General features: G+C 38.2%; 1 pseudogene; it reads left to right on the forward strand.

Annotated features, from left to right (window-relative positions):
- The first annotated feature begins 38,098 nt into the window (after positions 1-38,098).
- On the forward strand, positions 38,099-121,475 carry LOC148164057 (large ribosomal subunit protein uL6-like; annotated as a pseudogene).
- The last annotated feature ends 421 nt before the right edge of the window (positions 121,476-121,896 follow it).

Below are 121,896 nucleotides of genomic sequence, written 5' to 3' on the forward strand. Positions count from 1 at the left end.
TGTAAAATACATCTTATTTGTGTATTACGTTATCAGATGAGACCTTATCAAATGTAACTCACAACTCTCTTTCTAATCTGTTATAATTATACAAGTCTAGTCCATCCATAGATAGCAAGTAAGGCTAACAAAGTTTCAGTGGTGGAAGAATCATTATGCTTAAAATTTCAATGAAATTATGGGAGAGCCACATTGGCAATGTTCAGATAGAAGAAAAGCCACAGAAGCATCATCTCTCCTCCCCCTTCTCCTCTTCATTCCTCCAGAAAGAGAGAGAAGGGACTAATTTGGAACTGAGCTTAAATGTCACAAGTGCTAGGACATCAGGAACAAGGACAATTATCAGAATCCCTGGCCTGGAAGAGTTTCAAGAAATCATCCCAGACAGACACAAATCACCCTTAATAAACTGATTTCCTTGCAAGTAGCAAAGTTAAAGGACAGATGTTCCTGTTCTGCATACACCAATACCACAGAGGAGGCTCCCTAAAACATAACTGACCTTAAGTATGTGAGCGACATAAACAGTTTGCTCTGCTCATGCGCCTATGTCCTTTTGCTTTCACCCACTGAATCCTCCCAAGATCTCAGAATCTCTGGGCTGGGGGTGAGTAAAGTGGGGACAGCTTCTAGGGCCCATGCGGTGAGGCCAGGAAAGGAGACAGAGTTAGCCATTCAAGAAGGGGGCAGGCTTCTGAAGAGGACATTTATTATTCCCTTGCTTCTGATGAGCACTGCACCCTCCCTCTTGGAAAGTATGGCCCTTCTCCCTGACTTGTGCACAGGAATGCTCTAACAAGGAACGGCCATCTTCTTAAATGGTCCCGTGCATGGCCATAGCCATTGTCTAGGTGACAAATGATCCAAGATGGCTGGTCATCAGACTCCTTCATGATTTTCTAAATTAGAAGGAAAAGAATAGAGTCTTTGACTCTCTGATGGGGAAGCAAGGACAACGTCAGGCAAAAAGGCCACATCGAAGGCCACATGGAAGAAGTGCAGCTGCAGAAGAAAAGAACACAGCCAACAGGCACACAGAAGTGCAGACCAGCGGCAGCTGGACAGAGTCCTGCTCTGTTCCAGGCCAGGTCCCACTTGTACTCCTGCCCTTGCCTGCTTTGCTCAATCTGGGAGCCAGTAACTCCCCTGCGTCCCTTTCCCTGGGTTTTTCACATCAAGTCTCTGTCTGGAACCCTGAATTATAACAAGAAAGACTGAGGGAACAACATTTGCAAAGGCAGAGACAGCTGCATAACTGACAAAATGTCTAATAAGGGTCCCAATCTCTGCCTTTCTCTAAAATACTGGGAAAATATGCCACATTATAATAATCCAGGCAGAGTGTGCTTTTCTCTAATGATTTATGGCATCATTAATTTGGGAGAGGTCTTTATATGAGCAGAATAGAAAAGTTTACATTATAGCAGAGAAACTTGGATAGGTACAGTAATGTATTTGGTATTGATTATACTCTCATGGATATTTGATCAGGCATTTATAAGTTGGCTCTTCAACAGTTCAGAAGGGCAGGGCTTAAATTTTACTGCCCGGTAGACAGAATTACAAACTATCCAGAGGCCATTTGACAGAGTAGGCTTCCACAGACTGTGTTCCAAGAAGGGGTAGACATGTTCACACAAGCTCAGAAAACACTGCCTAATGAAGTCTCCCTCTCGGGAGATTCACAATGCATATAAACACATAAGAATAGTATCAGTAAATAAATCTGCATAATTTTGTATAACAGTTAAACAAACTTATTTGCACAAAGATTTGTTTTATTCTTCCCATACTTAACAAACCCCAAAGCAGTTCGCTCTTAAAACCAGTTTGCATTGAATACCAGTAAGAGAAGCAATGCGCTATAGACCCGCACCAAAGATTTTAGGGATTTTCACCCATCCTCTTGTCACAGAGACTCAATGCCAAACTAAATCATGTGTTTTAGTACCATAAAAGCATAGGCAGATTTTAAAGAGGTTCAGGCAAATTCTTTTCTAGTCAAGTACATTTTTGTTTGTATGCTAATGGTATTGTAACTTACTATAAGAGATCAATTAGAAATTTTATCTCCAATTCTTACCAGACCCTTTAAGCCCAAATGGGGGGCAGATGGAGTACATGAGCTGTGGAGGTGTTAGTTTCACCCCTGGAAAAGAAGTGGGAAATGATACAACTTATACAGGGAAGTGCCAACTAGCTCCATCTGACAAGAGAGAACAAGGTGTGAAATCACACAGGGCAGGGCAGGGAGGATGAGGGTCCCCAGTTTGGTAGTAAAGGGCATGAATACAAAAGATCAGAGGAGTGCTGCCTGGCCTGGCATAGGAGGGGTGAGGCAGAACTGTGGATGCTAATGGAATTTCTGGCTGGACCTCCAGCCCTGTGAAGGACGCAGACCAAAAGAGCAACTTCTCATTCCAGTCAGAACCAGAAATTCTGTCAGAGGAGAATCAGACAAAGGAGAAATTCCCCGGTTCTTGCTGGGCCAGCTCCTTTCTCTGATGCCCTCCCACTGTAATATGATTCCTGAGCACCAAGGGCATTTAAATCAGCACAAGGTGACAGAAACAAGTGCACACAAGAAACCTTCTCATTCACAGATAAGCACATCTACCCAAGTGTGGAGAATCATTTAGAACCATTCGAAACGAAACGAACTGTACAATACACACCGGACAAAAGCTAGCAGAGACAAAAATTGTAAAGTTAGTCCTGCCTCACCTAGGCAGAATAAATACCATATTAAATTCACTGGAAGGCACTTAAGATGCCTTTAAATGACAAGTTTTTGATGATGTGGAGGATGAAAGATTAATTTTCCCCTGAAAAAGGATTTGTCACGTAATAGCCAGTAGTACTAATCATTAGAAATAATTACAAATGGTACATAAATAGATTCAAACAACCATATAAATAAGGACTTAAAAAATTCATGAGCTGCCATCCCTTACTAAACTGTACATAATTTGGCAATATTTTAATAACTTGACAGTATTATAATAAAATCAGGGTTTCTAGAATAAATCATTTCCATTTTTCGCGACTGAAAACATAACCCAAAGCTTTTCATTAATCCCACTCAGCGATATTTAAAAGGAAACACTGTATTCAACCGTATCCAGAATGTAATAGAATAATTCTAGGATAAACTTTAGAGATATTTTCTTTATTTTTTTCTAAATAAATCTTATGAATATGTCTGGTAAATAATTCTCTTTTCTTAACAAAATTATATTGCCGTCCTTGGTTATTTCATGCTAGCCTCAAACTTGCATACATACTATCAAGTTTCATCTCCTTCAGCATTATCTTGAATTCCTCAGGACTGAATGACTAAAGTAAAAATGTATTCTGTCTTGTTAATGCTTTCTTACAAAGTAAATATATGTGTATCTTTTGCTGGAAGTTCAGTTGCTTTTGATCTGCCATTATTAAAAAGTTATCAGAATAATAAATGTTTATAAAATAATTTCACTTATTTTGCTACTAATGCAGATTTACAAATAATCTGTTCTTTACCAGTTCCCAGTAAGATAAAACATATAATGGCATTAAATAGTAATTTGGATATTTTACTGACTTTTTATTTTGGCAATGTTTCATGCCTCATTTGCCTGAAAACTCATTAGATTAGCGCAACACCATGTTTTAATGCAGTAAGTTCAAACTTATTTTTCCAAGTAGGTTGAGCCCTGCTTATTTTCTGTGCTTTCATGCTTAAGTTAATAAATTGCAAAGTTTCCCTCTTCTGTTTGCTCTGTTTTCCTTTATATACCATTTGTTGGTGGTTCTCTATTTTGAGAGAGAGGGAGGAAGTGAAAAGTAAATTATCCCCTTGGGCTTGTGAAATAAAGTTTGCCTCTCTACAATCTGCAACTTCAATCACTTCTTATATTTTACTGAGCCTTCAATCTGTGACAAGCATATGCACTAAACTAACATATCAACAGGGAAGAACCCAGAAAACAGTGACTGGCAGTGTGCCTTGCAAGGACAGTGGAAATCACACCCTGTCAGTAAGTGTAATCACTGCAGCAAGGAGGGCTTGGAGACTAGTGAGGCAGGTGACTTCATCATGTCCCAGGCCAGACCTCAGAAGACCTCCACATTCCCTTCACACCTACAGGAAGGTGCATTCAATACTGAGATGTATCTTGACCTTCTTCCTGGTCATCCAGCTCCATCCTCCTTTTAGTTAGGTTACACTTGGATGGAACTAAAATGTACACTTTCTTAGGAAGAAATTATTAAATCAGGATAAATCAGTTTCATCCCATAAGTCCTGTTGTCTGACCAATGGTCTCCCTCTTCCGCATCTGAGAGGCCTTTGAGAGTCATCTTAGTTATGAAAGTTTAAGTGAACACACAAATTAGTTATCTCTCCTCCTCCCTCCCTCCCATGCTCTAATCATTTACATAGAAAAGTCAATCATGTATCTTCTTAAATACCTAAACTACTTTCTCTTTTACTTGCCAACTGTCCAAACGTTACACCGTCTCTCTGGCCCTTACCTGCCCCAGCTCTCGCTGGAACTGGAGCTCCCACCATGGCACTCCTAGGGCTCTCACCTCATCCTGACCACAGAAGGAAGCATGGCCTGACCCCCACTCCACCAGTCATCATATGCCACCTCTCCTTCTCCTCTTTACATTACCTGAATTTTGTGTAGTGTGTTTTAGCCTCCCAATAAAATGGCATGTGATCTCTCTGTCATACTGGTGTACCCAGTAGTGCCCTAGAAAGAGTGCATGCTCAGTGGATCCTTGTTACTTATTTGCTTCATTTTACAGGTACCTCTGAGACAAAAATAGAATGAAGAGTTTTTTTTCCTTCCCTTCTCTATCTTAAAGTCACATCCATCATCCACACCCATATTCTTTTTCCAAATTAGATTTTTTTTCTATGGCCATTTTAAGAACCTACTCATTTTACCATAGCTCTAAAAACTGAATTTGGACTGCTGTAACTTGACCAGCTCCTAAGAAAACCTTTAAAAAGCCCTCTCCAATCAAATGTCGCAAGCATTTTTCCCCCTAGTGTTGTCTTCACTAAACCTGTAGAAATCTCCAGTCATTTTTATGATATTTTGGTCATTCTTGGTTATCCATTGTCCCCCTACAAGTACCCTACAAGCTGGAAAATTACTAGAGTAGTAAAAAAAAATTTACTCAAAAGTTCATCATCAGTTACTACTGTCATGCCCAGACTGCTGCGGTTCAGTGCTCTGTGTTCTTTTAGGTGATGGTCAAGTACAGCCACAAAAGGGGACACGGGACAGGCACAGAAAACAAGGCTTCTCATACCCACAGGTCCTAGAGAGGGGGGTCACCACATACCACAGAGAGTCGCAGGGGAAGCACCACATTTTGGTCAGGTGGCAGAAGACAGGAGCCAGGAGAGGGCTTAGGCCAGTCTTTATCAATGTTTCTGTAGGGAAGGCAAGGCAGAGCAGGATAAACAGCTTAGCACTGGCTGGTTTGAATGATTTCAGGGGGCCCCTACCTATAGAGGTGGTATGCAGTTGCCTAGTACCTGGCTCCAGAATGATTAAGATAAAAGAATAGTGCCTCCTGAGGTGTATGAGCCAGAGCGAGACATACGTGCTATGGCTCTGCATTGGTTTCTTACATAGCAATGGCATGCTCCAGCGGCGCCTTTTGCTAGTGCACAAGTAACTGAACCCTGGATTCTTCAGATGGCTTGACTCAAATGACAGCTTACTATCCATGGGGTGTTGGGCAAGTTACTTAATCTCTCTGCAAATCACCTTCGCCCATACAATGAAACAAAACTTGTAGAGTTGTCTTGAGGATTAAATGAGATGATACACACAAAGAACCCAGCCCAACACCTATGTCACATAGACAATAAAGTTTTTCAAAATAAACGAAATGTTTTGAAGAGGAAAGAGAATTGATCTGTAAGTTTAAAGGAGTCACTGAGCGAGGAAACAGAGGCAGAAAGTAGCCTCACGCCAGAGAATTGTTTGGAATCAGGGCATGGCTCTCAAAGAGTTACTTTTGGTCTCAAACAATTTTAGTACCCCAAATGTGCCTTTTATTCCTTAGCTTTTTACAGTTACTTTTTTAAAAACATTTTATTTATTTATTTGCCAGAGAGAGAGAGGGAGAGAGCACAAGCAGGGGGAGTGGCAGGCAGAGGGAGGGGGACAAGCAGGCTCCCCGCTGAGCAAGGAGCTCAATGCGGGGCTCGATCCCAGGGGCTTGATCCCAGAACCCTGGGATCATGACCTGAGCCGAAGGCAGACTCTTAACCAACTGAACCACCCAGGCGCCCCATTTACAGTTACTTTTTAAAGTGCTTTCCCATGCCTATTTACACATGGGAAAAATGGTAGACAGAGTATATTATTTCTATTTTCTAAATAAGGAAATTAAATCTCAGTGAGGATAGCCTGAATTGTCCCTGTCACTAGTAAATGGCCTTCACAAACCAGAACTGTCTGAACACCTGTCCCAAGACTCTTTCTACCACACCAATCTGATTTAGAGAAACCACTTTCTTTTCCATTTGAATCATAGGTGTTACAAAACTAAAGAGTTAAAACTATCCATGAAAGGCCAAAGATGATAGTTACAGTACCTAACTGGTATTTCAGGATTTCCTCCACAGACATAACATTTGGGTTAGAAAGCAAGTTTTGCACAGTCAGGAACTCAAATACCTTGAAGATGCAGTCACAAGAGCCGTTCTGGCTGATACAGAAGCCGGTAGCCACAGGTAGCTATTGAGCCCTGGAAATATTTTGGATATACTGAGTCAAAGTACATTATAAAAATTAATTCCCCCTGCCTCTAGTGCTTTTGTGGCCACAGGAATTTTTTAATGCAGCAAGTATTATGTTTCCACTGGGCGGAGCTACAAGATTCACCACGGCCCGAAAGCTGTGCTCCTTCCCCATACCTTTGTGCCCAGTGCTCTTCACCGCTACAGTTAACACTCAAGTTAATATGACCGAGGCATAACTCCTGAAGCCAATTAATCAGCAGTACCTTTGTAAGAAGCAATTGTCTCTCACCATATATCAGTTCAGTAAAGCAGGTTGATATTTTCCCGTACCTACGACAGCTTGGCAGTTATTATAGCCCCAGGGAGTAGCATTTGCTCAATATGGGAGAGACCAATGCAGGTCTGTTGCTAAAATAATCTCTTTCCATCTAACACAAGCAATGTAAGATGATGAATGTTCATTTTTTTGCAAACTATCATCATGAGGAAAGTATCTGACAAAATTGAGTATTTTATGGAAAGGTCAAGTACTGTTAACAAAGTTCATTTTACTGGATCTGCATGTCACAGACTTCTTTCCAACTCAAGAACCGATTGCAGGGAGCCCTTTGAAGTTCTGTGGGTACATCTAATAGAAATGACATTTTTACCTGCTAACTTAGCACTGAAATGTTCACAATGTCAAGTGGGAAATTAATAATTACACTACTTTTTACCACTGAATGTCTGTCAAAAAGAAAAAAAACCGTGTCAAGTAGAAGCAAAGAACAGAGATGGAAGCATTAGTGACACCATCTCAGGTCCCGGCATGAAATAGCAAACCGAAGACAAGTTCAATAGGTTCCCCCCGAAGTTAAGGGACACATAGTACTAGTGTAACAGGACAAATTAAATTAATCCAATATTCAGCCTGCCTTTGCTATGTATCAAGAAATACATTGTCACATTTAAATGGGAGAGATTTAAGTCAAATAAGGGTAAAAAGCTCAGTTTGGAAATCAAACTTCTATAACAGATTCATCCTTACCCATGTGATACCCATACTCACTGAGGAGAATAAGTCAAGTCAAATTTCTGACTAGTTACATCAATAAATCTCAAAACACTGATGGCTTCAGATTATCTATTCATATCTGAGTGCTGTGGCCACTTGGGGTTTGGCTAAAAGGAGAATTAAGCCAGGTGCCAAGTGAAAGTGTTTAACTATAAAAGTTTATATCCTCTAGGGTTTTTGTGAAAAACTGACACACTTATTCATAAAGTAAGCATCCCCTACGTGATCTGATTTGTAAATCACTAAAAAGAAACACTGGTAAAATATATATATACACACATATACATATATATGTATATTACCAATGGATTCTGAAAGTTCCTCATTAATAAGAGTCACCCATAAAATCCTTGTCCCTATCAGCACTATTTCTAAATCACTTACTTATCAGGGTTGCTGGATCAGGCAGCCTCTTTCCTAGTCTGGAGGAAAGAATAAAAGGATGTAGATGTTAAAATCTAAAGGGAGCAGGGTACTATTTCAGAGGCACTAGAAACAGAAAGCAGAGAGTGCTCAAACTAACAGTACACTTCAATTTCCTCAGGAAAAGAAGTGAGTAATTGTCTTAAAAAGATGGCTGGGGTCTCAGGTTCACCCTGCATGAATCATGTTAAAGACAAATGTATGCTTTGCATTCATCATGGGCTTACACTCCAATAGATGATCCCCTTAAGTCTCTGGTGCTAAATAATTTTTTAAGAATACTAAAGAGCTTAGTGTTGTAAAGGAAATTCACCTGGGTAACAATTTCAAGATGCGGAGTCTCAGAGCCATGCTTTTATCACCAGCTGAAAAGCCAATAAGTTTAATTGTCTCTAAACAATCTCCAGCTGTGTAACCCTCTTTCCATACAGGATCCTTATAAAAGAAAGGCCCATAAAATAGTTTTCTAAGCGCTGTATTTATGCTGGGATTTAAATTTCAATTACAAAGAGAAATTATATCTCCCATTTGATGCAAATGCATTTGAACACATTATGACTATAAAAGTAAAACCTGCTTAATCCTCTCATAAACTTAGTAATTTTATAAAACTCATATTGTTTCATACGCATAAAATGTGAATGACAATCCGCACTCTAAATAGTAGCCTAAATCAGAAACACAAGACTATAATATTCTCAATGTCTTCTCCTTCCATTTACTCTATTTAACAAGCAGAGTGAAGTATACCTCCCATATTTTTAAAGGGAAAATAGGAGTTTATTGTTCTACAATTCCTGGATCTCATGGATCTAATGTTCTACACAAAAGGCGTTGAAAACTATATTCTATGCTTTTCTAAGTTAGCATACCAATATTTCCCTAAGTCTATCCTAACTTGCAACATAAATCTGAACATTTTAAAAACTAAAAAACACTCATTTCACTACTTAAAACACTTAAAATTCTTATGGAAATCTAATAGCCCCTTGATCCTCCCCCTAATCACAAGTCAAAGTGGGGATCTGGAGCACTTTACTTGAAAATAATTTGCCCTACCAGTCAATAAACAACCCCTAAATAGTAAAGTGGAAAGACCACAATTCCAGGGATGATGGGAACAATTTGCATCACAAGGTGGGAGGAGAACCCATTCTCCATAGGAAGAAGACTGCAAGAGGAAAGGATTTGAGGAGTCCCCTTTGCCCCACATCCATAATTCAAATCAATTCCTCTGTTAGAGACACATCCCTATTCCTCAGCACGCACTCCCCTCCCCCAGTATGGAAGCTTTGGGAATCTCCAAAAGTATGAGACTCTTCAGTCCCACACATTTCTTCCATCTTCCGCTTCAACGGGGTTTAGATGACGATGGCATTATAGATTTGTAGAAGTTGGGTGAGGAGCCAAGAAGATTGAGAATAAAGGCAAAAGAGCTTTCTGCCAAACCTCTTTTTTTAACCATACACTTTTCTAGAAATATTAAGGTTGATGGTAAAGAATTACAATGTTTATTCATGTTCATGTTTCAGGGAAGTTTTCTGAATAATGTATGTGTGGCATATAATAAAACAGAAGATTAACAAGCAACCCAAAATAGTATCTCTTTTACTGCCTTGCTTACTATTTCTAAGGAGAACACAAGCTCTTGTTCTTAGAATTCATGGAGTTATCTTTGCCTAAAAATTGGAACTCACAAGGGAAAAGTTGCCACTCACTAACTATATAACAAAGAAAATTCTGCACATCGTGCCAAGACATTATGCAATAGGTGGTGTTAACATGGGAAGCTTTTATCATGAGAAAGTAGAAACCCCATTAACTCCTAAGTTAATAACTGCAACCTGTAATATGAAGTTCTATTTTAGCAGATATTTTAGCAGAGCTTTGTATATTTTTAAAGAGTAAGAAAAGATCATTTGTCTTTCTATGAACCGGGCCACACAATCGGTTGCCAAGGCCTTTTCTTTTTTTATTCTATTGCCTCAAAAAAGAGAAGGCAATAATAGTCCTATAAGGTTGACGCCACATGAATGGACTAAATTCATAAGAATGGAATTTTTTCAGGAGGAAAAGAGACTCCCAGCACTGGTACGCAGAGATTGATATCTGGGAATAAGTAGACCACAGACCATTTGATAAATTTTGTTTCAAACATTGTCTCTAAAGAATGATTTCAACAAGCCAGAACAAAATCCATCTTTTACATCTGTAGTCATACCATGTAAATCCGGCTTTTTACGGAAATGCATCAGTCTCTCAGAAATGATTAGGGGATTGATGATACACAAATGTTTCTGACAACGCTGCTGAGTGCCAGGCAAGAGTGGGGGCTGTGCTCTCACATCCGCCCACCTGCTCTGGCCCAGTGAGATTCAGGAAGTGATCTTGAAGCAAACTTCCACCAGAACAGGGCACTGATGCTGCAGATCCAGAGCCACCTGGGGGGTCTCTGTGTTTTCCAATATTCTTGCTTAGAGAAAAAGAGTAAAGCTCTCAATGAACTTTTATTGACCTGCCCAACCTAGGCAGCTCTGCAAACCTTCTAAGACCCTTACTGGAACACTGTGTGTCCCGTAGGACACAGCATGACAAGATATTATTGTGATGTAACCACACTTCATTCATTGTGTTCTGAAGGGCATAGAGTACTCCTACGACTCTTTGTGGGCACCACCACAGTCTCATACTTAAAGGAAGGGGTTGTCCTGGTCTGGACATCAGCAAAGCCCCTAAAACAATCAATGGAGCATATGCTGTTCAAATGCTACTCAGTAACAATATTGAGGAGACTCTGATGCTCTGTAAGAACAAGAACAGGATAGGCTGAAAGGAATTTCAGCCTTGCAAGAGAACAAACCATATACATTGAAAATGGTTAACTCAATAACTTCACAAAGCAAAATACATATAACACCCACAGTCATTACACCTTGGGTCTACTGTTGAGCTGCCACTCATTTTTCAATAAGATATTAGTAAAATTCTAGCCATACAAGGCTTAGCTAATGTTTCTGCCCTAGCTGTGAACAAGATCTTTTTTTTCCCTCTTTTATTACATTTCTTTATTTAAATTAATTTTATTGTTCAATAGCCCCCCCCAAAAAACTGTTCTAAATATTAGAGGATACAGTGATACAAAAGTTACATATACACAGACTGCTTTACACCAGAGTAAAATGGAAAGATGTGCCCACCCATTCTGATTGGTTCAGGTCAAAATGTGCTGAGAATGTTAAAAAGAAGAAAAGAAGGAAGAGAGTGGGGGCGGGAGCGAGGGAGGAGGGAAGAGGACTGCATTTCAGCCAGTCTGCCGCCCATTCCCCTGCTGCCCTAACTGTCCTGATCCTTTAAGCCTCTTCCCTTTACCCTGTATTCTTGTTACCGCTGCTCTGCTGGCTCCTCTTGATGGGCACCTGGGTTTCGATACACTGTGTTTTGACTTTAGCACCATCCATCCAGGACCTGACATGTCACCCTCTCGCTGATCTCCTACTTGTGAGACCATGGAATACAGTGCCTCAGGACCTCGTACCCTACTGAGTCCCTGTGGGATCTGGGATCAACTAGAAGAGGAAACTCTTCTCTAGTTCCCACATGGGGAAAAGACTGGGCAGGTGACTACAGAGTGAGAGGTTCGGTGAGACCAAGAAAGCCAGAAGATGGTCCTGCTTTCCTAGCTCCATCCATTCCCTTGCAGGAACTGGAAGTTTAGCCTACACTGATATAGTTCCAGTTCAGCCCACAAAACAATTAGAAGCATCATCTTTCTAGCATGTGGCATCTAAAATAATCTTGCTATCTAAAGCCTAGCTTCTATATTGGCCTCAGCCAAGGTCTTCCCTCAAATCCTCCACAATTGCCCAGTTCTATGCCCCAGTTCCTGGTTCCTGAGCAGATTTCCAATGGAGATTAGAGTGCTGCCTGGTGCCAAATGATTGCCTGCAATGCTAACAGCATACTTAATCCCTTACAGCCATCTCTCACCCAACATAGGGACCACACTGGTGTGCTATCACCTGCTGGCTTGGGATCCAGCCTAAATCCAGACTGACTTTTGGTGCCAAAACATGACCACCTCACTGATTTCAGTATCACGGAAGCTAAAAACTCCAGCCCTAACCATTCAGTAAGGGTTCTTTGATATCACCACCAGGCCCTGCCTCCTTGATCATTGTGAATGACCTACTATTTCTCTGCTGACCTAAACCCTGAACCCTCTTACAAACTCGGTCCCCACATCCTTGGCCCTGCCGATTACTAGCTTCCTCCCCTTTCTTTACCATTATGTCTCCTGGTAAAATCAATATGAGATATATTAAAAACATTAGAAGAATGCTGTCCAAGAGTGGAGAACAGGTTTCAGATTTCATACATATATTTCTGAATGATATTAAATAATAAGGTCTGGGGCTGAATACCATTTGCACAGAGTTAAGGACCTTAAGAGTAAATGTGTAACAAGGGTCTCTTTAGAAATGCTGAGCACCCATGTGACATCAGCAGTATGATAGAGAGGGACACCTGGATGGCTGAGTCAGTGAAGCATCTGACTCTTAATTTCAGCTCAGGTCTCAATCTCAGGGTCAAGAGTTCAAGTCTCACATGGAGCCTAGTAAAGAAAAACAAAAACAAAAACAAACCAAAAAACCAAAAAACAACAGAGTATGATAGAGAGGAAGATAATGAGTCTGATGCTTAAAGTGGTCAGTAGGTAGGGAGACATAGCCTGGAGGTTGGTGCAAGGGGTGTAGGTAGAATTCTAGGATGGCTTCATGATCTCCACTCCCTGTTATTACCCCTGTGATTGTGTTGCATTACACAACATAAAGGATTTTGCAGATGGATTTAAGTGCGTGAATCAACTGGCTTTAAACTAGGGAGATTAGCCAGAGAAGCCAAACCTAATTACATGAGCCCTGGAAAAACAGTTTTCTCCAGCCAGTTGCAGAAGGAAAAGTCAGAATAAAGGGGACTCAGTACATGAGAAACTCTCCATTGTTGGCTTGAAGAAGGAGAGAGCCACAAGGAAAGGACCTGAGAAAAGCCTCTCAGAGGTGAGATCAGCCCCCTTCCAAAACCAGCATGGGAACAGGGCCTCGGTTCTACAACCACAAAGAACTGAATTCTGCTAACAATAAGAATGAATCTGGAAGCATATCTTTTCCTGAGAGACTAAAAGAGAGCCCAGCCCAGACGATCACATTTTGATTTTGGTCTGGTGGGACCCTAACAGAGAACCCAATCAAGTTTATCTGGACTATGACCTACAGAATTGTGAGTTAATATATGGGTGTTACTTTAAGCACTAAGTTAATGGTAATTTGTTATGCAGCAATAGCACACTAATACAGCTGGTGACAGTGACAAGGATGGGGAGAGACTGATATGGACAAGTATCATAAGTCACACAGGGAAGAACATCCAGATATTTAGAAGTACTACAGATAATTTTAATATAACAGCAATGATGAAAATCGTTATCTAGAGACCATGTGTTTTATATGTAGGTGTAACAGATCCTCACACAGTTAAGATCAGCAATATATATTGAAAACTGAACATTAATACTAAGTATTAAGATGGAGAATGAGTGAGGGAAGGGTTAAGATGGCAGAGGAGTAGGCTGACCCTAAGTTTGCCTCCTCCACTGAAAAACACTAGATAAATATCAAGTCATTCTGAACACCAATGAAATCAATCGAAAGTCTTAGAGAACAAAGCTGCATGCCTACAAACAGAAAAAAAAGACCCATGGAAGTTTCTTATAACAAACAAACCAAAACACACCTAGGATCTAGCTTCCTTAATTTATTTTTTTTTTAATTTTTATTTTACCTTTTTTTTTCTTTTTTCCTCCAAAATAACAAGATGGAGGTATTCACCCCAAAAGAAAGAACAGGAAGAAATGACAGCCTGGGATTTAATCAAAACAGATATAAGATGTCTGAACTAGAATTTAAAACAACAATTATAAGGATATTAGCTGGGCTTGGAAAAAGCATAGAAGACACTATAGCATCCCTTACTGCAAAGATAAAAGAACTAAAATCTAGTCAGGTCAAAATGAAAAATGCTATAACTGAGATGCAATCCCAAATGGATGCCATAACTATGAGGATGGATGAAACAGAGGGATGAATCAATGATACAATTGATAAAATTATGGAAAATAATGAAGCTGAAAAGAAGATGGAAACAATGGTAATGGATCACAAGGGTAGACTTAGGGAATTGTGACTTATTAAAATGGAGTAACATTCATATCATAGGAGTCCCAGAAGATGAAGAGAGAAAAAGGGGCAGAAGGTTTATTTGAGCAAATTATAGCTGAAAACTTCCCTAATCTGGAGAAGGACACAGACATCAAAATCTAAGAAGCACAGAGGACTCCCATTAAATTCAACCAAACACACCATGGTCAAGGCATATGATAGCTAAATTCACAAAATAATCCTGAAAGCAGCAAAGAAAAAAAGTCCTTAACCTACAAAGAAAGACGGATCAGGTTCACAGCAGATGTGTCCACAGAAATTTAGCAGGCCAGAAGACAGTGGCAGGATATATTCAACATCCTGAATATGAAAAATATGCAGCCAAGAATACCTTACCCAGCAAGGCTGTCACTCAGAATAGAAGGAGAGATAAAGAGTTTCCCAGACAAAAACTAAAGGAGTTCATGACCACTAAAGCAGCCCAGCAAGAAATATTAAAGGGGACTCTTTGGGGAGAAAAAAAGACCAAAACCAACAAAGACTAGAAAGGAAAAGAGAACATCACCAGAAACACCAACTTTACAGGTAACACAATGGTACTAATTTCGTATCCTTCAATAATTACTCTGAATGGAAATGGACTAAAAACCCCAATCAAAAGATATAGGGTATCAGAATGGATTAAAAAAACAAGATCCATCTACATGCTGCCTACAAGAGACTCATTTTTAACCTAAGGACACCTACAGATGGAAAATGAGAGGATGGAGAACAATCCATCATGGTAATGGATGTCAAAAGAAAGCCAAAATAGTCATACTTGTATGAGACAAACTAGATTTTAAAACAAAGACTGGAACAAGAGATGAAAATGGGCATTATATCATAAGTAAGGGATCTCCCAACAAGAAGAACTAACAATTGTAAATATTTATGCCCCCAACTTGGGAGCACCCAAATACATAAATCAATTAATAACAAATATAAAGAAACTCATTGATAACAATACAATAATAGTGGGGGACTTTAACAACCCCACTTATAGCAACGGACAGATCATATATGCAGAAAATTAACAAGGAAACAATGGCTTTGAATGACACACTGGAACAGATGGACTTAAGAGATATATTCAGAACATTTCATCAATACAAATTCTTTTCAAGTGCACATGGAACAATTCTCCAGAATAGATCACTTACTGGGTCACAAATCGGCCCTCAACAAGTACAGAAGACTGAGATCAGACCATGCATACTTTCAGACCACAATGCTATGAAACTTGAAGTCAACCATAAAAAAAAATTTGGAAAGACCACAAATAAACAGAGGCTAAATAAAGAACATCCTACTAAAGAATGAATGAGTTAACCAAGAAATTAAAGACAAAATAAAAAAGCACATGGAAGCAAATAAAAAAGAAAACACGTCAGTCAAAACCTTTGGGATGCAGCAAAGGAAGTCCTAAGAGGGAAGTATATTGCAATGTAGACCAACCTCAAGAAGCAAGAAAAGTCTCAAATACACAACCCAAACTTACACCCAAAGGAGCTAGAAAAGGAACAGCAAGTAAAGCCTGAAGACAGCAGAAGGGAAATAATAAAGATTAGGGCCAAAATAAATGATAAAGAAGCAAAAGAAAGAGTAGAACAAATCAACAAAACTAAGACCTGGTTCTTCGAAAGAACTAATAAAATTGACAAACCCTTAGCCAGACTCATAAAAAAGAAAAGAGAAAGGACTCAAATAAATAAAATCATGAATGTGGGGCGCCTGGGTGGATCAGTCGTTAAGCGTCTGCCTTCAGCTCAGGTCATGATCCCAGGGTGCTGGGAAGGAGCCCCGCATTGGACTCCCTGCTCAGCGGGAAGCCTGCTTCTCCTTCTTCCACTCCTCCTGCTTGTGTTCCCTCTCTTACTGTGTCTCTCTCTGTCAAATAAATAAATAAAATCTTTAAAAAAAAAAAAATAAAAATTAAGTAAATAAATAAAATCATGAATGAAAGGAGAGAGATCATAACCAACACCACAGAAATACAATTATAAGAGAATATTATGAGTAATTATATGCCAACAAATTGGACAATATGGAAGAAATGAACAAATTCCTAGAAACATACAATCTACCAAAACTGAAACAGGAAGAAATAGAAAATTTGACCAGACCCATAATCAGCAAAGAAATTGAAACAGGAATCAAAAATCTCCCAACAAACAAAAGTCCAGGGCCAGATGGCTTCCCAGGAGCATTCTACCAGACATTTAAAGAAGAGTTAATACCTATTCTTCTCAAACTGTTCCAAAAAATAGAAATGGAAGGAAAACTTCTAAACTCATTCTATGAGGCCAGCAATACCTTGATTCCAAAACCAGACAAAGACCCCACTAAAAAGGAGAATTACAGGCCAATATCCCTGATGAACATGGATGCAAAAATTCTCAACAAGATACCAGCAAATCAAATCCAACAGTACATTAAAAGAATATCTACCATGATCAAGTGGGCTTTATTACTGGGCTGCAGGACTGGTTATATTCACAAATCAATCAACATGGTACACCACATTAATAGAAGAAAGTATAAGAACCATATGATCTTCTCAATAGACAGAGAAAAAAAGCATTTGACAAAATGCAGCATCCATTCTTGATTAAAAAAAAAAAACCCTCAACAAAGTAGGGATAGATGGAACATACTTTAGCATCATAAAGGCCACATACAAAAGACCCATGGCTAATATCATTCTCAATGGGGAAAAGCTGAGAGCCCTCCCCCTATGGTCAGGAACAAGACAGGGGTGCCCATTCTCACCATTACTATTTAACATAGTAGTGGAAGTCTTAGCCTTGGCAATCAGACAACAAAAAGAAATAAAAGGCATCAAAATTGGCAAGGAAGAAATTAAACTTTCATTATTTGCAGATGACACAATATTCTATATAGAAAATCTGAAAGACTGCACCAAAAAATTGCTAGAACTAATACATGAATTCAGCAAAGTCACAGGATATAAAATCAACATACAGAAATCTGTTGCATTTCTAGACACCAATAAAGAAGCAGCAGAAAAAGAATCAAGAAATTGATTCCATTTGCAATTGCACCAAAAACAGTAAGATACCTAGGAATAAACCTAACCAAAGAGGTAAAAGATCTGTACTTTGAAAACTACAGAACACTTACAAAAGAAATAGAAAAGGACACAAAGATATGGAAAAGCATTCCACGCTCCTGGATTGGAAGAACAAACATTGTTAAAATGTCTATACTATCCAAAGCAATCTAAATATTTAATGCAACCCCTACGAAAATACCACCAGCATTTTTCACAGAGCTAGAAAAAAACAATACTAAAATTTGTATGGAACCACAAAAGATCCTGAATAGCCAAAGCAATTCTGAAAAGGAAAAACAAAACAGGAGGCATCACAATTCCAGACTTCAAGCTATATTACAAAGCTGTAATCATCAACTAGTATAGTCCCGGCAAAGAAACAGATACACAGAACAATGGAACAGAATAGAAAACCTAGACATGGACCCACAACTATAAGGTCAACTAATCTTCGACAAAGCAGGAAAGATTATCCAACGGAAAAAAGACAGTCTCTTCAACAAATGGTATTGGGAAAACTGGACAGCAACATGCTAAAGAATGAAACTGGACCACTTTCTTATACAATACACAAAAATAAATTCAAAATGGATGAAAGACCTAAATGTGAGACAGGAAACCATTAAAATCCTAGATGAGAACACAGGCACCAACCTCTTTGACCTCAGCCATAGCAACTTCTTACAAGACACATTGCCAGAGGCAAGGGAAACAAAAACAAAAATGACCTATTGGGACTTCATCAAGATAAAAAGCTTCTGAAGGAAATGATCAACAAAACTAAAAGCTAACCTACAGAATGGGAGAAGATATTTACAAATGACATGTTTGGTAAAGGGTTAGTATCCAAAATCTATAAAGAACTTATCAAGATCAACACCTTAAAAACACATAATCCCATTAAGAAATGGGCAGAAGACATGAACAGACACTTTTCCAAAGAAGACATCCAGAAGGCTAACAGACACATGAGAAGATGCTGAACATCACTCATCATCAGGGAAATACATATCAAAACCATGAAGAGATACCACCTCACACCTGTCAAAATGGCTAAAATTAACAACACAAGAAACAATTGGTATTGGCAAGGATGTGGAGAAAGGGGAACCCTCTTGCACTGTTGGTGGGAATGCAAACTGGTGAATGCAAAGCCACTCTGGAGAACAGTACGGAGTTTCCTCAAAAAGTTGAAAATAGAACGTAGGAATAAACCTAACCACAGAGGCAAAGGATCTGTACTCAGAAAACTATAGAATACTCATGAAAGAAATTGAGGAAGTCACAAAGACACAAAGAAATGGAAAACGTTCTATGCTCATGGATTGGAAGAACAAACATTGTTAAAATGTCTAGGCTACCTATAGCAATCTATAAATTCAATGCAATCTCTACCAAAATACCATCAACTTTTTTCACAGAGCTGGAACAAATAATCCTAAAATTTGTATGGAACCAGAAAAGACCCCGAATAGCCAAAGAAATGTTGAAAAAGAAAAGCAAAGTGGTGGCATCACAATTTCAGACTTCAAGCTCTATTACAAAGCTGTAATTATGTGTCAAAAACAGACACACAGATCAATGGAACACAACAGAGAACCCAGAAATGAACCCTCAACTCTACGGTCAACTAATCTTCGACGAAGCAGGAAAGAATATCCAGTGGAAAAAAGACAGTCTCTTCAACAAATGGTGTTGGGGAACTTGGACAGCAACATGCAAAAGAATGAAACTGGACCATTTCCTTACACTATACACAAAAATAGACTCAAAATGTATGGAAGACCTAAATGTTAGACAGGAAACCATCAAAATCCTTGAGGAGAACAAAGGCAGCAATCTCTTTGACCTCAGCCGCAGCAACTTCTTGCTAGACAGATCTCCAAAGGCACGGGAAACAAAAATAAAAACGACCTATTGAGACTTCATCAAGATAAAAAGCTTTTGCACAGCAAAGGAAACAAAACCAAAAGACAACGGACAGAATGGGAGAAGATATCTGCAAATGACATATCAGATAAAGGGCTAGTATTCAAAATCTATAAAGAACTTATCAAACTCAACACCCAAAGAACAAATAATCCAATCAAGAAATGGGCAGAAGACATACACAGGTATTTCTGCAAAGAAGACATCCAAATGGCCAACAGACACATAAAAAAGTGCTCAAAATCACTCGGCATCAGGGAAATACAAATCAAAACCTTAATGAGATACCACCTCACACCAGTCAGAATGGCTAAAATTAACAAGTCAGGAAACGACAGATGTTGGTGAAGATGAGGCGAAAGGGGAACTTTCCTACACTATTGGTGGGAATGCAAGTTGGTGCAGCCATTTTGGGAAACAGTATGGAGGTTCCTCAAAAAATTGAAAATAGAGCTACGCTATGACCCAGCAACTGCACTACTGGGTATTTACCACAAAGATACAAATGTAGTAATCTGAAGGGGCACCTGCACCCCAACGTTTACAACAGCAATGTCCACAATAGCCAAACTATGGAAAGAGCCTAGATGTCCATCAACAGATGAATGGATAAAGAAGATGTGGTGTGTATATATATACAATGGAATATTATGCTGCCATCAAAAAATGAATCTTCCCATTTACAATGACATGAATGGAACTAGAGGGTATTATGCTAAATGAAATGAGTCAATCAGAGAAAGATAATTATCATATGATCTCACCGATATGTGGAATTTAAGAAACAAGGCAGAAGATCATAGGGGAAGAGAGGGAAAAAATGAAACAAGATGAAACCAGAGAGGGAGACAAACCATAAGAGACTCTTAATCCTGGGAAACAAATTGAGGGTTGCTGGAGGGGAGAGGGGTGGAGGGATGGGGTAACTAGGTGATGGACACTGGGGAGGGTATGTGTTGTAATAAGCATTATATACAACTGGGTATTATATAAGACTGATGGATCACAGACCTGTACCCGTGAAACACATAATACATTGTATGTTAATTAATTAATTTTTAAAAAGTTAAAAATGGAACTTCCCTATGATCCAGCAATTGTGCTACTAGGTATCTACCCAAATAATATAAAAATACAGTTTCAAAGGGGTACATGTACCCTGATGTTTATAATAGCATTACCAACAATAGCCAAATTAAGGAATGAGCCCAAATGTCCATCAACTGGTGAATGGAAAAAGATGTGGTGTGTGTATACATACAGGAATATTACTGTATATATTTAATATATATCATACACACACACACACACACACAGGAATATTACTCATAAAACACTCTTAAAGATAGAGAATAAACTCAGTATGGAGGGAGATGGGTGGGGGATGGGCTAAATGGACAATGGATATTAAGGAGGGCACTTGTGAAGTGCACCGGGTGTTGTATGTAAATGATGAATCACTGAATTCTACTCCTGAAACCAATATTGCACTCTATGTAAACTAACTAGAATTTAAATAGAAATTTGAAAAATAAAAAAAGGATGTAGAATGAGTTTTTCCCTTGTCACAAATTTTTCATTGTCACTCACTAATTTTTACAAAATAGAATTAATTGTATCTAAAGGTTGAATCTTGGTATATATTTATGCTAATATTAATTTTATTGTAAATATTAACTGTTATAGATAACTGGATAGACTTATAAATTAAATAAAATTAATGAGCTTTCTGTAATTTATCAGTATTTCCTTCTCATCAAGGAGATTTCTGTTTTATGAATTACATATTGGCAAAACAACCTCAATTTATTATGATGATCTTATTGTTTCTATAATTAATCTAAATTAACTTAGAGAAAATATCACCTCATACATTAATTGATTAAATCAATTACAAATTTCAAGGCAGAATTATGATTACAAGTTAAAAAAACATATTTTGTAATTTTTTGTATGGGAATGAAAAGGCCTTCCTCATAATTACTGTGATATGAGGGAGCATCTGCTGCAATGATCAAAATTTTCTTATCAACTTAACGTTTTAATGAACCAAATAAAACCATCATCTCAATGACTTGTAATTTATAGGACTTTTAAATCTCCACAATTAGGCAATGTCAAGGTGCCCTTAGAAATAGCCTGGAACTTTTTTTTTTTTCTTTTCAAGTTTTTATTTAAATTCCAGTTAGTTAACATAGAGTATAAATTTAGTTTCAGGTGTATAATTTAGTGATTCAACATTTCCATACAACACCCTGTGCTCATCACAAGTGCCCTGCTTAATCCCCATCACCCATTTAACCAATCACCCCGCCCACCTCCCCTCTGGTAACCTTCAGTTTGTTCTCTATAGTTAAGTCTGTTTCATTGTTTTCCTCTCTTTTCTTCCCCCTATGTTTATTTGTTTTGTTTCTTAAATTCCATATATGAGTGAAATCGTATGGTATTTGTCGTTCTCTTTTTTTTAATTTAATTTTATTATGTTAGTCACCATACATTACATCATTAGTTTTTGATGTAGTGTTCCATGATTCATTGTTTGCATATAACACCCAGTGCTCCATGCAATACGTGCCCTCCTTAATACCCATTACCGAGCTAACCCATGCCCCCCACTTCCTTCCCCTCTAGAACCCTCAGTTTGTTTCTCAGAGTCCATAGTCTCTCATGGTTCATCTCCCCCTCCGACCTCCCCCCCTTCATTTTCCCCTTCCTACTTTTTTTTTTAAACATATAATGTATTATTTGTTTCAGAGACATAGGTCTATGATTCATCTGTCTTATACAATTCACAGCACTCACCATAGCACATACCCTCCCCAGTGTCCATCACCCAGCCACCCCATCCCTCCCACCCCCCTCCATTCCAGCAACCTTCAGTTTGTTTCCTGAGATTAAGAGTCCATTATGCTTTGTCTCCCTCTCTGGTTTCATCTTGTTTCATTTCTTCCTCCCTTCCCCTATGATCCTCTGTCTTGTTTCCCAAATGCCTCATTATCAGTGAGATCATATGATACTTGTCTTTCGCTGATTGACTTATTCCACTTAGCATAATACCCTCTAGTTCCATCCACATCGTTGCATCATTGCAAATTAGCCTGGAACTTCTAATAACTAGTCATTTCTGAATTTACTTGCAATTCACTTACTCGGATAATTCTGCACTAACATCCTTTTTTCAGAATTCACCACCCAATTAGAATTTTATTACTTCCTGACTATGAGGTATATTTAAATATCAATTCCATCTACAATAGTATGAGAAACAGTATCTACAATAGTATCAATCTACATTGACAATGACAAAAAAAATGTTGTGAAAAGCTTTAAAAGATTTAAATAAATGAAGAGATATACCATGGTAGTAGAAGAGCCAATATAATTAAGATGTCAATTCTCCCTAAATTAATGTATATATTCAATGCAATCCTAATCATAATTCCTTAGAGTAGAGGACTTTAGAGAACTTTACAAGCCCATACTAAAATTTTCTTGGAAATAAAATGTTCCTCAATTGCCAAAACAATCTTGAAAAAGAAAAACAAAGCTGGAGGACTTAGACTAGGTAACCTCAGACTTGATCAAAAGCTACAGGAATCAAGACAGAGTGGCACTGGCATAAGGTGAGATAAGTAGATCAGTGAAACAGAATAGAGAATTCAGAAGGAGACCACACTTAAACAGTCCATTGGTTTTCAACAAAGGCACCAAAGCACCTTAATGGGGAAAGAAAAATTTCTCAATAAATGGCTCTATGGTAACTAGATATCTATATGAGATAGAGAAAAAAAAAGAGACCCATCTTCTCTGAAACCACACAGAAAAATTAATTCAAAATGAATTTTAGACCTACAAGAAAAGCTAAAACTTTCAAGTTTCTAAAAGAAAACACTGGAGAATATCTTTACAAATTAGGAGAGGCAAAAAATGAAAAGGGAAGCCACAGATGGGGAAAACATATTTGCAATACATATCTGACATTCTGTATCCAGAATATAAAGAACTCCTACAACAAAGGAATAAAAAGACAACCAAACAAGCAAAAGGAAAAAACAGAAAGGTGCAGAAGACTTGAACAGACACTTCAAGAGAAAAGATATACAAATGTCCAATAAGCACATGAAAAGGAATTCAACATCTTTATTGTCAGAAAATGCAAAATAAAGCCACTAGAATGACTAAAATTGAAAAGACTGACAACACCTACTCTTGAGGAGAATGTGAATCAGGCAGAACTCCTGCACATTGCTGGTGGGAGTGTAAAATGCTACAGCCACTTTGGAAAGCAATTTGGCATTTTCCTGTGAAGTTAAACATACACCTACCCTCTGACTCAGCATTCCACTCCTAAATTATTACCCCCTCCAAAAAAAAAAAGAAAAAGGAAAAAGAAAGAAAAAAAAGAAAAGAAAAGAAAACATGTTCACAAGAAGATTTTTACAAGAATCCTCACAATAGACTTAACTGGAAATGACCTGAATATCACACATCAATAGGGAAAATGAACAAATAAAATGAAATACAATTCATCAATGAAAAGAAATAAATGTAATATGTACCAACACAAGTGAATTTAGAAAACGTTATGCTGAGTGAAATAAGCCAGACACAAAGGAGTATATACTGTGTGATTTAATTTATACGATGTCCAAAAACAGGCAAATTAATCTGAGCTGTTAGAAAATCAGAAAGGTCGCCCTTTTGTGACAGGCGATGGACGGAAGAGTGGCTTCAGGGAACTTTCTGGATTCCTGAGACTGTCATATAACTTGCTTTGGGTGGTTGTTAAATGTGTATGTACAGTTGTCAAAATCTTTCACAGTGCACACTGAAGATCTATGCACCTTATTGTATACAAATTATACCTCAACATTCTGCCTTGCCAACAAAAGACTAAGAAAATATGACCCTTTGTTAATGCTGACTGGTGGATATATGGTAAAGAATTATTCTCTGAATGTTCTTGTATTTACAAAAACCTCTAAAATATATTAAAGTAAAAATTTTTACAAATATATCTAAGTCAAATAAATAGTTCCTGTTCAAAGGGAGTTTGCAAAATAATGCAGAGTCAGACAAGTAAATAAATGTTTGCAATTAATTCATCAGGATCATGATACCAGCAAAGACTTTGTTTCTCAGATTCCTGAGGTACCAGTGTGTCTGGTTACTAGAGATTGGATCTGAAGCTGGAGACATTCCTAAAGCCCTAATGAACTTACTTTGGAATGTGACCCCAGTGTACTACAGCACGTAGGCCTTTGCCTTGGACCACCAAAATGTATAGGAAGCAAATAATAATAATATTTTTAATTTTATTCCTTTTAAAATATGTGACATTTACATGTTTACTGTATACACCCCCTTTCAGTAGCTCAGTAACAAGTGAGCTCCGCACCTAACTGCAAAAATAACAAAAACAGGCAGCAACCAGATGGCACCCGCTGATAATAGCGCCGTCTGAAAGCCACATCACAAATCACACAGGTGACGAGTTTGCTTTCCATTCTGCTTGTTCTGGGCCCCAAAACTGCTCTGCTCTGAACTCTAAGGTCACATAGTCAATGTTTTTCACTTGAAACTAAGAGTGTCAACAACTGAGTTTCAACTAATGAGGGAGAGGAACCTCTAAACACCAAAACTATGCCTGAGTGTGTTTTTGTTGGATGTATAACCCCTGCCTACATTCAATCACAGATGAAAGTGTTCAGTTGAGCCAAATGCCAACTTCACTTCTATCCCTCTGGATAATTCAAATACTGTTCCCTTGAAGTCACACCAGCAGAGAAGTCAGTACTTAAGCAACATTGCTTTGGTGCCTTATGCAGTAACTGTTCATGAACTGCCCCTGCCAGTATTAGACTGGTTTTAAGGATGGCCCTGAGGACGTTGCCTATGACATCCTAAGGTCCCATGCATGAAGACCTACCAGAGATCCCCTCTCTGAGACCCTGGTATTAGGGCGACTCTTGAAGAGTATTGTGCTGATACATGAATCCTTCCATAAACTGTGATCTCCTCTTTGCTTTGGCCTCTCAAAAACTCAGAATTAAATTTGCAATCCAGTTCTAGCAATTTTCCATAAACTTACTGTATGATTTATTCTTATCTATTTATTTTATCATGATATATTACCGCATTCATTTCTGTTAGCTTCCCGAAATCCATTCTGGAGAAAATAAGATTATAAATAATTAAGTTTACAAATTCATCAATCATATAGCAATTATTTATTTATTTATATCCATACCTACTTCCAAAAAGGATTTTAAGTGTCTCCATCAGGTATATCTAAAAATAAATTGAAACTCAGATTGTATTTACCACAGTTTCATTTTGTTTCATGAAGATATCACAATAGGTACAGAACTTTTGGATGAATACATAATGAGATACATAAAAGAATGAATAAATTATTAATGCACTGGGATCATTTAAGCTGTAAACTGAGTTTTTTCCTTAGGGTAATTAAGGATAGGAATAAAGGATATCTTTTCTGATATCTATATAAAGTGGACAGATATCACTGAGTACTAGACAAACTTTCTAATATCTTGACAGAGTGGGGACCCCCAGACCTTAGTCATGACTCTGGGGGATATGAGAAGAACCTCCAGATTGATAAAATTAAATTTGCACCATATCAAAAAAATAGAAGTTTGGAATAGAAACTATAGTTTTAGAAAAGTAAAGTCTATGACAGACACACCTTAATTTGTATCCGTGGAGGATCAGAATGTGAAGCAGGATGATAAGCAGGATGTTTTTTCTATACACATGCACAAGCCTATCTACAAAAATTCATGTATATACAACATTTCTCTGAGCAAATATTGGTAGGAAACATAGAAACCAGTTAGTGTTTAAAACCTATATATTACCAAAAAAAAAAAATTTCTGTATATTTTCCTGTGGGATTAAAATTGTCATTATTTCTTGTTTGTTTTTATGAAAAATATAAAGTAGTTCTTTATATTAATACAGTCAGTTTAAATAAATGTTAGGAATATCAGCTAGAACACTTAAAGGAACTGATATGGTGTATTTCTCCAAGGAAAAAAGTCTTTTACTGTAACTTCCAAGCATTTCAAAGAGTTTTTCTTATTTTTTTTTCTTTTTAAGAGAAACATCATGAGAGCAACGGGGGGGAAGAGTAAAGGGAGAGGGAGAGAGAGAATCCTAAGGAGGCTCCACACCCATTGCGGAGCCCCATCAGGAGCTCGATCTCATGACACTGAGATCATGACCTGAGCCAAAATCAAGAGTCCAGCGCTCAACCAACTGAGCTACCCAGGCACCCCTTAAAGAGTTTTTCCTGGGATGCCTGGGTGTTTCAGTCGTTGAGCATCTGCCTTCGGCTCAGGTCATGATCCCAGGGTCCTGGGATCAAGCCCCACACCGGGCTCCCTGCTCTGCGGGAAACCTGCTTCTCCCTCTCCTGCTCCCCCTGCTTGTGTTCCCTCTCTCGCTGTGTCTCTCTCTGTCAAATAAATAAGTAAAATCTTTAAAAAATAAAAATAAAATAAAAGAGTTTTTCCTAATCAATTGTAACCACATATGATAAGTAGAGGACTTATTTTTGTTTTGTTTTGTTTTTTGTTTCTAGGTAAATAAGTTGCACCTGAAAATGGTTAAGTGACTATTGAAGTTGACACACTGGACCTATGACCAAAATATTCCACATACTGTTTGACCTTAAACATTAAAATGTATTATATGCCATGGTTTTACCATAATGAGCCATTTCTTCTTCACCCTTTTTTCATCGTCACTTCCTCTTCTATAAATATGATGCACTTTTGAATCCTATCTAGAGAATAAATTCCTTATTGTGCTAATTATATCTAAACACTCCTTTTACTCCTGAAATAATGACTCTGAAACAGTGATCAAAAGAATTAGCAGAAACTGATGTTTTGTGTGTGGTCTGCAAGACCCAGGGGCACACAGATCACAACTAGTACAACCCAAATCCATCAGTGAATCCTTCACGTTGTCAAGCTAATGGCTTTGTCTATGTGCTTCAGGCAGCTTGGTTTGGATCTCTGCCACAGGACTTTCCCATCTTAGTTTATATTATCATTTGCTAGTTACATGGGCATCTTCCTTCTTGGACTGTAAGCTCCTTAAGGGCAGTAACAGTGTTTGTCATCTTTGTATCCCCCTCAGTATCCAGCACAGCTTTGTGCAGGACCGACCTATAACAAGCATGCACTGAATTAAACTAATTTGCAATATGACCTAAAGGGAGATTCCATTTACCCAAGGTCTCACTTATAGTGATTCATGTAGGTGGACAATAAGCAGTCCAGCAAAACTTGGCACTATATAGAAACCATGAAAAGCATCCAGCTACCTATTCATGTTTTCTCTTCTGCTGCCTGTCTCACATCTTAGATGACTGCAGTGCCAAAGCTCTGATGGAGTGCCCTTGCCATTAGCCTATGGCCATCTGTCATGCCAGGCTGTGAATTGCAGCAGGTTGAGGGATCCAGGCAAGGAGCCAGAATCAGGAAACCGGGATACAGACAAAACATGAGGGTCACATCAGTAACAGGGTTGGTCAAAAGTCATTAAACAAATAAAAGTCAAAAGGACACTGACAGCAGAGGACAGAGAATGATAAAGGATCCAACAATGAGCAAATGGGAAATCAGCTGAAGTTGAAGCTCAGCCCAAAGTAGAGGGTTATTAAACCCAAATGATGAGGTTGCACATACAGATGCAGAGATAAACTGACAGGACTGAAAGAAGGTACTTGTCATATAACTTTAAATAAGAGTCCCGTGATCAAACCTATCAGGGCATTTTGAACTATTCTTTAATAAATCTTGTAATATCTTACAGGAAACACAGCTATATTGCATGGCATTAATGTCTGATAAAACAGTAATTTATTAAATTTAAACAATTTAAATAGACCACAATTTTTGCTAACCTAGTTTGGATTTTCTTCTGTTTTGTAACACATCGGGAACTTCAAAAGCTTTAAGAGAGACTTGACTTAAGGGGTACTTGAGAGGGTCCATTCTATACTTTGCCTTCATCATGCTGACAAACAGGAATTCAAGCAAACAAGAACTCAACCATCCCCTAGCTCACCAAGACTCCACCTGATCCTTACCCTGGTTTTCAAGGCCCTCCACGACCTGGCTATTTTTCCAACTTTAACTCCTACTATTGGTAAAAAATAAGGCTATCCCTCCCAACTGCCCTTCTCCAATGGCAGAAGTAGGGAAGAGGCCAGGAGTCCCATGAGCTCTGGATAAGTCTGAGCCTTCCCCCCAGCCTCCCCCTCACCATTGGCAGGAATAAAGGAGGAGACTTTGTCCCTGCATGATCTTGGCAAGACCTCCACCCTTCCTCCCCTGCCACACTCACAGCCTTGCCACCACCATCTGCCTCGCAACCTTTGAAGGCAATCTCACCTTGCCCTGTATCACTGGGTACATTATGTGAGAGAGGCCGGTTCAGATCTCCAGGTCTAGACATACCCCTGAAATTATATCTTCCCCCATCATCCTGTCCCTCATTTTCCCTGATTCTTCTCTACCACATGTGATATGAGACGTATTTTTCTTCTTGTATGGTTGTCTATATTCCTTTACTTGAATACAGCCTCTATGAGGACAGGAATCTGTGTCTGTCTGGTTTCCTGAAATATCCTTTCTGCCAAGAACAGAGCCGGGGACGTAATAGGCACACAAAAAAGATTTATCTAATGAACAAGTGAAAATAATCTATTTGGAGAGTCTTCTGTACATCTTGGATATAAGCAAATACACTGTTCCACCACTCTGTCCAAAGAGTTCCCAATGCTCCAGCTGGGGGCCCGCCCTCGCTCCTGTCTGCCTCTGTAAATCCTATCTGTCAAGACCCATCTGTAATCCCTCCTCTGCTGACAAGCTTTCTCAGCCTGCTCCAGCCTGCAGGTATGCTGTCCTCCTGGAACTGCCACAGTACTTACTGTCATTTAACTATTAATCATCGTCCTGCCTGCGCCAGCTCCGCATAGTTATGTAGAGCCACTGTTTATACCTTCTGCAGCTATTTAACTCATCACTTCTAATTTGTCTTCTAAACTATATTGTAAAGTGATAAGGGCAGGAATCTTAATTTTATCCTTCCTTACTTGCCTTGCAAAGCCTTCCACGGAATAAGAGTTCAGCAGATTATTGTTGAATAAATTATTGAAATTATTTAAAACAGGGTCTTGAAGGAGGAATGCATACAATTTTCAGTTTTCTGTTCTAAAGGGTGGGACTGGAGTTTCTTTTTGTTGTTGTTAACCCTTTAGTAAAAATAGAATAATAGATGTGAAAATATTTCAGGAAGTGTGCATTAGTTAGGAACAGCAGAACCAGTGTGTAAGTAGCATGGGACAGATTTAATGACGTGGACTGTGTCTATCCAACATTGACTTACTCTTCCTGCTGACAGACTCTGACTATGTTCAAGTGTCTATGCTCCTCTGCACAGTTATGTGCTTTAGGGGAAGTTATACAAGCCTCATCCCAAAGGATTGGGTTCTGAATGCTCTAAGCCAACTAAAGGGGTCCCACTCTCTTTGCTGTTAGTGGCTTTAATCATTTGATGCAATTCTGGGCATTTGATGCAACCCAAAGCAATGAAATGTGAGACAGTCCACTGGGGGACTTCTGGGGAAGATTCCTTGAAATTCAGAAAAAATATGACCTCTGGACATTGTTCTATCTGGGTATCATGTTTGATGCTGTCACAGCTATCTTGTGACCAAGAGTGAGGGCAGCTCAAAGACAAAACCAATACACAGAAAAATAGAGGAAAGAGAGGGAGAGCCTAGGTCTTTGATGATGCTGTCGATCAGCTGAATTAACTACCCTAAGAGCCACTCTTCTTGTAGACTTTTATCAATGAAATAATAAATTTCTATATTTTAAGTTGATTGGAGGCAACTTTCTGTGATTTGCAGCTATAAGCATTCAGTATGATGCACTGATTTAAATGTTTGCTCAAAAGGAACGAGAAACAAAGACCTGTAGGTGAATGTTGATAGCAGCCTTAATAATAACAAAAACCTGAAAACAACCCAAATGTCCATCAACTGGTACACAGTTAAGAAGATTACAGTATATCCATTCAGTGGAATACTACTCAGTAGTAAAAAGGAAGAAACTCCTGATATAGCCAACAATATGGATAAATCTCAAAAGCAGTATACTGAGTAAAAGAAGCACCCACAGAAGATTATATATTGTATGACTCAATTTATCTGATATTCTAGAAAAGGAAAAACGATAGTGTGATAGTTAATTTTATACATCACCATGGCTAGGCCACGGTATCCGGTTTTAGGTACCAATATCACTCTAGATGCTGCTGTGAAGGTATATACATTTTTTTATTGTAGTAAAATACATGTAACATGAAGTTTACTATTTTAAACATTTTTAAGTGTACAGTTCAGTAGTGTTAAGTATATTCACATTGTTGTGCAACCAATCTCCAGAACTCTTTTCATCTTGAAAAACTGAAACTCTATATCCAGTAAATAATAACTCCCCTCTCCACTCTGTCCCCAGCCCCTGGCAAACACACTTTTATTTTGTCTTTATGAATTTGCTCCTCTAGGTACCTCATAGAAGTTAAATCATATAGCATTTGTCTTTTTGTGACTGGCTTTTTTCACTTAGCAGATGTTCAAGGTCTATCCATGTTGTAGCATCTGTCAGCATTTCCTTTTTAAGGTTGAATCATATTCCATCATATGTAAATAAATACCACATTTTGTTTATCCATTCATCTGCTGATAGACACTTGCATTGCTTCCACCTTTTTGGATGTTGTGAATAGTGATGCTACTAAATGATGCTATCAAGTGTACAAATATCTCTTCAAGATACTGCTTTCAGTTATTCTGGGTATATGCTTAGAAATGGAATTGCTGAATCTTATGGTGTGAGGTATTTTTTAGATGTGATTAACATTTAAATCAGTTGACTTTGATTAAAGCAGATAATCCTCCATATTGTGGGTGGGCCTCATCCAATCAGTTGAAGGCCTTAAAAGAAGACCTCTCCTGAGGTCCCCAGGAGAGTAAGGAATTCTGTTTTCAGAATGCCTTCAGATATGAGCTGCAACATCAACTCTAGGTCTCCAGTCTTTGGTTTGCCCCACAGACTTTAGACCTGCCAACCCCACAATCCCATGAGCCAATTCCTTAAAATAAATGTCTCTAGATAGATAGAGACAGAGAGAGATAGGCAGATGTAGATACATCCCTTTGGTTCTGTTTCTCTGGAGAACCCTAACTAATGATGTAGGGACAGGAAACAAATTAGTAGTTGTCAGTGGCCAGAATTGGGTGAAAACAGATTGACTGCAAAAGAGCACAAGAGAACTTTTTGGTATGAGGGGAATAATCAATGTCTACACTGTTGAATGCAGTAGCCACTAGACACATGAGGCTACTAGCATCTGAGTGTGACTAGTCTGAATTGAGATGTGCTGTAGGTATAAAAGACACATCAGATTTCAGAAACTTTGTATGAAAAAATAATGTAAGTTATGTCAATAATTTTTATATTGATTACACACTGAAGTGTGATATACTTTTATGTATATAGTTAAACAAAATATATTATTAAAATAAATTTTACCTGTTTCTTCTTACTTTTTTAATGTGGCTACTAGGAATGTAAAGTTACATATATAGTTTATGTTATGTTTCTACTGGACAATGTTGTTCTGTATCTTGATTGTGATATTGGGTACATGAATGCTTACACTGACAAAATTCTTTGAACTGTACACTATAAAGGGTGAATTTTATTGAATGTAAATTATACCTTAATAAACTTAATTTTAAAATATGGGCTAAGAAAAATAGAAACAACTTTATCATACAAAAATATTACAATATTCATATCATGCTCATTCCCACTGTTCTATCTTTGCTTGTGTTGTTTTCCAGTATCTAGAAATTAAATCTTATTCATTTTTTAAGAACTGGCTAAGTCAATCTCATGCATCAACCCCATTCTATCTCTTGCCTGCCTCTCTGATCTGCCTTCTCTGAATCCTTGCTGCACAGAAAGTTGCAGTGTAACTCCTTCTTCATGACATGGAATTTGAGCTTGCCAAGAGAGAAGGACTTAGAGGCAGGAATTGTGTTCAAAGGCTGACGGAGTTCAAAACCTTAGATCCAGCTGGGCTAGTTTTAAAGACCAAGGCTAACAGCCAATTGCTATAGCTCAGCATCAGAATGTTTTCCAGGTGTTTTTGTGTATGCCAAGTGTGGCCTTCTAGCTGGAACAAGTTACCTAAAGCCAGGAACTATGTCTTATCCTTCTTGAGCAACCTCTGGGACACCCAAGGTCCTTGAGCTTGAGGTATAAGATTACTGGGTCTGATACCAACAGCATCCTTGCCTTAAATGAAACCTGACTCTCCCAGGACGCCATATCCCCTGTGACCTCCTGAAGGGGTACCTGTTTATTCTCTCACACCTCATGTACCTTAGGATCTGCAGACGTGGTTGGTGTCTGTCTTATTCCTCATTGCTACTTCCAAACCACACTCTCTCACTTTCCTGGAAAAAAGAGAAAAAGCCATGTTCTTTTGAAGAACATGAGTTTCTACTGTTCAATCCTCTTCCTTTTCTCCTGATCAGATCTAAGAACTGCACTGCACACCCCCTCATTGTCAACATCTTTTGCACCTGGTTCACATCTTACTCTCCACTCCAAGTCCTGCCATCGGTGATCCAAGTGGACAACCCAGCCAGCCCAAAAACTGACTGGTGGTTCAAATTCAGCAGATAAACTTGGGCAACATGGAAAGAGTGAATTAGACTCCTCTTCTTCCTGGTCCCTAATTCCATCCTCCCCCTTCAGCAGCCTGTAATAATCTGGGGAACCCACTGGAGGATGAGAAAAACTCATGCAAGAATAGAATGTAGGGAACATTAAAAGATATGAAGTTCCCAAGAAGCCTTCAGGGGGATGATTTGTTCTAAGAATGTTTATGATTCCTTTTATAATTTAAACATTGATTATCCAATTAATACATGTCAGTGTGAGAATATTAAATAATTATAGGCGAAGAGAACAAAAATCAAAGTGACCCATAATTTTACCAACCAAAGAAAACGTCTATTAACATTTTAAAGAATATTTCTGCCCAAACTTCCCTAAGCACGCAAATTTTTCCTTTTAATAAAATGCCAAGTTAGTAAATATACTTCATAACCTGCTTTTTACATCTGAAATAATATGAATATATCTTTCTAAATATAAATATATTTTACACTTTCACTTTTAATTTTGTACCATAATTTATTTAATTCACAATTGTTGGTCATTTAGCTCATCTACAGTTTTTTGTTATTATAAAGTGAATAAAATGATCATCTTTGTAGCTAGATCTTTGTGCACATTTTTAAAAAGATTTATTTATTTATTTGAGAGAGAAAGAGAGAGCAGGGGAGAGGAAGAGGGAAAGAATCTCAAGCAGACTCCCCACTGAGTTCAGAGCTCCACAAGGGGCTCAATCTCATAACCCTAGGATTATGACCTGAGCCAAAATCAAGAGCCACTCAGGCACTCCCTTTGTACACATTCTTAATTTCCTCAGGATAAATTCCTAAAAGTATAATTTCTGGGTTAAAGTATTTTTAATTTAAATATATGTTAATATCTAAGCATATTTTAGATTTTAGATAATCTAAAATCTGTGAATAACCACCTCTTTTTACATGTTCTTAAACTATTATTTGACAGAATTCCCTTTCTAAGTGACATCAACAAGTAACCAAGCTTCAATCAGTATTAGTATAACTTTTGTTTATGTATTCATTCTTAAAATTCTTAAAATTGCTAGCCTTTCTCACATTCATTTGACAAACATTTATTTAGGTACTACTAGGTGCCAGGCACTGTGCCAGATGCTAGGGATAGAAAGTGAGTAAGACATGGAGTAATGATCCCAGAGTGACTCAGTATACTTTTCATGGGACTATAAAGGAAGCTGAGTCTCAACTGGCCTACACTGGTCAATAAAAGCTTCGTACTGTCAGGTATGATATCTAAATGATGTTTTCAGGAAAATCATCAAATGGCCCAGGTAGCCCAGGTGGTCCAGAAAAGGAAGAATATCCCAGGCAAAGACAAAAAATACTTGCAAAAGGATAGAAGCATCAATGAATAGGTCATTTTGTGTGACTGGACCATACACAACTAGAAACCTGGTAAACACTAAAAATACTTGTTGGTAGTGAGGAAATTCTGTGTGAAGACTGTATTACTGGATCACTAACATCACTAATTAATTATTGTTCTCTATTTATTTTTCATTAACCTTTTGCAGTCCTATTAATTCTGAATAAACTCATTCGGTTAGATTTTTCTGTTTGTGCCAAGGAATTAATGTTTGCCCTAGTCAAAAGAAAGTCCCTTCCCACTATCTCTGTGTTTTGGGTAAACTCTATACAACGGCACAAATGGTTAAAGTCCAGACCCCACAAGCCCCAAGGAAATGCAATTTTCAACCCCAGGAGACATCCTTTTTGACCAACATACTTGATCTATTTTTCAGATATTATATACTCTTCCACAATAAGTAGGAGGAAAAAAATTATCTTTCAGTTCTGCATATACTCAGAACACATCCATACAGGATAATTTTTTCTTACTAAATAATGTCTACAGTACCTTACTATACAAAGAAGACAATGTTTCCCTATATTCCAAATGTAGCTGAAAAAGTAAGTTTTCCATTTTTTTGTACAGCTTTAGTGTACTCAAAGCACTTTCACATATTGCTCATCTGAGCTTCAAAATAACCTTGGAAAGTCTTGAACCTCAAAACGACCTTGAAATATATCCATAGTTTTGCAGAGAAGGAAACCAAAGATGACAGTACATAACTTACCCAAATTCACACAATTGTTATAACTAAAACATGCTGCTCAATAGTCAAGTTTGGCCATCATTTGGTCTAGAAAATTTCTAAAACGTCTCAATAAAAGATTGGACTAATTGTGCTTCCTTGGGCTTCCCATTGCCCTCATGCATGTCTATCAAGCACCCATTTTACCAGTGCTTCTCAAATTTTAATGTGCATGCAAATCACCTGAGAATCTTGTTGAAATGTAGATGATGATTCCATTGATCTGGGGTAGGGCCTGAGATTCTGCATTTCTAACAAGCTCCTGAGTGATGCTGATATTGCTGGTCTAAGGCATTCTAGTGGATCATCACAGCCCAGTGGGTTTTTTTCTTAATTCTCCTGCACTCCACTGTAAGCTTCATAAGGCCATGAACTATGCATTGTTAATCACAGCATTCCCAGCATTTAGTTCAAGATTTGACAGGCTATAAAAGTCTCTGTAAATATGAATGAATTAATGAATAAGCGAATAAATGAATAAATGAAATCCATGTTTTTAGCCTAGAGATGTTTCTACTATCTCATGCTGTCTCAAAAACATGGGCCAGGACCACCTTTCCCTTTTAACTACCGCATTGTATTAAAGCATATAAACTCCAGCTTCCTTAAGAAAACACACACAAAACAACCTAAACACACTGAAGAATTGTTTTTCTTCCTCCCCTAAGTATACTTGAGTGTTCCCACTTGGGGTAGGAAAGGGAATATAAGCAGTGCTCTCCTCTACTCATTCAGAATCCAAGCTCACAGAGACTATACCAACTGCAGCAGGCAGCGTTCAAGGTCACCTTCAGAATCAAGATCTAACTGGCAGGTGAGGCCTAGAAATAACCCATCACATCTGCCTCTATTCTAAGAGAATCTGGGAAATACTACCTTTGGTTGGGTAGTCACTCTCTAGGAACAATATACTGGAGAAGAGAGCAAGAATCTTAGGTGGGCACAGCCCACTCCACTCCTATACAAGCCCCCTTGACTACCCACTGGTCTTTAAAGGCATGCCATACGTTCCCAGATTGTATGGCCTAATCCATGATTTTCCCTTTCCTGGATTTCCTGTACCCGAAACAAGCTCCATGTTTATCTTTCAGTTGCACATCTCAAGACTTTTTATGCATTTTTTTCAGATCTCCCAAACAAATATGTTCTCTCCCTTTTTTGAATCTTTCTAATGCTTTATACTTTTCAAATAATCTCTAACACATTCTACCAAGCATTTCAGTCATGGGTGTACTTAAAAGATCCTGAAGAGCAGGGACTCTACCTGAATCATCTTGGTAGTCCTCTTGGCATCTAGCAGAAAACCCGACAAATAGCAGTAACTCAGCAACCCGTGGCATTTGTAAGTCGAACTAAAAACACATATAATAAATATAAAGAGTTCTTCTGGTAGTAACCTTGCTCTATGTCTTTCAACATGGAAGACAGCTATAACTTCAAAAGTAAAAGAAAGTAGAACTATCAGTGCTCAAAAACTACAAATATAGCTAGAGCCATGGCATAAGATGAAATACTTCTGGTTCATATACTTCCACTGAGCAACACTGCATTTTATACACTTCTTTAATGGTTCAGACGTATAGTTAACATCACATGGAGACTCATAACCTTCAGAATACAGCATGAATCAGCTGACTGCACAGCAAAGAGAATATAAAATGCCATCAAGAATGTCCTAAACTGGAACAGTAAACTTTTAAAGTACAAACAACTCATCTGTTAGCAGCCTGGTATTTGGCTGTCTGGAAAGTAAATACATTAGAAAGATATCTTTAAAAGAGATTCTATTACCTGTGTAGGTCAGCAATTTTCAAGCATGAGTGTAGAGCAGCTCCAGGTAAGAGGTGCTGTGACCCTGCCTTACTGCAGTAGATAGTACATAAGCAATCCATCGGTTAAAACATGAAGATCTTTCTAATTACCAGTCCATGAATCTAATAATTTCCTTAGGCTAAGCCAGATTTGTCCTCACTTACCCAGGTTATGTGGCATGGATTCTTAGATACACAATCTACAGAAGAATATCATTAAAAACATAAATCTGAAAACAAATTATGTCCTCCATTATCTTACCTTTTTGGTTTTTCAAAACCTTGCTTAAGTGGTCTGGTTTGATTAAGGGTGCTCCAGGGAACCCAGGGTCCGGGTTTAACAGCCCACTGAGAGAAAAAGTCCCTGCGCTGACTTGAGGAAGGCTGTTGCTTTTCATCTGAAGCCTGGAATCAGCAGCTATGTGCAGCTAAAGCTTTTCAGAGTACAGATAAGGGAATGTAACTTAGTCTCCCCATGAGAAGGGAATGAAGGACTCCCTCTTTATTCCTTACAGTTTCCTTTTGGTTCTCAAGCTGACCCCCATACACAGAGGGCAGGGAGAGACGGAAGAAAAGGTAGCCACTTCCCGGATTGGTGGGTGGCAGGTTTAATCAGCCAGGGAGCTCCCATCCCAGGCCTGTCCCGCGCGGCCGCCACTCCAGTAGATCTCCTCCCCGGGCCCCAGAATCTTCCAAGTTTACATACTGCACAGAGGGTCTCAGCAACACGACATTCTCTCTAGGCCGCGCCCATGAAAGGGGCTCCCACCATGGGAATGGCGGACAGACCCCGCAAAGGGAGGGGAGGGCGTGAGGAGCCCGGATTGCGCGGATCCAGCTCTCGAGTCAAGAAGCGGTCACGTTCTCGCGATGACCTGCTCCAACACTCCACCCCCTCGTAACAGGCTGTTACCGTCAGAGAGAACGTTCCCTCCGGACCCCGGGGTGGTATATGTGACCAACCGAGTGAAGGCCTCTAGGTAAATATGTAAGATTCTGGTGGGCAGGTGCAGAGGTCTACTCCAGTTGCCTGCGCTCAGGACATGCCCCGGATGGAACCTCCCTGGCTTATTAAACCCGCCACCTACCAACCTGGGGTGGCTGCCTCCTTCTTCCGTCTGTCCCTGCCCCCTGTGTATGGGGGCCAGTTTCAGATTACACCAGCGAAGCGCCTGGGGTTGCGAAAACATTTCCACCACCACCCCACATCCACGTGAAACACGGAGTGCAGACGAATAAAGAGAACAAAAGGGTAAGCTTGAACAAAGTTCCTTTTGGGGAAAGAGAAAAAAATAGGATCAGACTGAGAGAGAGCTTTACAGCTTAAACACTAAAAAAAATTAAAATGCAATCCTTCCACCACCCCCAATATGCGTAAAGGAGTATCAGCAAAGTTCTGATATCTCATCTTGATTACTTTGATCTGTATATCTTAACAGGGAAATAGGAAATAGGAAACTTTTTCCAAAGAGTTTTGGATACCACAGTTTTATGGTTGTCCTGAGGATGGACTTTCCTGTTAAGTAATCCCCTGTGGAAGCCAGGGGCTTTGGGAAGTAGTTAACACTCAATTTTGTGGCTATCAAATCAAAATGCAGGATTTCTGGGAGTTATGACAGGTAATCCAGAAAACGGGGCTTATCAATTAAGCTTACTAATTAATTTATCAATATCACTTAAATTGTCCATTAAAGGGGTATTTGAGGATCTTGCGTGGGATCATGGGGGATCCTGCAGGGGACACAAAGGTAAGTAAAGCAGCGGTCTTGACCTCCAAGGGGTTCATTGTCTGTTTGGTGATATGTGTTGTGACTCCTGAGATAGGGTGGCTACAGGAAAAGGGTTTTGTTCCAAAAGAAAGAGGAGCACATGAGAGTTCAGAGGAGAGGAAGAAGATATCTGGTTGGATGGAATGAAAAAACACTTTATAAAATGGGAAGATTTGAGAAAAGACAAGACTTGGAGGATAGCTAGTGTTTTGTCAAAAGGAAACAGAGGTGAGGAAAGCGTCTGTAAAAGGACAGCAGCATAAACAATAGCACTCTTCGTCATCATCAGACTGGCATTCACGGAGGACTCACTTCATGGTGGGCACCGAGCTAACTTCTCTCCGCGGTGAACGCCTCTAATCTTCACAACCACACTGCAAATTCTATTATTGTCTGCATTTTACAAAAGAGGAAACTGAAATTCTGGTTCATTGCCCAGGACCATAGAGCTAAAAGTAGCACCATCTGAAACTGAGAATGTTTCAAGTACCTGTTAGAATCTAGTTTGAATGGAGCTTTTGGTGCATATCTCTAAACTAAATAGTAATAAGTCTAGAAATGCAGGTCAGAATTTCCCAAGGTCCCAAATACTAGATAAAAGACTCTGTTGCCAGACAGCGTGGGCAGCCCCTGAAAGGTTTTGAGCAGGTTCTGACATTACCCAAGTCAGTGGCATCATTGACATAATAGAATGGAGGGAACGGGGAGGACAGTAAGACCCAGAAGTCCTTGGCAATTTCTCAGGTTAGAAGCAAACTAAGAGTGAAGGCCTTGATGATGAAATGAGGTAAGAGAGATGATAAACATAAGAAGGTCAAATCAACAGAAAGTGTCAGCTGATTGAGTTCTGGAAATCTTAGGGAAAATAGGAAGTCAACAGTGACTCTCAGATTTGCGGTTAGAGGCTGAAGTGATGGTTTCAGAAATAGAAACAGGTGAGAAAAGATGATTGAAGGGAAGATAATGCCTCTGGAGTCACCCTCCTCCTGCTTCTCCTCCTGATCAACACCATCACCATCATCACGGTCTACAAGGGAGGGCCCTTGTTCTGTTCCAGGCAGCATTCTAAGCATTTAACACATATTAACTAATTCAACACTAAAAGCAACTGATGAAGTACATCCTAATAATACTCTCGTTTTATAAGTAAGAAAATGAAGACACACAAGGGTCAGGGACTTGCCCAAGGTCACATCATTAAAAGTAAGCAGTGGTGCCTGAATTGCAAGTCCAGACATTCTGGCCCCAGAGTCATCTTGAAATTGTTAAAACTGAGTGAGGGGCAGACATCAAAATGTTTTTGTCGGACAAACTTTCTTTATTGCTGGTTCTCAATAGTGTTCATAAGGGGCATTGGGACCAGGAAACAATCATGTACTTGCAAGGACCACCTCTGGCCCGCATATTACAGAAGAGCAGTTCCGAAGCCTTTCCTCCTTTTTCCGTCCGACTTTCACACGTGCCAGGGTTTTGTCCTCTTACACCTTGCAGTGCTGCATTAATTTTCCAGAGGCAGCCTGCTAGTATCTGTCTCCCCGTCCAAATAGTCTTCGTTCTGCCCTTAATAATAGGGATATTCTCTCCTTTACAGAAGTATTTCGCCTTTCCCGCTCTCATTCTTCTGATCTAATACATCTGGGCGATGTATGACTCCGCCTGGGTTTCCTCTTCTCTTTAACAAGGCCGTTGGAAAATATTTACATGCAGAGTGTTTCGCAGGTGGTGGAGAGCCCAGCTCTGGCTGTGGTTGGTGCTGGCTACAGAGGAACTGTCTTCATTCTGCTGCATTAGAGTCCCCTCCAGTGTATTGGGGTGATATATTTATTTGATTTCCTTGTTTCTCTTTTCCTGGTTCCAAAACAATGGAGTTGGACTGTGTGGTGCCATGTGCAGGGTTGGAGGGAAGGAAGGCCATGCCCAAGGAGAGAAGGACAAGAAAACGGAGAGGTTGCTAAGCATGAAGCAGGGAAGGGACGCCTGACATCTGGTAGGGTGAGTGGCCGAGCAAGGCAGCATCTGGCCTGGGCCTTGCCTCCTGACTCCTGGGAGTGCAGAATGAGCTAGAAAGATTGGGAGGCCCACGGAAATAAACATTCCACATCATTCTGGCCAGGCATAGCCATTCCATAGGACTCCAAGCCCACAAGCCACATGTAGCTGAACACTAACTGATGCTTTAAGACTTTCCCCCCAAATTTATTATCATAAAGATTTTTAAACGTAAAAAATAGTTGAAAGATTGGTACATTGATCGTAAGTATTGTCACTGCCTAAATGGAACAGTTGTTAATATTTTTATTAACATTTTACCATATTTGCTTTATTGGTGTGTGTACTGATAATACCTAAGAATATATTTATATATGTGTATATATTGTTTTACTGAACCATTTGAAAGTACATTGTGAACATCATGGCCCTTTATTCATAACCACTTCAGCTTACCTCTAACAGAAATTAAAATGTTCTCCTTAAAGACCCCAACACCATCACACCTCAGAAAATGAATAAACATTTTAATATCATCTAATATCTAGACAATATTCAGATTATCTATACTCTCCCAAAAACATATTGCCAGTATTTAGTCTAAGTTCAACTTTGCATTCAGGTGTTGTATCACTTCATTTTATTTTTCTAAGTTTTCTTTTTGTAACATGTGTATAGATAAAAGAAACAAGTTATAAGTGTCCAGCTCAGTTTTCACAAAGCGAAACATCTGTGTAACTATCACCCAGATCAAGAAGTAGAATATTACCAGCACCTCAGTATCCTACCCTCTGCTCCCTCCCACCAGTGTGCCTCCCCAAAGATAACTATTACTCTGACATCAGTTACCATCAGTAATTTTTGCATGTTTTTGAACTTTATAGAAATGGATTCATACAGTTCAGACTTAATTTTGTCTGCTTATGAAATGCATCAGTATTATATATATAGCAGTAATTCCTGTATTCTCATTTTTTTATATACTATTACATTTTATTAATATTCTACAATTTATTTGCCCATTGTTGACTGGCCATTTGGATATCCTCTGTTTTCAAATGCATGCTAAGCCTATGCACATTTTTAAGCTAGGTTGCCCATCATTTTCCTATTAATTTATGAGTTGTTTTTATACAGAGGACATGAGATCTTTGTTAAATATACCTATTCCAAATATATGCTCTCACAGTGACTAGCCTTTCACTCTCTTAACTATGTGTTTTTCTGAGGAGCTGTTTATTTTAATGAATTCCGATCTTTCCTTTTATGGCTAGGGCTTTTTGTGTCCTTTTTAAGAACTCTCTGCCTACTCCAAAGTCATAAATATATTCTCCTTTGTTATCTCCGGTGAGCTTTACTGTTTTACCTTTTACACTTAAGATATACAATCCATGTGGATTTTATCTTTGTGTGTGACATTAGGTAAGGGTCAGATTTACTTTTTTTCCAAATGGATATCCAATTGAACCATTCCATTTATTAAACATTCTTTTCTCTCTACTATGTCAATATTGTCATATACCAGGTAACCATGTATTGATAGCTCTATATCTGGACTTTCTACTATTTTATCTATTTGTTTATTCCCCCAGACAATACAGTATTACCTTAATTACTGTAACTTCATAGTAAATATTAAAATTTGCTAGTGTAAGTCTCCCAGCTCTTTTCTTCTTCAGTACTACCTTGACTATTTTTGGACCTCTGCATTTCCGTACATAATTAAGAGTCAACTTTTTAATTTTTAGAAAAAATATTTTCCTGGGATTTTGATTGGGTTTTCATTGAATGTATCGATCAATTGTAGAGAACCGACATCTTTACAATTTTGAATCTCCTAATACACAAACATGGAATAAATTTTCATTTGTTTAAGTCCGCTTTCATTTCTCTCAGTGTTTTTGTATATTTCTGTAAAAAGTCTTTGGGCATCTTTCATTAGATTGAATTTTAGGCTTCTGATGTTTTCTGATGTTGATGTAAATATATCATATATTTTATTATTTTATTTCAAATTTTTTGTTGCTTATATAGAGAAATACAATTGAATTTGTATATTCACTTTTTAGCTAGAGACCTAGTTAAATTTACTTTTTCATCTAAGTTGTTTTTTTCATATTTTATTTATTTATTTGAGAGAGAGAGAGCACAAGCAAGGGGAGTGGCAGAGGGAGAGGGTGAAGCAGACTCCTCGCTGATTCAGGGCTTGATCCCAGGACCCCGGGATCATGACCTGAGCCAAAGACAGATGCTTACCCAACTGAGCCACCCAGGCCTTCCTCATCTAAGTTGTTTGATTACAGATTCTTTGGTGTTTCTATAATTTTTGGATTTCTATGTCATCTGAAGATAAAGGCAATTCTATTTCATCCTTTCTAATGTTAATACCTTTTTCTTGCTTTATTGATCTGGCTAAAAATGTCTGTATAATGTTAAATGGAAGAGACAATAACATAATTTTTGCATCAATTCAATCTCAAGGGAATTTTCAATATTTCACCATAGAGTAGGAAATGTACCACGTGTTTTGCAGATGTCACTTACCAGATTAAAGCAGTTCCCCTCTAGTCCTAGATTCCTAAGAGTTTAATTTGTAACCATAAATGGTTGTTAAATTTAATCAAATATTTTTCTGCGTCTAGACAATTGGATGATTTTTTTCATATTCTTTTGTGGTTTATTACATTGATTATTTTAGTGTGAAACCACCTTGGAATTCCTGGAATAGAACCTATTTATCATAATATGTTATCCTTTTATTTACATCACTGGCTCAAATTGCTAGTACTTTTTGTAGAATTTTTTTGAATCTATATTCTTGAGAGAGATGGGCCTCTATTTTGGTAATATCCTTGTTCCATTTGGTTATCAAAGTTATGGTAGCTTCATAAGACAAGTTGGAAGGCGTTCCCTCTCATTCTTTTCTCTGAAAGAGATTCTTAAGACTCATGTTATTTCTTCTTTAAATGTTTCAACACCTTCACAGTTGAAGCCCCTGGATCTGGAGAATTTTCTTTGGGAAGATGTTTATTTACAAGTAGATGTAGCACTATTTATGTTTTTGTATCTTTTTGTGTAATTTTTTGGAAATTATGGATTTCCAAGGATTTGTCCACTTCACATATATGTCAAATCTAGTAATAATATATTATTGTTTTAATATCTTTTAACTATATTTTAGATATCTATGGGAAATGTGGTTATATCTTCTCTTTCTTGCCTATTTCTGGAAATTTGTACTTTTTTTTTCCTTGGTCAATCTTACTTCGGTCTATTAATTTTACTAATCTTTTCAAAGAACCAAATCCTGATTTTAGTGATTTGCTCTATTTTATTTCATTAATGTTTAGCTTTATCTTTATTATTTTAATCTTCCTACTTTCTTTGGGTTTAATTTCCTTTTTTCTTCTAACTTTTGTGATGGATACTTAGATAATTAATTTTCAGAATTTCTTTTATAATAAAGCACATATCACTATAAATTCACCTCTTTAGCACAGGTTTAGTTATATCCCACAAGTTTTAAGATGCCAACTTTTCAGTTCAAAATATTTTTTTGAATCATTCAATTCAAAATATCTCTAATTGCCATTGTTAAATCCTCCTTGACCCATGGGTTATTTTTAAACATTTGGGGATTCTTTAGTTATCTTTTTATTATTGGCCTCAAGCTTAATTACAATGTGATCATACACCATACTGTCAATGATTTTAATTCACTCAAATGTGTTGAGATTTATTATATGACATCATATGATCAGTTTTGGTAAATGCTCCATATACACTTGAAAATAGTATGTGTGGTTACATTGTTGGGGGCAGTGTTTCATACATGTCAGTTAGTGTCAAAGAAAGAAATGTGACAATAGAAGCAAAGGTTGGAGTAATGTGATTGCTGGAACATGCCACAGGCAAGGAACGCAACTGGCCTCTAGAACCTGCAAAATGCAGGAAACAGATTCTCTCCTAGAGCCTCCAGAAGGAGCATAGCCCTGCTGAAGCTTTGATTTTAGCCCCATAAGATCCATTTCAGACTGCTTGCCTCCAAGACTTTTGCTGTCTTAAACCATATTTTTGGTAATTTGCTACAGCAGCCATGGCAAACTAATACACTTATGTCTTTTTGCCTTCTTTTACTTTCAGGCTTTGTGCATCCCTGTAAGTTATGTCTCTTGTAAGTAACGGTCTTTGGTGTATTTTGTGTTTCTTTTCCTTATACATCTGACAATTTTTGCCTTTTTTTAAATTTTTGTCTTTTAATTAGAGAATTTAGATCCTTTTCATTTATTATAGTTACTGAAATACTTAAATTTGTAACTGTCATATACCCATTTGTTTATTTTTTTGCTTTTCTTTGGATAGATCCAGTATTTGTTTTATAATTCCATTTGTTGTCCTCTGTTAGCTTCTTAGATATACTTTCTTTTATCCCTGGAGATTATAACATGCATTTTGAGTTAAAAGAATCTAACATCAGTTAGTATTGTTTTCACTTCCTAGACCATACTGATGATTTTTACGTTTCATCCAGCTTTATAGTCATTCTCATTAGGAGTTCTCATCTGCTACAAGCTGTTCTTTCTTGACCAGCCTTAGGATTGTATTTCTACAACTTTGCATAAATCCCACCTGGTTCCTATCTCTCCTTTTCCTCCAAATAGCCAGTCCCCCTGAATGGGAAGAGGAAGAGGCAGCAGAAATGCTACTCTAAAAGAGATTTAAGGCCACTTTCCACACACTAGCTTTGTTATATTTTCCTGAATTTGAGGTACTCACTCTATCTTCTAAACTGTGGTAAGAATGTTTTTAATCACACACCAAAAAATTAAGGTATTTGTATCCAGTGCTCCCTTGGGCACCTGTCCATCTCATTTTCTCTCTTATGGGCAAAAGCAGTTTGCCACACTGAATGAAATGGAGGCAGTAATCATAAGTGTATTCACAGCTAACCCTGGGTATCTAATAACCCCCAACCAGCTCCTGACTCTTTAAACCTGGGGAGAAAATTTGGGAGAGATCCCAACTTTCTTGAGAGTAAGGGCATGGGCAACCATTCATGTGCAGGACACTCAGCAAATAAGACCATGAACTGCAGTGGCTCAGAGTGAGTGGAGGGAAGACCATCCATTGCTAATTTTTAATTATATGATCTTGGGCAAGTTGCACACACTCTCTAAACTCTGTTTCCTCTTCTATAAAGTGGTGAAAGTAATAATACTTCCCTCTTTTATTTGCCACGAAGGTTAAATGTGATAAATCAGGTAAAACACTTAATATAATGCCCAGCACATTAGGTATACTCAATAACTGCTAGCAATTTTTATTTTAATCCTAGCCCACTAACATTCTCACAGTAACTCCTACAGGGGCTCGGAAAGATCTAGAGGGACACAAAATCAGCAGATGGAAGAGTAACTGTAAACTTCACTTCTTTGACACTTTTGCCCTGAAAGTAGTTAAGAGATTACAAGGTTAATTTGTGAAATTTTCCTGATTCTGTCCTCTATCTACTGAGGGTCTAAAAATCAGGCAGTGGACCGGGGAAAAAAATACATCTGCTGCATTAAGATAAAGAAACGTATTTGAAAATGTGTGTGTAAGCCATCTTTTTTAGGGTGTGGTCTCAGCAAATGCTTCTCTCTATATATAGTCATTTACAAACATTTACTAAGCGCTTCCTATGTCCAGGTCATTGGGCAAAGCAGCAGGCATGCCAATAAAGAGCCTATGCCAAATGCCAATGCTCTATCTCCATTTCCTCTACATATTTATGTCATTTTGTCTTTGCTGAATGTCTCCGAAGTACATACAACTGATATTCCAATTTTACAGATTAGGAAACTAAGACACAAAGAGGTTAAGTAATGTTTGGAAGTCACACAGATAAATATTAATGATTTAGTCCTTGTCCTCATGGTGCTTACAGTCTACAAAATAGAAGGTGTTTTAGTAGAACATTTTAAAACTATATTAAATGTTTAAATGTAAAATTGTCCAAAAGCTGGCAGCCATCCAGGTAATCAGAAATTAACTTGATATTCAATTTTCACTTAAGGATTTGAAGTCATATATCCCCAGCCTGGTATCTCTAGCATTTCTGGCATCCCATGATTTGTACACATAAGAAATATAATCAGTTCCCTGTCCAAGTAATTTTAATGGCCTTTTAGTGGATTAAAATGAAATTCTATTAGATATACTAATGTAACTCTGGTATTTAAAAAATGTGGAGTGTGCTAACTACAAATAAAAGTAAGTTAACAGATAATTTTGTTAGAAGTGGTATTAAGAAAACTGGAATATTGTGTATTCAGTTAGCAAGACACCTGAAGCATAACTGAAGTTTAAGAGTGATTAGAATATAGACCATAATATGTGAGAGAATATTTAGCCACTATAAAAAAAACTTGAAATCAAGTGCAATGCCTAGGAACATATATGATTCAGAATGTTGCTAATTAATGTGCGATCTTGTTAAGAACATTATTTTATTAAGCACGTGTGTGGCATGATTTCCACATTTTGAATTTGATCATTGTTGATCTAATGGGTGGGTCCAAGGAGACTACATCTGTCTTTGGACTTTCAAATGCCAGTACTACATTTTTAAGTTGTAATATAAATATTACTTTGAAGGAGATCATTCTTGAGAAACCACAGTCATGCATGAAGGAAGTGTTACTAGGAGCCTGGAGCCAGAGAATATAGCTTCCTAGAGTTACAAAGGACCTTGGAGTTTCCTCAGGATTTGGGGGTAGAAGGAGAGAACTTAAATCAATAAATATTAATAAACAATGATCTGAGCACCTACTCTGTAGGCAACTATGCTTCGGGCTTAGGTGCTTCTTCATAACATTTTAAGTATTGTGTTTTGGGTTGTAGGCTGTGTTTTCTCTCATTCCTGCCATTCCCTCCCACACACACACACACACACACACACACACACACACACACACACATACACACACACACATGCTAAAATTATAAGGAAGAGATATTTTTGTCATGTCATGTCTGTAGTACCTAGAAGAATGTCCATCATCTGTGGTCAATACATAATTGATAGAGGAATATATGGAACAAAAAGTTGGAAGACACAGCCTTACCCTTAAAAGGTGGCAGCACAGGGGCAAAGAAAGAGCACTGAAGTGGGGTGCAGAGACCTGATTCTCACCTTTGCTTGGCCAAGACTTTGTCAGCCACAAGCAGAGGACCTCAGTTTCCTCATGTGTAAAGCAGTTGGACTATCTCTAAGATCTCCTTTTTACTTCCAGATTCTGTCATTCTGTGTCAGTCTTCAAATACGTGAAGAGCGTTCACCCTCAGGTATGAGAAAAAGAGCATTTGATCAGGGTTGCTCTGGGAGGTGGATCTCTAGCTAGTTGGGTTTGGGCCCTGCGTTAGCTTCCTGTGGCCACTGTCACAATGGAACACAAGCTTGGTGGCTGAAAACCACACAAGTGTATTCTTTCCCAGTTCTGGAGGTCAGAAATCTGAAATCAAGGTGTCAGCAGGACCCCATTCCCTCCAGTGGTTCAAGGTGAGGCTTCATTCAGCAAATCTCCTGAAATTAAACATTAACTGGACATCTCCTAGTTCTCCTAAAGACAGTTCATCAAATCCAATTGTATCCATATCTCCAAGTGCGTAGGGCACCCCACCCAGCACCCTCCTCCTCTGGCTGATACGCTCTGAGCCTGTCTCTGGGAGCTGAGGCCCTTCTCTGAGACACTAGTCCAGGTGCTGGGGCAGCTTGCCCAGGAAGTGGATGGGACAAGATAGGAAGGAAGGGGGGGATGGTGCCCTCAACGGGCTGTGGATAGGGGCAAAGGGCTGAAAGGGTGCCTACACACACCTAGAAGTATGTTCTGAACAGCAGCTTAACTGCAGGGAAACAGTACTTTGGGGCTGGCATGTGGCCTGCAGAAAATGGAGTAAGCAGAAGAAAATGCTGGTTTTTCCTTTTGCTTTTTCTCCTCACAGCCCACCCCCTTCTCTCTTCCTAATCTTGTCTCTGCCTTTCCACACATCTCCTTCTCTCCCTTTGTCTCACCTTTTGTTTTCTCTCATTTTTTTCTTTTCCATGCCCGATCATTTGAGTCTATGGGGGAAAGTTAATATCAGTGTGATTTGAGGGAAGTTAGAAGCCATCTCCCCAAAGCAAGGAGACACACACTACCCTGTTCTTACACAGCACACTGGCCCAGGAAGGGATACGCTGAACATAAAATGCACATGTCTTTAGGAGGTGAAGGATTTGCCCGTATTGAGGAAAGTGCCTCTTTCTTTATCCTCCTCAGTGCCTGAGAGGAAGGACTTAGGACTCCCCTCGGAAGGCCTGCACACTGAGTTTGAGGGCAGTAGCCTTATGTGTATCCTCGTTGGGTTGTTTATTTTGTATAGGTATTTCTTAAAGAAAAAGACAGGTTTAGGGTGCTCAGGGTCTAGGTTCCCAGAAAAACACTATAACTTCATCCAAAACTAACATGTCTTGTGTATTATAATAGCTCCCTTTATTAAGCACCACACTGTGTAGTAAATTTTAGCCACACTTAGGTAATCCACTTCACTTATTAATCCTCTCGACTACCATATGTATATACATAAGAATTATTATTATTTCTACTCTAGAGATAGGGGAAATGAGGCTTGGGGAGGGCAAACAATTGACCCAAGTTAACAAATTGATAAATGTTCGAAATGAGATTTTGACACCAAGTCCCATGTTCTTTTTACCGCACCATATTTCTCATTTAAAATAATTGACTTTTTGTATCCCTTGCAAATCTAAAAGTAAGAGACTCCATGATCTCTATAAAATCACCATTTTCATAAATTTCAAAATATATCCCTTCTTTGTCAGATTTCTTTATTAGAGTGGGTTTTAATTTCCCAATCTGTGCTCTTTCCAAGGAAATTTTTTCAGCTCATGCTTGAGAACTTCTTTTTCCCCCATGGTTACTTGTTTTATGTAGCAAATGCTTTCTGTAGCTAAATCAGGCACCATAATATTATTCTCTCAAGTTTGCAGGGCTGAGCACAGGGCATGACCCATGGTAGACACTAGAAGTGTGTGAAGAAGTGAATTAGATCTGGCGAGTTCAGAGAGCATGAGGAGCAACTAGCATGGATAAAACAGAGGGAGGAGACTGGTCTGTATGAGGAATAGGTTTGCCAGGTAGGATATGGTCAGATTAGGAAGGGCACTGAAGACCGTGAAAATAGTTTCAACTTGATGTTTCAGACAAGTGGAAACAGCAAAGGCCTTTGGTTCAACTATTTGTAGCAATTGTAAATGCAGTGTTACAGAAAGGTTCTCCCCTACAGCTAAAAAGAGAATGGAACCAGATGTACCAGCCAACGATGGGTACAGAAATCCTCAAGCATGAACTAATGAGAGCTTAGACAGAGATGATGGAAATGGGAAAGATGTCTCAGCGCTGGACTAAGCTGCATTTCTTGTGTTTCCTTAGGACACTTACCTGTTTGAGTTATTTAGCTGAAGTGGCAAAGTAGTTGCTGATGCCGTTAATAATGAAAACGACCCTGATATATTACACTTAAAATTGCCTTCTCAGGGCCTTGCCATTCTTTTTGTTTCATGTACTGGCATCATTATCTACTTGACACTTTCCCAAAATATATATTTAGGAAAAGCTAATACTTAAGAGACAACTTGAGTTTTCATTACAAGTTGATTAACAGGTGCAGCTGTGAGAGGCTAGCTGGCATCAGAAGGCCTGAGTTTTGATCTCCTTCCTACCAATTAGAAGCTGTGTGGCTTTTAGGCAAGTCATTTCACCATCTTGAGCTTCAATTTCCTCAGCTGTGAAATGAAGATGGCAATACCTATCTCCAGGATTATGATCACATTTAAATGGGGGAAAAAGTATATGAACGTACTTCATACATTTTACGGTGCAGTGTGAGTGCAGAATCTTATTTTTGTGAGCAATTATACATAAATCGAGGCTAAAGCTCTCACTCCTTCAAAAAGAAACTTCATTAAAAAATCTCGACAGTTATTTAATTTCTGCGGTATTGGGGTGTACCCAGCAGGAGGAAATGAGAGGAAGGGACATGTTACCAGAGGCAAGATACAAGGAAAGAATTTGGCGTAAGAAATAAGGCAACAATTTTGTTCTGGAACCAGTACAATGCTGAGCTGCTTGAACTACTGGACTCAGGTTCTGGAAATTGCCCCTCTACTGGTTAGGCTGACACGTTTAAATTTAAAGTGCAGGAAGTGATATTTATACCTATTTCATCTCGTTTCTTTTGGCTCACCAGTCCAGCCTGTCAGTATCTTTTTTGAATCTTGACTTGTCATCCAAGTACTTAGTTGTGGCTCCCAGCTTTGTGTCATCCTCAGATTTGATGGGTGTGCTTTCCATGCTTTGCTGCTGGTTTATTCTAAGTTCAGTTGAACCCTGTGGCACATCCCTAAAAAATCTTCCTTTAGAAGATAGCCAGCTTCAAAACCACTGAAGACACTCGCAGCGAGCCCCCATTTCTTCACCTTTGCACAAAAGCATCAAAAAAGGTAATGTCAAATGTCTTGCTAAAGGCTCGAAACACTGAAATTTCTAGCTCTGCCCTTGATTTTCCTCTCTCCACTCCCTTCTTACACACTCAGCTACCTCTGCACAAATGCTCACCTCCTCACCTCCTCCTCCCCCTCCTCCCACCTTGAAGTTACTCCTTCTGCCAAGGGCCACCCCCTCTGCCTGTGCCATGATGAATCTCAGCACTTCCAATCTCCTCTAGGTCTTCTAAAGCACCATTGTTCCTCTCTCTTTGTTTTCCACCTCTTCCTTAGCCTGGCACAGTGGCTCTCAACGTTTAACAGGCATCAGAAGTTTCTGGAAGTCTTGTTACATCACAGATCTCTGGGGCCCAAGAATTTCCATTTTTAAGTTCCAGTGGTTCTTATGTGTGGTCCCTGGACCAGCAGCATCGGCACCACCTGGGAACTGGTTAGACGTGCACAACCTCAGGCCCCACTCCAGACCTACTGAATGAGAAATTTGGGGACTAGGACCAAGCAATCTGTTTGAACCAGCCCTCCAAGTGATTCACATGCACACCAATGTCTGAGAACCACTGGTGAGCATATGGAGTAAAAAGAGGGCCGTACAGCCAGGGAAATTTGAGTTTTGATCCCTGTTGTGTCCCTTCCTGTGTACTGAGGTCACTTGACTTACCATCCCTAAGCCTCAGTATTTTAATCTATAAACTAGGAATGTTAATACCCACCTCTGTAGATGGTGATAAAGATTAAATGAGATAATGTACGTAAAGCACTCTGCACAATGCCTAAATATTCAATAAATGGAGGCTGTATTTACTTTATCATCATAAAAAAGTTCCTCCCTCCACCCTATGTCCCACTCTCACCTCTGTAGCCAAGCCCATAAAAATCTCCATCGTCTGTCTCCATTTCCTCACATCTCATTACTCTTTACATTGCTGCAGTTGGCTTCTGTCCCCACCACTCCACTAAAGTGGCCTTGCTAAGGTCATCAGTGATCAAATTCCAAAAGTGGTAGATTCTACTTGTCTCTTGTTTCTAGCCTCTGTATTCTTTCTTTTGGGACATTTCTCTTTCAGTTCTTCTGTGACCTCTTTTGGCTTCCACATAGTCCCCCTTTCATAATCTTCCTTTTACCTTCCTGCTGGTTCTGTCTTGGTCTCTTTAACTGGTCGCTCCCTGCCACTACCTGCCTCTCAAGTGTCCTCCACAATTCACCTTCATTTCTTCTCACTCCAGACCACAGCATTACTTACCACCTAGCTGCCTTTCCAGACAAGAGCTCTCTGGACCTCAGACATCTCCAGAGGACAACTAGATGTCCCAACTTGAAGACCTCAAATTCAACACAACCCCGAGACCACATTCATTGTGCTTGCTTGCCCAGATCTCTTCCTCCTTCTAGGTTCCTTATGTCTCCGGATAGACTGTGAGTTCTTAAGGTCAGAGATGAAGTCTGATTATCTCCGATCTCCATACCTGGCTTCAGAGCCAGGTAAGCACTTCATAATGGATTCATTTACTGAATGCATGAATCAACAAAGTGAATTATGTCCTATTGTCCAGTAACTTTCATAAAAAGAGATGAAACACTCACAAAACAAAAAGAAAATGAATTATTTCCTAAATCCACACTGTTGCTAGGAGTCATCACTTCCCTTTCTAAATCTTGATTTCAAATCCACTCTCCTTATTAATAATTAATAATATATGCCCATCCCAAACTTTGCATACTTCTTTTCATAAATCCTCCAAAATTACCAAGAGTAGTTTCATAATCACACCTGTAAGCACTTCAGTTCTGCTAGAATGCACTCTGCCCAGAGACTCGAGCCCCTTTAAGGGAGCTAAGTGTTTCCTTACTATTGCTTCCCCATCCTCGGGTTTCTGTTCCTTTTTAACTCTACTTGTTCTATTCTTGTTAGTTTGGAGAGCATTCTCTTAAAAAAAGACAGAGGTGAAATCAAAGTTTGTTAGGGACATTCTTTCAATCCTTTACGCTTATATCACCCATCCCTCCTCCATCAAGCCTTTATCCCATCCTGATTATTTAGTTAGAAACATGGGTTTGAATGTCCTTTTCTATTACCGTTAGCATTTTTATCATGATGAGTTTTAGACCTGCTGATTTGATTCTTACATTTTTAGTCACTATAGGAATATTCATTTTTGGCAATGATCCCTTCCTTCAATCTTTTGTGTTCTGGCTAAGGGAGACCAGGGTAGAGATGGAAGGGGATAGGGAGCCAGGCTGAGAACAGAGCAGTTGTCTCCTGCCCTGGGGAGATCCCCAGTAATACAAGCAGCACAGGTATGGTGATTAACATAACATAATAAAATAAAAAATAAATAAATAAAAAGAAGGACACAGAAACTGTCATCAGATCTCAGTAAGCAGAAAAAGCAAGATCTGGGCTGGCCAGGTGTCTCCCTTTGAACCAGAGAGTCAAGTATTTTAGCTTCTTATCTGATAACCTGAACCTTTCGAATTTGTTGTTATTTTAATTTTAGATTTGCCTTATCTTAATTCCAGATTGCTATTTAATCAGCAGTGGTTTGGAACATTTCAGCTTTTAGTTTCTCACTAAGTTAAGTATTTAATGATCTGTAAACAAACACTTGAGAAGATGCTACTTAAAGGGACTCTGATCCCTCTGTACTGAAGTGAATGAATCCACTCTTAAATTTATCTTCCAATTTTCAAGTAAGCATTCTGCTACTAGTGTCAAAAAAAAAAAAAATTGGCTGGGAATGATGGGGGTTGAAGGGAAGGAAGCATCACTATAGGAAGTTTGTGGGCTTTTTAGCCCCCACCCCAAATGGGGGTACAGTCTTTTGATGAAGGCTCTCTGGCCATGGTTACTGGGGGATGGGAAGGTGTGGAGGGGGCTAAGGAAGGGAGAAAGAAAGCTGGGAGGTGAAAGTATAGGACCAGGAGCACACCAGGACTGTGAGGGGCAAGAGTACTCCTGTGAGTATAGGTTGAAATCCAAGAAGAGAAACTGCAAGAGGAAATTACAGGAATAAGAGAGAAAGAGGAATTAATTTTTTTTTTTTTTAGATTTTATTTATTTTTTTTGACAGAGAGACACAGCCAGAGAGGGAACACAAGCAGGGGGAGTGGGAGAGGGAGAAGCAGGCTTCCCGCAGAGCAGGGAGCCAGATGTGGGGCTTGATCCCAGGGCCCTGGGACCATGACCTGAGCCAAAGACGCTTAATGACTGAGCCACCCAGGTGCCCCTAGAGAGATTAATTTAAACACAAAGGTGAATTCACAGACAGAAGGAAACCAAAAGATGGAGGAAACATTAAAAAGCAAACAAGAGAAACAGAACGAAGGTGAGTAGGAAAGACAACTACTAGTTATTTACACTCACTTCAGATTCCAAGAATGGGATTGATATTCTGCTGGGAGCACATTCTTTTGAAATATGCACTCACCTGAGACCTCCCTATTTCTTTGGATAACTAAATTTTATCCCTCATAAGAATCATTTCTCACAGGACTGTCGGATTTTTTTTTCTTTTTTTGATAGCCACTTGTGCCTCTTGGGCTCTTTCAGAGTCTCAGATTCAGGGATTATGCTTTTTGAAAAATCTACCTCTCCATAGAAGTTAAGGTTCTCTCCTCCTCTGGCTATTATATATATCATAGCACAGTCACTTCCTCCTCAGCAGCTCATCTTCCTTTATTCATCAGAACTTGGTTCAGAGCAGCAGGTCCCCTTTTCACTTCTAAGAAACGAAACTGTCAGGAGGGCAAGTCAAGGATTCTCAGATGTTGTTCTCCCAATTTATTATCATTCTCTCATTATATTTGAAAATCTGTCATGATGAGGTTTCAGCTACAATCCCCAAAAAAGTTTCCACATCATTCCTTACCTGAGATCATAGAAGTAGAAACAATCCACATCACTTCCAAGCAGCCTCTGTGATCGCAGATGCCATCACCATGCAGGTAGCTCCAGAAGATTTCTTGGCCTCTAAGACTGCCAGGGCGTGAGGAGGTAGAAATGGGCAGGTTTCTTAGGGCCAAGGTCACCAGAATTAAGTCCCAGCTTGAAGCAATGAGGAAAGCAGAAGTCAAAGGGAAGAGCAAAACTGGAGGACATGCAGTGTGCAAAGACCCCAGATGTCCAGAGGGGAGTGTAAAAAGCATTAAACATGGTGTTCTGCCCAAATGTCAAATGGCCGGAGCCAACATTTGGGTGTGGAGCCAAGAGTTCATTAAAAAAAAAAAAAGCCGAGTACAAAAATACTTGGAGCAAACCTTTGGTTTATTTTGATCATGGCTTTGATTTATCTGGTTTTGCTGTTTCACAGGTTCATGAGTGCAGAAACTCATCTGTTTAACTTTACCACTCTGTCCCTGGGGCCTGGGACAGCCCTGGCATATAGCAAGTGCTCAGGAAATTCATAGTGAATCAATCAAACATCAGTGTTTTCAACTATTTCTGTTTGTTTTCTTGTTAATGGACCAGGAGGGGTGTGCACACAGTGATTAGCAGTGATTTCAAGGGCAAACACCAAAGTGGAGACTATGCTGCCGCACTAAGTCAACCCACTGGGCCAAAGTCTGTCCTCTGTCTGAGTTACATAAATTCATAATTCTCCTGCATTTTCAATATGCTAAGCAATCCCTACTAAGAGAGATGAGAGAACAAACCTGCATTATGGATAAGTATGCCTCTCACACAAAAAACCGAGCATTACTAAGGCTGCATGGGAATGTTAATGTCTTCTGTGCCATGGGTAAGGTTAAAAAGAAAGACAACCCCTTTGAAATTATAATAAAATACATTCTGAATTATCTAAAAGTTTCAAACAAACAATTACTCTTTAGAAAGGTCTTCCCTCAGCAAAATTAATCTGAAACCTTAGATCACACAATTAAATATATTTTCACCTTGGTTAAAATTGTTAATAGTGGGAGTCTTTAGGAAGGCATTAATGGGCTTTTTTTGTTTTGTTTTGTTTTTTTGTACTGCAAAAATGAATGGATTCAATACCTATCTGAACTGTATAATAATTTAACAATTCTTGGATTCCAAGCTAACATTTCTGTCAGAGCAGTGACCCCACTCTCATCATTTATGTTGAAGTCTGCCCAATACATTCAAAAGATTTCTGCTTATTATAACACTGTACAGCAAGACACTTTCATTTGATAACCTTGTGGCAATGGAAACTCAATCACTAATTCTTTGCAACTTTAAAATGTGAACCTTTGAGCCCCACTTCTGTAAGGACTCAGAACACTTTCTGTGCTGGTTTGCCTGATCCTGACCTCCAACCTTCTGTGCCTCTCCCTCAGGAGCATGACAGGCGCCATGTTCACCACCCGAAGATGTGGCAAAGGGAGAGCACTCACGAGCACAGTTCCTATGAATGGATGGGTTTTCCCAAGCTCCTCTCCTGATGTTTGCTTCCCCTGAGGATGATAATTTGGTGGCCATGTCCTTGTTGTTGAGAAAGCTGAGCATGAGGGAAGGCCATAGAAGGCAAATGGGGAGCAGCACCTTTGTTCAGTCTTTCTCAAATTGTCACTAACATGCAGAGGCTACATTTGAGTGGTAATAATAAAAGATAAATGCAGGATATCATGTGGAGTGTCGTACATTACAGAGTTAAAGGAAAGAAGATGTATTTTTTTTTTAAGTTTTTATTTATTTATTTGACAGAGAGAGAGACAGCGAGAGAGGGAACACAAGCAGGGGGAGTGAGAGAGAGAAGCAGGTTTCCTGCTGAGCAGGGAGCCCGATGCAGGGCACGATCCCAGGACCCCAGGATCATGACCTGAGCCTGAGGCAGACACTTAAGGACTGAGCCACCCAGGCACCCCAGGAAAGCACACTTAAAATGGGTCCTAGGTAAATGGGCAAGAAAGCTCCTTTCTCTAAATCACTTTCCTTTTGGATACCCACCAAATGCTCACAGATAGCCATGGCCATGACTGGAAAAAAGGAGAGAAGAGAAAAAAAATATTTTCTCTACTGACACTCCTTCCCTTAGCTCTGACCCTAGGCAGTCCCTTGGGGCTGTGGCTGATTATAGGAGTGGGCAGTTAGCTGGCTGCTGGATGAGGAACATAGAGAAGTAAATTCTGATGCCGAGCAAATATGTAGGCTTCCCATGGAGGCGGGACATATTAGCAAGGAGGCGCAAGCATCCTAGATATGGTACAATTCTGACCAGTTCCAATGTGTATGGGTTTTCCACCACCATTAAGCAATTCTTGGACACCAGCTGGGTGTCCTACAATGCAACTCAATTTGGACACTTATCTGTCAAGCTCCCTTCACTTAGGAAACTCCAAAGGTTTTAGGAGCTCTGTGCCAGACACAAGGATAAAGACGAAACATATATTTATGATAAATCACAGTATCACATGTGGACATTCTGGAAAGCAAGGGAAGGTCTAAAGCATCAAGGCTAAGGCCAGACAGCAAAATGGGATCTTTAGAAGTTGAAGTCTAAAAGAATGAGACCAGATAAGACCAAGAGGGTGAGTTTAGGAGACTGAGCCCCAAAATGTCCGGGACACAATGCTCCAGGGACAGGTTGTGAGAACCTGCGTGTATGTTTTCTTAGGCAGAAAGTTGGGAAGGAGAAGTTAAGGGACTCATGCTTGTCAGGACACGTTCAGGATTGCACGCCCAGTTCTTTACATGTTTAAGCATATAAAGTTTGTGTGTGTGTGTGTGTGTGTGTGTGTGTGTGTGTGTTGAGAAGGGTGTTTCTGTCTGCTCCCTTAAGGGTCACAATGGCACCTAACAATCTCCCCAAGTAGCAAGTCATTCACTCAGTCATCATTGAGCATAAGGTAAGGCCCAGCATTGGGCTGGAATCAGAGCTGTTCTTATCAATAATCCATGCTCAGAGGATTTATTTTGTTCAGCAAGAAGAGACAAGTGAGCTAAATAAAGCCTTTTTTTCTAGAGTTTATGACATTTGAAGAATGATGTAGGTTATTGTTAATGCCATGTAAGCACCCTCTAAAAACATAAAAATTCTCTGAGGAGACCTGAATTACACGTGTGAGGAATGCCTCCCTATCTGTTCAACTGATCTCAGTCATGGGGAAGGGATGCTTACGGAAATAAAACAGGAAACATGACACAAACAAAACCATTTATAACACATGAAAATGGGCAAGCAAGAAGGGTGGCGTGCATGAGGTGTAAAAAAAGAGCGCATTTGTACTGAATGCTTCCAATGAATTGTTCAAGAACACTTCATCCTTGGAGTAGGATTTCCTCTAATTCTGTCAAGGTTGGTGTCTGCATGGGTTATGTGCCAAGTAATTGTCCGGTTGCAAGTTAACAGTGTCAAGAGACTATTTTAAAGATGAATGGGAACATAAAACATACTTTGTCCCATTCTCCACTTTGAATATATCTCTGGAACAAAACTTGTACTTGAAATGGAGAAATGTGATTTTTATGAGTTACAGGGTTTTTTTCCCTTTCACACGACTGACAGAACAAAAACATTTAGAGGAAGACAGCCCAATGTCTCGTAAGTATTTGTATATTTGTTCTTACCATGGCTTACAAGGGACACTGCGAACCCCCTCCCTGACTGAACGCTGAGTATTATTTAAGCCCTGCCATTACACTCCAGTGCTTTCCAATAGCTAAAAGAACTTTGCATTTCTTCCCGTAGGAACTGTAAACTCAAAAAGAAAGATTCTCCTGCAATAAATTGTATCCATTTTATTTTCTGAAACAGTTACTTTTTTAAAAATATGTGCTAAGAAAAAGTAAAAGGGAAGAGAGAGGGCCTCTATTTATGAATCATGCTCTTTTTTATTCATACTATTTCCAAGACCAGGCAAATTATCATAATCTTCCTAACAGAGATACACAATTCCACCTAAGAATTACTGTTTTCCTAAACCAGTGAAAAAGCAAAGTTTCCAATAGATGCTGAGATAAATCATCTGTGTGTGCTTATATGTGCACCTTAGCAATTCCTTTTGTATTTCACGGTTATAAATAATTCCCAAACCCAACTTTGTGTCGGTATTTTAATATGGATTCTTTGTACACCTCTGCTGGTGTCATTTCTTTGGATTTAATCCTTATCCCTTACAGGCCGGCACCAGTCCATTCAGTATTCTGACGGGACCAAGCCACCACCCCACCTAAGAATATCAATTATGTTTTGAAAGCATACGATTTGATTCATGCAGAAACCACTGTATATGCATCATGGTGTTTTCATAAAGACTCCCTTATTTACTCTAAACAGTGTTATGACTTTCACTGTATGGCCACATAGTAACTGTTTAACCTTAAAGACTTAACTCTTTTCAAGAAACCTTAAAGAAGCAAAAGGAAAGCTTGGCCTCAAGAATACATTTTCTGTTCTTAACAAAAATCAGCTCTGCTCTGAATAGCTGAAATGAGGCAAAGCTTCAAAGCTGCAGCCGTAAGTACTGTACTGTAGAGAAGGCTCTTCACCTATGTCTGAATGTGCAAAGGAAAGGAACTTTCTGCCAGCTGAATGTGTGTTTCCCAACTTTTTCTCCTCATGCGTATCTAAAAAGGATACTGGACTAGAATCCCTAGTAGGTTTCCTATTTAAGGCTTGTTAGCAAGGGATTCCCACAGTAGCATCTGGAAATACACACACACGCACACATGCACACATGCACACACACCCCACCCCACTTCTTTGCTCACTCAGAATTATCAAGACTTAACCCTAAGACACTAAGAGGCTCAGATGAGCCCATCATCTAATCGAAAAGCCATCAGAAATGAAAAAGCCTCCCTTTTCCTCTCCCTATTAAATGGGATCATGGTGGACAAGATTCACCCACACCGCTCAAGCCCTTTGATCCTAGAGACCAAATCCCGTTCATCCTCTTCATACAGTGAGTGTACCCATAAGGCACAGACACACAGAGACACATATGCTTATGCACACATGCATGCAGTGACATCAGGGGTGGTCACCCTTTTCTTCTATGTGTCCACTTACCACATTACCATTACCAACAAGGGAAAACATTACTTCGCCTCCCAAAACCAATCCCAGTGCCCTTTGCCCCGTGGAAATGGCACACATTTCTGCATGGGGGCTTCTGTGTAGGAGTCAGAAGCTCTGCAATTCTCCAGACACAGGCTCATCTAGAGATAATGAGCACAACTGTACAGTGGAGAATACAGATGAACAATTGCAGTACAGTTGAAGACTGCTCTGTGCAGCCTGATTATCCACAATGTACCATGCTCCACCAGGATCAGTGTGGCAGAGGGGAGCTGTTTCCCCTGTGCCATTCTTCTAGCATCAAGGGTTCCAACTCATGTAGAAAATTCCTCATTAAAAATAGTCAAAAAGAGAAACTGATATTGCTCCTGAGAAGACTAAGGAAAAGCCGTTCGTATACTCATCCTTGGAGGTCTGTAGCACAGTTTGCCCATAACCTGCTTACCACGCTCCTTAGGATGGATTTTGAAATGTGGTCAGATTGTTCTAAACGTTTCCCTTCATTTTAATTCTTTAAAATAAACACACAAAATTTTTTTGTGAATATTCCTCCAATATTTTCATAGATCTATGAAAGTTTTTTTTATTTTATTTATTTATGGGGGGGGAGCAGAGAGAGAGGGAAGGAGAGAATCTCAGGCTGACTCTGCTCTGAGCACAGAGCCCAATGCAGGGTTCAATCTCAAGACCCTGAAATCATGACCTGAGCCAAAATCAAGAGTCAGATGCTTAACTGACTGAGCCACCCAGGTGCGCCATATGCATTTTTGTTTATTAAGATCAAACTACATAGACTTTTGTTAAACTTTTCACTAAACATTTTACTTTTTCACTATTCTTTGGTAAGAATTTTTGTAATTACTCTGACACAATTTTTTTGACATTTATTAATTTAATTAAACATTAAACATTTAAGTATGATTTGGAGATGAATTCATCTGTGATATGGATCTGATAAAGCCTTCGGAAGTCCAGATGCATTGAATACACAGGAGAATTATTTTTCTGTTTTATAATCCATGTTTAAGAAATGAATTTGTCTGTTCTCACTGATGGTTTCCAATTCTTGAGAACTTAGGTGTTGGTCTTTATTAAGTCTAGGCATGATACTAGCTGGCTGGGTGTGAAATATTATCTCACTTGTAAAAATAAACAACTCTTTATTTCTCCACAATTACAACCACATTTGTTATTAGGTGCTCTGTATAACCCTAATGACAATTTAATTCTAACTCTTAGGCTAAAAGAGCATGAGCAGAGCTGAGAATCTGCAGCTTGCTTCGTTCACTGTAGAACCTCTAATCTCTAATCATCTTGCGAAGATACTTGTCAAGACAAAAGTACAACACAGTATGGGCCACATGAGCAGTCATTTTAGTACAAATGAAAGATTGTTGACTGTCTTTGGCTTTTAATTCTGCAGACCAGAAGCAATTACAGGTTAAGCTGTCAGTCTCCAAGCTGGTAATTCTTACATAAAATCTTCTCTTTAGCACCATCATGAGACTTGGGGTCTGTAGAAAACTTCCTATATGATCAAATCATAATCGAAATTTCCTTTAAACTTATACTTGAATAAAATAAAACCTATTCAGGATGATTTCAAGCACATGATTCACCACAGAGAGAAAAATATCCCTCCTCAATGCTGAGAACATAGCTTTATTGTCATGAACTAATAGCAGCAATAGACAATTAATTGGTTCAGCTGTCTAATGATTGTTAGAAAGAATAGGTTATGACCAATAGTTCTGAAGGTAAAAATCATTATTTGGGGCAGCTATTCCCTGGTTCAATTAGTTTATATTCAATAATTCCATCTAACAAATCATTCATGTGGTTGCTTAGGACCTTGGCAGTTTCACTGGAAGCTCTGTAGCTCCGTTTTGCCAAACCAGATGTTTCTTGAGCAAACTACTAAGAACTCTCCATGACTGTGACAGGCAATTGGCAACTCCTCCTTTGAAAATATTCCAGGATATATTATATCCACTGCATTCTATAGTATACAGCTTTGGGACAATGATCACTCATTTGTTTTTGTTAATGGTGCAGATAAAATGGTGCAGATAGAGGGGCTTTCTATAGAAAATTGTACACTCCACCCATAGATCTTTGCGCCATTTCCATGGAATATTGAATTGACCGTTCATTCAGGCATGAGTTTTAGTTAGATTGCAACAGGAGCATCAAAAATGAAACTGGCTGATAATGGAGGAGAACAGGGCCTGGAGAGACTTCTAGAGAATGTAACCCCTGATATGATCCTGAAGGACAAGTGGGCTGGGGCTTGATGGGGGAAGGGAAGGAATGGCATTCCAGGCAGAGGGAGTAGTGTATGGAAACAGCACTGGAGCATGAAGCCGCATAATGTACTCAGTAACTTGCATGTTGCTGAGCAGGAATGAGGGCCAGAGGTAGGGAGCGTAGCAGGAAATGAGGAAAACACACGGTCAGGAGACAAGCCATGAAGGACATTCTGTGTTAAACAGAAAGTTTGATCTTTATTCTGAAGAATATGGGAGCTCCTTCAAGGATTTTAAAAGCAGGCACGTGACATGATATGATTTCCCTTTTAGAAAGGTTACTCTGACAACGGTGTGGAGAATGAGGGCAGGTAGGACTGGAGGCAGAGAGGGCAGTTTGGAAGCAATTGAAGCGATACCAATGAGAAAGGGCACTAAGCCTATGACGATGACACCAAAGAGCAAGAGAGGGATGTAAAACAATATTTGGGAAGTAGGATTAACAGTATAAATTGAAGGTAAAAAAAAAAAAAAAAAAAGGGAGGGCACCTGGGTGGCTCAGTTGGTTAAGTAACTGCCTTCGGCTCAGGTCATGATCCTGGAGTCCCGGGATTGAGTCCCACATCAGGCTCCCTGCTCAGCGGGGAGTCTGCTTCTCCCCTCTGACCCTCCCCCCTCTCATGCTCTCTATCTCATTCCCTCTCTCAAATAAATAAATAAAATCTTTAATAAAAAATAAATAAAAATTTTATAAAAGGAAAGAAAAAGAGTGGAATTAAGAACAGTACTCAGGTTTCTGGCTTGGGAGATTAGGTGAATAGTGGTACCAGTCTCAGAAAATGGGAATGCTGGAGTAAAATCAGAATCCTATACCAAGACAATGACTTGATTGCTGGATGTCGAATTTGAAGTGCAAATAGGACATCCAAATAGAGCTATCTTACAGGTAGTTGGGTTACCTGAATATGGAGTTTGGGAGAGAGGTCTGGGCTGTGGGTCATGAACATCTAGGTGGTAGATAAAGCCCGTTGGGTTGAAGGAGGTCACCCAGGGCAAGTGATCAGGCAGAGGGCCAGGAATTAATAGCATTGTCCACTGGAAAATCATCAGTAACCTTAATGACAGCAATTGCTCTGGCATACTGGGGGGCAGGAGGCTCGCAACAGTCAGTTCAAAGTGAATGTCGGGTACCGAGGTTGTCAAACCTTTGGACTTTGGTACAAACAACCAGTGCAGAAGTGTGAGGACAAATGCATTTCTTATCAGGGGTTTCAGTCATCACTAAGAAAACTAGGAATCTAGAATAAAGTCAGTAAAATAACTAATGTGATTGTGGGTTGGATTAAGGAAGGGCTACATCTATAACAAAAAAATTGTCACATGTACATTATTACACTCATTTCTGGGCACCAGGCCTTCAATTCTAGCTTAATGGGGCTTTAAATTAGAGGATTCACTCCTCTTTTTCATCACTATTGCAAAGGATGAAGACAAGATATGAGGAATTAAGCCAAAGGAGAAACCAAAGAATTAGACTAATTAATTGTTATAACAAGTGTTGGGCTCTCTAGAAAAATGGGAGGAAGTGATAGCCCACCTTCCTCTCGTCCACTCTAAATTAAAAACAGCCATGTTTTATAGGGCATGGCTGACCGGACCTACTCGCCCAGAAAGCAGGGAAATTGGAAATTAAAGCAAAATTAAGGAACTTTTAGCTGCCTCTAAAAGACAAGGCTTGCTCACTGCCTGGAAGCAAGAACAGGGAAGGAGGAAAGTCAGGTCTTTTACGTGATCTGTGAGGCTGAGGCTGGCAGTGAAAAAGATAGACCCTCCTTATCACCCGTGAGGTAAAGGAATCCTGGCCATTGTGAGAAACTTGGCCCAAAAGTTATGGTTCTCAACAATCAGGTTAGCTTCAGTTCTTCGCTGAGTGGAATAAAAGGAGAAGTGGATAGAGAAACAACAAAAGTGTTCCTATCCACCACCCTCCCACCCCACCCCTCAGCCCCGCATGGAGAGGGAAGTAAAATTCCTCTCCTCTATGGAAACACGTGGTTAGAAATGGAAAGCTCCTCCCCCAATGGAGGACGACACATTCTGAGGAGATGATGTAGAAAATACGGTATTTAGAGCTATGCCAGCTGAGATTTTTGGAGCTAGAGAACTGTACCTGAAATGTGTCAAAATGGATATCATCTGAAGGAAATAAAAGCATTTCTTTGCATAGCCCAAGATGGAGGAGAGGGCCAACAAATGACAACTAAAGATGGAGCAACCAAATGTCCTGGTTTGCCCAGGACTGAAGGGTCCTCCAGGACACAGAGTTTTCAGTTCAAACCAAGATATTACTGGGCAAACAAGAATAGTTGGTCACTTGGGATGACAGATTTCGATTCAATGAAAGGAAGACACCTTTTAACAGAGCTCTCTAATGGGAGGTCATGAGTTTGCTGTTTGGAGAGGCTCACTCTCAGCTCAGCACGAGGTTGGCACTAAAAGGGAGGTGGGGAATTGATGACTTTCAAAGGCGAGCCTACCTATGGAGTCTGGGACTTCATACGTGTAGAAGGCATATGTGAAATGAGGAGATAATTCTGTGAGCTGCCAAAGCTCTTTTCTTTTAAGGAAAAGAGTTTCTTTAATTCCAAGCATGCATTGTAGTCTCAGGTTTCAAAGCTTTTTTCTCACGGTTGACTGCTCATAACTTAAAAGCCAATACAGAGATCAGTGCTGGTGCCCTTCCTCAGGGCCGGCCTCAGGGCCTCAGGTAAAGGAGAATAACCAGGATCGGCTCACAGGAGTCACCGTAAAGGAGGGAGAGCCTTCCAGGGTCCCTGCCTTTTAAAAATTTTATTGGAATATAAGCATTAAGAAAGTAGTGATTGGTTTGCTTTGGGTGTGTATATAATAACCTTTCTCTAAGAAATTTACTTTTTCATGTGTATCATATATATGAATACACACACACACACACACACACACGTTTTGCTTCTGCTCGAAATTGCAAGTGCATTGCAAGTAAGATGCTCTCTGTAAAGGACTCAATTTTACTTGCCACAGAAGACTGTGTTGAATTGAACAGTGGTAGGGCTGGGAAAAGGAAAGTTAGTTCATCCTCTCTCTCAGTTCCTTCTTTCTCAAAAACATGTATCCAGGATGTGCTTTATTTTGGAGACATAGGGTAGAAAACACCAGAAACGATATGTCAGTGCTATCACAAACACTGAAATAATTTAAATGCACTTATAACAATTAAGTAAGTCCCAAATTCATGACTAACAGTGCCTGTACACCTTTAAGCCTGTGGACAAAGGGCAGCAATGAGTTAGAGCTGTAGGGGCCAGAGCCTCCATTTGGCTTATAGGGACCGGACTGGTCCACAGTCATCATAGGAGCTTATGGTTGGAGTGACTACACGTTCCCATTTTCTGAGGATGGCCCTGGTTTGTTCATGTTATCCCAGCATAATTATTAATAGCACTCCAGTTTGGGTGGTAAATTAAATGATCACCCTGGATATGGCTCCTTTATTGGGTATGGTCAAGTAGGAGCTGAAATTGAATAGCCAATGGCACTTGATTGCCCCCTCTGGGCCTTAGGTTTCTAGCATACATCCAGGCTGAGTCCAGGTCTCAGGGAGATGATTATACTGGTGTGTATATTATCATTAAATCTTGACTCAAAGGAATTTGACCACTTGAAGAAAACATACGATAAAATTAGAATCCAAAATGTTTCTCAATAATACCTTTGTGGGCTTTGTTTTGTTTTCATGTTTGTTTAACAATAAGAGAATGGAGCATAACATTGGCTGAAAGTTGGGGACTTTTTAAATTGCATATTCTTTTTTGCACTGGGGATGCTTTGCCCTGTTGCATTGGCCAAACCCCCCTTGAAAAACATATAGGTTGGACATTCCTTCTAGTTTTCACAATCAGTATGCCTCACTGGATGACCACAATCGCTTAGTAGCTACATGAAAAAAGTCAAGTCTACAAGTAACTTTGACCCAGACACTTAGGATTTCGGAAGACTAGAGACAAGTTCTGAAATTTATCTAGCTGGCCCCAAACAGGGAAGTTTTCCAGACTTACAGAGCAAGTGTAGGAGTGCAGCCTTCCCAAACTGGCTCAGAGATGCTCACCAATCACCACCAATGGAGCAACCTGTAATTAGAGGTTAGGAAGAACGAGGTTTTAAAACTGAGGATCATATTGAAAAAGAAAAATGAGAGACTAGGAATGCCTGGGTGGCTCAGTCGGTTAAGCATCTGCCTTCAGCTCAGGTCATGATTCCAGGGTCCTGGGATCGAGCCCCACATTGGGCTCCCTGCTCGGCGGAGAGCCTGCTTCTCCCTCCCCCTCTGCCTGCCTCCCTGCCTACTTGTGCCCTCTATCTCTCTGTCAAATAAATAAAATCTTAAAATAAAAAAAAAGAAAGAAAAATGAGAGACTAGAAATGCATGGCCAGAATGGTATGGATGCCTGGGAAGAAAAGGAGGAGGAGAAAGATGGGAAGCACAGACCCAAAATAAAGCTGGTCCTAAATGGATTCAGACCTGTCCAAGAATAAGGGGGCCCACCAGGAATGTTCCTTTGAGGGACTAGGCAGCTAGGCCAATATTAGAGAGAGTAGGCAGACAAACTTCATCCAGTTAACAAAAACTTAGTTGTTGGAGGAAAGAGAAGATTCTAAATACAGCATTGTGTCTATCACTCAACAAATCCTCACTGAGCATCTGTGATGTGCCAGGCACTGTTCTAGGTGAGGACATGAGATGCACAGTCAACAAATGAACAAATAAATGAACATGATGTATTCAGATAATAAATGCTTTGATGAAGACAATAAAGCAGAGTGATGTGATGGCACTATAATGGGGGGAAGGAACTATTTCAGCTTGAGTCATCAGAGCAGGTCTTTCTAAAGAGATGCAATCTGAATGAAAAAAATGGCCATCATGTGAGTGAGTCAACTAAAGAATGGATAGCATTCATTGGGTTGACAGCATGGAACTCATCGGCAACCTTAGGAAAAGCAGTTTCAGTGGAGAAGTGGTGTAGATGGTGAGCGGAGTGGCCTGATGGGTGGAGATACAGTGAATGTGGGATGGGGAAGCAGAGATAATGATTGCAGATAGCAGTCCACTTCAGATCAAAGCTTGCTAGAAATTGGAAGGGTATGTGCAGCTATGGGAGGGTTCCATCACGGAACATTGCTGAGAGGGAGTCAGACATGCAGAAAAGAGCAGGAGGAGGGAATCGGATCCAGCTGGTCTTTAACAATAAAAGGGACATTTTCTCTGTATTAATAAGAAGGGAGGAAAGGAAGAAACTAATGCTGGGGTGGTTTTATGGGTCTGACAATGGGAAGTTGGAGGAGTTCCCATCTTCTTGTCTCTATTTTCTTAATGAAGTAAGAAATGAGGTCCTCTGTGAGAGTGAGGATAAAGAAACGGTGTGTAAGATGTGAAGTAATGGGGGAGAGTATAAAATAATTACCTCAAGAGTGGTTCAGTGTACTAGGGAAACACTATACAGTTGTGCAGTGCCAAGTGCCAAAGGCACTTAAATATAATGATGAATTCCTTTATTATAAAAACCAGCCTGGCTATTGATTTTTCTCCAGCCATACGCAATTGCTCAGATGTAGGAACAAAGAACGAAGACAGCAGTGCTCACCAAGTGCAGTTCTGCCAGGTGGGTCTGAGGGGCAGAGAGGTGAGTAAAATGTTGAGAGGCTCTACAAGGACATGGCTCTACAGAGGCTCTACAAAGAAGTAAAGGATCACTGATGAATGAGAAAACTGTGGTGGCATTTATGGAGTAGGTATCTCAGTGAGGATGCCCCCAAGGGGCCCCAGGGTATGGTGAAATATACAGTGAAATATACAAGTACTGATTTCAGAGGAAGTGAGACACAGGATGTGTTGTGGCAGTGGGTGGGCTGAGGTAATGTGAAGAATGAGATGCTAGAGATCTTGTCTCTAGTCTTCTGAAATCCTCAATATTTGGGTCAAAGTTATTTGCAGATTTGACTTTTGTCATCTAGCCGCTAAGCTTTTGTGGTCACCTGGTGAAGCATACTGATAGTGAAAACTAGAAGTGCCCCTGTGAGAAGCCCAACCTACATGTTTTTCTAGGGTGGGTTTGGCCAGTCTGACAGTGCAAATTTCCACATCACTCTCACTGATGACCTCCTTCCTTACTTTATTAAGAAAATACAGATAACAGGATGGAAAACTCCTTCAACTTCCCATTGTCAGACCCACAAAACCACCCCTGCATCAATTCCTTTTTTTTCCTCCCTTCCTGTTGCTGTAGAGGAAATGTCCCTCTTCTTGTTAAAGACCAGCCTCTAAATGTGCTCTGGCTCTGACTCCCTGCAAGGAGCTACAGCAGAGGAGACAAAGAAACGGGAGCAAGGGTGGAGAATGAGCCAGCCCTTGCACTATGAAAAAGTCTAGGGGAACTGAAGCAGAACTGGCTTCAAAGGCTGTGACCCAAGGATATCATCACCGAATGAGGAGAGGTCAGTAGCAGGTCACCTGGCCAGGCATAATGATTGTGGATGTTTGTTCCAGAGTCAGACTGCCAGGGTCTGAATCCCAGATCCCCCACTTTTTCATAGAGCCCCGTTGAGCAGCAAAGTAACAGAAAACATTTGCATGGTATTTACCGAGCACCCTACAAATACTGCTGTCTCACAGTAACCCTGAGTTAGGCACTCCTATACACCATTATGCAGATGAGAACAAGTTTCTTGGCCTCTATAAACCTCATGATGGTATAATAATGATAGTTTCTACCTAAATAGGATCATGGTGGGTTTTCAGTGAAATAATTTAGGCAAATGATTAGCACACTCCCTGGCTCAGTGGAAGTGTTCAATAAATGTTAACCGAGAGGGTTGTATGAGAGGAAAACGGTTAGCTTCAAAAGAGCAGGGTTTTGATAAGAAGCGGTAATGGTCTGGAAGCAACATCGAGAAGCAAAGAGGACAATGGCCCAACTTCTGGCCTTGAAGAACATGGAACATGAAGCAAACAAACAAAATACTGCATAAAAGTTAGAAAATTCTCCGTGAGTAATGTACAGAATTGTTGAATCAATATGTTGTACACCTGAAACTAATATAACATTGTATGTTAATTAGACTCCAATTCAAAAAATACAATACAATAGAGTAAAAATCCTGACTCAGAGTGCCTAACTGGGAGCCAGACAAGGAAAGGAACAGGAGAAAAGAGAGAAAAAGCTACAAATATTGATGAGTTTGCTATTCAAGAAAGAGGAGTTTTAAAGCATGAAGCAAGAGTGAGGGTAATGGAAGTGTCGAGCAGAGCTGAAGAGAAATGTACAGAGGAGGGTGGTGGGGCTAAGAGTCCAGGGGGGACTCAGAGCACACACACACACACTTATCTCAGGCTGACTTCAGATCTTAACCCTTGAGGAAGCTGTGACTCCATGTAGGGGTCATAAGACCAATGCGCATGAAAGTAACAGCTGTCCAGAGAGGAAAAGCAACGTGCAAAAACAGGAAACAGGTGGCCTATTTCCAAAGAACAATGTATACATTAATCTGACCAAGCAAGAGTTAGCCTTGAATCCAACAAATATTTTTTTGAGCATTTACTATATGCCAGAGCCTGAACTAGGTACATTCATATATATTATCTCCTTTAATCCTTAGCACCACAAATTGAACTGTATGCATACTAAGATTGTAAAGGTTTAATATTGAAACAGAGTGGATTGGTCCGCAGATAAACTGGAACACTTCAGACACCTCCAACTGTTTTACCACCAAGGATGTAATGATTACCTTGAAGGAGACAAGTCAGATATACCGGCCTATATATTTCCCCTTTGTTCCTTCCTTTAGTCCACCTCAGTGGTTCTCAAAGAATCGCTGTATAGAACTGTATCCTCAAAACCACATACACTGTCCTGAGTGGATAATTTAAAGGACTTTCAAGAGTCATTCTGATTTTGCCTTAAACACTACCCGTTTAACCCAACTCCCAAGTAAGATGTGAGTCCTTTGTTCAAGAGTTTATTGACACATGGAGAGGCTTGCGTTTTGAGTGATAACCCATATAACAAGGACAACAGGCAAAATGGAATTTTTTCTAACCCAATCTCCTATGGTCTAAGAGCTGATTGCCCTAAAAGCCTCATTGAACATTGGGACACAGGCAGTGGTAATTTGGCAACTTTCTAACAGAGTCTTACATCAAAATAAAGAAAGGATGTCTCCCAAACTGGCTTAAAGAAGACAAATCTTGGGAAGCAGCCGAGGTGGAGGAGGGAGGGTGAGGCTACTCAGTAACTGATGAGTGTGTGTGTATATAGGTCAGGACTTCCAGAAATTCTTGGGAAAAAGGAATTTATAAGAGGCTAGCGTCCTACATAAGCACAGGATAAGGTTACTGGTGGGAATTCTCAAAAGCAAGAGAAATACTTGGGTGGTGGATTTTAGAAGGATTTGTGGGTTTTGTGGTGGTGGTTTATATTTTTGTTGTTTACTTTTAACTTTTTAGATCAAATCATCATTAAGCATATCAGTTTACTCAACTATTTTTCAGATTTACTTTGAATTATAAGAATTTTTTTAACCATTCCACAGAGATCCAATAATGTCTAAAGAACAGACACATGAATGCATACAACTACAACACCTAACAATGTGTTTTTAGCCCTTAAAAAATGCAGGATATCAAAATTACTGACTTACTCAGGATTCCAGGTAATAGAGGCAAAATTAAACCCATTGTCTTAGGTTAAGTAGACAAAACATTTGAGTGACTGAATTGGTTTCCTTTTTAACCATTATGTTTGACAAGGTAGAGACAATATTAAAATGTCAATGGAAACTTGCCTGTGGTTGATAAACTTAAGGAATTTCAGAAAACTGAAAATAAAAAGCAGGAACTTCCTTTCTTTGGATTTTGAAACTATATAGTTACAAAGATTGTTTTGCTCACTTTTACATACCTTACACCCCTGAAAATGCTTTAATAAGCAAGAATGGTTTCAAGAGTAATTATCAGAAGATCTTGCATCTTGTCTTTTAATAATGTTCATATACGTTCTTGGACATTATAAAATCTGAAATATGTGTGGCTAGTAGACACAGCCTAAAATTTTTAAAGCACATTCTGGTTCTAAATTCTATTCTTGGGAAATTCTATTGTCAAAACCTTTCGGAAGGAAAACTAGAAATCATCATCACAATAGATTCTATCTCCTAGATAATAAAATTGAGTGGCTCTCTCAAATCTCAATATAAGCTAGAACAGGATCTGAGTTCTTTATTTGGCTCTAACAAAACAGCTAATTTTCTTTCCATCTTCATTCATTCTTTTTCCATTTATTGAGCACCAACTCTATCACTTACTATGTTTCCAGCCACTGAGATATCAGAGATATCCTGACCTCTAGGAGTTTAAGAGGAAAATAATTTCAATATAAATGAAAAAGTGCTATGAGCTAAGCACAGGATTTAAAATGAGCTCACAAGAAAGGCAACAAAACTGCTGGAAAATTTCTCTGAGGAGCCAATGTCCAGTTGGGTTTTAAAAGACACATGGGTGTAAAAGGGACAGGAAAGACGTACCAAACAGCAGCCAAGGGATTCACAAAGATACAGAGGCAGGAGAACACTTGGCCCTTCCACAAACAGGAGGTTTAACATGATTTGAGTGAAGGCTGCAAGAAATTAATGGCAGAGTGTGTTAAGAGGTGAATTTGGAGAGTCAGGAACCAAAAAGGGAACTTCTTTACTGTGCTAATAAGTCAGGATTTTTTTTTCCTAAGGGCATTAAAGAACTATTAAAGATGTTAAAGTCAGAATGACATGATCTGATTTGCATGTTAGAAAAATGACTATCTTTTTCAGATAAAGAATGGATTTTATGACATCAGGACTGGATTCAGAGTAGTAGGGTGACTGTCTCTACACAAGGAGGATGATGGTCAAAATTCAACTAGTGAGCAGAGAGGGGGATGAATTCAGAAGATACTAACAGCATAAACTTGACGAGACTCTGCCACTACTTAGCCATGATAAGAAAGGAGAAGGTGAAACCTAGACTGTGTCCCAGTTTATCTTGGGTAACTAGATATCTGCAGGTCCATTAAATAGGAGAGCACACAGAGGGAAACCAGATTCATTGGAGACTCCACTTTTGACCAAGTTAGGTTTGAGGTGCCTGTGACAAAGTCAAGGACAAAAGTCCAGAAGAGAATTCTAGGATGTGATATGGGTTTGAAATTCATCAGCATGCAGGTCACAGCTGAAGCCAGCAAAGTAGAGAAGGCTTTTCATAGAACATGTGTAGATTAAGAAGCAAAGAGGTCTGTGCATAGACTACTAGGGAGTACCAATGTTTAGGGGAAAGATAAACAAGGATGCCGAAAGGGTATCCTGAAAACCATGAAAGTTTAGTATAATAGAAAACAAGATGAGAATGTTTCATAGACAAAATGGACAATAATGCTGAACATTAAGGAGCAGTGCAGTAAGAAAAAGACAGAAATGTCTCAGATCTAGCAGTGAGGACCCTGATGACTTGGAAAGAGAAATTTTAGTTAAATGATGTTGAACTGCAATGAATTCAGGTGCAAAAACAGAGAAGTGGGAATAAGTGTTATCTTCTTGGGAACTTTTCAGCTATAAGTGAATTAAAAAATAAGCTAGTTAGATAGAGGGCGCTATAGAGGCAATGGGGGATTTGGGGGCAAGAATGGGGTGAAAGTTTTTCCTCTGTTTCTTTTGATACCCAGACTTCAGTGTTTTTGCAGGCTGAGGAGGAGAGAAGGGAGAATCAGTGGTACAAGATACTTAAGGACACGAAGAGGAATGGGACCAAGGGAACAAATGGAGATTAAATTTCTGGAAAAATTTTTAAAAGCAGTTCCTCTAAAATGGAGGAAGTAAGTTATGTCCTGGTCTAAACAGAGCTATCTTAGTAGAGGGGATTAGAAGAGAAATTAGAAGTTGAGGAAGTTGCCTCCAGATAGACTCTCTGTGACTCAGGAGATAAAATCACCTTCTGGGAGCAATGGGGAAGCCATGGGAGAATGTTAAAGGTCTGAAAGAGCTGAACAAACTATGGATATGCTTGCCTGCTTATTGTAAATAGCTTACTTGGGGTGGGGGGGAAGCAAAAACAATAATTTCACAAATAAAAACATTTGTCTAAAGGAAGGAGTTAAAAACTATTCCGAATATTTTCACTCCCTAACTCTCGTTTCTGAATTTCATCTGAGTCCTTATTCCCTGCCAGTAAATGGCACCCGCACAGTGAGGATATTCTACACGATCAGCAATATGCTTTCTATTAGGCAAATTGCAACACTATTGGGGCAAGCATAAAAAAAAATATTGTCCCGATATATTTACCTTATGTTTACATTTACTGTAAATTCCACTCTTTTCCAAAACAGTGGAATTCCTTTCTAATACTAGGGTGGTGGGAGACCGGCCTAAGTCTATGGTAATAGGAAAACTGTAAATTCAGTTTTTGCAGGAAGGGAATACAGTGTAACCCCAGTATACCTAAATCCTTAACAAAGAGCTATATTATAGTACACTTGTAATTATTTTCTCTTATCCTGTCATTTTGTTTTAATTCTACTTTAATTGCATTTTGATGATCTGAAAGGGAAGAATAAAATAAAATAAATGACACAGTGATTTAGACACAGCAGTTTAGCTTGGATTGCAGATCAGTGATATATAACTGAGGTCATTGAAATATGCTACATGAGTGAGACGTTAAGGAAAAAAAAACATATTTCATATGGGGTTAATCGTTGAATTTCTATGGAGTCACATTCCTAAGCCAAAAGTAATGATCTAAATCTGAGCAAAAACTTTCGGTGGAAGGCTCCCAATAATTCATTGGGAATGTAAATGCAATGAACTGTAAATTAATATCACCTACAAAGATTGAGCTGGACATTTGTCAAAGTAATAAATTGGCTCAATACATTTTTTAAAAATCTGTTTCATTCCTGTAAAAGACAAACGGCTCCTGAGAACGGCAAAAGATCAGTCAATCAGAGTAATACTGGTACAAAATAATACAGCTGTGCCAAGTAAGCTTGCTGTTAGATAGATTGAATTTGGTGTTACCCCTCCAAAGCACTTCTGTGATTGGACTATATCAACTTGAATTCAAACCATTTTCATTTGACAACAGTCAAGGATTAGTCATTGGCAAAAATTTTTAAACATTTAACCCAATGCCTCTTTCTAGTGTTTATAAGAATTGTACTAGGTTGGTGAACAGAAAGCCTACACAAACAATCCCCTAATTATAGTGCAGTGCCTGGTAATAGAAAATGAATTTGTAGTTGTAAAATGGACAATCTGCTGATGAACTTTACCGAATAAATACTAATGCATGGTTTAAGCAAAAGAGTTAATTTCAACTAAAATTCCCCTTCAGTTCCCTAGTTTTTATTTCTTATAAATGTAAGATACTTTTTTAAATATCAAAACAATTACTGGAAAAATTTGAAAGCAGAAATGAAAGGAGAATGGGGAGTTTTTGTTGTGTGTTTTCTCAACCTTTACACTTAAAAAAATTAAGTAGTTGTACTTTTGGCAGGTTATATAACACTAACTGTGAAGTATTTAGCAAATGGGCTATCCTTCAGGTTTATAAAGCTGTCATTAAGGTATGCCATTTTAAACATTCAGCCTAGTAGCAATACCTTGAAACATTGGGTAAACATCCAGAAAATAGGTGACCAGACTAAGCCATGTAGTATCAAGACCTACAACGGAGGGAAAGCCAACTGGCTCAGAGAAAGACAATTACTGTTTAAGTTTTGGATTAAAATTATTTAAGGCTAGGGTTAAACTTTATTGCTGCTCTAATTGAGCTAATCAGCCATCATATAGTTTTGACTTTTAAAATTTTTAAATTTAATTGTGGTAAAAAAAAACATTAAAAATTTACCGTTTTAATCATTTTTAAGTGTATAGTTCAGCAGTGTTAAGTGTAATCACACTGTTGTGCAACAGATCTCTAGAGCTTTTTCTTCTTGCAGAGGGTAACTCTACCCATGGAACACCTCTTTCTTGCACCCCTCTCCCCCAGCACCCCTTCCCAACCACCACTCTACTCTGTTTCTAGGAGTTTGACTAGATATCTCATATAAATAGGAATCATACAACATCTTCTTTTTGTGACTGGCTTATTTCACTTACCATAATGTCCTTAATGTTCACCCATTTTATATCATGTGACATGACTTCCTTCTTTTTTAAGGCTGAATAATTCTCAATTTAATGCATATATCACATTTCCTTTATCTTCTATCCCTTGATGGACATTTGGGTTACTTCCACCTCTTGTCTATTGTAAATAATACAACAATGTACCTGAGTACACAAATCTCTCTCCCAGATCATGCTAGTGTTTACCTTTTTTTCACCAAATAATTATAAGCTGCATAAAATCTGTTTAATAGAACCTTGTGTTTATTCTTTAATAATCAGACAGCTCTGTTATAGAGAAAGAGCCCAAACAAAACTATAAATAACCACATACATAAACCATTTTCACTATTTAACTGGGCAATAACATCAAAAACAAAAAGTACATCTCAGATATTTGTGAAGTTTTATTTGTACCTTTTAGGCTCGTGTCCAGTTGTTTGATGCACTTTAGCAATCTAGACAATTAGTACAGTTCAGTTTGTTTCTCTGGCCTACGTCCTGGCAGAGCAGATGTCTGAATGCCATTCTGGGAGAGGTTCGAATGAGGCTTGCATTAAGGATGAGGCTGGTTATGAGCAGCAGGACTGAGAGGCTGCCCACCACACTGAGCTTGGAGGCAAATGAATCGGGAGGGAAACAGAAACATGTGAGGCTCCCAAAAAGTCATTCATAAACGTTTGTCTTTGGGATCTGATTTATGGGGCTGTGACTTATTTTCTCATTCCTCTTTGAAGAACTTACTCATCAAAAGACAGTAAAAAGTTCAGGTTTAAAAGAATTTATTCTTAAAAAGAATGAACTCCATCCTAAAAGATTTTAATTCTAAGTCTAAACTCATACAATGAGAGGACATCAATAATGGTAAAATGTCTAAAATAATAGTCTTGTTAATTAACTTCTAAAAATTCTTATTCATATGTCCGAATCAAAGATGAAAGCTATATACTATCGTTCTAAATATTAAGTAAAATGGAGCCAGTAAAATGAAATTTCAAAAGTCATCAAGGAATTTGTCCAAAAATACATAGGTTTTATTTCCTCTAAGTTTTCTGCCATGAAATTCTCTTATTTTCATAAGAAGGGAAAAACATAATAAATATTACTTTTAAAATACACAGGAGTCAGTGAAAACCATCTATTGATTCAGCAAGTGTCTAAGAATATGGATTAGCAAAATACTTCATAGTCATAGTTTGATCTTGCTTTGTCCAGAAAGAGTGAAATTTCAAGCCTAGACCTCAAACAGCACTGCAATCAGATGAGTCTGGGACTTTCTGGTGTCAGTTAGACTTTTCATCACTAGAGCACTGGCTAAAATTGTGTTCTGGGACTGTAATGAAAAGCTGTTTCTTTCTAATGGCTCTACGGTGAGTCAGCCTAGATTAAATATTTAATACTACAATCTTAGCGCAACAAATACTAATTATCTGCATGTTCACAGTCCCAAAAAGATCCACAAGAAGACAACAGTCCTGTCACCCTCAATCCAGGGCCTGACCTTCCAGAGCCAGGTTATCATGTGTTGGTAAAGTTGTCTGGGATGCTGAAGCTGTTTCCTGTCTTGAACTTAGTTTGGAATAAAAACTAAATATATATGCCTATGAGAATGTCAACTAGCATTTCTCAAAAACCTACCAGTCATGGATGAGGACTCTTATCTTTTCTGATTTGTCAGGGTGTTGAGGGGATTGGAGGAAATTGTTTGAAACTATTATCAGGGCAATATTACTCCCTTTAAGTGGGTCTAATTAGTTAACAAATAGGAGATGCATTGCCCTGACTTAATGGGAGATGAATAAAAATAAACATAAATAAATAATGCTAGAATGAACAAAGAATGTGAGAATTCTTAAATCCACAATTTAGGCATATTTCCAAATAATTAACTTGGCAATAAGACAAAACCGCCTAATATATTTTACATAAAACGTTTTTAATTATGAATGCTTCTTTTTTCCCCCCATTGAAATAAAAGCCAAGAACTCTGTTTTAAATCTTTCAACAAGCAATGCCCAAGAACCTGATACCTTGACTCTCTCCCAGTGGTTATCCGGCTTTGCAAACTTTGTGAAAGAATTAATTGGATGTTTTTAAAAATGCTGATTCAGAGGTCTCAGCCCTACTGGGCCTCATACAGTAGGAATCTGATTTATATGCATATACCAGGTAATTCTGAGGCAAATGGTCTAGGGAGGAGATCCAGCTACATAATTTGTGGAGCCCAGGGCAAAATGAAAATGTGAGCTTCTTGTTCAAAAATAATTGGAAATTTCAAGATGGCAACAGCAGAGTGTTAAACCAAGAGTGAGGCCCTTCTGAATATGCAGAAGGGCCCATGTAACTACATGGGCTTCATGCCCATGAAGCTGGCTCTGCTGGGGAGTTTATAAACACTGCCCCAGGTGAAGTTTAAACCAGACCTAATGTCTCTAGAGCCCTTAGAAATTGAAACAGAAACTACACCCACTGCACCAAAACCAGGCCTTAGTCAAAAGAAACAGCCCAAAATGGCTTTTTTTTTTTCTCAGAAATCCTTGAGGAGTGATAACTTAGGACCTTCTAGAATGGAAGGAAACCTTTTAAAATCTAGTTTTGGGGAAAATTCAAGAAAGAGTCAAATGTCATAGCCCAGTTTGGGACCAAATCTGTTCATTTTCATTACTCTCTTTAATAGCTCTTCTATAGGGACACCTGGGTGGCTCAGTCAAAGTGTCTGCCTTTGGCTCAGGTCATGATCCCATGGTCCTGGGATGGAGTTTGACATCAGGCTCCTTGCTCGGTGGGGAGCCTGCTTCTCCCTCTCCCTGCTGCTCCCCCTGCTTGTGCTCTCTCTCTCTCTCTGACAAATAAATAATTAAATAAAATCTTTAAAATAAATAGCTCTTCTATAATTCTATCTCATCAGTGAAATCATTATGCAGTATAAACAGAGACAGAGGATTTGTATGAAGCTTTTCTCCAGCTGTACACAACCCTGGCCATGAGCCTCAGCATGGTTTAAATCCTCTGAGCCACATGTGGAAAGGGGGAGAAAGTAGAAAATTACTATGGACTAGGATGCCTGTGTTTCCTGAAGAACTGTCTGTCCAGAGGCATTCTGCCTGGAGGCATTTCCTCCCCACCCAAAACCCAGGCACAGGATAATGGCTCCTCCCTTTATGGTAAGAGGCGAGTCCATGTGAATCACTGGACAGGTCAGAGTAAAACACCACAGAAGAGTCTGAGGTAAAATGGTAGTGGCTGGCAACCGAATCGAGGAGGCCTCAGAGTTGCTTTCTGAGCTCAAAAGGCTGAAGAGAACGTTCATACTTAGGTTACATAGCTCAGCGCAAAACGAGCATGAGGGAGACCAAGCCCCGCACAGGGCTTGCAGCACAGAGCGCAGGAGCTCAGAACACAAAGTAGAAGCAGTGACCGCAGACAATTTATTTGAGGCATGGTAGCAAGTCAGTTACACTAAGCCAATCAGGAAGGAAAAGGACCCATAGGAAAACTGAAATTCTGTGTCGGTGGTGAAAAGCATGTGAGGACCAAAGGGAAACAAAGAGGGCCTGTCTAGTACTCAGAATTGGCCTTTAGTCCTAGGATGAGAAAGGTGGAGGGGAATGGAGGGAGGGAGGGAGATAGATGGATAGATAGATAGATGATAGATCGATCAATCAATACATAGATAGAAGAAAATCTGCCTTATCTTAAGGAGGGAATAGTGATTAAATAAGACCTTCTTTGTTCTACATAGTGTACTGAGTTCTCAAATAATTCCTTTTGTTTTTTAATGTCCTGAGTTTAAAAGAAAGAAAACCTCAAGCATTACAAATGAATATATTAAACCAAAATGGACCCCACAGAATATATCATGCTCTTGGTTCCTAATTGGGGAATTAAATTTTCCAGGTCACAAATTATACATAATCCCTGCTACACTGTTAACTAACTCAAACCAGGTGTGGTCCTGATTGAACAATTCCAGATTATTTTGTTCTATAAATTGTGTCAAAATAAAACATTCCAAGTTGGTTTTATCAAAGCAAGTCTTTTAAATATGGACATCAAATAGTACATGGTTGAAATAGCCTGTATGTGATACAAGTTAATTAGATGAAAAGAGAGGGAGTGGCAGATGGGAGAAAGGAGAGAATAGAGCATTAGAGTTATATTAGAATGTGGACAGAAAAAAAGAATTGCAATAGAAAAAAAATCTCATGTTTTTCTACTTGAACGTAGGCTTCAAAAACTCCACCTTACCACTACTATTCAGTAGAAGGAAGCATTTCATTAGAAGCAAGCATTTCATTAGAAGGAGGTATTTGGGGGTTTTCACAGGATCATAATCAAGCCATGTAATTTTTCTGAATTTGTCTCGCCAATAAAATGGGAATAACCTTTTGGAATTGTTAACATTAAATTAAGTAATGTGCACATTAAGTTCTTTCAAGTTGCAGGGGGAAAGGATGCATATTCTGGTTGCTTCACTCTCAACAGCTATAGTGCTGTAGGCCTCATGGAGAGAGAAGCAGCTGAGCCCCTCCAAAGTGAGAGCCCCTGCTCCCTCCTCTAGCACCTGTGGTTATAACTTCTACCAGCTTCTCTGTCTCTGTCTCAACAGCGTTTTTCCCTCTGACCTATGACTTTCTCTCTTTTCCTATTAGCCTCCACTGCCTCATGGCTCCTGTTCTCTGTTTTCTGGATACACATGCGTTCTAAACCACTTTCACTTAATGCTGCTAACCTCCGTTCAAACTCTCCCCCGAGAGAGAGATACTGCATGGGTTAGTCAGACACGATCCAGAAAGAGCATTCTTGCTGGACAGAGTTCTCTTGCCAGGCTCCCTCAAGGTCACTGACTTGCCCAAGGATGGTGCCTTTATCAGTCCTTTGTCTAATCAGCTGTTGGGCAAATCATGAGAAATCGCCTGTAATAACATTCCTCAGAAGGAGCAATCATCAGGCAGGCACTCAGAGCATCCAGTGCTATCCTTTAGAATGGGTAAACTCTTAGCTCAGTAAGGAGCAACGAGTGTGGATTTTTAGCTGTGCCAGAAGTATAAAGTGAAGGAGCAGTGATGGAATCAGACACTCCATTGTCTCCATTTTCAAATAGCACATACCAGGTCTTGATGAACGTCAATCCTGATGAATATCAGGAGGCAAAAAACAGTGGTGCGGGTGGGCTTCAAGGGACAGGAGGATGTGAGCAAGAGAGAGTGATGAGGAAGGAGAAAAGAGAAAGTATGTGGATGCAGGGGTAAGGAAGTCAAAGAATAAAAATACTGGCAGAAAATGTGAGCAAAGAAATGAAGGGATAGACCCAGGGCAAAGCAGAGAGGAGGAGAAGGTCCTTAGGGAAGGGACGTGAAGTAAGGATGCTTGACTCCAACATCCCAACATCACAATCGCTCCGTTTTCATCTTTCCCAACCGACCCCGGCATCAGAGGGAGGTAAAGACAGAAGGCAAGGGTCTGAGTCGGCTTCTCACTCCCAGGTGCTAGTCACTTCCTGCCCCTTAAAACACTGTTGCTCTTCTCGGCTGAATCTATTTCTCTGACATTAGAAACATCTCATCGGTCGTGCGTTAATTAGAGGAAAACATAATAGCTTCTTGCCGGTTGCTATGCTCAGGAATCAAGGACACGATAAAGACATGGCTAACAGTGCAGAAAGAGATCAAAAACAAAAGGCTACTTCTCTCTCCTCCTTTCCGTTCTTCTTATCCTCCTACTCCCACCTCAGTTCCCTTAAATTTAGGGATTAGCAGAACAAACAGGTGCCTTTATCAACTCCCTTGAAGGTGGACACACCAACACATTCAAGGCAGACATAGGGATTACAGCTGCAATAAAGTTGGGGTATCTTCACCCCCACCTCCTTTAAGGATAGTTTCTGTGCAGTATCCCATTCAAAAGATTCACCTATCCAACCTCCAAAAATATTAAAATTAACACCTTTACTGTAGTCTTTCAAAGATATCTGAGTCGTTACATTTATAATATCCAGCAAAACTTCACATGATCCCTCACTCCCTCCTTCTCCCAGGGCTTCACATAGCATGAAGAGCGCTTCCTTCACCCCTACTCCCAAATTCCCCAAAATCATTCCCCTCAAAACTAGCCTTTGTTGATTTGTTCTTTCTCCTTTCCTTCTCAGATCCAGTCTTTTCTTTATCCTGAAGACATTTTCTGCTCTATCCATTTTCAACCAAGCAAATCAAGGTCACTTCTGTCTGTGACCGAGGACAATTACCTGTTGTCCCAATTCTGCACAAAGGCCCCAGGATGACCTAGTCAAGGCCACGGAGCAGAGAGGAAGGGGAGAAATGAGAGGGTATTCCGATACAGGTTATAGTCTCCATCATAGTCATCGTAATTTTTCATTTCCAGTCCCTGACCTTACAACTGTAGATGGCTTAGAGCATGGAAGACTTTTGTCCATCCTTTTAGGTGGTATAGGCTCAGGAACAAAGGCCACTGCTAGCAAGTTAGCTCAAAAGAAAGATCTTCTTCAAAGCCTGGTTTGGGAAGCAAGAGGTTTTATTTCCATCTCAGCTTCGCATTTATGCACCCCCACAAAAATCATGGCTCAGGCTTTATGTTTTGTTTATGTGTTTGAGAAATCTTAACCATGCAAGTAGTTTATTTGAGAAACTGTCTTCTTTCTAGTGCATTTGTCCTCTCTCCAGAGGAAAAGTATCAGGCCTTGTCTCTTTGGTGTCTTATACATGAATAAATAAGTCAGGAAAATGTAACTGCTAGTCAAGTCTTTAGCAAGCTTACCAAACAACCAGCTGGCTCAACTAAAAATTGTACCCAGTTTTCAGGGAAGACAAACTAGGTAAAGCAAAGCAATTAGTCAGGTTTACTAAATATGCCATAAAAGATAATAAAAAGCATTTCATGTTATTTTTTTACTGGAAAATTTAAATCTATACCTAAATCTTTCAACTTAAATTCACTAAACTTAAACTCATCAACCCATCATCTTCATTTTTTTCCCTATAAAATAGGAAATTCCAAAATTGTTTCTCTATGCTGTGGACCAAGTTTACTACTGATGAAAAACAAATCCATTGTCATAAGGGAAATAAGAATGTAGAGTGAAATTAACATTGTGAAGGTAGACAGTGAAAAATCTACAATAGCTTTCCACATCCATTGTTCTCTTTAGACAGGACAAGAAGGAAGCTCACTATGGGCATGTGCACAGGGCCCCCTACTCTTCCAGTTCATCATATTATATTTAGTTTTCAGAACTCACCAGATTTGCAGATTCCCACAACGCAGGACAGCAGGAGCCATTCCATGCTCATCCTGTCCTGAGTACTGAAGACACAGCAGTTCTTCTAGGCCTCCCGGACTCCCAGATTGTAGTTCCCTATCACAGAGGCACCACTGACAGAATTCAGGTTTGGTAGGGAGTCCCAGCAACATAGGTATTAAAATGCACATCAAAGCCAAGACTTTCCCACCCATGCAGGTGCTTACAGCTGCCCCAGGGCTAGGCCGCCATGTCCGCATGCTACACTGGCCTCTGACCCAGCCACGCAGCAGGTCAGATCTCCCTGCTAGGCTGTGCGATTTGAAGGATGATGTTGCCATCATGCTTGCGATGGAGAAAGTGGCTTTTTCTAGCCCATAAAAACAGATCAGGATGTCCTGAAAGTCTTTTTGATAGCTTGTTTTGCCTTTAAAAAAGGGGAAAAAAATATAGTTTATTTTTGAAGTTTATCATTATAAATACAACGCTTTTTTTTTAAGATTTTATTTATTTATTTGAGAGAGACAGAGAACACGAGCAGGGGGAGAGGCATAGGGAGAGAGAGAGAAAGGAATAAGCAGACTCCCTGCTAAGCAGGGAGCCCGATACAGGACTCGATCCCAGGACCCAGAGATTGTGACCTGAGCGGATGGCAGATGTTTCACTGTCTGAGCCACCCAGGCGCCCCCAACATCCTCTTTTTTTTTTTTAAGTTAAAATATACCCCCAAAAAAGGCAGAAAAGAAATCCATATTGTTAACAAAAAATGATAAAGTCTGAGGAAATGTTTGTGATCAAAATTAGGTTAATTGACTAAAACAAGAAATAAAGTCACTGATTCTGCTTTTGCTTCCTTCATTTCACATTCAAATTGACAGAAATCAGATGGAAAGTCACCCTTCAAATACAACTGGTAACATTTTGGTATAATTCTTTGTAGCCTTCTCTGTGTGTGTTTTTAAAATCGAAGTGGCCATACACCATGCAAACAACTTTGCACTCCCGCCATTTTTTTAAGAAGTCCCTAGATAATTGTCTCCAATTACAGGCCTCCACTGTTCTCAAATATGGTGTTCATCGTTCCTTACTATTTTTTATAGTTTGGCCATATGGTAATGTATCAGTAAATATAATATAGCTCAATTTTGCCTCAATTTTGAACTCTATTTAATGAACTCATATTTCACGTATTCATTTGTGGCTTGTTTTCCCTCAGCCTTTCTTTCTGAGATTCACCCATGTTGGTACATGTTACTCTAATTCATTCTCACTGCTGTACAGCATTCTATCACACAAGTATTCCACAGTCTATGTTAACCTTTCTACTGTTGATGGAATTGAGGTGGGCTTCTGTTTTCTTCTTCTATAAACAATGCTGCTATGAATATCCTTGTACATGTCCTCTTCTGTCACATATTCTTCTTTATTTTTTTCTTTTTCCTTTCCTTTTTTTTTAATGTAAAAACAATTCTCAGCTTGCAGACTGTACACAGCTGACCTCAGGCTAGACTTACTTAGCCCATGTACCGTTGTTTACCAGCCTATACCCTGTACTAGACATGGGTATCCAGGTTTTCTATATCCTCTTGAGTCAATTTGATAGGTTACATTTTTCTAGAAATGTATTTTCGATATATTAGAATAAAGCCGTTCATAATGCCCTCTTACCATTTTAATTCCTGCAGCACTTGAAGTTATGTCCCTCTTTTTATTTCTAATATTATTTATTTGCCTTTTTCCCCATTTTTTTTCTGATCATACTTGCCATAAGTTTATCAATTTTATTAGTCTAACAAAGATCCAGTTTTTGTGTCTGTTGGTCCTTTCCAAGTAATGTTTGTTTGGTACTTCACTAATTTCTACTATTATTTTCATTATACATTTCCTTCTTTCTTGGGGTTTACTTAGTTCTTCCTTTTCTAACTTCATCTTGATAGAAATGCATAACTCAGCAGCTTTCAGCCTTTCTAGTAAAAATCCTTAAGGCTAAGTCTTTTCCTCTAATAATGTTTTTGCTACTTCCCATAAGTTTTTATAGACAGTGCTTTTGTTATCATTCATCATTTACCTGTTTTTAACTTATTTAAAAATAAGTTTCTTGGTTTCCTATCTACAGGATATTTTTATTTCTCAGATAATCTTTTTATTAGAATTTTCTAGATTAATTTTATTGTGGTCAAATAATATGGTCTGCAAAGTGCCAATTGTTGGCAAGTTTTTGACACTTACTTTAGGGCCCAGTATGTAGTCAATTTTTTAAATGTTACATGTGTGTTTAAAAAAAATTTGATGATTTATTTGTGAAACACCTTGATCACTTTATTGTATATCCATTATTCAGCTCGTCTGTGTCTCACTTTTTTTCTATATTTGTCAGTTACTGAAACAGTATATTAAAATCTCTGAAAATGATTGACCCTTTTTATTTATTCTTATGCTTTTGACTTAAAATTATCTTATCTAATAGAAATAATAAAGCTATACCAGGTTTCTTTTGATTAGGTTTTTCCCAAAATGTGTTTCTCTTCTTTTACTTTTGAGCTTTTTTTTATTATTATTATGCTTTTAGTGTGTCTCTTGTAAGCAGCCTATATCTCAATTTTACTTTGTTTTGTTTATAATCCAGCCTAATAGTCTTTGATTTTTTCATGGGAGCATTTACCTACTGATACTTGAATTTCTTTCTACCCCCAAATTTTAAAATTTATCCTGTCTTTTCTGTTTTCTTTTCTCTTTCTTTATCTTACTTTAGATTATAGAATATTTTATCATACTATTAATTTGAAAATTACATATACATTCTGTGTCTCTTCTTCTGATGATTCCTCTAGAAATTTTAACGTGCATAGTTAACTTAGCAATGTTTAAAGTTAATCAATCTTATCTTTCCATCTGAACAATACAAGAGTCTTAGAGTACTTACTTCCATTTAATTTCCTCCTAATTTCTATGCTATTATTATCAAGCAGTTTATTTCTCTCTTTTTTTAAGTTTTTACTTCACAGGGTAGGTTTTTTAGTACAATCAAATATGATTTTAGAGGTTAGATTTACTCTCCTATTCACCACTTTCTCTGCCTTTATTTTTTTCTTGCATCTCAACTCTTCTTCTGTTTTCTGCCTGAAATAAAACGTTTCAGATTTCTTTTAGTTAAGCTCTGGTAGACACAAACTTTTTCAGTTTGTGTTGTTCTAAAATGTCCTTATTGGACCCCCACATAAAGGCAACCCTTCATTGTTCCTGCTTAATGGGAGATGCTTTTCTATGTAACCCCACATCATGGATAGCCCTTGAGCTTTTCATCCTGGTCCTAGAGCCACAGTCCAAGATTACTACCCCAAAATGCAGATTAAAGTCCAAGTTCACCTGGTTACACAAAAAACCCAGCTTCAATTCTTTGCTTCCTTTCCTGGGTTCCTGATCTTACTTTCCTTACTTTCTAGCACACGGATATTCTTTAAAGATTTAAAAATATAGAAGTACTCCAGAATTTTTTGGGATGTCAGTCAAGTTATTGAGTGCTAAGTTTTCATTTACTCATATAATATGAATTGAAGAATATTTTCCCATGTTACTTCACAGTCTTTGTAAATATCATCTTTAAGGAATTTATGTTACACAGAACAAATGTACTATAGTTTACATATCATTCTACTGTTGGGCGTTGCTTTCTATTTTTTACCACCATAAATAATGCAGAATAAATAAAGCAGAAGCCACATACAGGGTAAAAAGATAAAGAACGTTTTAAAGACTTTGGATACATTTTACTAGATGCATTGGTTTTTCTTTGATTATTAAAAAAAGTGAACATTTTTCCATATGTTTCATTTCTTTTTTTTCTTTATGGATTTATCTATTAATGTCTCTTTTTTTAATGTTATGGGTAAACTGATTTTCAACAATATTATTTCTTGTAAAAATATTGAATAAGAGCAAGATGAATTAAAATGATTTGTGTGAAGCTGCCTGTTAAAGTTCAATTTCTATACCCATCCTACATCTTTACTCCTAAGAACAATGCAATGTGGGTAGCAGCATTGTCCTGAAGTATTTGTCACAGCTCTATGATTGGATGGGTGAGATTATCACCTTGTTTTTCATGGTTCACTAAAACTGAAGGCTATGCACACAATAATTTAAAAAAACAAAGGAATTGAATGTGCAAACATCTTTATTTTTAGACATCCTATTATTATCTTGTGTCAATTCTTCTGTTCATATCTATATTAATCAAGAAAATTATAATATTGGAAGAATCCTAGATTATAGTTTATGAAGTTTTGTGTATGTATATAAATAAAACAATTAGAATTAATCAGTACCTGTCCTCCTAAATCTGTGCATTTTTAATTTTACAACCAGCCTCTCAAAGTTGCAGTCACATAGGATTAGCATCTGACAGTGCCTGGCTCACTTTGGGAGCTAAGCTAAAGATCAGTTCACTCCAGAAAACAGAATTTGGCCTCCTCTCAAAAGCTAGAGCCAGAGGAGATCATTGCAGGCAAAGAGGACATGTCTGGGAATCAAAATGCCTTACTCTGCCCCCAATTTGAGTGGAAAGAACTTAAAGAAGAAATAATATCTGAGTACAAAGGAAGAAAATAATGTGAAATGACTAAACCTAGTCACACAATTGCAACAGAAGCCAGTTTTTCTGAGTGCTAGTCTAGGGACCTGCTCCACACACCCTACCTTCTTAAGACTTCTATGAGCTACAAGATCTATGACATGCAGAGGTTTATAAAACAAAATCTGTCCCCTGATCTGGGATGGAGTAAGAATTATAAATTCACAAACCAACGACATTAAAGAGAATTTAAAGAATGACTTAAACCCACTCAGTCTCAAATTACTTTTATTTAAACCCTCAAAGTAGTTGGTGACTTTCAGAATGTATTTGAAGATAATATAATTCCTAGTGGATCCACAAATTGTATTAAAAATGATAAAAGTGGCAGAGGAGCAAGATGGCAGAGGAGTAGGAGACTTAAATTTCATCTGGTCCCAAATATTCAGCTAGATAGTTATCAAACCATTCAGAACACCTGAAACCCCAACAGAAGATCGAAGAAAAGAATAGCAGCAATGCTATGAACAGAGAAGTGAACACTTTCTGGAACACAAAATGACAAGACAGAAAAACTTACCTAAAAAAAAAAAACAAAAAAAAGGCAGTACCACTGCCGTGACCTAATCAATATGGACATTAGTAAGGTGTCAGAACTAGAGTTCAGAATGACAATTATAAAGATACTAACTGGGCTTGAAAAAAGCATAGAAGATACCAGAGAATCCTCTTCTGGATAAATAAAGAACTAAAAAAAATCTAACCAAGTTGAAATCAAAAAGGCTATTAATGAAGTGCAATAAAAAATGGAGGCTCTAACTGCTTTAGGATAAATGAGGCAGAAGAGAGAATTAGTGATATAGAAGAACAAATGATGGAGAATAAAGAAGCTGAGAAAAAGAGAAATAACTCCTGGATCACGAGGGGAAAATTCGAAAGGTAAGTGATACCATAATATGAAACAATATTAGAATAATTGGGATCCCAGAAGAAGAAGAAAGAGAGAGGGGGGCAGAAGGTATATTGGAGCAAATTATAGCAGAGAACGTCCCTAATTTGGGGAAGGAAACAGACATCAAAATCCAGGAGGCACAGAGAACCCCCCTCAAAAATCAATAAAAATAGGTCAACACCCCGACATCTAATAATGAAACTTACAAGTCTCAAAGACAAAGAGAAAATTCTGAAAGCAGCTCAGGACAAGAGGTCTGTAACCTACAATGGTAGAAACATTAGACTGACAGCAGACCTATCCACAGAGACGTGACAGGCCAGAAAGGACTGACATGATATACTCAGAGCACTAAATGAGAAAAATATGTAGCCAAGAATACTATATCCAGCAAGGCTGTCATTGAAAATAGAAGGACAGTTAAAAAGCTTCCAGGACAAACAAAAACTAAAAGAATTTGCAAACACAAAACCAGCCCTACATGAAATATTGAAAGGGGTCCTCTAAGCAAAGAGAGAGCCTAAAAGTAAGATAGACCATAAAGGAATAGAGACAATATACAATAACAGTCACCTTACAGGCAAGGTTACCTTGATAGTTCATATCTTTCAATAGTTACCCTAAATGTAAATGGGCTAAATGACCCAATCAAAAGACACAGGGTATCAGATTGGATAAAAAAAACAAGACCCAACAATATGCTGTCTGCAAGACACTCATTTTAGACCCAAAGACACCCCCAGATTGAAAGTGAGGGGGTGGAAAACCATTTACCATGCTAATGGACATCAAAAGAAAGTTGGGGTGGCAATCCTTATATCAGACAAATTAGAATTTAAACCAAAGACTATATTAAGAGATGAGGAAGGACACTATATCATACTTAAAGGGTCTATCCAATAAAAAGATCTAACAATTGTAAATATCTATGTCCCTAACATGGGAGCAGCAATTATATAAGCCAATTAACAAAAGCAAAGAAACACATCGACAACAATACAATAATAGTAGGGAACTTTAACACCCCCCCTCACTGAAATGGACAGATCATCTAAGCAAAAGATCAACAAGGAAATAAAGGCTTTAAATGACACACTGGACCAGATGGACTTCACAGACATATTCAGAACATTCCATCCCAAAGCTACAGAATACACATTATTCTCTAGTTCACATGGAACATTCTCCAGAATAGATCACATCCTGGGTCACAAATCAGGTCTCAACAGGGTACCAAAAGATTGGGATCATTCCCTGCATATTTTCAGACCACAATGCTTTGAAACTAGAATTCAATCACAAGAGGAAAGTTGGAAAAAACTCAAATACATGGAGGCTAAAGAGCAGCCTACTAAGGAATGAATGGATCAACCAGGAAATTAAAGAATTAAAAAAATATATGGAAACAAATGAAAATGAAAACACAACTGTCCAAAGTCTTTGGGATACAGCAAAGGCAATCCTAAGAGGAAAATATATAGCAATGCAAGCCTTTCTCAAGAAACAAGAAAGTTCTCAAATATACCACCTAACCCTACACCTAACAGAGCTGGAGAAAGAAGAGCAAATAACCCCAAACCCAGCAGGAGAAGAGAAATAATAAAGATCAGAGCAGAGGGGTGCCTGTGTGGCTCAGTTGTTAAGCATCTGCTTTCAGCTCAGGTCATGATCCCAGGGTCCTGGATGAAGCCCCACATTGGTCTCTCGGCTCAGCAGGAAGCCTGCTTCTCGCTTTCCCACTCCCCCAGCTTGTGTTCCCTCTCTCGCTGTGTCTCTCTCTGTCGAACAAATTAAAAAAAAAAAAAAAAAGATCAGAGCAGAAATCAATGAAATAGGAACCAAAATAACAGTAGAACAGATCAATGAAACTAGGAGCTGGTTCTCTGAAAGAATTAATAAGATTGATTAAACCCCTGGCCAGACTTATCAAACAAAAAAGAGAAAGGACCCAAATAAATAAAATCATGAATGAAAGAGGAGAGATCACAACCAACACCAAAGATATACAAACAATTATAAGAACGTATTATGAGCAACTCTATGCCAGCAAATTAGACAATCTGGAAGAAATGGATGCATTCCTAGAGACATATAAACTACCAAAACTGAACCAGGAAGAAATAGAAAACCTGAACAGACCCATAACCAGCAAGGAAATTGAAGCAGTAAGCAAAAATCTCCCAACAAAGGAGAGTCCAGGGCCAGATGACTTCCCAGGGAATTTCAACCAAACATTTAAAGAAGAATTAATACCTATTCTTCTGAAACTGTTCCTAAAAAATAGAAATGTAAGGAAAACTTCCAAACTCATTTTATGAGGCCAGCATTACCTTGATCCCAAAACCAAAGACCCCATCAAAAAGGAGAATTACAGGCCAATACCCCTGATGAACATGGATGCAAAAATTCTCACCAAAATAGTAGCCAGTAGGATCCAATAGTACATGAAAAGGATTATTCACCAGGACCAAGTGGGATTTATTCCTGGGATGCCAGGTTGGTTCAACATCTGCAAATCAATCAATGTGATACAATACGTTAATAAAAGAAAAAACAAAAACCATATGATCCTGTCAAAAGATGCAGAAAAAGCATTTGACAAAGTACAGCATCCTTTCTTGATTAAAACTCTTCACAGTGTAGGGATAGAGGGTACATACCTCAATATCATAAAAGCCATCTATGAAAAACCCACAGTGAATATCATTCTCAATGGGGAAAAACTGAGAGCTTTTCCCCTAAGGTCAGGAACACAGCAGGGATGTCCGCTATCACCACTGCTATTCAACATAGTATTGGAAGTCCTAGCCACAGCAATCAGACAACAAAAAGAAATCAAAGGCATCTGAATCAGCAAAGAAGAAGTCAAACCCTCACTCTTTGTAGATGATATGATACTGTATGTGGAAAGCCCAAAAGACTTCACCCCAAAACTGCTAGAACTCATACAGGAATTTAGTAAATGCACAGAAATCAATTGCATTTCCATACACTAACAATGAGACAGAAGAAAGAGAAATTAAGGAATCGATTCCATTTGCAATTGCACCAAAAACCATAAGATACCTAGGAATAAACCTAACTAAAGAGGTAAAGGATCTGTATTCTAAAAACAGAATACTTATGAAAGAAATTGAGGAAGACACAAAGAAATGGAAAAGCATTCCATGCTCACCGATTGGAAGAACAAATATTGTGAAAATATCTATGCTACCTAGAGCAATCTCCACATTTAATGCAATCCCTATCAAAATACCATCCACTTTTTTCAAAGAAATGGAACAAATAATCCTAAAATTTGTATGGAACCAGAAAAGATCCCAAATAGCCAGAGGAATGTTGAAAAAGAAAGGCAAAGCTGGTTGCATCACAATTCTAGACTTCAAGCTCTATTACAAAGCTGTAATCATCAAAACAGTAGGGTACTGGCACAAAACAGACACAAAGATCAGTGGAACAGAGTAGAGAGCCCAGAAATGGACCCTCAACTCTATGGTCAACTAATCTTTGACAAAACAGGAACGAATGTCCAATGGAAAAAAGACAGTCTCTTCAACAAATGGTGTTGGGAAAATTGGACAGCCACATGCAGAAGAATGAAACTGGACCATTTCCTTACACCACACACAAAAATAGACTCAAAATGGATGAATGACCTAAATATGAGACAGGAATCCATCAAAATCCTTGAAGAGAACAAAGGCAGCAACTTCCTAGAAACATCGCCAAAGGCAAGGGAAGCAAGGGCAAAAATGAACTATTGGGATTTCATCAAGATAAAAAGCTTTTGCACAGCAAAAGAAACAGTCAACAAAACCAAAAGACAACCGACAGAATGGGAGAAGATATTCGCAAATGACATATCAGATAAAGGGCTAGTATCCAAAATCTATAAAGAACTTATCAAACTCAACACCCAAAGAACAAATAATCCAATCAAGAAATGGGCAGAAGACATGAACAGACATTTCTGCAAAGAAGACCTCCAAATGGCCAACAGACACATGAAAAAGTGCTCAACATCACTCAGCATCAGGGAAATACAGATCAAAACCACAATGAGATACCACCTCACACCAGTCAGAATGGCTAAAATTAACAAGTCAGGAAACGACAGATGTTGGTGGGGATGCAGAGAAAGGGGACCCCTCCTACACTGTTGGTGGGAATGCAAGCTGGTGCAGCCACTCTGGAAAACAGTATGGAAGTTCTTCAAAAAATTAAAAATAGAGCTACCCTATGACCCAGCAATTGTACCACTGGGTATTTACCACAAAGATACAAATGTAGTGATCCGAAGGGGCACCTGCACCCCAATGTTTATAGCAGCAATGTCCACAATAGCCAAACTATGGAAAGAACCTAGATGTCCATCAACAGATGAATGGATAAAGAAGAAGTGGTATATATATACAATGGAATATTATGCAGCCATCAAAAATGAAATCTTGCCATTTGCAATGACGTGGATGGAACTAGAGGGTATTATGCTAAGTGAAATAAGTCAATCAGAGAAAGACAAATATCATATGATCTCACTGATATGAGGAATTTGAGAAACAAGACAGAAAATCCTAGAGGAAGGAGGGAAAAATGAAACAAGATGAAACCAGAGAGGGAGACAAACCATAATGGACTCTTAATCTCAGGAAACAAACTGAGGGTTGCTGGAGTGGAGGGGGGTGGAAGGGATGGGGTAGCTGGGTGATGGACATTGAGAGGGTATGTGTTATGGTGAGTTCTGTGAATTGTGTAAGACTGATGAATCACAGACCTGTACCCCTGAAACAAATAATATACTATATGTTAATTAAAAAAAAAAGATAAAAGGGTACCTGGATGTTTCGGTTGGTTAAACATCTGACTTCAGCTCAGGTCATGATCTTAGGGTCCTGGGATTTGGGTCCCATCTGGTCTTGCGCTCAGCAGGGAGTTGGCTTGTCCCTTTCCCTCTCCCTCCGCCCCTCCCCCCTTCATGCTGTCTCTCTCTCTCAAATAAATTTATAAGATCTCTAAAAAAAAAAGTTAGGGGCACCTGAGTGGCTTAGTTGGTTAAGTATCTGACTCTTGATTTCTTATCAGGTCATGATCTCAGGATTGTGAGATCAAGCCTAGAGTAGGGCTCCATGCTGGGTGTGGAGCCTGCTTAAGATTTTCTATCTCCCTCTCCTGCGCATACCCCCACCTCACTCTCTCTCTAAAAAAAATAAGAAAAAAGAAATAGATAAAAGTTGTACATATTTGTGAACTGAGAAATAAGCATGTATAAAAGGAAAATGATAACTCTGGTCTACTAAGACATTATGCTAATTTAAAATAACACCAGCCTAGGTCAAGTTAAATAGGTGCAAAACTGGTCCATGAGACAGCACCTTTAACGATCTCTATAAATTAATTTTTAAATAAATAATTCACAGGTTTCACAGTCATAATTTTAAAAATTTTAAAATAGTGTACTGTAGGTATATTTATTAAAGTATAATATTTGGTAAGAAAATTTTACTACAATTCATGTTAAATGGTTTAAAACAATAATTTATCATTATCGCTCATTGTTCTAGGGTTTACCTGGGCTGAAGTGAGTGGTTCTCATTTGGAGTGTCTTATGAAATTGCAGCCGGTTGGTTGCTGAGTCTAGAGGCAGCTGAAGGTTCAACCCAGTTAGACAGCCATGATGGGTGGATGTCAATTGGGAGCTCAGATGCAGCTGTCAATTGGAGTGCCTTCATGTGGCCTTCCCTATGGCTTTAGCTTCTCACAGAATGGCAGCTAATTTCCAAGAAAGTATCCCAAAAGCAAGCATTCCAAAAGACAAAAAATGAAAGTTGCCAGATTAATTAAGTGTCCTGCCCAGAACAGGTGCATCATCTTGCTTCCACTTTAATCTGTTGGTCAAGCAGTCCAAATCTGACTCAAGGGGACAGAGAAATAGACTCTACCTCTTGATATAGCAATAGAGAAGGGCATGTGAATTAAGAAATATTGTCTGGGGTGCCTGGGTGGCTCAGTCAGTTGAGCATCCAACTCTTGGTTCCCTCTTGGTTTTGGCTCAGGTCATGATATCAAGGGCATGGGATTGAGCCCCACAACAACACAGTGTCTGCTTGAGATTCTTTCCCCTCCTCCCTCTACCTCCCCCTCTGCTCCTCCCCCTGCTCACGTTCTCTCTAAAATAAATAAATAAATAAATAAATAAATAAATAAATAAATAATAAATAAATAAAATCTTAAAAAAAAAGAAATATTATTTAAGCCATCTTTGGAAAACACAATCTGTCACAACTTGTTACTAAGTTGTGTAAAACAAAGTTTGCCTCATTTAGTACTAATAACTAGCATTTATTAAATATTAATTAGGTGTCAGACATTGCTCTAAATATGGATTAGTATGGACATAGAATGTATTATTTCACTTAATTCTCAATAATAAGCTTAGGAGGAAATTCAAGATTGTCTAAAATCATGCTAGCTTCTGTGTGTGTGTAGGGCAAGAGGAATATATCACTATGATAAATATTAAAAATTTTATGTTATAAGGTACTGAATTAAATTATGGTATTCATAATTGAAGTGTTTTTAAGTAATAATTCATGCAGATTTACCTAAAAATCAATAGGTACCATCATAGAAAATTATCAAATTGTTTCTTTTAATTTTGTAATATATTGTTCTTACAGAAGTAATAGTCACTCGTTGTTACCAGTGAAATGATGAAAAAAAAAAAGACTTTCATTCCCATCAACAGCAATGTATTTTGACAGCTGGTGTGAATCTTTCCACACCCTTCTCCATTATCTCATAAATATATATACTAATTTATTATACATAAGATTTTGTTGTTTGTTTTTACAGAAAATGGCGTTCTGTTATACTACTCTCAAATTTTTTTTGCAACATTACATTATGGATATTCTTCCAAGTCTAAATTATAGTCCTAATTAATTCTTTTTAAGAATTGTGTGATATTATATAGAGTAAATGTATCATAATTTTTCAACTGATCTATTAGATTATTTCAAACCAAAATTGAAAAGTGAAATAATCTCTTCAAATAGAAGAAGCACATACAACAAAATGCTCAGTGGATAGGTGTAAAATGAAATAATATATCATGTTCTAACATTTCAGTGTAAAAATTATTAAATATATCACTCTGCTATTTAATATTTAGTATTCAGGTAGGACAACTTATTTATACCTAAAAAACAAAAGTACATTCATCACAGCTTTATTGAATTATATTTTTAATCACTGTATTGAAGTACAATTAATGTTTAACATGCACTCAAAACACCATCACAATAAAGATAATGAACATAACCATTTCTCCCAAAAGTTTCCTCATCCCTTTTGTAATTCCTTCATCTTGCCAGATTTATCCTTAAGTAAGTCATATTTTTGATGCCATTATCAATGGCATTGTTTAATATCAATTTCTGATTGTTCATTCCTGATATATAGAAATACATAGATTTTTATATCAATCTTGTATTCTACAATCTTGCTAAGTTCACTTACTACTCTCAGTATCTTTTTTGTATATTTTATAGGATTTTTTTACATGGTGATCATGTTGTTTATGAGTAAAGACAGTTTTTCTTCTTCCTTTCCAATCCTTATTGTCTGATTAGAACCTCTAGTAGAATGTTGAATACAAATGAATGGTAAGCAAAATTCCTTGAGTTGTTGGGCAGAATGCAAGTAGTCTTTCATCATCATGTATGATGTTAGATTAGTGTTTCATGAATGCCCTTTATCACTTTGAGGCCCTTTCCTTTCTCAGTTTGCTGATACCTTTTTATCAGGAATGGGTGTTGAATTTTATGAATTGCTTTTCTGCATCAATTAAGATGACCTTATAGTTTTTTTTCTTTTTAGTCTGTGTTATGGACTGAATGTGTGTGTCCCTACCACCCCCAATGTGACTGTTGTTGGATTTAGAGCCTGTAAGGAGGTGATAAATGTTAAGAGAGGTCATAAGAGTGGGGCCCTAATCTGATAGGACTGGTGCCCTTATAAAAAGAGGAAGAGCTACCAGACCTCTCTCTTTTTGCCACATAAGGACAGAGAGAGAAGGCGACCATCTTCAAGCTAGGAAGAGGGTCCTTACCAGAAAGGGAATTGGCTAGCACCTGGATCTTGAACTTCCTAGCCTCCAGAACTGTGAGAAATAAATTTCTGTTGTGTAAGCCACCCAATCTATGGTATTTTGTTATAGAGGTACAAGCTGATTAAAATGGTCTGTTAATATGTTGACTTGCCTTCATTAATTTTTAAATGTTAAGGTTGGCTTAAACCTTGCACTCCTGGGATAAACACCACTTGTCCATGATGTATTATTATTTTTATATATTGTATGACCAATTGGCTAAAATTTTCCTAAGAATATTTTCATAGGATATTAGTCTGTAGTTTTCTTGTCTTGTAACATCTTTGTCTGCTTTTAGTTTCAGAATAATATTAGCCTCATAGAATGAGTTAGGAACTATTCCTTCGCCCCCAGTTTTCTTAAACAATTTGTGTAGAATTTATATCATGCCTTCCTTAAATGTATAATTCATCAGTAAATTCATCTGAGCCAGGAATTTTCCTAGTGGGAAGTTTTAAACTACAAATTCATTTTTAAGGCAAATATAGGAGTAGTGAAATTATCTATTTTTTTCTTGAGTGAACTTTGGTAGTTTGTGTTTTTTAAGGAATTTAAACATTTCATGTAAATGGTCAACTCTACTGTTATAAAGTTCTATCTGTAGAATCTTTCGTGATATCAAATCTCACATTCCTGCAGTTTATATCTTCTATCATTACCTTGACCAGTTTAGCTGGAGATTTATCAATTTTACTGATCTCACAAATAAACTTGTCATACCATTGATTTTCTCTACTGATTCTCTATTTTCTAATTCATTGTTTGCCTCTCTAATCTTTATTATTTTCTTTCTTCTACTTTGTGTTTCATTTACTGTTAGCTGAGGTCCTTGATTTAAGACCTTTCTTTTGTCTGATATAAATGTTTTATCTAGAAATTTCCCTCTAATTACTAGAATAGCTACATTCCACAATTTTTTGTTTGATATTTTAATTTTCATTCAGTTCAAGATATTTTCTATTTTCTTTTTTGATTTCTTTTTTGATCTATGGGTTATGTAGAAGAGTTATTTTTTCCCAAATATTTAGGGATTTTCAGTGTCTTTCTGTTTTTACTTGTAACTTAATTCTACTGTGGTCAGAAAACACACTTTGTATAATTTGAATTCTTTTAAATTTATTGAATTCAGTTGTTTTGTGGTGCAGAATATGGCCAGTCTTAGTAAATATTCTCTATACACTTGAAAAAAATGTGTGTGCTGTTGTCTACTAGAATGTTATATACATGTCAATTAGATCAAGTTGATTGACAGTACTGTTTTAGTCTTCTATATATTTTCTAATTCTCTATTTTTTTCTACCAGTTAATGAAAGAGGAGTTAAAATATTTCTAAATATAACTGTGGATTTGTCTTTTTCTCATTGCAGTACTATCAGTTTTTGTTTTATGTATTTTGAAGTTTTGTAACTAGATACATAAATATTGAGGATTGTTATGTCCTCTTGATGAATTAATACTTCTTTATTCTTCATGATATTCCTTGCTTTGAAATCTCTCTGAAATAATATAGTCAGGCTAGTTTTCTTTTGATTAGTCTTAGCATGATTTATCTTTTTCCATCCTTTTCTGTTCAACTTATTTGTCTTTGTATTTAAAGTGTGTTTTTTATAAGCCACAGGTAATTGGGTCTTGCTTTTTATCTGATGATCTCTGCCTTTGAATTGGAATATTTAGACCATTTACATTTAATGATTATTGATGTAGTTGGTTTTAAATCTACCATATTGCTATTTGTTTTCTATTTTTCACATATGTTGTTTGTTCCCTTTCTCCTCTTTCTCTTTTGAATTAATTGGTTTTTTTGTGGTCCCATTTTATCTCCTTTGTTGCTTATTAGCTATAATTTTTTGTTGTTTTTTTAATTTTAGTGGCTGTTTATGGCTTATAGTATCCATTTTTAAATTATCACTTTACCTTCAACTACTATTTTACCACTTCACATATAGTATAATAATCTTAAAACAACATACTTTCATTTTTCCTATCCCTGTTTTACCGCTATTGTTGATGCATATTTTTTCCATATATGTCATAAACTCCAGAAAATATTATTGTTATTTTTGCTTAAGTCAATTTTTTCAAAGTCTTACATAAAAAATGAAGTCTTTTATATGTAGCCATATAGATATCATTCCCAGTGCTCTTTGTTTCTTTGCATAGAGCCAAGTTTCTATCCGCTATAATTTTTCTTCTGCCAGAAGAACTTCCTTTACAAGTGTAAATCTGATTACATCACTCTTCCACAAAAACTCTTCAGTGGATTCCAATCATACTTAATATAAAACCCAAAATTCTAACCCATGACATACTGAATTCTAGATGATCTGGTTCCAGGCTACCCTTCAGATTTAATTTCTCCTCTCACTCATACCTTAAGTCTTCTTCAGTCACCCTGGCCCCCTGCCAAGTACATGCTTCTCTCAAAGCTTTTATAGTTGCTCTACCCTTTATCTGGGCAGCTCTTTCCCCAATTTATCACTTGTCCTGCTCTCTCATTCCATGGAAATCTCTCCTTCAATATCATCTCATCAGAAAGGACACACACACATTTCATTTCTTATGCTTTATATTACTTTATTTCTTTTCAGAGCACATAATACCACTTGAAATCATACTATGTTTTTGTTGATTATCTCTTAGCTCCATCATTAGAATTAGGTTCCATGAAGATAAGAACTTTGTTTTGTTCACCCACATATCTCCAGTGCTTTGAACAGTGGTGGCTGACATACAGAACTGGCTTAGAAAAAAATTGCCCATCAGCAACTGCCTGAGTTGATTTTGATAACCACTATTATCTTATGTCAAACAAATTCTGGAAAAGAGGATTTAGAGTAAGCTGGATTCTGGAAAGAATTCAAGAATAATACACAAGTTTGGCAATCTTGAAATTGCAGTTCCTTTTTTATTAATCTAAATAAGCTAGCTTTCAATTTCAAAGCTATAATTAAGGTTCCACCTCAGGGCAATAGAGGGTAAAGAACAAAGGACAAGAGAGTCCTTTTTCTTCTTAATTGTCCCTCATCCTCCCAAAACCTCCACATTTATTGAGTATACAAAGGCATTAGGAAGGAGGGAAAGGAGGGGAGGATGAAGTGCAAAATTTCCTTGGAAGAAGGAAGGAGCTGCCAACCTACCCCTACTCCTACCATCATAACCTGACAGCTTCAAACAGATTTGAGTCCAAGGATTTGGGAAGTGGATAAAGTTTGTGAAGCTGCTCCATGTTTGAGAGGCTTGTTCAATTATTTTATCCACTCAACTGGCTATGAATTAAGTGATGACCCAGCTGAAGGACCCAGCACCAACGTCTTCGGTACATGGCATCTATACCCATTATTTCTGTGCTCTGGGTCCCCTGCTAAGACAAAGGGATCTTATTTAGAGTTATAGCATTAGTCCCTAATTTATACTTAATATTTTTGGCTTATACCATTCTCAGTCATAATTTTCTATGACTTATAGAGATGAGTTTATGCTGTATAAATTCTAATGCAAATAACTTCCTATTTTATATTTTTTTCACCCACAAAAATATCCATACTTATAATCAGAGGAAAGACCATTATAAACTACTATGATAGTAAATTTGGATTAGGGTTCCATAAGCAAGAATTATCTCCCAAATTCCTTTTACCACACCATGTTTTCATAATTTATATATTTCAGAAGTATTATGCAAAATAACTGTAAAAAATAAAGATACCATTGGAATCCATTTTTTCCTATGCTCCAGGAATATTCATGATTACAATAAGAGTTAGATAATTTGACTACCCTAGTCTTTGTTTATACAGAAATTGTCTAAAACTATTCCTATACAATCCACAGTTCACTGATGAGATTATTTTGAAGATTAAAAAATAATGTATGTGAAGAATTTAACATATAATAGGCAGTAATAAATATTAGGTATTGTTGATTAATAGATGATGGTTTTCCAGGTACATAAACTTATGCAGAATATCATAAAATGATTCTCAAGACACTCCTTCCAGTTTTCACAAACCTAAATTACAAGGAATTGCCAGTCAAAACAATATATGATATACAATGGAGGACAATTGGATAAAGTACTTTTTTTAGGTACAACAATAATTTTATTATTTCCTCAGTTTATTCTACAGTGAGGGATTAATAGAAATATCTTTCATTCATCCAAAAGTACATCCTGAGCATCTAATATAGACCAGGTGCTGGAACACAGTAGCAAACAACACAGGTAGTTTCCCTGTTCCCATTGAGGTTGCAACCTATCATGAAAGAAAAATATTAAGTGAATAACTTACAAATGTGATGAATATGAATAAGGAGAAATGCAAGCAAGTAATTGGCTTTTAAACTAAAGTCGATCTGGATCAAGAAAGGATTCTTTGAGGAAATGACATGACTTGCTATTTTACCTAAATATATAAAATTTCATGCCTTTAGAGATTTTTAAATACTACATCTGAACTGAATTTCAAACTTACATATGTGGTTATAATTGTACTAAAGTCATCTTGTACAGTAGTTAGATACTGCAGTTGCCACCTGATTATGGTTTATAATTAAAGTTACCTTGGGAAACTCCTTAAATTACCCCCTAAAATTCAGTGTGTATTGTAATATTTATATGCTATTGACAATATTGAATTTTAACTGAGCCTTGTGCTCTTGAAAAACAGCAAAGGTTAGGAAATCCCTGTTCCGTTGTGTTCCAGGAAATGGAAGGGTAAAGAAGGACCCTTCCCCACATGACTTAAATAAGAATTACAGGTGGCCCCCAGTTACCTAGAGGGAGACCAGACAATGTCCCTCCAAATTCTCATTCTTTGCTTCATAAATGATCAGCAGAACTGCTCATCCCACTGATCAATGTGAACAGAATGCTTCTTAACCAAACTTTGGTTAAACCCCTCTTCTTTCCCAAGTTTCCTGAACTGGGGTTCACTCTCATCCTGAGCCAGCACACAACCCTCCTCAAACAGGCTGGTCTCAGGATAAAACATCCTCTGAACTACCATCAGATGATGCCATTCATCCACTTCTCCCCACCTAATTCTTTCCAGCCTATTCCTCTCTATAAAATAAAAACCAACCTTTTTTGCCTCACTCTTGAGAAGCTTGCCTTCCCCATCTCACAATAATCCTTTCAAATGAAGTCCTTACTAATCCAGATTTGTTTTTTATTTGACACAAAACACTGGACACCAATACAGTATCTCTCAATAAGTACAATACAACCAGGTTTGACACCAGCATTTGAAGAGTTTAATGTTTTCTCGTTTTGTTGGTAATGGGGCACAAAAAAATACATGCCTTTGGGCTCTATAATCACAAAGCAAGATCCTGGCTTCATAAGAGCTCTGAAAGTAACTGAGATTGAAGTAACAGCACAGGCCTGTCTTCCCTTCCCCCCCACCCTTTTCCTGCCAAAATATGTGCTCACTGAGTGGGATGGCTGGTGGAACACCCCCACCCAGAATTTTTTTTTCTTCCTTTTCTTTTCTTTCCTCTCTCTTTTTTTCTTTTTTGGCCTGATACATATAGTTGAATTCAGGTAAGTGAAATGCAAGTGGATATGTCTTTTCAATACTCTAAAACACTACAATAGAAAGGGAGACAAAAGAAAGAAAATGTAATGAAATCTCATCTGTCAGGAACCCTTAGAGGACGTGTCACTCTGAAATGTTGAAGATTTGCTCACTTAAATATCTTGATAGAAATCTTTCTGAATTGTATTGCATATTTTATTGCTTTCTTCAACAAAGTACTCTAAATATAACTTAACCTTTTCTTAAATGATGTATGATCATCATTATTTGGAAACAAAATTCCACTCTAGTGTAAAGTCACGATGCCTGCCTGGCCTGCTGTGGTGCATAGGACTGTGTATTGCTGAACTTCCTGTGTTCTTTCTCCTTCTCCCTCTCTTCTTCCTCCTTCTTCTTCTTTTGTGGTTCCTGTCTCCTTTCTGTTGCAAAAGGTCCAAAATTTTTTTTTCATCTCTGTCATTTTATTTGCCTGTGACAGAAACTCTTCCCCTTTCAAATGCTGCTTTTTATATGCTTTAGATTTGGAAAGAGATGGAGGAAAGAAAGAAATTTCCATACTTCTATGACCTGTTCCAGAGTGTTCCGACTCTCAGGGAGGGCTCCAGGAGCTTTTCTGTATAAGAGACTATTTATCTGTGAGTAAATTCTGTAAACTTTGGCATTTTGATCTTGTTGTTCCCACCTTGGCTGTGCAGAGCTCCCTCTATTTCCTGACTTCCAGCCATGTTCCAAATGTCAAAAAAAGTAAAGTATACAGAAAAGAACATCTTAGAAGAGCGTGGTGATGATAGGCTGAAAGCTGTATTTAGAGAATTTGAAGCAGCAGGCTGACAAATCATGTGAAATGATTTTATTGGGAGGACCAATTCCCTCTTAAGTAATACAGTTTCCAAATCCATATTTTTTAATAGATAGATCTGGAAATGTGATTTAATGGAAAATAACCCCAGACTTGGAGCAAAGTTCTTGGTTCAAACTAAAGACCTGCCACGTATTAGCTGTGTAACCTTAAGTAAGTGATTTACCTACACTAATTTTTAGTTTCTCAACTATAAAATGAGAATAGGAATACTTGCACTACACATATGACAATGCTGCTGTCAAGATCAAAAGTAGTAATATTTTCAAAGTGGCTTATAAACTGTAACAGTATTAAAAGTAAATGGTCTATCTAACACCGCCTGTCGTGGACAAAGTATTCACAAGTTTTCTTGTGACTCAAGCCTATCATAACCTCCATGGCAGTTTCCCTGAATTCCCTGCTGATACAAGCAGCTAGAGCAGTGTTTCTCAAATATTAATTGACACAAATCATATTAACATGCATTGTGAAATGCAGATTCAGATTTGGAGGGCTGGTGATCAAATGGAGATTTTCTTAACAAGCTTCCAGATTAGGCAAATGCAACCCACCTGGAGGCAGTTTGCTACGGGCCTGGTAGTTGGAAGAACTGCAAAATCCCCAGCCTCACCTGGACTTATAGAAACAGAATCTACATTTAGCAAGACGACCTGGGATTTGCATGCCACTTAAAGTTTGAGAAGCACTTTCATAGCTTATAGTAGTGATTCTCAAAGTGAGAAATGAAAATTCTCAAACCCTCCTCCACCCAGACTGCAGAAGGCAAAAACTTGGAGATTAGAAACAGTCTAAGCCTACTCATATTGCAAAAGAAGAAAAAAGCTTATTCTGAAGAGAATGCTAAGTGTATGGCTGAGCAACCACTTGATAAAGAGATCATAGATGTGGCTCATGGATTTAATTGGTCACCTCAGCAGAAGCAAGGAATAAAGATGGGATTATACCAGCAGAGATACTGCCAGTTTGGACCAAAAGGGGCAGAGAAAGTGGAACAGAATGAAGAAAGGCTGTCAGACTTCTTGGATTCTATAGGATGGAACCATAGAGCTATTCGGCTGTAGACATGCTTTATCCTTTGAGAAAAGAGAAAAAGGGCCTTAAAGGTGATTCAGAGATCATCAGGGTCACTAACTCAATTTCAACAAGTCAGATGGCCTCTACCTGACATGAGGATGTGACCCCTGATTAGGGTCCAGAAGACAGGGCATGAAACTGGAGAGAATTATTCTTGAGGTTTAAGATCTAATAGAATTTGCCCTATGAGGTTTTGGACTTGCTTGGAATCCATCATCCTTTCCTTCTTTTTCTCCTCTTTGGAATGAGAATGTCTATCCTGTGCCTGTCCCATCACCATACTTTGGAAGGACATAACTTGTCTGGTTTCACAGGTTCACAGCAAGAAAGAGGAATTTTGCCTCAGGATGAATCATACCTCACGTCTCACCCATATCTGATATAGATGATATTTAGGTGAGACTTCAAACTTTAGACTTTGGAGTTGATGCTGGAATGAGTTAAGACTTTGAGGGCTGTTGGGATGGAATAAGTATGTTTTGCATGTAATAAGAATTTTGGGGTACCAGGGGAAAAATGCTATGGACTGATTTGTGTCCCCCAAATTCATTTGTCGAAGTCAGTCAGTGTGACTGTATTTGGAGATAGGGTCTTTCAGAGGTACTTAAGATTAAATGAGGTCTTAAGAGTGGGGCCCTAATCTAATAGGATTTGTGGTCAGAGGGATAGATCCCCCCTCTACATGTACCTGCACCAAGGAAAAACCACGTAAGAACACGATGAAAATTCAGCTGTCTGAAAGCTAGGAAGAGGGCTTTCACAAGGAACTGAATCAGCCAACGCCTTGATCTTGGACTTCCCAGTCTCCAGAATTGTGAGAGGTAAATAAAAGTCTGTGTATAAGCCATCCAGTCTATGGAATTTTGTCATAGCAGCCTGAGCAGACTAAGAAAGTGATCACGAAGAAAGAAGATATGATGAGAGTGAAAGATGAGCAGGAGTTAACTATGTGAAGGGAACAGGGAAAGAAGAGAGTTCCAGAGAGAGGGAACAGCATATGCAGAGGCCCGCAGGTAGGAAGCAGCACATTCCCAGGGACTAAAAGAAAGGGGATTTCGCTGGGTAGTGGGGCAGTGTGCAACATGATCAAATTTCCTTTTAAGATTTTATTTATTTATTTATTTAGAGAGAATGGGTGCATCCAAGGGGGTGGAGGGGCAGAGGAGGAGGGAGAAAGAGAAGCTGACTCTGCTTTGAACATGAAGCCAACACAGGGCTTGATCCCACAACCCCCAAGAACATGACCTGAGCTGAAATCAAGTTAGACACCCAACCGACTGAGCCACCCAGGCTCCCCACGTGATCAAATTTTACAGTTAGAAAAGAATGGGTTAGAGGAGGGGGAAAGTTCTGGGAGACCAAATAGGTTGTCATAGTCCCAGTGAGATATATTGGTGGCTTAGGCTAGGGTGTTGATGTTGATGGTGATAAAGCTGGAGAGAAGTGGATAGACTCAGGTGATATTTGGGAAGGAAAATCAATAAAATTTAGTGGTGGATTAGAGGTGGAGTGGAGAGAGAGGGATTGTCAAACATGTACCCTGGATTTTTTACTTGTTCAACTAGATAAATGATGTTGCCATTCACTGAGCATTTAAGTTCTGTGTCTATTAAGATACAACCAACATATGAAAGTTATATAAGTGAACTCTGACTATGTAAGTAAAAAGAAATGGAGAAGAAATGCTGTTATGAAATCACCAAATCAAAGGCTGCTGGAGCACAAGACCCAGAAACCAGACAGGAATCAAACCAGGTCCCAAAGTCCAGGAATCAGTGGTAATAAGAAGTGTCTTTTGACAAGAATCATCTGGCCAGAATACCCCTGCCATTGCAAGAATCCTGCCACCATAAGCAAACATGAATCCTCATCCTACCTTCATGGATGTGCTCCATTTTCAAATTTACACTCCAAGGTAGCAGTGTCTAATTCACTAAGTCATATGCCTAAGCTTGGTCTTCCAAGAGCAGGGAAAGAGAGGAACTGACATCTTCAATGTTATTAGTGGGAGGTGGAGCACTTACCCTTACCAAGACTGAATTCTCAGAGGACTGCCCCAATAAGAATGTGGTAAAATGCTAGAGAGTCAGAAATAAAATAAAAAATGTACACAACGGTCCACATCTTTGGCAGACCAACATTCACTCATATACTACTTCCCAAAATTACACTTCCCAAAGACTGTTCCTCCTAACATAATGTAGATGTCACTCATGCCACAAAACACACTTCTTTTCCAAATGAAGATAATCCCAAATCTCTCATTACTCTATCCAGTTATAAGTCTATGAACTCCAGGTAATGTCTTTTCCTCCTCTAGTTTCATTGTGATATATATATTCTTTACCCTGAAAGCTAAATTTTAGGATTAACCATTATTGATAAGCCATATATATTATACTCTAGTATAGAGTATAGGGAAAAGAACTCTTCACCAGACCAGTAGCTTTTGGCTGGAGAAATAAAATGTGATCTTAAGGGACTGTTCTTCTATTTGAACCCCAAGGATTCTGTGATCAATTAGTCAGTTGGCAAAGATGCCTCTAGTCACCCCCATTTCACACCTTGCTGCCATTTTAGTAACAGGCCCATCATTCCTCCAGTGGTCAGTGACCTATCTGGCTTCTACCATCTTAGGGACTCACTGTTCCTACTGAAATCAGGAAACCCATTTTTATTTTACCTTCTTCCACAGCCTCTAAGGAACAGCCACTACACCCCTTTTGTAATATGCCAGAGCTTCAATCACAGCAGATGTCTCCAAACCCTAGTAAATGGAATGTCTTCTAGGACTGCTTGAGGAATGTATTTAATGTACAGGTGAACAGGACACCTATGATAAATCAAACCCAGTATTCCAATCTCCCAATTGGAATTATTTTCTCTACATTATTCTAAGACATTTCTGACATCTCAAGTTCATTTGTAAGTCTAGTTTAGTGTTACCCAGGCCAACTTCTTTCCATCACACAGTATCAGGAATTAGGAATTTCCTAAAAGTGAACTCATATCAATAACTATATTCAGCCTAATCTAAAATTGTTTCTCCATCTTTGGTCATATATACTAGAATTCTATTATTATATGTGTTCTCCAAATCACTGCTGATGTGAATTGGTAAAGTCCTCCAATATTTTGATGTCTAAGCCTTCTCTTTCTGGATTTCACTTTTATAATTGGTGTCCTGGGGCTTTCTGTGTTCTAACTCTGAATACAAGTCTGCAAATAATTCTAATTCCCTCTAGCAGCATAACGGCCTCATTTGAGGGAATAATGGTCACATGTTGATTCCATAAACTCTATGCATCCTTCTAATAAATCCTTCCCTTGCCCTTTTATTGCTGGCTGAAGGAGACCAGTAATGCTTTCTGTTATTTGCAATCAAAAGCATCTTATAAAATCAAAGAATTTAGAACCAGGAAGTAGGGTGTTATGGAAAAGCATGAAAGCCTCCTCGATGTTATAGGAAGATAATTTGGAAGTTCATGGTATACAATGACCAAAAAGTAATTAAATTATCATCTTTGGTCACCTGCACTCTGGTACCCAATAGGGATAAAACCTGAGGGGACATTGCTGCCACCACCAGTGAAGGATTTGACCAGGTCAGTGACTATGGGTAGAAGTTACTGTTGTTAATAGCATTAGAAATCTTTAAAAAAAGAGATAATTAAATTCAAATACCTAAATGTTTGTGCCACGGTATGAACTAAAACCTGGGAACATCTAGTGACTGTTCTGGAAGTGACTATTCCCATTCTGACTGAAAGAACAGTTCATCTCTGGCAAAACCTCAGCCAAAATCAGACTTTCATCCCTCCCAGCATGAATTCTTTTGGGGTTGTCACAGTTTAATGTCCATCTATCTAGTTCTCGCATGACAATAAGATTGTGAACAAGTGGTACCAAAAGAATTTGGATGAGGGCATAGGGAAAAACCCCTCAGACCCCTCCCAAGTAAGTACCCTTGTCTTCAAAAGCAATCCCTACTTTTCAGACCAGTCAGGCTTGGGAAATCAACAAGAACTGAGGTCATTCTGGAGGTCCCAGAGCCACAGGGGATCATAAACATCTTTTAGGAGCAATTTCCTGGCCAGAACATCAAAACCACTGCGGCAGAATACCATTATTGCCATCTAAGCTTGGAATAAATTAAAAAAAAAAAAATCTTTGCCTTTCAATCAGTCACTTGAAAGGCAAAGAAGCAGTAGGAAAAGCCTTGATCAGGTGCTATGAATAGGCCACCTTGACATTGCACAGGATGAGGACCAGGCTCTTGTGGATTCAGCAGTGGGAGGTTGAGAATTCCCACTTCTCAAGACTGAGGAGTCTCACCAAAACTGGACAGGCAATGTTGGAAGGAAGAGAGTCTAAGAAAAGAGGCAGATGTCAATTAGAGATATGTTGAGATTGAAATGTTTTGAGACATATGAAAAAGAAGCAGGGAACTAGGTCTACAGATCTAAAACCTGTGAGAGTCCTGGACTGAAGTATTAATTTGAAAATATCTCAGGGACGCCTGAGTGGCTCAGTCAGTTAAGGGTCTGCCTTCAGCTCAGGTCATGATCTCAGGGTCCCGGGATCCAGCCCCGCATCCAGCTCTCTGCTCAGCAGGGGCCCTGCTTCTCCCTCTCCCTCTGCCCTTCCTTCCACCCCTGATCGTGCTCTCTCTCTCGATCTCTCTCTAACTCGTGCACTCGCGTGTACTCTCTCTCTCAAATAAATAAAATCTTTAAAAAAAATAGCTCGCATGTGTATGTTAAATGAAACAATGATTCTGGATGAAATGCATTAGGAAGACAGTGAAGATTAAGAAGACGTAAAGTTCCAGTACTGAGCCTTAAGGACATGCCTACATTTAAAGGTCAAGAAGAGGATGAATAAGCAAGAAACAAAAGAATTGATCAGAGATGTTGAAAACCAAGAAATTGTTGTGTCACAGAAATCAAGGGAAGAATATTTCAAAAAGCAAGGAATGATAAACATCGGCGAATGCTACTGAAAGGTGAAGTCAAATGAAAATTTAAAATTATCTCAGGAATTTATGATGTGGAGGACATCAGTGACCTTCAGGAGAGCTTGTTTTCATGGTGTGACAAGGCTAGAAGCCAGACTGGAGTAGGTTGAGCAATGAGTGGGAGGTGAGGAATTGTAGACAGCTGGTGTCATTAACAACTACTTGAAGAAATGTGGCTACAAAGAGAGAGTAGGACAGGGAAGTACCTGAAGGGAGGGGAGGTTTGGTTTTTGTGGGTTTTTTGGGGTCTGTTTAGTTGAAGAAACTTTTTGTGCTTAAAATCAAAAAGGAAGAATGTAGAAGGCAAGATCTAATACACACAAGAGAAAACAAATAATAAATAGTATAATGTTACAGAGAAAGTGAGAGGCTTTAAGTCCAAAGCACAGGTGGCGGGTTAGTCTCAGTCTGGAGGAGATAGTTCCTGTATTGAAATGAGATGGGAGACCCTGGGCAGAAATGTATATTTTGTGTTTGAAATAGAAAAGATAAGGGAGTTCTCAAAAGTTGGCTGCCATTTTCTCTGTAAAGGAAGAATAGCATCTGCTGAGCATGAAGGTGCTAGAGTTGAGTTTTTCCCAGCCTCCACATTACTGACATTTTGGACCAGACAGTTCTGTATTATATAGGTCTTTCTTGTCTATTATTGGATGTTGAGCAGCGCTACCCCACCCCTGTCCTTCCAGCTGTGACAATCCAAACCGTCTTCAGACATTGCCAAATGTCTGCTGGGGTCTGGGATTGGGGGCAAAATCGCCCCTGGTTGGGAATTACTGGGCTAGAGAGAGTAGAAGAAAATGGGGAAGGTCTGAAAGTGTTGTGTTGGGTGGGAGAGTAAATTAACCAAATAGATGCAGGAGGCTCGAAGTGTAGTCTTGAGGCCCACTTGAAGTTGGATATGGATTCTGGTGCAATCAATCTGCCATGCTGTACTTTTTCTACGAAGGCCTGGCAGCTGGGGCATAGGCACTGAAAAAGTAGATGTTTGTGTTCCTTAGGGATTGAGGTTTTTGTCAGAGAAATGTGACAAAAAGACAAAGGGACAAAAAGTTTAGGATATTGGCAAAATATTTATTGAAATTATGAATCACAGAATCTAAGCAGGTTGGGGGGCAAAGGGCAAATGAAAAAATTATCTTTTTAAAGAAGAATGTTGTAGGGGCACCCGGGTTGCTCAGTCAGTTAAGTGTCTGTCTTCGGCTCAGGTCATGATCTCAGGGTCCTGGGATCGAGTCCCTCATTGGGCTCCCTGTTCAGCCGGGAGCCTGCTTCTCCCTCTCCACATGCCTCTGCCCCCCACATGTTCTCTCTCTCTCTCTCTCAAATAAATTAAATCTTTAAAAAGAAAAAAGAATGTTGTAATAAGTTTAGGAGCTAGAAATGAAGTTTTGGCCTAAACATCTTTGAGATACACAGACACACAGATGCACATGCACACACACGCACATGCACACACACACACACACATTTATTTCAAAAACAGATTTACATCATCACTTCTTCCTGTACTAAATGAAGGAAATGAGAATAAGTAAAAATAATGAGTTCCATTTACTTTGTTACCCAATTTCAACACATGGTTTCCGTGTTCAATTGCTCCTGAACTAGATCTGAAGGCTGCGGCAATTTTACATTTGCATTTCAAATTTCCACGTGCCTTATTTTGCTACAGGTAATGCATAAGACAGGGAGGCACTTAGGAAATGACAAAGGACTCTGTCTTTACTTAAGATTGGTCACCAAAATGTCTTGAAAGGCTGTTGTAGAGCAGTGCCCAGAATTGCATCTTTATTTTTTAGAGAGATCAGTAACACTGAGGAAGGAAATTAATGACAACAAAGTCTACTTTGAGAGGTGAAAAGAACCAATAAACCAGTTTCTTTTAACCGTAGATAGCATGAGAGGGGTAAGGCAAAACAAAACAACAGCCAAAAAAAAAAGCCAGCAACCCTGTTTTAAATTGAACTAAAAACTTCCAAACAAGGAGGAAAGCAAATCATAACCAAAACTGGACAGTAAGTACATCTTCTAATCAGCCAAACAGGGTTTGGAGAATTTGAATCTACGAAGAACAGAAGAGGCAGGGTAGCCCAGCCAGTGCTGAGAAAAGTCCTCTTCGACTAGTTCAAATAACCCTTTCCACAGGCCGAATTTCTGTAGCTTGAAAAAGAAACTGCACCTGAATGTTTAGCTATTTTACATTTACGTGTTTAAAAATTTTTTGCCTTTATGTGTATGTTTTTTAATGACAAGGAAGATATAAAATATACTAAATATGATTGTCTATGAGGAGGGAAGAATTGGTTTCTTTTTTTCCTTCATTATTTCCCCAAATTTTTATAAAAACACGTCTCTGTACTAAAATACAGACTAAAATACACCGCATTTTAATGATTTGGCATCAAGAGAAAGTAAAGAAATAGGTAGTCAGCATAAACAGAAAACCGTAGTGACCAGAAGGAGAGAATCAGTGATAAAACCTCTTCCATTTCCCATTTGTTTCCATGTTTTTAAATGAGAAAATTTAGGGCTTTAACAAAAGCATTACACAGCTGCCTTCAAGGTCAAGGGGGAAAGAGATACATCACTCACCACAAATAAAGTTTTTAAAGGCAGGACAGAGGAGAAGGGAGGCAAACCAGGAAAAAAAAAATGTTTATTTGAACATCCTGAAAGAGAGCATAATTCTGCCGCCTTATGCGATATGTACAAACACATTGTTATCGTAAGAATTTTCAGTTTTCTTCTTTTTGTTGGTCCATATCTCCTAAATTTTCTATAGTAAATATGTATTATATTTGTGATAAGAATATAAAATTATAGAAATACAAAAGACAAAATCAATTTAAGAGGGAAAAATGTAAGTTTAATGGGAGTATGAATACTATAAGAAAGGAGAAAAATAGAAAATTTCTCAGGATGTCCTGGTTTTTATTATTTCTTGAAGGCATGCAGGATAATGGTTTTTATTTTGGTAGGATTAACTGAACATAGAATAGTCATATATAGATTCTGCTATGAATTTGATAATATGCCCTATTAAATATCCATAATTTCTTTACAAAATAGAATAGTCAATTCTTCAAAATATTTTTCATTTAAAGATATTGGTGATGACAGGTAGGTAGATAGAATAGATAGATACAAATTCCATCTCTCTGGTCTTCCCAATGATTATTGTATTAGAATTCTGATACTAGGTTCCCCAAGTACTTAATAATAATTAACTAATATTAATAAAATACTATTATATTAATAATTAATATTATTTTAATACACATATTTTATTAAACTTAATTAATATATTGTAATATTGAATTAATAATAACAAATATTTAACTAATATGACATAATAATTAATATTATTATTAATAGTTGTTATAATACCTTATACTTGTAGAGCATTTTCTGATATGCATACAATATATAATTTGATCTTCACAACAACCCTTTCAATTAGGAGTCTGCATGATTTTACAGAAGAAATTGAAGCTAAATGTTTAATCCACAGAAATGAGAGCTAGTTTTAAAAATAGATTTTCTGATTTTTAATCTAACTCTGCTGCCCCTGCATCATTTTGCTTAGTTTAAGCTGCCTACTCTGAGCAAGTTAACTTCTCCTGGAAATGTTTTGTTCACTATAGTGCTGTGAGGTACAGTTAACTTAATAGTAATTTTCCACACATCAAAAAATATGAATGTTATTACTTGTCTATGTTTTACTTAATAGGAAAGAGTGTGGAGTATAGAAGTGATTCATAACTTAAAAACATTCCCTTGGTTTGACTTCTCAATAAAAGTATGTATTTCTCAAGCTGAAAAATTCTAGCATTTTCCTCTGTGGTCTTGAAGATGTTTCTTGACTTTATACTCTCTACTTCCTACTTTTCAAGCTTAAATATTTAATAATACAATTTAGTATGATGTCAACTTTATTTATTTATTTATTTATTTATTTATTTCTTGCTTAAGGCATTCCATGGTTCTTGAGAAAGATTTTTTATAGTTCTGAAAGGAAAACATTCTTTTTGTAATAGCTTTATTCAAATATAATTCACATACCATAAAAATCACCCAGAGTGTACAATTCAATATTTTTTAACATATTCACAGAGCCATGCAACTGTCATGACAATTAATTTTAGAACATTTTTATCATCCCCCCAAAGAAATCTTGTACCTTTAGTTGTGACCTTCCACTCCCCCAGCACCCCAGCTCAAGATAGTCACTAATTTACTTTCTGTCCCTCTAGATTACCTATTCTAGACATTTCTATAAATGGAACCATAGCATATGTGGTCTGCAATCTTTAACTTAGCATAAAGTTTTCAAGGTTCTTCCATGTTGCAGTTTGTATCAGTACTTCATTCCTTTTTATTGCTAAATCATATTTCATTGTATGGATATACCATATTTTATCAGTTGATGGACATTTATGTTGTTTCTACCCTTGGCTATTATAAATAATGCTGCTATGTATTATGAATAGTGCTATTATGAATAGTCATGGACGGATTTTTATGTACACAGATATTTTCATTTCTCTTGGGTATATACTTAGCACTGGAATTGCTGGTTCATTTGGTAACTCTATATTTACCCTTTTAAAACTGCCAGACTATTTTCCAAAGCAGCTGCACCATTTTCATTCCACCAGCCGTGTATGTGAATTTAAAACACTTTTTTCAAGGAGAGGGAAATGATGATGCTATATACACTTAATAAAATGTGCTTAATGGGGGGGTGTCTGGGTGGCTCAGTCGTTAAGCATCTGCCTTCAGCTCAGGCCGTGATCCCTGGGTCCTGGGATCAAGCCCCACATCAGGCTCCTTGCTCCGCGGGGGGCCTGTTTCTCCCTCTCGCACTCCCCCTGCTTGTGTTCCCTCTCTCACTGTCTCTCTCTCTGTCACATAAATAAAATCTTAAAAAAAATTTTTTAATGTACTTAATGGAACATTATATATAGCCTATTAGTTAATTGAAAAAGTTTTACAAATTTACATTTCCTAACTTTATTCTTATAGTAATTTATTCTACCTTATGAACACCTGTGAAATAAATGAAATTAGCTCTAGGATTACTTAAGTAAACTAAATTCCTTATAATGGCTACTTACTTTTAAGAATATTGAAATTAAATTCTTGATAGAGATATATGTGGATTTTATTTATTTTTTTAAAAAGATTTTATTTATTTATTTGACAGAGAGATAGAGAGAGAGCACAAGTAGGCAGAGTGGCAGGCAGAGGGAGAGGGAGAAGCAGGCTCTCCAATGAGCAGGGAGCCTGTTGCGGGGTTTGATCCCAGGACCCTGGGATCATGACCTGAGCCGAAGGCAGCCACTTAACTGATTGAGCCACCCAGCACCCCAGAGATATATGTGGATTTTAATATTAAGACTATAAAATGGGCTCTCTTTGTCGCATCTACTACGAGAATAAAGACCATTCTCAGCAATTAGACTGTTGACATTCCAGAAAATGTTAACATCACTCTGAAGAGACACACTGTTTTCGTGAAGGGCCCTGGAGAACTCTGCAAAGGGACTCCAGTCACATCAATGTAGAACTCAGTCTCCTTGGAAAGATAAAGAAGAGGCTCCAAGTTGACAAACGGTGGGAAATAGAAAAGAACTGGCTACTGTTCGCACTATCTGTAGTCATATACAGAACATGGTCAAGGGCGTTACACTGGGCTTCCGTTAAAAGATGAGGTTTGTGTGTGCTCACTTCCCCATCAATGTTGTTACTCAGGAGAATGGTTCTCTTGTTGAAATCCAAAATTTCTTGGGTGAAAAATACATCCAACAGGGTTCGGATGAGGCCAGGTCTTGCTTGTTCAGTATCTCAAGCCCAGAAAGATGAGTTTAATGCTTGAAGGAAATGACATTGAACTTGTATCAAACTCAGCTGCTTTGATTCAGCAAGCCACAACAGTTAAAAACAAGGATATCAGAAAATTTGGGGATGGTGTCTTTGTTTCTGAAAAAGGAATAGGTCAGTAGGCTGAGGAGTAAGATCTAAGTTATCCATCTGTGGAAACAGTAAGATGCCAGATGATTTTTCAGACTTATTTGTGATATTTTAAAGATGCAATAACAGCTGTATTGATTTGGGGCTTTTTCTTAAACCAATACTCTTTCCAACTATTTGGCAAGTAAACCATTCAGAAGTAAATTGTAGTGTGTCAAGAACAGTAACAGAAAGAAAAGAACAGGAGTTATTTTCTAGTAAAACTTCATGAGAGAAGTGGTTTGAATTTAGTTTTTTGAAGGAATTATTAAGGGTATTTCAGCAAGAGGAATATGGTACCAGTAACAGGCTACACCATGTGGCTGTTTACCATTGGATGAGGAACTTTTGGGGGTGGTCCTGAAGGTGTCTAACTTTGCAGAGTCATGGATTTGAATATTTGTGAGGTCAGTGTGTTTGAGCCACTTGTCTGGATACCAGTAGTTTTTGTGAAAAGGCAGCTAAGGAGTGGAACAAAGTGATAAGCCTTTTAGTAAGTTTAATTTGTGTTCAGGATCCTCTCAATCTTACTCTCTACCCCACCTCAGCCATTTATTCCCGTATGCTAGTCCTTGATATTTTTAGAAACTGATAACCTTTCCATAGTCTCCTAATTCCATGGGTGGTCACATTTTAAATATGTTAACATGCTAGAGTAACTTATCAGGGTTCCCCTCTCCTCACCCCCACTTCTTGCAGTTTTCCCCATCTCACTTGATAGAAACTCCAACCTTCCGATTTCTCAGGCAAAATACAACATTCAACCTTGATTTCTCTTACACACTACACATTCACTCCATCAAAAAAGTGCAGGCTCTGTATTCAAAGTAAACTATGTTTAAAGACTTAAAGAAATTAAGAAAAAGAGCAACCACATGGAATATATCGAAAGATCTTGTTTTAAAATGAGCCAATTGGATTTTTTATTTTAAGGAGTTAATCTTTGGCTTGATGATAATGATTAAGTTTTTAAGAAATATGAGTGAAATGGTCAACTATAGTTTGCTTTGAAATATTGGAAGTGGAGTTGGGGAAGGCACTGGATGAGGTTGTAAGTGAAACAGATTACCTATAAATTGGTATTTGCTGAAACTGGAAAAAATAAAGAATATAAAATGGATGGCAAGTTTAGGCACCTGATATTTCATTTCTTGTTCATTACTGTTCAAGCTATGATAGTATCATAATAGTGGAAGGCATAATACCCATTTAATATTTGGGAGAAACTGGAAAACCTAACAATCTCAGTGGATATTCAAAAACTATTTATAATCTAAGAGCCAGTTTAAGTATCTCAAACTCAGCACATTTTAAGCGTAGTAATTTGTAGAAACTCGATCTGACAGTTCCAGACTATTAAGTCTAGCAGATATATGGGTCACAGGTTTGGAATTCTTCCCTTCACGTTTCCTATGTTAATTTCAACATGTCCCTCTCATTCCCACAGCTGAGACCAGTATTAATTGTACTAAATAAATAGACTACCAATTACACATTCAGTAGATGCAATTTGTTCATGTACAATCTGCAACATAGATCTGCTTTTACCTTAGCCCATAATGAATCTATATATTGCCAAAGAATTCTCCAAGTGAATTTGAAAAATAAGTTCAGTGGACAAAGAACCGTAGGTGAATTCCTATCCATTTATAGAAACCCAGGGCTAAGACAAAGTTCTACCTTGAAGGACAATATGAAAGTCTGAATATGTAGTGCAAACAGCACAATTATTTTACAATGAAATTGGGTAGCCAAGTGCTGTCATATCATAGTTGTAGATCATTCCTCCAAAACAGGCTCAGGCACGTGTGATTTCATTTCATTTTATTTCATGAAAAAATTTTCAGTTGGGCAGAATAATGTCTTATAACTCTTCTGAGTTTATTTGGTTTTTCTGGAAAAGGGTATGATCTTTTATGGAACAGAGCATGAAGTATGAAGAGGGAAACATTTTTTTAAGAAAAAGTGATTTTTTTTAAATGTATCTAATGAACTAAAAACTAAGGAAATATTTTATATTTTTCTCTGGTCATAGAAAGAAACTTTTTCCTTTCATTTCACTCAGTTGAAATAATACACTTGCCTCAAGTCATAAATTTCAAACATTTGAGATACAAGAGCTCCTAAAGGTCATTGTTGACATGGCTTGCCCAGGCTTTTGGCCCTGAATCCTTGGTTTCCTGATTCTTCAACCACTGAGCAGTAATATCATTCTCCTCACTTTGAGACTTTGCCATCATAAACATTTTCTAAAGGTTTAAAGAACTATAAAGTTGTTAGTTGGCAAATTTTTGGTCCTATTTATATAAAGAGTGGAGACACTCGTAGGATCCGCTGCCTACCAAACCTGAGGCTGTTCCCCCAACACCTCTAATGGATATTACTTAAATGGAGGACAGAAGTTGAAAAGTGACAACCATGTGAAGAACCACATAATCCTAAACTTCTTCCTTCCACATTTTTCTGGTTCTTCCTTTTAAGAATCCTCTAGACACTGTTCTTTGACTACCCCAGACATTAATTCCTTTTATAGGGAAGGAGAAAAATTGAATTAAATTTCTCAAATGCCTATTGTGCCAAACACATTAGTTATATCATTTAATCTAAGAGCCATAGCAATGTTACCGATGAAGAATGAGAGATGTAGAAGATAGATAAATTATCACCCATGGTCACACAGCCAAGGACATACATGTACTCTGTAATAAATCACTCTCTCATTCAAACTTTTGCCCACTTAACTCAGAAAAAATTGCCCTATACCTATCTCTTTCAGTCCTTTTGTTATTCAAGTCAAAACAAAAAAATCATAAAAGTAATTCTAGTGATACACTTGAAACCAGAAGAAAGCTTTACGTGATGAAGGAACACTATACCTAAGAACTTCCATAAACCTTTCTGACCTTGAAAGTAGGTTTAGAATCTTTCTGAAACAATCATTCTATCTCCTTTTCTTTCAAATAAATGTTTGTCCTCAGGCTCCAACGTTCAAGATAAATAAAACACTTTGTAATTTAATGCTACTTTGATTACTAGCATTGCAACAGTGTATTTCCAACATTTCATTCTTCCTTCCCTAGAGTCTTAGATCTTTGTAGTGTAGACTACAACCCACAGTAGCATTTACAACTTTATTTCTATGGAGAGAGGCACTCTGAAGGTTCCAAAGAGCTAATGTACAAATACTTGGTGGAACACAATGTTTTCAAATTGGGGACTGCTAATACTTACAAAATGAGTGTTCAAAACAAAACAGATATTTCAACAGAAGCATGCAAGGACAGAGGGGTCTCATTGATTCAGACTCTTACCGCCCCCTCCCACACATACACAAAGATGATTGGAGTCCTTATAAAGCTAATCTATTATACGGCCAGTTCCAAAGTAAATTGAGGAGTGAGAAAAAAAGAACCAGAGCTGTAACTATAGCTCCTCAAATGACCACAAATATTACTAACAGTTTATTTTGTAACTTTGGTTAATTCCTATCTTAATAAACTTGATGTAAAATTCAGAGTTGCCCAATGAGGTACTGAAAATTCAAGATTAATGTTCACAATGAACTATTTTTTTTACATATTACATTTTGTTTTTTTTTTAAATAAAGGTCAAAACCTATTCTGACCTGAAATTTGAAGACAAGTAGAAAATCAGCAACAGGAAAATTTTATCAGAAATCTAATAGTGTTGGACAATTTCATTAGTTAACTGTTACACATGTATGTTAAGTGTATTTCTTTTGTTATATTACTTTTTATTTTTATTTTTCTCAGAAGGATTCTTCCATAAATTTCTACCTAGTACCTTCTAGAAACTTCCTATTAAGAACTATTTTTGCACTTTAATTTTTTGGAACTTACAACTTTATAAAATATTCATTCACCATACTTTTTATAAAAACATTGCCACTCCCTCCAACCCTGTTTATAATTATTACTATATTTAATTTTTGGCATGTTAATATAAAAGATAAATGTACCGTTTGTTAAACATTTTAAAATCGCAGAAATCCAAGCAGTCAAATAACTTGAGGATTTCTTTGCACCTTGGGGGGAATATCTCTAACCAAAACCAACTTTAAAAAAATTACTTGATTCTTAAGATTTTATCTTGAAACACAAAAATTTACAAATTATGAAAAAAAGATACAGAGATATAAGCATTGGAAAAGGAAAAAGTAAGAATTAGGTTTGTAGGCAAACTTGTAAAAGGTACAAAAAAATCATACTTCAGGACTAGCTAGCCAAATCAGAACACACAGCAAGTATTTAAACAGAAAAAAACACACGGAATTACTAAGGTTGCTAAGTTTGCATTAGACTATTCATAATGAAAAAACAGCAACTTTGTCACAATCATTGTATTCACAGAGATCATAACATACCTTCAGGTAGATGTGGTAGGTGAGTATGGATTTATAGGACAGGGTCAAGGTTTTATTATTTGGGGACGAGAACCATCACCTGTATTTTTGCTTTATCTCAAGATATAAAACATTGTTTATGGTATTGAAATCAGGGCAAAGTGTCAGATTTTGCTTCAATAAAATACAATTTCTAATTTATTGACCATCCAGTGTTCTTTTACCATGAATATACAGGACTTTGTGTGGTTATTTTAAAAGTTTTTACAGGGTTAATTTAGTTGATATGTTCCTTCCAATACCTTCTCTCTGATTTTTTTTTAATTTGCTATAGCCCAAATATGAGCACTCCCACATATTTCTCATCCTACCTAACACAGACTGGCCCCATCTAAAACATATCCTATAATCAACCACCTATGCTATTTTCTTGTTTAACAAATCATTAAAGCTAGGCTTCACTAATAATAAATCTCTGTTTTATAAGAAATACAGGATTAATAAAGTAATCTTAAAGTAACCTTCATAAAGGGGAACAGAAATAAACAGAGCCATCATTTTAAAAGCTGTAAACACAATACAGATATATCAAATTTAAAGTTTTTAGGAAAAAAAATCATCTTTAAGACCATATGCTAAATTTTGAATATTTCCACTATAGGCGATGAGTTAAAGTACAAACTGGTTTGGTATCAAAATTAAAGAGCTCCAGAAGTAGAATTAGGTCTCCAACCCCCTTTTATCACCATTTTAACATACACTTAAAAGTAGTTTGTATTGCCTTTCTGGAATACTTAGTATACTATTTTTAAAGTTTCTAAATATTTTTGTGGCTATAAGAGATAATTCCATTCCTAAAACATAATAATTAAGATAATAAATCGTTAAAGGGATTAGCTTTTAGGGTATTAACCCTAATTATTACCTATCTATCCATGAGGTAACTGAATTTTAAAGCTGTTGAAAATAAGCAGTATTATTTCACACTGATTCAAACCTTTCAGCCTATCCACAACTTGCAAATGTAGTTTAAAATAAAAATTACTATTCTATCATTTAATTAAAAAAAATGTTGTTTTCTTTTTCAGTCCTTCTAAACTTTGTTACCCTGCTTGGAAATGCTGCACTCTTCTGGGCGTAGAATTTCATAGCAATTATGAGAATAACCAAGCCATAAGGTCAGTTTTATCAAACAACAATTTCCCATTAACAGAAACGTTGGAGGTATAACTCATGTTACACAAAACAAATATACAACAAATAATGATGGTTTAAATGAACAGTTAAAAGAAAACTGTAATAAGGATTTCTGATTTAATTTTGTGTTTTCTCATACAGTCTACATCTGAAACTACTGTAGGCATCTTGCTGTAAACTGCCAGCTCTTTGTTTTATAAATGGCAAGCCGGAACAGAGCGAAAATCACATTTCCAGAGAAGGGGGAGACACAGGCTAAGGCTGCTACAAACTAGCTTTCAGAAATGAGAAGTCAGTAGTCAACTTTTTCCTCTCTGATAACCTTTTTTTTTTTTTTTTTAGAGCAACAGGGAAATTGCAAACACATTTTGGACAATAATGCTGTCTTGAAAACAATCTCTATTGGACCAAGTCCTTACTTCCCTGGAAGTAATCACATCCAACACTTAATTTCAACACAGTGTTCAAATTTATTACTTGAAGCTATGGCATAAAACTGTCTTCTTTAAATGGAAAATTTGACCAACTTCTATGAGATAAATGAATTTTGAAAGTGGGAGTGGGTGGGGGAGGTATATAACTTTTTTTCTTCAAGTGGGTGGAGAAAGGATGCAGACGAAGAAGCATCCTAAGCAACCACAAAACGATGAGTATCTCAGGACGTAAAAGGATGTTAGACCAGAAAGCTCAAATGCTCTCCGATCACAGCTTCTCTACGGGGGACTTTTGGTTTGACTGCTACCAGGCACCGGGGGAATCCCCGTCTTGGGTAAAAAGAGGGAACTGGAGAAAAAAACACGTTCAGAACGACCCAGCGTCGGAGGATTCTCAGCGGGACCTGTCCTTCGGCGGACCCCTCGGAAGGGGCCTCGCACGGCCTGGGGGGCGGGTCCGAAGGGGCGGCAGGGAGGTCCT

The sequence above is a fragment of the Eumetopias jubatus genome, unplaced genomic scaffold, assembly GCF_037043125.1.
Source record: "Eumetopias jubatus isolate StellerSeaLion01/CBP00866 unplaced genomic scaffold, mEumJub1_p1.0 scaffold_6, whole genome shotgun sequence".
Classification (NCBI taxonomy): domain Eukaryota; kingdom Metazoa; phylum Chordata; class Mammalia; order Carnivora; family Otariidae; genus Eumetopias; species Eumetopias jubatus.